A 101,296-nucleotide genomic window follows, 5' to 3' on the forward strand; every position below is an offset into this window, starting at 1 on the left:
AAGTTCATCAATTTTGTGGAGCTCATTAAACTAGGATAGTTTCAATTGGATTTTGAATAAATGTGCAATGAAGGAGTTATCTTGAGGGAATCAAGTCCCGTTTGCTAAATCAGAACTCCCGTCCATTTAGGGCAGCAGCAGATGTTCTCCAATTCAAAAAGGCTAAGGAAGCCTATGAATGAAAATGTTACAGTATGAATACCACAACTTACTAAGTACCTGTGTGCTTGTATGTGTAATCAAAAGCATGGGAAACAATGAAGAATAAAACATTCAGCAAATGCAAAGATCTGGCGACTGACGTTATTTTTTTTAAAGGATCACGTGGTCACTGAGTTTCTGAGTCATTTCCTGGAAAGGAAACACCCAGTGACTCAAAACTGAGAAAGTGAAAGTTAACTCAGGTCTTTGGAGCGAGGGAGCCATGGCTGCTGCTGGGCGTCCCGTCCAGAATCTTTGCGATGAAGCCACTTGCTCCATCTGCTTGGAATATTTTAAGGATCCAGTGATCATCGCAGAGTGTGGGCACAATTTCTGCCGATCCTGCTTGATCCAGTGCTGGGTGGAATCGGAGGCAGAGGCTTCCTGCCCTCAGTGCAGAGAAAGAGTCCAGAGAAGGAGCCTCATCTCCAATCGGCAACTGGCAAACTTCGTAGAAATAGCCAAGAATCTCAGCCTTCAAGAGGGAAAGGAGGGGGGAGGAAAATGGAGTGTCTGCGAGGAGCACCAGGAGCCCCTGAAACTCTTCTGCAAAGTCCATGAAGCCCCCATCTGCGTGGTGTGTGACAAATCAAAGGAACATGAAAATCACAAGGTGATTCCTCTGAAGGAGGCTTTCGAGGAATACAAGGTAGGAGATCCCTGGATCTTGAGGGGGGAGAAATAGCTGTGGATTCTTCTTGGAAGGTTTTCTTTTTAATTCTCAGGTCTAAAGTAGGCATGGCATGAATTGGTGGTTGTTTATTATGTAAAACGCAGCCCAGGGGAAGCCTGAGGGCTCCTGGGATGGCTGGGAGGAGGGAGTTGAAGTCTTTCTCTCTGCCAGAAAGGGTTAACCTCATTCCCATCCCCCAGGAAGGTTGCTTTATAAATATTTAGAAACTACAGATGTAAATTGCACATACACAACTCAGTACATGTCTCCTTTGGCTAGCAGGATGCTGCCTTAATGCCCTGCAAAGCAGAGAGCAGCAAGGGATCAGCTGCAGGGGGGGGGGCGGTGGCCAGGAATTGACCAGATGGTGCAGGATCCCCCCCCCCCAACGTATATGTCGGAATCAGATTTTCGAGTTGGGGCTGGTGGAAGCACGTACTGGTGGGGAGCACGCTTATTCTGGGGGTGCTGGGGGGCCTGTGCAATAAGGTGTGTGTGTGTGTGTGTGTTGAGGATCTTTTCCCGTCCCAAATGGCGGGAAGGTTCATAGTAGCATCTGCAAAGACTAGGCTAGGGGGAAAGGTGACTTTTCCATGACAACTCAGAATTGGACCTGTGCAATTACCGTATATAAAAGCAATAAGATTCTCATTATGCTTCAGAAAAAAACTTATTAAAATGCCTTTTAATCCCTTTTAAAATAATTCACTTGTTCTACTATAGTGGTGCAAAAATGCTCCTGTGTCATGCAATGTCAATAATGCCACAAAATAGTAAAGATCATAGATCATAGATCATAGAATTGTAGAGTTGGAAGGGACCCTAAGGATCATCTAGTCCACCCCCTGCAATGCAGGAATATGCAGCTGTCCCATATGGGGATCAAACCAGGAACCTTGGCATTATCAGCACCATGCTCTAGCCAATTGAGCTATCTGGGTGAATCCTACTTAGGTGGATTCTGGCTGCAGCAAGAACTTCTTTGGCCCAGAAATGGAAGAAGCTGCACCCCTTTAATCTCCCCTGGTGGTCCAAGCACATGTGGGTTCTGACTTCTGCAGAGAAGATAACTGACAAGTAGCAGAAAACCTGAATTGCCATCTGACCCAATTAAGTGGCAAAGCAGCTGGGTCAAGAGGAAGGGTGGAAAAGCCCTAGGCTTGCAGAAGAGGGGCTTGGAATGGGTGAAGTTTTGAGAAGCGCTGCTCTATTCCTGTATTTCTAGCCTCTTGGGCCGACCTCACTATCTCTTTAATGTTAGACTGATACATTCCAGGTTGGATCCTGCCTCCCCCCTTCTTCCTCCTCCTCCTCTTCCCACGTCTCCCTGGGACCTCAAGATGAGAAGTCAGGCTGGAAGTCTCCTTGGAGGAGACCAAGGAGCAAGCATGGCTGCCTTTGCTCGTCTCCAGACTAGTTTGTTGCACACGAAAAAATTTCCATCCCAATTCTGCAGTGGTTTTCAACCAGTGTGCTGTGGCACCCTGGGGTGCCTTGAATGATGCTCACTCACGGGTGCTGCTGGCAACACTGGCCTCTGTCCCTCTTTCCTTCCTTCCCTCCTCGGATGCCATTTCTGCCTCCCAAAGGCTTGTGCAGCTGTTTGTTGCAGCACATGCAGCAGCCCTGGCTACAAGCTCCGCAGGCAAATGGTGCCTCTGGACTGCACAGGGGTTTTGGTTGCCAGGATCTGAGGCAGCCTCAAAGTAAGCAAGCAAACTGGCGAGGAATGGACAGACAAGTCCCAGGCCCCTGTGGGGCAGCATGAGGAGGAACCTCTCTTTGGGGCTCAGAAACCAAGAGGAGGAATCCTAAGGAGAGGGGAGAGGAGAGTAGGCTGAGAGAGCACTCCACAAGGGAGGGTGTTTGAGAAAGGGTGAGGGGCTGCCAGTTCTGCAAGCAAGAGGGGACCTAACTGGGATCCTGAGCCCCACAGGGGTGCCACAGAAAAAAGGTAGTTGGTCAAGGAAGTCATGGACCCAAAAAAGTTGAAAACCTCTAGACTCTTATTTCCTCCAGTAAACTGCTTTTCTATTATAGCAAGGCCACCGAGCGCATGAAGCCAGTGTAATATTCATCTCTCTGTGTGTCTCAATCAAACCTGAGTTTTTCCTTTTCTCTTTAGGGACAGATCTGTCACCATCTGAAGATTCTGAGGAAAGAGAGAGAGGAAATTCTGGCCTATCAAGCAGACCTGAACAAGGAAAGCAAAGACCTCCTGGTGAGTGTCTGTATTGTTACTAGTGAGGGAACAAGCACTTGAAGAATCGAGTCAGGATTGAGGAGGGATGGGGAAATCTGCCCATTTCAGCTTCTCCCCATTTCTCATTTTCCCATATCAGTTTGTTTATTCATTTATTATTCTGAAAATGAATCAGATGTTAGGGTAGCTACTTCCTTGTACAAATATTTTAATATGTACATTATCCTAAATAATTTTTTTGGTGAACATTACCTGGCTGGGTCAACTGTGAACAATTCAGAGGTGTGAATTTCAAAGGATTGCTCTGTTTTGGTCTCCATATTTTTTCAGGAATAGCAAATTAGGTAAATTCACCTTCGAATCAGCTAATTTGAGTTTATAATGGTACCTGTAGTTACGAACTTAATTCGTTCCGGAGGTCTGTTCTTAACATGAAACTGTTCCTAACTAGAAGCGTGCTTTCGCTAATGGGGCCTCTTGCTGCCGCTGCACCGCCAGCACACGATTTCCCTTCTCGCCATGTGCTCCTCTACTAAGAACAGGATTTTGTATGGGGACTGATTTGTAAATCCGGGGACTGTCCCTGGGAAACGGGGACGTCTGGTAAACTTAGTAAGGGAAATAGTCCCAACTTAGTGACTGTGACTGAGCAGTCACTTCTCCTAACTCTTAGGAACACACAAGGGAGAACACATAGAGCAGAACATGGAGGCCATGTGCTCCTCTACCAAGAACAGGCCAGACCCACATTAAGTCACAAGCAAAGGAAGTCTGTCTCAGCTCAGGAGGAACCAGCAAGTTTTCTCCTGAGTGATACAAAGCATTCCCCAGCATGTGCATTGTAGGACTGTTGTATTTGACTGCAATATGTTTTTACATCCCACATATCCATGGCTAGGGGGGAAAAGCTGCTGGCTTTAGGCAGCAGTCCTCTGCAAAATATAAGTCAATAGAAAGATCAAAATAAATGTTTACATCTTTAGCCACTGGACGTTTCATGTCTCTGAAAAATCAGAAGTGTCCTCCCTATGGAATTCTCATAATTCTCTTCCGGATGTTTTGAAGGCTGACCATCTTCCACTCAGACCTCCTCTTTTCTTGCAGAAATTAACAGAAATGGAGAGGCTGAAGACTGTGGAGAAGTTCAAAGAACTGCGCCAGTTACTGGAAGAAGCAGAAAAGCGTCTGCTGACTCATGTGGAAGAGGTGGAAAAGGCTATTGGAGGGAGAAGGGATGAGCAGCTGGCCAGACTCTCCAGGAAACTCTCCTTTCTTGAGAGGATCATCCAGGAGATGGAGGAAAAGGTTCAGCAGCCAGCGAGTGAACTCCTGCAGGTAAGACGGTGACAGGAACAGCCAGAGGATCCATGAAAAGGCTGCCTCCAATCTTAATGTGCCCCTTTCATGTATGCAAGGAGTTCAGGGGCTCAGATGATGGAGCCTCTAGTCAGGTTTGTAATGGACAGGAAGACCCAAGAGACCTGGGATGCTTAAATCACCTGAATGCAGACTAGAGATTCTTCTGTGGTCTTGATGGAACTGGAGGTGGTTTTCTGCTCTTTGCTGATGCTTTGTCTCCAAATGCCTTCCAGCTGTGGGGGGACTTCGCCTAGGATGCATTCAGGCCTCCTTCCGAAATTAGCCAGTCTGTTGACCAAGCACAACTTCTGGGTTGATCACCTTCACAATGGATCCAGATCAGCCCAAAATGGTGCTCAGTCACAGTGACCAAAGAGCAAGACAGAGGGACTCATCCAGACTGCTGCTTGTCCCACCCCTTTCCTCCAGGAAAAGCCACTGTTTACTTCTGAATGAGAGCAAACATCATTGATATTTGATTTGGAGCAAGGTTTTTCCTGAGGGAAAGTGGCAGGGAAAGCAAAACCACTTGCACTCCTGTTTTCTGGGCACAGGAAAAGCAGAGGTCTGGAGGAGCCCAAAGAAACACGGAGTTGTTTTATTACCGCTTTGGAGGCATTTTATGTTGAGGGTGCTTTTTTTTTTTACTTCCCGATGGAAAATAGAATTTGAAATTTGAGGACTTCTCTGGGGGACAATTTGGGATAGTGCCCTGGCAGGATTATCCTGTAGATTTACGTATGTCTGAATTACACGATGCAAACTGGGTTAAAGTTATTAAATTATAATGTAACAAGAGATGAGGTGGAATCTTCTCTTCAACGCACAAACGTGAAATTTCCCTAAAATGCTGGTGGATTTTCATAAGGATTTTAAACAATTATGGCAAAATGATGTGGAAATGTGGAGAACCTGATATCGGAACAATTAATAATTTCAGATTGGAAAAACAAAGGCTGTGAGAAACAAAAACTGGCTGATTCCACCATCCTTACCCAAAACCTTGGCATGTACAAGGCAGAGTGACATCCAAGGGCCAGGGTCTGAGGGGGCTTCCTAGTGTGGCCTGTGGTGTGCAGTAAATCCCCTTCTCTTTTTCCCTTTAGGATGTGAGAAGCACCTTGCAGAGGTAAGTGGATCTGGCTCATTCCCATTAGCATCACTCCATGAGGCTGGGATGCAAGAACCTAAAAATAGCCCTCCAGGGGTAGCAGGGTAGAGACTGTAGGACTCACTCCCTGCAGCATCTCACAGGTAAAAATAGAGCCCCCTCTTTTGAACTTGTGGCCCCCCAATTCTCCCTCCAAGGTTCAAGGTCAACTGCCTCCTCCCTCCCCATATCCCTTCACCCAGGGATGGGGGGCTCTTTTCTTTCTCTTGCACTTTCTGTTCATGGACATTGTAGTAATTTCAAATATCTAGAAGAGAAAGTTCCAAAGATGCTTGGGAAGTGCTTAGGAAGTACCAATAGATTTCCATGTCCAACTAGAAGCCCCCCAACTCTGGTAACTCAGCCCCTTTGAGGCACTTAGGGAGGGAAGGTCTGTTGGTCTAGAATAGGTAGGTTCTTTTTCATGGAAGCGTTTCCAGCGTGAGAGGCTGAAGGTGGTCTGGAGAGTGGGGTGAAAGTCAGGTTGTTTCCTGCCTCTGGAGGGAGAGTCCCATGGGACATGGAGTTGTGCCCTTCCTGGGTGAGCGAGGGGGGCAGGAAGGGTGGAGGTTGTTCTCCTTGAATGCTTGGCAGCTTTGGACATCACTCCCATCCTCTGGAGAGGCTCAGGGATGGAGAGATGGCAGGCATTCCACTTCAGGGGTTTGGTTCTTACATCCTGGGACCTTCCCAGAAAGTTGTTATGGGGCAGCATCATTGGAAGCCATGGGAGCCCTACAGTGGTGTCGCTTGGGGTTACATCTTGCCCCTTGTGCTGTTTAGCATCCTTACGAAGCCACTGACAGCTCTCCTGAGGGGTTTTGGACTGAGGTCTCACCAATCTGTGGTGGACACCCAGCTTTATCCCACTTTTCCATCTCAGTCAGGGCAGGAAGTTGAAATGCTTGGAGGTGGGTGATGGACTGGATGTGAGTCAAGAGTTGAAGCTGAATTCTGAAAATGACCTGTTGGGAAATAAACTTTCACTTTGTTCATGTTATTGAGATACCCAATAATTTGGGAGACAGTGCCACAATTCATTGTTTTTCTTTTCACCAGATATGAGAAAAGAGAGAGTCCAGAGAAGCCACTTGCTTTCCCTCCAGAGCTGAGGAACAGGATCTTGGAATCCTGTGATCTAAATCACCTTGTGGAAGATGCAATGAAACAATTGAAGGGTAATGAAAAATGGCTGCCAGGATTTCACACTGGGAATTCTATTCCTTCTTCAGAACCGAACATGGCTGAAACAGAGTGTAGAGCAAAGTCAGGATTTTTTCCTCCCATGTGCTTCTGTTTACAATTCTACAGAACCTCCTTTTCCTTTTGGTTCCCCGTCTACACAATCTGGGTTTGTCCTTTCGGAGGTTCTCCTGGTCTGAATGGAGTCAAAGGGCATTAAGAAGCCCCCAGTTCCCCCTCTTCCTCCTGCTCAGGCTTGTTTCTCCAGGCCTGAGCCATATCCTCCTCAGACGTCCCCCTGCAGCTGCTATATCTAGTGCTTCATGTGTCAAAATCTCCTGAGAGTAATAATAATAATAATAATAAATTTATTTATACCCCGCCCATCTGGCTGGGTTTCCCCAGCCACTCTGGGCGGCTTCCAATAGATATATTAAAATACACTAATTTCTTAAAGATTAAAAGCTTCCCTAAACAGGGTTGCCTTCAGATGTCCTCTAAAAGTCTGGTACTGTAGTTGTTTTTCTTTTTGACATCTGGCGGGAGGGCGTTCCAATGAGAGAAGGCCCTCTGCCTGGTTCCCTGTAACCTGGCTTCTTGCAGCGAGGGAACCGCCAGAAGGCCCTCGGTACTGGACCTCAGTGTCCGGGCAGAGCGATGTAGGTGGAGACGCTCCTTCAGGTATACTGGACCGAGGCCATTTAGGGCTTTAAAGGTCAGCACCAACACTTTGAATTGTGCTCGGAAACGTACTGGGAGCCAATGCAGGTCTTTCAAGACCGGTGTTATGTGGTCTCGGCGACTGCTCCCAGTCACCAGCCGCATTCTGGATTAATTGTAGTTTCCGGGTCACCTTCAAAGGTAGCTCCACATAGAGCGCATTGCAGTAGTCCAAGTGAGAGATAACTAGAGCATGCACCACTCTGGCGAGACAGTCTGCAGGCAGGTAGGGCTTCAGCCTGCGTACCAGATGGAGCTGATAAACAGCTGCCCTGGATACAGAATTAACCTGCACCTCCATGGACAGCTGTGAGTCCAAAATGACTCCCAGGCTGCACACCTAGTCCTTCAGGGGCACAGTTACCCCATTCAGGACCAGGGAGTCCTCCACACCTGCCCGCCTCCTGTCTCCCACAAACAGTACTTGTGTCTTGTCAGGATTCAAGCTCAATCTGTTACATCCCACATTGAGTTCCCACATTGAGAGTGGAAGCAAGAGCACATGAGCCCCAAAGGGCACAATTCTGCTTGTTTACAACTTTAAAGATGTGTAGAATGTTTGTGAGGAAGGACTTCCTTTTGCATGAGAGCTCTGCCAATCCTTCCTCATCAACCTTCACTTCTCCTTCTGTTTCACAGTTACGGCTTTAATAATTTCCCTCACCACTTTACTTGGGAAGATGTTAAGGCTGCCTCCATCTCCCCTCTGCCTTCTTTTACAGGATTCCGCTTGCTCTGCCTCCCCTCCAGTCCAAGAATGTAGAGCCCAATTTCAGGGACAAAGTTCAGAGACCATCAGGATTCATGCAGAATATTCTCATTCTGCTATTTAAAGCTTTAGTTATTTTCATAGATTCTTACTATGATTTTCTAGTTTTTAATTATTTTTTGTACAATTTAATTAATATTTAATAATTGTACTTGAATTTAAGGATGCCACGTTATGAAGTGTTACTTTTGTATGGAGATTTATTTCTGGTGGAAGAGTGTTGCCCTTACACTTTATATCTTTTTGCTTCCTCAGATGCTGTGTTATACAGAAAACAGATTCAAAAGGGTAAATTTCCAGGGGAGGAACAATTTTACAGGAGGGATGGGGATTGATATTTCATGGGTGTTGAACCGTCTGTTCTGCAGACTTTGGGACCCCCACCAATGTCATAACTCTGGGTAACAGTTCTCTAGTGTTGTTTGGATTATTTGTCTGTCCCATGAATGAACTGGGAGGGGGTTTGAAGGCTTGGATTGGGGGCAGAGCTTGTCCCTGCGAAGAACCTGCACACCAGTCTTGAGTTCCGTTCCTGCCTATAGACTATTATCCTGGTTTCCCCCTCAATTTTATAGATTTTGCTTTCTTTCATAAAATTTATATACTGCTTGATTGTAGGAAAAAGCCTCCGAGCCTTACAATATCTTACAAAAGCCCTTAAGGAGAATCCTGCAGGGTCAGTCCAATGTCCATCTTGTCAAGTTCTCATGTATTTCTGAGTTTGAAAGGATCCCAAGGATCATCTAGTCCAACCCCCTGCAATGCAGGAATTACAGCTAAACATGTTAGTTGCTTTAATTTCTTAGGCCTTGTGATATTAAATTCTTGAGAATAATGTTTTGGAGAATATTTAACATCACTACTTAGGCCTACAGTCCCAGGACATTCTATACAAGATCTCAAAGTAGCTGTCTTATTAGAAAAGAATTTCAGAAATAGACTGGAAAGAGAAGTTGCTGAACTGCAACTCATTACCAAACTTGGAAACATGGAGAGACCTGGCCTGAACAAAGACATTGGATTCTTAAATCTTTAGCCATCTCACCCCTTGCTTTTTCCTATAAGACCAATTGCAGTCGTTAAGTCGTCAACAGCTATCAGTCAGTCAATCACCCATTCCCACCACCCTGCCGAGTAATACCCCTCCCCACCCTCTCACTATATATAAGGGTCTGGTGACTTCTGTATCAGTGTATCTGCAGAAGTGTGCATGCACACGAAAGCTCATACCAATGACAAACTTAGTTGGTCTCTAAGGCGCTACTGGAAGGAATTTTTTTATTTTGTTAGGCCTACAGTTGTCGTCTTTGCAATTATTTGTTCTATGATTTAATCTTTTGCTTGAAATAAGGAAACAACAGGCGCTATGTTATGGTGATGTTTTGTAAAAAATATTTATTATTTTTTAGATATGCATTGTAGCCTGTTAAGCCTGTCTTTTTGCTTCCTCAGATGTTCAGTCATTCAGAAATCTTCAGAGAGGTAACCTTTTGAGTTATTCCCCCTTTCCCCCAAGGGAACTAGTCTTATGGTATATATTCAATCCAAAAGAGAAGCATGGAATAAGCAGTCCTTTGTAAAATTGCCCTGCCACCTGCCTCCTCTTCCCTGACGGCAAGCCCTAAACTTCCAAGATGGTAGGAAGGCAAGGAGAGACCAAGTGGGTGAGAGAGATGGAGAGCAGGAATAAACAGGCTCCCCACCTAGTGTGATTTTTACTTTTGTGGGCCCAAACCATGACCCCTGCGTAAGTTAGGGGGCACCTATATTTGTTTTTATGTTGTATTTTTAGGCTGTGAACCACCCTCAGACGTATGGATGAAGGGCAGTAGGAAAGTGTGATATTATTATTATTATTATTATTATTATTATTATTATTATTATTACGACCACTACTACAGGGGGATCCTCATCTACTACTACTACTACTACTACTACTACTACAGGAGGGTCCTCACCCCCCACCCCAACCAGAGGTCCCCAAAGGCCAATTCCCACAGATATTGTCAGAGGAAAGCAGCTTCTCTCCTCTCCTGCCTCCTCCAATTCTCCTCTCTTTCCCCTTCACTAACACAGAAGAGATGAGTAAATGGTTTACTGGGTGGTTTTTCCTCTTAGAAAATGCCTGGGTTGAAAGGAGGGCAGGCACAATACACACTGAATATAAGAAAGTGAAAAAAACTGATTTAAAAACCAACAAGGAAGATATTTATTCTGATGAAAGCCTGCAAGGACGGAGAAGTCTTGCATGTGATGCAGAGAAATCCCACTGATCTGAAAGGGAATCTGGGATTTTTGGTTTTTGTTGTTGTTTTTAACAAAATGTCTGTTTCTGTCTCTTGGCTGACTGCCTAATCTTCTCTTTCCCTCATCTTCTCCCCAACGGCAAATGTCACTCTGGATCCAGACACAGCCCATCCAAAACTCATCCTGTCCGAGGATCGGAAAAGCCTGAGATTGGGAGACAAAGAGCAAGTTCTGCCCGACAATCCTGAGAGATTCAGCAGCTGCCTATGTGTGTTGGGACGTGAGGGATTCACAGCAGGCAGACATTTCTGGGAAGTCAATGTGGAAAGTGGGGAAGGGTGGGGTGTGGGGGTCTCCAGGAAGTCTGTGGAGAGAAAGGGCCTCTTCCCCTTAAGGCCCGAGGAGGGTGTGTGGGCTTTGGAGAAGTGGGGAGATGAGTACTTGGCCTGCACCTCCCCTTCTTCCTCTCCTCTGTCCCTGAATGAGAAGCCCAGGAGGATCCGGGTGACTCTGGACTATGAAGGGGGACGTGTGTCTTTTTCTGACGCTGACTCAGGAGCCGAACTCTACACGTTCTCAGGAGCCTCGTTCTCTGGAGAGACCCTCTTCCCTTTCTTTCATCTGTGGGGAAATGAAACCCACCTCAGAATCTCCTGAGGAGACTAAATCTGCCTCTCAGGCCCAACAGGAGTTTCTCTCCAGACCAGAGTGACTGATATGAAAAACATTTACCTGCCAAGAGCACATTGGGCAGTTTTTCAAGGGGACCTTTGAAAGGATTCATTCCAGTCAAAATCAGTAGAAATAACAAAACAAAAATGGGTTGCTTTTTACTTTGCATGTCCCTTTTCCCCAGAATTCCCTCAGCAGCTTACTTCTTAAAGAGACAGTCACACTTTTAGGAGTCCTAATAAATTTCCTCACCTTCAATCTTGTTTTCCTTTTGAGAGGTCTGATTTGGCAGAGCACAAGACTTAATCCCAGGGTTGTGGGTTTGAGCCCCACGTTCAGCAAATGTTTCCTGCACTGCGGGGGGGTGGGATTAGATGACCCTCAGGATCCCTCACAACTCTGCAATTCTAGGAAACCTTCCTCTCCCCACAATACCCTATGCAGCTGTGAAAATGCATGCATCATTGAATTAACAGAGGACTAAAAAATGAACTCCTTCACCCACATCAGGCAGGATAGCTCCTTGCTCTGTAAACCTTAGATAGGAAGAAAATGTTTAATAGATATCCATGAATGCTTCTTTCCAGGAGAGAAAATTTGGACCTTTCCCTTTTCTTGCTTTGATAACAGTGCTTTATATTGCATTGCCTTCTTAACCAAACCGATGCCATCTAGTTTGCACCGAGAGATTCCGGCCGTGAAGTTCTGTTTACAAAAGGAGGCCATTGGTTTGAGGGAAGGGATCAGCCATTGCTTCTCCAAGCCTTATGTCATTTTCTGTTTGATTTCCAGTGGGTCGAATCCAGGCAGAACAATGGCACAAGAGCTTCCACACCCCTGTTGTCCGGCTGATCTTCCTTACCTTTATTATTAATCTCACTTCCCCACCCCCAGAAAGAAAAATATATGCTTGATGTTCCTCCAGATCTGCATGATTAATTTAGCCATTGAACTCAGGGGAGGGGAGGGGATTTTTTTGGAATTGACTAAATGCCATGGGGGCTTTGGTGCCACGTGGCCACCTGCCACGGATGCTTTCGCTGATATTCCTGCCTTGCAGGGGGTTGGACTAGATGATCCTTGGGAGTCCCTTCCAACTCTACAATTCTGTGATTCTATGATGGCAAGCACCTACCCAGCTGGAGTATATTATGGAGCTTAACTGCAGGTGTTTTGGGAATGTTTGGGATTCTTTGTCTGGCTGTTATATGGCGGGACTCTGCCTGTGAAATGCATGGAATGCCGACAGAGGCGGAGGCGTGCGAAAGGCTTGAGCTGAGGTGTTTTGGAAGGTTGGGAAGGAAATAGCGACCAAGCAAAGAGGTTGGGAGCGTAGCTTGGAAGTGATAGGCTGTCTGACCACTGTATACCGTCCTGATTGGCTGAGGCGCACCAGTATGCAAATATAGGGTTCAGTTGTCCGTTCTACCCACCTAGGCTTGGCGGGTTTAAACAGGGTGCAAGGGTAGCACTTTATCCTTGAGGTTTATGTGCTGCTTGGTGCGACATTGAAGAAGAAAAGGGACACACACACACCCGAGCTCAAGGTCTCATGCCCGCGTGTGCGTGTGTGTGGGGGGGCGGACCTGGGCTCTGGCTTATGTGCCACCCCCCTCCGTTTCGTAACACGCTGGTACTCCTAGAACCCCTCAAACAGCTGCATTGTCTGCCCGGTTGTTTCTGCGCTGATTTGAAGGTGTTCCTGGCCGTGTTTCAAGCGGTGCTTCCTAGAGTGGGCGGTACTACCCCCTGGGAAAGGGGAGGCGTGGGGGTGGAAATGACCGCCAGACTTGGAAAAGCTAGCCTCACTGGAACAAGTTCATCAATTTTGTGGCGCTCATTAAACTAGGATAGTTTCAATTGGATTTTGGATAAATGTGCAATGAAGGAGTTATCTTGAGGGAATCAAGTCCCGTTTGCTAAATCAAAACTCCTGTCCATTTAGGGCAGCAGCAGATGTTCTCCAATTCAAAAAGGCTAAGGAAGCCTATGAATGAAAATGTTACAGTATGAATACCACAACTTACTAAGTACCTGTGTGCTTGTATGTGTAATCAAAAGCATGGGAAACAATGAAGAATAAAGCATTCAGCAACTGCAAAGATCTGGCGACTGACTTTATTTATTTATTTTAAGGATCACGTGGTCACTGAGTTTCTGAGTCATTTCCTGGAAAGGAAACACCCAGTGACTCAAAACTGAGAAAGTGAAAGTTAACTCAGGTCTTTGGGGCGAGGGAGCCATGGCTGTTGCTGGGCGTCCCGTCCAGAATCTTTGCGATGAAGCCACTTGCTCCATCTGCCTGGAATATTTTAAGGATCCAGTGATCATCGCACAGTGTGGGCACAATTTCTGCCGATCCTGCTTGATCCAGTGCTGGGGGGAATCGGAGGCAGAGGCTTCCTGCCCTCAGTGCAGAGAAAGAGTCCAGAGAAGGGATCTCATCTCCAATCGGCAACTGGCAAACTTCGTAGAAATAGCCAAGAATCTCAGCCTTCAAGAGGGAAAGGAGGAAGGAGGGGGAAAAGGGAGATTCTGTGAGAAGCACCAGGAGCCCCTGAAGCTCTTCTGCAAAGTCCACGAAGCCCCCATCTGCGTGGTGTGTGACAAATCAAAGGAACATGAAAATCACAAGGTGATTCCTCTGAAGGAGGCTTTCGAGGAATACAAGGTAGGAGATCCCTGGATCTTGAGGGAGTGAAATAGCTGTGGATTCTTCTTGGGAGGTTTTATTTTTAATTCTCAGGTCCAAAGCAGACATGGCATGAATTGGTGGTGGTTTATTATGTTAGAAGCAGCCCAGGGGAAGCCTGAGGGCTCCTGGGATGGCTGGGAGGAGGGAGTTGAAGTCTTTCTCTCTGCCAGAAAGGGTTAACCTCATTCCCATCCCCCAGGAAGGTTGCCTTATAAATATTTAGAAACTACAGATGTAAATTCCACATGCACAACTAAGTACATGTCTCCTTTGGCTAGCAGGATGCTGCCTTAATGCCCTGCAAAGCAGAGAGCAGCAAGGGATCAGCTGCAGGGGGGGTGTGTGGCCAGGAATTGACCAGATGGTGCAGGATCCCCCCCCAAAGTATATGTCAGAATCAGATTTTGGAGTGTGGGGGGTGGAAGCACCTACTGGTGGGGAGCACCCTTATTCTGGGGGTGCTGTGGGGCCTGTGCAATGAGGTTTCAGTTTGTGTGTGTGTGTGTGTGTGTGTTGAGGATCTTTTCCCGTCCCAAATGGCGGGAAGGTTCAGAGTAGCATCTGCAAAGACTAGGGGGAAAGGTGACTTTTCCATGACAATTCAGAATTGGACCTGTGCAATTATATAAAAGCAATAAGATTCTCATTATGCTTAAAACTTTTTAAAATGCCTTTTAATCCCTTTTAAAATAATTTACTTGTTCTACTACAGTGGTGCAAAAATGCTCCTGTGCCATGCAATGTCAATAATGCCACAAAATAGTAAAGATAATAGATCATAGAATTGTAGAGTTGCACAATTGTAGAATTGTAGAGTTGGAAGGGACTCTAAGGATCAACTAGTCCAACCCCCTGCAATGCAGGAATATGCAGCTGTCCCATATGGGGATCAAACCAGCAACATTGGCATTATCAGCACCATGCTCTAGCCAGTTGAGCTATCTGGGTGAATCCTACTTAGGTGGATTCTGGCCGCAGCAAGAACTTCTTTGGCCCAGAAATGGAAGAAGCTGCAGCCCTTTAATCTCCCCTGGTGGTCCAAGCACATGTGGGCTCTGGCTACTGCAGAGAAGATAACTGAGAAGTAGCAGAAAACCTGATTTGCCATCTGACACAATTAAGTGGCAAAGCAGCTGGGTCAAGAGGTAGTGGGGAAAAGCCCTAGGCTTGCAGAAGAGGTGTTTGGAATGGGTGAAGTTTTAAGAAGCGCTGCTCTATTCCTGTATCTCTAGCCTCTTGGGCTGACCTCACTATCTCTTTGACGCTCAACTGATACACCCCAGGTTGGATCCGGACTTTCTTCTTCTTCTTCTTCTTCTTCTTCTTCTTCTTCTTCTTCTTCTTCTTCTTCTTCTTCTTCTTCTTCTTCTTCTTCTTCTTCTTCTTCTTCTTCTTCTTCTTCTTCTTCTTCTTCTTCTTCTTCTTCTTCTTCTCCTCCTCCTCCTCCTCCTCCTCCTCCTCCTCCTCCTCCTCCTCCTCCTCCTCCTCCTCCTCCTCCTCCTCCTCTTCCCATGTCTCCCTGGGACCTCAAGATGAGAAGTCAGGCTGGGACTTTCCTGGGAGGAGACAAAGGAGCAAGCATGGCTGCCTTTGCTCTTCTCCAGACTAGTTTGTTGCACTAGAAAATCTTTCCATCCCAGTTCTGCAGTGGTTTTCAACCAGTGTGCTGTGGCACCCTGGGGTGCCTTGAATGATGCTCACTCACGGGTGCTGCTGGCAACACTGTCCTCTTGTCCCTCTTTCCTTCCCTCCCTCCCTCCCTCCTCGGATGCCATCTCTGCCTCCCAAAGGCTTGTGCAACTGTTTGTTGAAGCACATGCAGCAGCCCTGGCTACAAGCTCCGCAGGCAAATGGTGCCTCTGGGGTGAACAGGGGTTTTGGTTGCCAGGAGCTGAGGCGGCCTCGAAGTAAACAAGCAAACTGGTGAGGAATGGACAGACAAGTCCCAGGCCCCTGTGGGGCAGCGTGAGGATGAACCTCTCTTTGGGGCAGCTCAGAGACCAAGAGGAGGACTCCTAAGGAGAGGGGAGAGGAGAGGAGGCTGAGAGAGTACTCCGTAGGGGAGGGTGTTTGAGAAAGGGTGAGAGGCTGCAAGCTCTGCAAACAAGGGGGGACCTAACTGGGATCCTGAGCCCCACAGGGGTGCTGGAGAAAAAATTTAGTTGGTCAAGGGAGTCATGGACCCAAAAAGATTGAAAACCTCTAGACTCTTATTTCCTCCAGTAAAGTGCTTTGCTATTATAGGAAGGCCACCGAGCGCATGAAGCCAGTGTAATATTCATCTCTCTCTGTGTCTCAATCAAACCTGAGTTTTTCCTTTTCTCTTTAGGGACAGATCTGTCACCACCTGGAGATTCTGAGGAAAGAGAGAGAGGAAATTCTGGCCTATCAAGCAGACCTGGACAAGGAAAGCAAAGGCCTCCTGGTGTGTGTCTGTATTGTTACTAGTGAGGGAACAAGCACTTGAAGAATCGAGTCAGGACTGAGGAGGGATAGGGAAATCTGCCCATTTCAGCTTCTCCCCATTTCTCCTTTTTCCATATCAGTTTGTTTATTCATTTATTATTCTGAAAATGAATCAGATGTTAGGGTAGCTACTTCCTTCTATAAATATTTTGATCTGTATTTTACCCTCATAAATACATTTTTTTGTGAACATTACCTGGCTGGGTCAACCTTGAACAATTCAGAGGTGTGAATTTCAAAGGATTGCTCTGTTTTGATTTCCATATTTTTTTCAGGAATAGCAAATAAGGTAAATTCACCTTTGAATGCAGCTAATTTTGAGTACCTCTAGTTACGAACTTAATTCGTTCTGGAGGTCCGTTCTCAACCTGAAACTGTTCTTAAGTAGAGGCATGCTTTTGCTAATGGGATCTCTTGCTGCTGCTGCACCACTGGCACACGATTTTCGCTGTCATCCTTGGGGCAAAGTTCTCAACTCGAGGTAACTCTTTCAGGTTAGCGGAGTTTGTAACCTGCAGCGTTTGTAACCTGAGGCGTTTGTAACTCGAGGTAACAATGTATTTCCCATTGTTGTTTATTATGTGAATAGCAGTCAAGGAAAAGTCTGAGGAATTGTGAGCTGAGAGGGTGGAAGCAGTTCAATTCAAATCCAGATTTACCGTAAATATTACTAAAGTGTTGTCTTTCCGAATGTGCGCTATTGTTCATCTTTAGGAAATTCAGGGAACTATGGGGATAAACTCTGCACTTTCTCCTCATCCACCTCTGTTTCTGTTGGTCTTCCTACACCTAAATGGCCCCAGTCTAAACTGAGGGGTGTTTTAAGTCCATGGATATTCTCTATGAACTATGAACAGCTATGAACTCTGGTTATAATGCCTCAAAACATGCAGGGAATATCCAGTGGGGATTTTATGGAGGCAGGAGAAAATATATTATTATATCCTTCCTAACTTGCGCCAGCAAGTTCTGTAACTTAGCAGAGTTGTTAAACAATCCCCCTTTTAAATTACACAGAGGTTAGCTAATTGCAGACTCATCTGAACCTCACTATTTAGGATTCCTGGTTTCCCTTTATTATATCTGTCACAGTGGCCTGGGTGGGCTACTTCAGAGAAAAGACTCCACACAGCTCCGCATTTTATTGTTTTATTGGTGCTGTGTATTTACAGTGCTTAAAGCAGTGCTATTTACAGAGGTTAACACATCTTATCGGTTTCCTGCAGAACCTCCGAATGGAGATTGGCGCGTTTTTCTCCAGCATAAAAGCTTGGGGAGACCCAGCCTTTTCCCTCGAAGTTTTTTGCGCAATTCCGGAGTAGGTGGGATTGGCCTTCCCCCCTTGCTCCCCCCTTCCTGTCCCTCCTGGGGCAATGGCTCTGCTACCTTGCCTGAGCCTCAGACACCACTTCCTGTTTCTCCACTTGAGTCGGAACTCTCCCTGCTTTCCCCAGCGCTCGGTGATGGGCTGGAGCTCAAGATGGGAGGGACCTCCCGATATCCCCTGTCCCTCACAATATCCGTCCTAAAACAATAGATACAACCATCTGATTAAAGTTAACATAAAACTAGTTTACTTACAACCATCCAGTTCACAATAAGATCCCTGAAGGCAGACTTAGTTTACAGAACAACATATAACTATGTGAACTATCCCATAAGGTAAGGTTACCACTTTGCAACTTCAGTCGGAATGATAGGATTTTGTATGGGGATTGATTTGTAAATCTGGGGAATGTCCCGGGAAACGGGGACGTCTGGTAACCTTACTATGGGAAATAGTCACAGTCACTTCTCCTAACTCTTAGGAACACACAATGGAGAACACAGAGAGCAGAACATGGAGGCCATGTGCTCCTCTACCAAGAACAGGCCACACCCACATTAAGTCACAAGCCAAGGAAGTCTGTTGCAGCTCAGGAGGAACCAGCAAGTTTTCTCCTGAGTGATACAAAACATTCCCAGCATGTGCGTTGTAGGAATGTTGTATTTGACTGCAATATGTTTTTACATCCCACATATCCATGGCTAGGGAAAAAAGCTCCTTCCTTTAGGCTGTAGTACTCTGCAAAATAGAAGTCAATAGAAAGATCAAAATAAATGTTTACATCTTTAGCCACTGGATGTTTCATGTCTCTGAAAAATCAGAAATGTCCTCCCTGTGGAATTCTCATAATTCTCTTCCTGATGTTTTGAAGGCTGACCATCTTCCACACTCAGACTACCTCTTTTCTTGCAGAAATTAACAGAAATGGAGAGGCTTAAGGCTGTGGAGAAGTTCAAAGAACTGCACCAGTTCCTGGAAGAACAAGAGAAACGTCTCCTGAATCATGTGGAAGAGGTGGAGAAGGAGATTGCAGAGAAAAGGGATGAGCAGCTGGCCAGACTCTCCAGGAAACTCTCCTTTCTTGAGAGGATCATCCAGGAGATGGAGGAAAAGTGTCAGCAGCCAGCAAGTGAACTCTTGGAGGTAAGACATTGGCAGGTACAGCCCAAGGCTCCAGGAAAAGGCTGCCTCCAATCCTTTATGTGCCCCTTTCATGTATGCAAGGAGTGCAGGGGCTCAGATGGTGGAGCCTCTAGTCAGGTTTGTAATGGTCAGGAAGACCCAAGAGACCTGGGATGCTTAACTCACCTGAATGCAGACTAGAGATTCTTCTGTGTTATTGATGCAGTGGGGGGGTGATTTTCTGCTCTTTGCTGATGCTTTGTCTCTGAATGCCTTCCAGCTGTGGGGGACTTCGCCTAGGATACATTCAGGCCTCCTTCCAACATGAGCCAGTCTCTTGACCAAGCTTCTCTTCCAGTCCCCTCCACAACTTCTGGGTTGATCCCCCTCCCCATGGATACAGATAGGCCCAAAAAAGTGCTCAGTCACAGCGACCAAAGAGCAAGACAGAGGGACTCATCCAGACTGCTGCTTGTCCCACCCCTTTCCTCCAGAAAAACCCACTGTTTACTGCTGAATGACAGCAAACATCATTGATATTTGCTTTGGAGCAAGGTTTTTCTTGAGGGAAAGTGGCAGGGCAAAGCTACTTGTGTTTTCTGGACACAGGAAAAGCAGAGGTCTGGAGGAGCCCAAAGAAACACTGAGTTGTTTTGTTACCCCTTTGGAGGCATTTTATGCTGCAGGTGCTTCTTTTTTTACTTCCCGAAGGAAAATAGAATTTGAAATGTGGGGACTTCTAAGGGAGACAAATTGGGATAGTGCCCTGGCAGGATTATCCTGTAGGTTTACGTATGTCTGAATTGCATAATGCAAACTGGATTAAAGTTAATAAATTATAATGTAAGACAAGAGATGGGGTGGAATCTTCTCTTGAACCCACAGACGTGAAATTTCCCTAAAATGCTGGTGGATTTTCATAAGGATTTTAAACAATAATGGCAAACTGATGTGGAAATGTGGAGAACCTGATATTGGAACAATTCATAATTTCAGATTGGAAAAATAAAAGCTGTGAGAAACGAAAACTAGCTGATTCCACCATTCTTACCCAAAACCTTGGCATGTACAAGGCAGACTGACATCCAAGGGCCAGGGTCTGAGGGGTCTTCCTAGTGTGGCCTGTGGTGTGCAGTAAATTCCCTTCTCTTTTTCCCTTTAGGATGTGAGAAGCACCTTGCAGAGGTAAGTGGATCTGGCTCATTTCCATTAGCATCACTCCATGAGGCTGGGATGCAAGAACCTAAAAATAGCCCTCCAGGGGTTGCAGGGGAGAGACTGTAGGACTCACTCCCTGCAGCATCTCACAGGTAAAAGTAGAGCCCCCTCTTTTGAACTTGTACCCCCCCCCCCAAATTCTCCCTCCAAGTTTGAAGGTCAACTGCCTCCTCCCTCCCCACATCACTTCACCCAGGGATGGGGGCTCTTTTCTTTCTCTTGCACTTTCTGTTCATGGACTTTGTGGTAATTTCAAATATCTAGAAGAGAAAGTCCCAAAGATGCTTGGGAAGAGCTTAGGACGTACCAAGAGATCTCAATGTCCAACTCGAAGGCCCCCAACTCTGGTAACTCAGCCCCTTTGAGGCGCTTAGGGAGGGAAGGTCTGTTGGTCTAGAATAGGTAGGTTCTTTTTCATGGAAGCGTTTCCAGCGTGAGAGGCTGAAGGGGGTCTGGAGAGTGGGGTGAAAGTCAGGTTGTTTGATGCCTCTGATGGGAGAGTCCAGTTGGGCATGGAGTTGTGTCCTTCCTGGGTGAGAGGGGGGGCAGGAAAGGTGGAGGTTGTTCTCCTTGACCGCTGGGCAGCTTTGGACATCACTCCCATCCTCTGGAGAGGCTCCGGGATGGAGAGATGGCAGGCATTCCACTTCAGCGGTTTGCTTCTTACATCCTGAGACCGTACCAGAAAGTTGTTATGGGGCAGCATCATTGGAAGCCATGGGAGCCCTACAGTGGTGTCGCTTGGGGTTACATCTTGTCCCTTGTGCTGTTTAGCATCCTTACGAAGCCACTGACAGCTGTCCTCAGGGGTTTTGGACTGAAGTCTCCCCAATCTGTGGTGGACATCCTGTTTTATCCCGCTTTTCCATCCCAGTCAGGGCAGGAAGTTGAAATGCTTGGAGGTGGGTGATGGACTGGATGTGAGTCACGAGTTAAAGTTGAATTCTGAAAATGACCTGTGGGGAAATAAACTTTCACTTTGTTCATGTTATTGAGATCTCCTGCAATAATTTGGGAGACAGTGTCACAATGGGGCCATTCATTGTTTTTTCCCCCACCAGGTATGAGAAAAGAGAGAGTCCAGAGAAGCCACTTGCTTTCCCTCCAGAACTGAGGAACAGGATCTTGGAATCCTGTGATCTAAATCACCTTGTAGAAGATGCAATGAAACAATTGAAGGGTAATGAATAATGGCTGCCAGGATTTCACCCTGGGAATTCTATAACTTCTTCAGAACCGAACATGGCTGAAACAGAGTGTAGAACAAAGTCAGGATATTTTTCCTCCCATTTGCATCTGTTTACAATTCTCCGGAACCTCCTTTTCCTTTTGGTTCCCCGTCTACACAATCTGGGTTTGTCCTTTTGGAGGATCTCCTGCTCTGAACGGAGTCAAAGGGCATTAAGAAGCCCCCAGTTCCCCTATGCCTCCTGCTCAGTCTTGTGTCTCAGCAGTGGAGCCAAGGCCTGAGCCGTATCCTCCTCAGACGTCCCCCTGCAGCTGCTATGTCTAGTGCTTCATGTGTCAAATTCTCCTTGGAGTGTTGGTGAGGGAGGTGGGGTGGGTCCCTGTGGGGTGGTCCACGCCTGTTATGGGATCGGCAGGGGTACGATCGGTGGGGTGGGGGTATGTGTGGAGTGGGCTTGTTCAGGGCGGGAGGGGGTTGGTGGTACGTGATCTCCTGTGGCAGCGCGGGTCCCTGGGGAACGGTCTGGTCTCGGGTGTGAGATCTGCGATGTGGATTTTTTCTCTGGGCAGTCTGGTTGGAGGGATAGAGGGGTTTGGCGGTGGGATCCGTGGGGTGGTTGGGGAGTTTGTAGAGGTGTAGGGTTGTTGTGGAGGGGTATTGGTTCGTGGGGGTGGGGGGAGGGATCTGTGGGGTGTGTGGAATGGGGTTGGCTGGGGGAAGGGGGTCACAGGAGGTGGGGGGATCGGTGGGGGTGCAAGTTGTGGGGTGGGTGGGGTTGTGGAGAGGTATCAACCTGGTTCCCTGGTTGGTGTGGGTATCAGGGTCTCTGTGGGGCTTGGTGGGGTGGGGTGGGGTATGGAGTGGGTTTCCTCTGGGTGGGGGGGAGGGATCGGGATCGGCGGGGGTGGGTACTGTGGGGTGTGGGGGGTGGAGAGGGCTTGGATTTTTTGTCTGCGGAACGGCCTGTGGAGCGGCCTGGGTCTGTGGGCGCCTGGGGTCTCAGGCGGCAGTGCAGCCTGTAGATCGGCCTGGTTTCCTGGTGGGTGTGGGTCTCGTGGGCTGTGTGCGGCGGGATCGGTTGGGGGCGGGATCCATGGGGTGGGGTGTGCAGTGGGTTTTCTCTGGGTGCGAGGGGGTCGCGGGAGGCGGAGGGGTCGGTGTGTGTGTGTTCCGTGGGGTGTGATTGTGAGAGGGAATGGATTGGAGGACGGTGAGAGGGAACGGTTCAGAGGACGCTGCTATAAGTGTTGGATCTCATGGCGGAGGTGGGGTTTGTGGGTGTGGCATAGACTCCATGGGGAGGGAGGGGGTGTAGGAGGAGGAGCTGAGGGAATAACGCCACTTGAGGGCACTGTTTTAGTTTGTGGAAAAGTAGGTCTGTACCTGTGCAGGCAAGAGATGTGAGGCATCCAAGGTTGTGCAAACACTCAGGAAGTGGCATGGATCGTTGTGTCCAAATTTCAGGGGGATCGGTCAAGCGGTTACTGAGAAAAGTGGAGCCCACAGTTTCACCATTTTTACATTTATATATATATAGATTTGTAAGCTTGCTTTATGATTGCTGAGTTATAAAGCTTTAGTTATTTTCATAGATTCTTCCTATGTTTTTCTTGTTTTTAATTAATTTTTGTATGATTTAATTAATATTTAATAATTGTACTTGAATTTAAGGATGCCATGTTATGAAGTGTTACTTTTGTATGGAGATTTATTTCAGGTGGAAGAGTGTTGCCCTTACACTTTATATCTTTTTGCTTCCTCAGATGCTGTGTTACACAGAAAACAGATTCAAAAAGGTAAATTTCCAGGGGAGGAACAATTTTACAGGAGGGTTGGGGATTGATATTTCATGGGTGTTGAACCGTCAGTTCTGCAGACTTTGAGACCCCCATCAATGGCGTAACTCTGGGTAACAGTCCTCTATTGGTTTTTGGGTTCTTTGTCTGTCCCATGAATGAACTTGGAGGGGGTTTGAAGGCTTGCATTGGGGGCAGAGCTTGTCCCTGCGAAGAACCTGCACACCAGTCTTGAGTTCCATTCCTGCCTATAGACTATTATCCTGGTTTCCCCCTCGATTTTATAGATTTTGCTTTCTTTCATAAAATTTATATACTGCTTGATTGTAGGAAAAAGCCTCAGAGTCTTACAATATCTTACAAAAGTCCTTAAGGAGAATCTTGCAGGGTCAGTCCAATGTCCATCTTGTCAAGTTCTCATGTATAGGGAACCTCCCTTCCATTTTGTATACCGCCATTTTCTAGTATGGTTTACCATTTCTGAGTTTGAAAGGATCCCAAGGATCATCTAGTCCAACCCCCTGCAATGCAGGAATTACAGCTAAACATGTTAGTTGTTTTCATTTCTTAGGCCTTGTGATAGGCCTACAGTCCCAGGACATTCTAGAATCATAGAATCATAGAGTTGGAAGAGACCACGAGGGCCATCCAGTCCAACCCCCTGCCAAGCAGGAAACACCATCAAAGCATTCTTGACATATGGCTGTCAGGCCTCTGCTTAAAGACCTCCAAAGAAGGAGACTCCACCACACTCCTTGGTAGCAAATTCCACTGCTGAACAGCTCTTACAAGACATATACATATCTTCTATACAAGATCTCAAAGTACTGTATCTGTCTTATTACAAAAGAATTTCAGAAACAGACTGGAAAGAGAAGTTGCTGAACTGTAACTTATTACCAATCTTCAAACCATGGAGAGACCTGGTCTGAATAAAGACATGGGATTCTTATCTCATTATACATGATGAAGCTATCTTTAGCCATCTCACCCCTTGCTTTTTCCTGTAAGACCAATTGCAGTCATAAAGTCATCAACAGCTATCAGTCAGTCAGTCACCCATTCCCACCACCCTGCCGAGTAATACCCCTCCCCACCCTCTCACTATATATAAGGGTCTGGTGACTTCTGTATTGGTGTATCTGAAGAAGTGTGCATGCACACGAAAGCTCATACCAATGACAAACTTAGTTGGTCTCTAAGGTGCTACTGGAAGGAATTATTTTATTTTATTAGGCCTACAGTTGTCGTCTTTGCAATTATTTGTTCTATGATTTAATATTTTGCTTGAAATAAGGAAACAACAGGCGCTATGTTATGGTGATGTTTTGTCAAAAATATTTATTTATTTTTAGCTTTGTAGCCTGTTAAGTCTGTCTTTTTGCTTCCTCAGATGTTCAGTCATTCAGAAATCTTCAGAGAGGTAACCTTTTGAGTTATTTCCCCTTTCCCCCAGGGAACTAGTCTTATGGTATTCAATCCAAAAGAGAAGCATTGAATAAGCAGTCCTTTGTAAAACTGCCCTGCCACCTATCTCCTGTTCCCTGGCGGCAAGCCCTAAACCTCCAAGATGGGAGGGAGGAAGGTGCAGGAGAGACCAAGTGGGTGAGAGAGATGGAGAGCAGGAATAAACAGGCTCCCCACTTAGTGTGATTTTTACTTTTGTGGGCCCAAAACATGACCCCTGCGAAAGTGAGGGGGCACCTATATTTGTTTTTATGTTGTATTTTCATGCTGTGAACCACCCTGAGACCAATGGATGAAGGGCAGTAGGAAAGTGTGATGATATTATTATTATTATTATTATTATTATTATTATTATTATTATTATTGTGAGGGACAGGGGATATCGCGAAGTCCCTCCCCTCCTGAGTTCAAGCCCATCCCCGAGCACAGGGGAAAGCAGAGAGAGTTCCGATTCCAGTGGGGAAGCAGGAAGTCGTGTCCGAGGCTCAGGCAAGGTAGCGGAGCCAGGGTCCCAGGTGGGACAGGAAGGGGCAAATAAGGGGGGGAGACCCATCCCCCCAACTCCGGAATTGCGCAGAAAGAGGAGGGGAAAGAGGATGGGTCTACCCAGGCTTTTGTGTTGGAGAAAGACGCGCCAAAAGCCATTCGGAGGTTCTGAACCCGACTGAACACATAGCTCCGTGTAAATAGCAATGACTTCAGCACTGTAAATACGCAGCACCAATAAAAGAATAAAATGCAGAGCTGTGTAGAGTCGTTACTCTGAAGTAGCCCGCTCCGGCCAACTGTGACAGCAACCTCCGAATCTTTTTTTGGGCTACTTTGGAGTTGCCGGGATGAGTGCGTCAGAGGCGGAGAAATGGCGGCAGATCGCGGAGAAAGCCCAACAGGACCTGCAGCAACTGGCGCTGCAGGCACAGGGGGAATTAAAGGCAGCTAAAGAAGAAACCAAGAAGGTCCAGGAGGACCGGCTACAACTTGCGGAACAGGTGAGAGCGCTTCAGGAAAAAGAGCAGCAACTAAGGGCGGTGGCGGTAGAGCTCCAAAACAAGTTGGATGCCGAGAAAAACAAGGCGGGAGGGGCCCCCCAACTCCAAGTGCTGCCAGGAAGGAGAGCGGGGACCCTAGTAAGCAAGTTCAATGGAGACCCGAGGGAATATCATGGCTTTGAGACTGAGATCGTGTATGCTCTTGAGCTGCACCATGATGAGTTCCCTGATGATGAGCACAGGGTAGCGTTTATTGTGGAACACCTTACAGGGGCAGCCAGGGAGTGGCTAAGACCGTTAATCGCGACAAAAAATCCTTGCATGAAGAATGTCAAACTATTTCTAGAGGCTTTAAAAACTATGTATGCGTCAGATAGCCATATGGACCAGACCAAGGAGGAACTGCATAATTTAAGGCAAAGAACAATGACAGTTCGCGAATATTGGGCGAGATTCACCATGCTAGTGCACAGACTGGGGTGGGAACTGCACTCGCCTCCGATGGAAGCGGCGTTCTACCTGGGGTTGAATGAGGATGTGAAAGATGAGCTCTCGAGAGGTCCAAAGCCCAGTAATATGGATCAGCTGAGCAAAGCGGCTCTGGCGGTGGGGGTGAGACAGGAATCCCGGTGGAACGACAAGCAAGCAACGCGCGCAAAGCGGGCTTGGTTCCCACGGTCGCAGGAGAAGCCACTCCCCCAACAGCCATCTCACGCCATGCCAGGGGCCAGCCAGGACCAGGAACCCATGCAAATTGATAGCGCGCGCGCGCGCGGGCTTTTCAAACCCCAGCGGCGACAAGACGCAAGGAGGGAAGGGGCGGGAATTGCTTTCTCTGCAACTCCCCCCAGCATCTCGTCAGAGACTGCCCACATCGCAGGGAGTGGCAAGGAAAGGCGGGAACGGTTGTGCCCTCCCCCACTGAAGCAGCACCACAGCAGGGAAACGGGAAAGCCTGGTTGCAGGAGACAAGGGGCAGCAGCCAGGCGCAGTCAACAGACAACAGCCCCAGCCCGCCCACCCGCACAGCGCGGAGCAGAGCCAGCCCACCCCTCCCAGAGCAGGGGTGGTTCTAGAAGTGACGCTAACGCTCCCAAATGGCTATCCCCTGACGGTCCTCGCCTTAATTGACAGTGGTGCATCAGCTAACTTCTTCTCGAGAAACTTTGCAGAAGAGCACCAGATCCAGCTTCTGCAGCTGGACTTTCCCCTGCACGTAGCCACCATTGACGGCAGGGAGTTGCTGGGAGGGGCCATCACTCATCAACCCCCCCCCCCATGAGAATGACGGTGGGCAGGCACTCAGAGACACTGGCATTCAACGTCACCACCATCTCAGACCCCCCCATCGTCTTGGGCATGAGCTGGCTGGCGCGCCACGACCCCTCCATCAGTTGGCACCAGAGATGCATCACGTTTGGGTCGGACTTTTGTCTGGAAAATTGCATGCAGCACCAACCAGGGGAGGGGCCTCCAATAGCCACGGTGGCCACCATGCACGTCAAGGGGGGTGAGGCGATACCCAAACCATACTGGGACCTGCAGGAGGTCTTCAGCGAAGCGGAGTCCGACCACCTACCCCCACACAGGTCTTTCGACTGCCAGATCAACCTGGTGCCAGGGGCAACGATACCCCCAGCCAAGCTGTACGCCATGTCAGATCAGGAACTGGAGGATCTGTGTGCGTTTATAGACAAGAACCTCAAATGGGGGTTCATCAGAGAAAGCAAGGCAGCAGGGGGCAGCCCGGTCTTCTGGGTGGACAAGAAAGACACGCAACAGCGCCGTCTTGTGGTGGATTTTAGACGGCTCAATTCAGTGACAGAGCCAGTGGCTTTCCCCATGCCCAGAGTGGACGATCTCCTGACAGCGGCACGCAGGGGCAAGATTTTCACCAAGCTAGACCTGAGGGGGGCGTACAACTTGATCAGGATCCGGGAAGGCGATGAGTGGAAAACCACGATGTTCACGCCTCTGGGCTCTTTTGAATATCTGGTGATGCCCTTCGGGTTGCAAGGGGGCTCAGCATGCTTCCAGGCCTTCATGCACCACGTCCTGGGGTCCCTCCTCTTCAAGAACTGCTTGGTCTTCCTGGATGACATCCTTATCTATTCCAATGACCCAGTGCAACATGTGAAGGATGTCAGGGAGGTGTTGCAGCGCCTGAAGGAGAACCACCTGTATGTGAAGCTGGAGAAGTGCAAGTTTCACACCAGGGAAGTAGACTTCCTGGGCTACAAACTGTCAGACAAGGGGCTGGCGATGGACAAGGACAAGGTGCAGGCCATCCTGGACTGGCACAGCCCCAGGACGCGCAAAGATGCCCAACGCCTCCTAGGCTTCGCCAACTTCTACAGGAAATTCATCAAGAACTTCTCGCGGGTTACGGCTCCCATCACGGACTGCCTGAGAGGCAAGCAGAAGTTCAGGTGGACACCAGAAGCGCAAGCAGCGTTCGAAAGCCTCAAGAGGGTGTTTGCTTCAGACCAAAACCTGTTCCACGTGGTGCAGGATGCGCCCCTACGCGTGGAGACAGATGCTTCAGACAGGGCTTTGGGCGCCATTTTGCTGCAACTGGATGCCAACAGAGAGTGGAGAGATCCTGTGCCTTCTTCTCCAGAAAGCTGACCCAACCAGAGCGCAACTAGACGGTGTTTGATAGGGAACTTCTTGCGATCCACGCTGCTTTCCAGCACTGGCGACACTTCCTGGTGGGCGCCAAGCACCCCATCCAGGTGTGCACAGACCACAAGAACCTGGAGTTCTGGAGAACAGCCAGGGTGCTCAACCAGCGGCAGATACGGTGGGCAGAGTTCTTCTCGAACTTCAACTTCTCCATCCACTACATCCCGGGGGAGCAGAATGTCAGGGCGGATGCCCTCTCCCGCAAACCAGAGTACATGGAGCAGGAGTTGCCACCAGCACCCAGGCACATCTTCCCCCCATCAGCATGGTCCTGCGGAGCAGCAGTGGTGAGCGAGGCAGAACTCACAGCACTGACAGCAGCTGATGTGTTTGCCACCCGCATCTTCAGAGAACTGAGAGGGGGGGAGGGAGCAGGCAAAAGACTTTGCAGAACGCAGGGGGCTGCTTTTCTACAAGGGGGCACTGTACCTGCCCACCACCCAGCTTAGACGTAAGGTCCTCAAGCAGATGCACGACAACCCAACGGCGGGTCATTTTGGAAGGGACAAAACCGCTCACCTAGTCATGAGACACTTCTGGTGGCCAGGGGTGCGGGAAGATGTTAGAGACTATGTACGGGGCTGTGACACCTGCCAGCGGGCAAAGGTAGTCAGAGCAGCCCCAGCAGGATTGCTGGAGCCCTTAGCCACACCACACAGGCCGTGGGAAGTGGTGTCCATGGACTTCATCACGGACCTGCCGGCGTCCAGGGGCAAGACCGCAGTGTTGGTGTGGTGGACCTTATGTCCAAAATGTGCCACTTTATACCGTGTGCCAGGGCGGTCTCTGCAGAAGAGACAGCCAAACTGTTTGTTGACCACGTATTCAGACTGCATGGATTACCTTTAAGGGTTATTTCGGATCGTGGCCGCCAATTTGTTTCCAGGTTCTGGAGGCGGCTCATGAACCTCCTGCAGGTGGAGGTCAGCTTATCGACGGCGAGACACCCACAGACCAATGGACAGGCGGAGAGGGTCAACGCCATTCTGCAGCAGTACCTAAGATGCTACGTCAGCCAGAGACAAACGGACTGGGTGGATCGCCTGCCACTGGCAGAATTTGCCTACAATAATGCAGTGCACGTCTCCACAGGGGTGTCGCCCTTTAAGGCCAATTATGGGCGCGACCTCAGATCTTTCCCGGAGAGGGAGGGGGAGGAGGAGGAGGAGGGCCCACTGGCAGAGGATTGGGCAGAGGAACTGGAGACGGTGCACCAGCAGCTCAGAGAACACTTGGAGAGGGCCAAGGAAGCGTACAAGAAGGGGGCAGATCGCCACAGGCGACAAGGGGAGGTCATCAGGGTGGGGGACAAGGTTTGGTTGTCCTCGGAGGGCCTTCCCATTAGAGGGAGGTGCAAAAAGCTGGCGCCCAGACGGCTGGGCCCCTTCACGGTCACGCAACAGGTCAATCCGGTGGCCTTCAGATTGGCACTACCAGAGGACATGAGGGTGCATCCAGTGTTTCATAGATCGCTGCTGTCGCTGTACAGGGAAAGCAGCAGGCTCCGAGACAGCGAACAAACCCCCGAGGGAGGGGGGGAGAGGGAAGGCAGGGAGCAACTCAATGAGGCCACGGCCATCCTTGATTCACGGAGAGGGGTGGGGGGCCTGGAGTACCTCATGGCATGGGAGGATGCTCCACCGTCACAGAATGAATGGGTCCCAGCCACTCAGATACAGGAGGAATTCTTGGTGGAAGAATTTCATGCCCTCTTTCCCCACAGACCCAAGCCCTGGCACATGGAAAGGGAGGGGGAGGGGAGGGGGAGGAAGTACTGGAGAGCAGTTCACCATGGGGATGGGAAGCGGAGTTTGAGGAACCAGAGGAAGAAGTATGGGCGTCGCCGAGATCCACCCAGTCAGAGGAAGAAGCAGACTGGCAGCACATTTTTACCCCCACCAGCTCTGACGCCACGGACTTTTTGGGATTCCAGTCCTCCCAGGCGGAAGGGGGGGGCTCGCAGGACTGGGGGGAGGTGTTCACACCAACGGGCTCGGAAAGTACTGAGTTCTTAGGCTTCCAGTCGTCACCGACACCTGGGGGGGACCTGGGGAGGGGAGAAGGGGAGCTTGGGAGGGGGGTGGATGTGAGGGACAGGGGATATCGCGAAGTCCCTCCCCTCCTGAGTTCAAGCCCATCCCCGAGCACAGGGGAAAGCAGAGAGAGTTCCGATTCCAGTGGGGAAGCAGGAAGTCGTGTCCGAGGCTCAGGCAAGGTAGCGGAGCCAGGGTCCCAGGTGGGACAGGAAGGGGCAAATAAGGGGGGGAGACCCATCCCCCCAACTCCGGAATTGCGCAGAAAGAGGAGGGGAAAGAGGATGGGTCTACCCAGGCTTTTGTGTTGGAGAAAGACGCGCCAAAAGCCATTCGGAGGTTCTGAACCCGACTGAACACATAGCTCCGTGTAAATAGCAATGACTTCAGCACTGTAAATACGCAGCACCAATAAAAGAATAAAATGCAGAGCTGTGTAGAGTCGTTACTCTGAAGTAGCCCGCTCCGGCCAACTGTGACAATTATTACTATTACTACTACTACTACAGGGGGGCCCTCATCCCACGCCCCAACCAGAGGTCACCAAAGACCACAGATATTGTCTTGCAAAAGAAGATTCACTATTTGAAAGAGAAATCATTCAAAATAAAAGCAATCTGCTATCCAGAACATATAATCTACTACTGGGATGGGACTTATTTCAAGAAGAGACGACAGAATCTATGATTAAATGGTCCCAGGATCTCGGTCAGACAATACAAATTGACCAATGGGAGAAATTATGGAAGCAGGATATAAGATTTACGGCTTCTTATAATATAAAAGAAAATTTTATCAAAATGTATTTTAGGTGGTATTTAACACCTGTAAAGATGGCCAAAGTATATAAATTAAAAAATAATTTATGCTGGAGATGTAATGGGGAACCTGGCACATTTAAACATATGTGGTGGACGTGTCAAGAAATAAAAAAGTTTTGGTTAATGATTCATGAAGAATTAAAGAAAATGATGAAAAAATCGATAAAGAAAAAACCAGAGATCTACCTATTAGGTTTATTAAGTGAAGAGATCCCCCCAAAGAATAAGACAGTGTTCTTGTATGCGTGCACAGCAGCCAGGGTTCTAATAGCTACTCATTGGAAGACATCCAAAATACCAACAAAAGAAGAGTGGATAAACAAGCTTAGTGAGTATTTATTAATGGCCAAACTTACAGCAGCCTTGAGAAATCAACCGAAACAAAAATTAAGAAGCGAATGGGAAAGTTATGATGAATATATAAAAAAATACTTTTTAAAAGAGGGCATGCTCACATGCTTAGAATAAAAAGATATGAAGGGATATAAAAATAAAGAGTGGAGATATAAGATAAGAGTGATAGAGGAATACAGGAAAGACAGAATGCATGCAGAGAATATATGTAAGCGATGGATTATATCTATAAAATTGAAGCTGAAGTGAAAATAGAAGTCGGGTAAATAAAGGAGGGAAGCTTGTGGGGTAGGGGGGTAGGTGTTGGGGGGTGATTGGTATTTGGTGAAATTTTGTTTTTTTTTTTGTTTGCTTTTATCGTTATTATTATTTATGGATATTACGGATTATTCTTTATGTTCATTGGTTTACAGATTATTTGTTTATTGTTTATGTTGAATTGTATTAAGATTGATGCTCAATAAAAATAATAAAAAAATAATAAAAAGACCACAGATATTGTCAGAGGAAAGCAGCTTCTCTCCTCTCCTGCCTCTTTCAATTCTCTCTTTCCCCTTCGCTAACACAGAAGAGATGAGTAAAAGGTTTACTGGGTGGTTTTTCCTCTTACAAAATGCCTGGGTTGAGAAGAGGGCAGGCACAATACACATTGAATATAAGAAAGTGGAGAAAACTGAATTAAAAACCAACAAGGAAGATATTTATTCTGATGAAAGTCTGCAAGGAGGAGTCTTGCATGTGATGCAAAGAAATCCCATTGATCTGAAAGGGAATCTGGGGTTTTTGGTTGTTGTTTTTTTTAACAAGTTGTCTGTTTCTGTCTCTTGGCTGACTCTACCTAATATTCTCTTTTCCTCATCTTCTCCCCAACAGCAAATGTCACTCTGGATCCAGACACAGCCCATTCAAAACTCATCCTGTCCGAGGATCGGAAAAGCCTGAGATTGGGAGACAAAGAGCAAGTTCTGCCCGACAATCCTGAGAGATTCAGCAGCTGCCTATGTGTGTTGGGACGTGAGGGATTCACAGCAGGCAGACATTTCTGGGAAGTCAATGTGGAAAGTGGGGAAGGGTGGGGTGTGGGGGTCGCCAGGAAGTCTGTGGAGAGAAAGGGCCTCTTCCCCTTAAGCCCTGAGGAGGGTGTGTGGGCTTTGGAGAAGTGGGGAGATGGGTACTTGGCCTCCACCTCCCCTGATGACTCTCTTCTGTCCCTGAGGGAAAAGCCCAGGAGGATCCGGGTGACTCTGGACTATGAAGGGGGACGTGTGTCTTTTTCTGACGCTGACTCAGGAGCCGAACTCTACACGTTCTCAGGAGCCTCGTTCTCTGGAGAGATCCTCCTCCCTTTCTTTGGTATGTGGGATAATAAAACCCCCCTCAGTATCTCCTGAGGAGACTAAATCTGCCTCTCAGGCCCAGCAGGAGTTTCTCTCCAGACCAGAGTGACCGATATATAAAACATTTACCTGCCAAGAGCACATTGGGCATTTTTTCAAGGGGACCTTTGAGAGTATTCATTCCAGTGAAAATCAGCAGAAATAACAAAACTGGTCGAGAACCGTAACAATAAACTAAACAAAAGAAAACAAAAATGCGTTGCTCTTACTTTGCATGTCCCTTTTCCCAGAATTCCCTCTGCAGCTTACTTCTTAAAGAGACAGTCACACTTTTAGGAGTCCTAATAAATTTCCTCACCTTCAATTTTGTTTTCCTTTTGAGATGTCTGATTTGGCAGAGCACGAGACGTAATCCCAGCCCCACGTTTAGCAAATGTTTCCTGCACTTCGGGGGGTGGGACTAGATGACCCTCAGGGCCCCTCACAACTCTGCAATTCTAGGAAACCTTCTTCTCCCCCACAATACCCTATGCAGCTGTGAAAATACATGCATTATTTTTATTAACAGAGGACTAAAAAATGAACGCCTTCACCCACGTCAGGCAGGATAGCTCCTTGGTCTGGAAACCTTAGATAAGAAGAAAATGTAAAAGAAAGTGCTTGTGCACTTAAGTATGCCTTGACGGACATGGTATGTATTAAATCGTCAACAGTGCCATTCAGGTACCCATTATTTCTTAACCTGTGGCTATGCAACTCTGGAAATTTCATTTGCAGTCTTGCCCATTCCACCACGCCTCTGAATTTGCCAAAGAACTCTTTGCCTTACAACTTGTCTGCAACAGTTACTAGTTCTCATCCGAGGAAGAAAGAAGAAGCTGTCCAAGCAGACTTGTGTTAGCCACGCAGTACCAATGGCCTAGATTGTGGGGTTTGGGCGGGATATCTCTTCTAATTTTACAAAAGCTTCCCAGTCCATTTACCCCAGGCAAGTAGTTCTTTCCTTAGCCTTCCTTAGTTTTGTTGTTTAGTTGTTTAGTCGTGTCCGACTCTTCGTGACCCCACGGACCATAGCACGCCAGGCACTCCTGTCTTGCACTGCCTCCCGCAGTTTGGTCAAACTCATGTTCGTAGCTTCGAGAACACTGTCCAACCATCTTGTCCTCTGTCGTCCCCTTCTCCTAGTGCCCTCAATCTTTCCCAACATCAGGGTCTTTTCCAAGGATTCTTCTCTTCTCATGAGGTGGCCAAAGTATTGGAGCCTCAGCTTCACGATCTGTCCTTCCAGGGAGCACTCATGGCTGATTTCCTTAAGAATGGATAGGTTTGATCTTCTAGCAGTCCTTAGTTTACACTCTATTGAATTTTGCTCACGTACATTGGACTATGAACTCACTCTGGCTCATAGGGGATTCTGCAGTCACTCCACCAGGAACCATTTTCTGGCTTCTAAAATATATTTATGTGCAATGCATGAATACCTCTATAGACTTTCTGCATCTTTTGGGCGTGTGTGTGTCTCTGTGTTTTATTTTTTTTTTAGCAGCTGGTCCCAGTAAAGCACCTTGATGCCCATGTTTAATGGATATCCATGAATGCTTCTTTCCAGGAGAGAAAATTTGGCCCTTTTAATTTTCTTAAGATAAGATATCTTTATTGTCATTGTCCCCTTGCGGGAACAATGAAATTAATTGGTTGCTACATCCACTCAGATAAAGCATTCCACATAATCCAAAATTACTACAAAACCTAATTAAAGACAGTAAATTTTCTTGCTTGGATAACAATGGTTTATATTGCATTGCCTTCTTAACCAAACTGATGCCATCTAGTTTGCACCAAGAGATTTCCGTTTTGAGGCCGTGAAGTTCTGTTTACAAAAGGAGGCCATCGGTTTGAGGGAAGGGATCAGACATTGCTTCTCCAAGCCTTAAGTCATTTTCTGTTTGATTTCCAGCGGGTCGAATCCAGGCAGAACAATGGCACAAGAGCTGCCACACACCTGTTGTCTGGCTGATCTTCCTTACCTTTATTATTAATCCCACTTCCCCACCCCCAGAAAGAAAAATATGTGCTTGATGTTCCTCCAAATCTGCACGATTAATTAAGCCATTGAACTCAGGGGAGGGGAGGGATTTTCTCGGGACTGACAAAATGCCATGGGGGTTATGATGCCACGTGGCCACCTGCCACGGATGCTTTCACTGAGATTCCTGACTGCAGGGGGTTGGACTAGATGATCCTTGGGAGTCCGTTCCAACTCTACAATTCTGTGATTCTATGATGGCAGGCACCTACCCAGCTGGAGTTTATGGACCTTAACTGAAGGTGTTTTGGGAACGTTTGGGATTCTTTGTCTGGCTGTTATATTGTCTGTGAAATGCATGCAATGCAGACAGCGGCGGAGGCGTGCGAAAGGCTTTAGCTGAGCTGTTTTGGAAGGTTGGGAAGGAAATAGCGACCAAGCAAAGAGGTTGGGAGCGTAGCTTGGAAGTGATACGCTGTCTGCGAACTGTATACCGTCCTGATTGGCTGAGGCGCACCAGTATGCAAATATAGGGTTCAGTTGTCCGTTCTACCCACCTAGGCTTGGCGGGTTTAAACAGGGTGCAAGGGTAGCACTTTATCCTTGAGGTTTATGTGCTGCTTGGTGCGACATTGAAGAGGAAAAGGGACACACACACACCCGAGCTCAAGGTCTCATGCCCGCGTGTGCGTGTGGGGGGGGGGCGGACCTGGGCTCTGGCTTATGTGCCACCCCCCTCCGTTTCGTAACACGCTGGTACTCCTAGAACCCCTCAAACAGCTGCATTGTCTGCCCGGTTGTTTCTGCGCTGAATTGAGGGTGTTCCTGGCCGTGTTTCAAGCGGTGCTTCCCAGAGTGGGCGGTACTACCCCCTGGGAAAGGGGAGGCGTGGGGGTGGAAATGACCGCCAGACTTGGAAAAGCTAGCCTCACTGAGACTCTTTCCCTCATCTTCTCCCCAACAGCAAATGTCACTCTGGATCCAAACACAGCCCATCCCTGTCTCATCCTGTCCGAGGATCAGAAAAGCCTGAGATGGGGATACAAACCTCAAGCCCTGCCCGACAATCCTGAGAGATTCAGCAGCTGTCTTTGTGTGTTGGGACGTGAGGGATTCACAGCAGGCAGACATTTCTGGGAAGTCAATGTGGGATTTGGGGAAGAGTGGACTGTGGGGGTCGCCAGGAAGTCTGTGGAAAGAAAGGACTTCTTCTTCTCCTTAAGCCCTAAGGGAGGAATCTGGGCTGTGGGGAAGTGTGGAGTCATGTACATGGCCTTCACCTCCCCTCTTTACTCTCCTCTGTCTCTGAGTCAGGAGCCCAGGAGGATCCGGGTGACTCTGGACTATGAAGGAGGATGTGTGTCTTTTTCTGACGCTGACTCAGGAGCCGAACTCTACACGTTCTCAGGAGCCTCGTTCTCTGGAGAGACCCTCCTGCCTTACTTTGATCTGAATGACATTAAAACCCACCTCAGTATCTCCTGAGCAGACTAATTGTGCCTCTCAGGCCCAGCAGGAGTTTCTCTCCAGACCAGAGTGACTGATATAAAAAACATTTACCCACCAAGACCACGTTGGGCAGTTTTTCAAGGAGACCTTTGAGAGGATTCATTCCAGTCAAAAGCAGCAGAAATAACAAAACAAAAATGGGTTGCTCTTACTTTGCATGTCCCTTTTCCCAGAATTCCCTCTGCAGCTTACTTCTTAAAGAGACAGTCACACTTAAGTATGCCTTGACGGACTTGGTCAACAGTGTTAATGTGTTAACAGTGTTAATGGATTAATGGATATCCATGAATGCTTCTTTCCAGGAGAGAAAATTTAGACCTTTCCCTTTTCTTGCTTTAATAACAGTGCTTTATATTGCCTTCTTAACCAAACCGATGCCATCTATTTTGCACCAAGAGATTCCGTTTTGAGGCCGTGAAGTTCTGTTTACAAAAGGAGGCTATCAGTTTGAGGGAAGGGATCAGCCATTGCTTCTCCAAGCCTTAAGTCATTTTCTGTTTGATTTCCAGCGGGTCGAATCCAGGCAGAACAATGGCACAAGAGCTGCCACACACCTGTTGTCCGGCTGATCTTCCTTACCTTTATTATTAATCCCAGTTCCCCACCCCCAGAATGAAAAATATATGCTTGATGTTCCTCCAAATCTGCATGATTAATTAAGCCATTGAACTCAATGGGAGGGATTCTCTCAGCATTGACTAAATGCCATGGGGGCTTTGATGCCACGTGCCACCTGCCACGGATGCTTTAGCTGAGATTCCTGCCTTGCAGGGGCTTGGACTAGATGATCCTTGGGAGTCACTTCCAACTCTACAATTCTGTGATTCTATGATGGCAGGCACCTACCCAGCTGGAGTTTATGGACCTTAAGCGATGGTGTTTCGGGAACGTTTGGGATTCTTCATCTAGTTCTTATATGGCGGGGCTTTGTCTGTAAAACACATGCAACACAGACAGCCCGTGCCCGTCTCTGCTTTCTGACTCGAGTGGTAAATTACACTCAAAAGATCCGATACCCTGCCTTCTCTGGCTGGGAACAACCAAAGGCAGCGCTAGCTAGTGGTTTCAGTGTTGATGATTATCGTCTTGTCTGCCAGTTGTGTGTGCCTGATATGCTGTTATATCAAATATACTTTTGATTTAATAATGCTAAAGAGTTTTTGTCCCAGCTGTTCAGGAGCTCTGCCCCAGGTCTCTCTCTAATAAGAGTACTAGAAGCATCTGCTACATTACCTTGATATCTCGCCTTTTCTTCAAGGAGGTCCTCGCAACAGCAACAACCCTGTGAAGTAGGTTAGGCTGAGAGTGAGTGACAGGCTGAAGGTTACCCAGCGAGCTTCCTGACTGAGTGGGGATTCAAACCCTAGTCTCCCAGGTCCTAGTCCTGCACTCTAACCACTGTACCACACTGGCTTTTTAATGCAGCATTTGTCCTAATTAACTTGCAAGCTTACACAGTGGTGCTTTTTTCCTGCCAGGTCATCGTTATAGAAAAAGTGCATTGGGGGTGGGTTTATACAGCTTCATTTGCACATCATTCCATTTTATTTATTGTTCTGTGTCATTGCACTCTTGCCATCTGAAGGCACCCTCTTGCGCAAGAAGAGGGTTTTATTGGATTTGATATTCCACTTTATCACTACCCGAAGGAGTCTCAAAGCGGCTAACATTCTCCTTTCCCTTCCTTCCCCACAACAAACACTCTGTGAGGTGAGTGGGGCTGAGAGACTTCAGAGAAGTGTGACTAGCCCAAGGTCACCCAGCAGCTCCATGTGGAGGAGTGGAGACTCGAACCCGGTTCCCCAGATTACGAGTCTACCGCTCTTAACCACTACACCACACTACAGACCCTCCAAGTGTCCTTATTTTCCAGGGACAGTCCTGGATTTACAGAAGCCGTCTCGGTTTTGGATTTGATCCCAGAATGTTCCGCTTTCCCCTGGGAAGTCCCTCTTTTCGTCAGAGAAATGTTGGAGGGGATGGAGTTATGCGACCCCAGAGCCAAGGAGATAAGTAACTACACATCCTTTAGAAGACACCTGAAGGCAGCCCTTTATAGGCAAGTTTTTTTATGTTTAATTTATTTTTATGTTTTATATATGTTAGACCAGGGGTCCCCAAACTACGGCCCCCGGGCCGGATGCGGCCCAATCGATCGGCCTCCCAATCCGGCCCGCGACGACCCCCGCCGCCCGCTACCGCCGCCCGCTACCGCCGCGCGGCGACGATCTTAAATATCGGCAAAAAATCACCGAAAATCCTTTGTGCGCATGCGTATGGGCCTCTCCCGACCCAGAAGAGGTCATTTCCGATGCACTTCCGGGTCGGGGGAGGCCCATACGCATGCGCACAAGCGATTTTCGGCGTTTTTTCCCCCCGACCGTGTGCGTGTGCGCATGCGCACGGGCGCGCACTCCCCCGCCCTCCGGCCCGCTGCGCGCGCACTCCCCTACCCTCCGGCCCGCCGCACGGTCGGCGCGGCGGGCACCGGCCTGCTGCGCGGTAAGTCTGGGGACCCCTGTGTTAGACAAAGGTCCGTATAGCTAAAGCTATGGTTTTCCCAGTAGTGATGTATGGAAGTGAGAGCTGGACCATAAAGAAGGCTGATTGCCGAAGAATTGATGCTTTTGAATTATGATGCTGGAAGAGACTCTTGAGAGTGCCATGGACTGCAAGAAGATCAAACCTATCCATTCTGAAGGAAATCAGCCCTGAGTGCTCACTGGAAGGACCGATCCTGAAGCTGAGGCTCCAATAATTTGGCCTCATGAGAAGACTCCTTGGAAAAGACCCTGATGTTGGGAAAGATGGAGGGCACAAGGAGAAGGGGACGACAGGGGACGAGATGGTTGGACAGTGTTCTCAAAGCTACGAACATGAGTTTGGCCAAGCTGCGGGAGGCAGTGGAAGACAGGAGTGCCTGACGTGCTCTGGTCCAAGGGGTCACGAAGAGTCAGACATGACTAAACAACAACATGACATTGAAGGTGACCTGGAAACTACTCTCTGGTTCTGAATGGGGTAACTGTGCCCCCGAAGGACCAAGTGCTTAGCCTGGGAGTTATTTTGGGCTCACAGCTGTCCATGGAGGCGCAAGTCAATTCTGTATCCAGGGCAGCTGTCTACCAGCTCCATCTGGTACGCAGGCTGAGACCCTACCTGCCCGCGGACTGTCTCACCAGAATTACAGAATATACAGTATAGACAAGCAATCATGGTGCTCTCTCTCAGCTCCCAGAGCAGAAGAATCCACAGCGTTGTTATAAGAATTTTGAGGTCATATATATATATATATATAATAATTGTTCATAAAACATGTGCATGAATGTACAGTACAGGCACATGTCTGAAGCAGCACAGGAAGACAGGCCTTTCTGACACCATTTTGACTCTCTCAGACCTGGCGTTCCTCTGCAAGGAAGAAGGTGGGGGGGGGGAACCTTCTCATTGTCTCAGGAATTAAAGTGATAATCCCTGGCATCCTGATACCTGAGTGCCAGACAAAAGGGTGTGATTAACTTGGCAGGGAAACAGGGAAATGTAAATATCTCTCTTTTTTGTTGATTAGGTTTGGGGGGCAGGGGGCAGGGTCCAGGATGCTCAGATTACTGCCACCAGACCTCCCCTTTCATGATGTACCTATGATGAATCTAGGGAAGGGGGGTCTTGGGCTACACCCCTTCTGTGACATATGGATGATGCTTCTGGGGGGTGGGCTGAAACCAATTTCAAATTTCTTTTTAAGGACAGGACACCTTTGTTTGGGGTCCTTCCTTGTTCTCCTGCGTGAGAGGAAGGACCCTGTTGCAACAGCGAAAATAAAAGTGCCTTGCTTCGTACGTCCTGGTTTGGTCTCTGTTATTTGGTGGGCAGGAGACGCTTAAATTTGTCTGCTTGCCTGGATCCTTGGGCTCTCCCTGGGTCAAGATCCATTTCTCTGGGTTCATAGGAACCAGCTTAAATTTTACTACAGCGTAAAAGTGAAAGTAGAATTTCACAGTCTCATACCGGAAGAAAGATAAGCATGTCTTCCCTTCTCACGTTCATCACAGACAGGCATGTGAATCACACAAATCATAAAATGCAGTTTCGGAGGCCTGGTTTGCTAACATCGAGCACACTACTCTAAACAGTCATGGCTACACACACACCCAGCAAAATAACAATAATATTGGGATTTATAGTTAAGGGTGCTGTCAATTTTTAACAAATGCCTATTCTGCTCACAGAGCTACAATCCTCAGGACAGTTTAACAATAAATCCGGCTTCACAGAGAATTTTGGGAACTGTAGCTCCATGAGGGGAACAGTGGTCTCCTAGCAACTGTCAGCACCCTTAACAAACTACAACTCCCAGATTTTGAATTTGATTTTTTGCAGGGGAGGGGAGCCATTATTATTTATAGTAATAATCATCGTGTTTTAATGCATGTAGTATGAATGTGGCCTTAGGTGAATGCCACCTTATGTTCTATCACAAACGTTTCCCAAATCTCCCCTTTGCCTTCTCCCTTTCAGTCCCCAGTAACATTTCTTGGTAGGATAGGGAGAGACGCTCTTGGGAATTATAGAGACAGAACTAGCTAAATTTTATAGCAATTTATTCATGTATGCGACTACACTGGCAAGAATATTACTTGCCCCAAAATGGAAAGAAGTCCCAGTAAAGGAAAAAGGAATATAAGAACTTATGAAATGGCAGAAAAATGTGAATCTTACCGGAAGAATAAGAAATCAAGAAAACAGACTTTTATAAAATAATGGAAATGTTTTTATTATTATTTACAGATAAATTGTAAACAGATAAAAACACTAGCAAGATTATTGTACTGTAATAACCTGCAGCTACATAAGAGTACTGTATATATTAAAGAAGATAAATAAATAAGTTAATTTGGGTATGCAGAAGATATTTAAAATAAAAGTAAATTTAAGGTACCACAGAAAGAGGGGGAAGGAAGTCAAGATTTTGAATGTCAAAATGATTGTATAATCGGTGAAATGTATATATCTGAATACTATAAATAAAATTTAAAAAAAAGAGGATTGGGAGAGGTGCTTTGCCTGGAACCCTGGACAGCCGCTGCCACTCAGTGTAGACAACACTGCGCTAAATGGACCAATTTTCTGACTCTGTATATGGCATCTTCCTTTGTTAGGCTCACCCCAAACATCACCTCCCCCGCCCCCAAAAGCCAGCAAGCTTGGGAATTGTCCAGAATTATTCACCAGAGATCTGGAGATCCCAGAAACTTCCTTGCAGTTTTACTGATAATTTGGAATTTGTTAATTTTCTCTCCCTCCCCGCCCCTGCGCCTTTGGAATGAGTCGCCCTAAATCCACGATTTTTAGAGATACTCGGTTTTTCATGTGTCTGTCTGTCTGTCTGTCTCTCTCTCTCTCTCTCTCTCTCTCTCTCTTTGCAAAGGGGGACGATAAACAGCGACGGCCACTTCCTGTTCCTTCCTCTCTCTCTCTCTCTCTGTCTCTGTCTCCTTTTCAATCGCTCTAGCAAAACCCATTTGCAAATCGGCAGTTGCAGGAGCTGTTCAGCCGGGCAGCTTCCTTTGTGCGCGTGTTCCTGCGCGCTGCGCTCTTGCAGGCGGCTGTGCATCGGGAGGGCTTGCGGAGGTAGGAAAGTTGCTTCCCTTAAAATCGTGCTTACTCTCCCTTCTCTTCTCTTTTCCCTTTTTCCCAGTGGGGGAGGAGGAGAGACAAAAGGGGAAAGGCGAGGTAGTGCAGCGAGGGGGGGGGACAATAGGAAACTCCCCTTCCCGTCTTGGGTGGCTGGAAAAGCTGGATCGCAAATATCTCTGTCTGGAACAGGGGAGAAGGTGCGAAAAGAGAAACCTTCGTAATGCAATATGATGGCAAAGAGGGCCTTTTTAAGGTTGCCAATGGACTGGGAAGTGTGTGGAAGCCTGATTTTGCTCTTGGACGGTGGCTGGATGTGCAGAAATGTGGATGTGCAGAGAAAAGCAGATGTGAAGCTTTTTTGCCACACAGGGATAAAAACGCCTGCACATTGGGCTGCTGTCCAAATGCACAGCTGCAGGCTGTGTTTGAAAAGTTAGCGACCCCTCCTAACTACCTTCTTCTTCCTCCTTTTAAATGCAGATCGATCTTAGAAATGCCCCAAGGGAAGGCCCAGAGCTCAGTGGCAGAGTAGGTGTCTTGCATGCAAAAGGTCCAGTCTCTGGCATCTCCTCTGGGGAAAACTCCTGCAATGAAATCCCGGAGAGTGGCTGCCAGTCAGTGTAGACAATACTGAGCTCAATGAAGCAACCGTCTAGCTCGGTACATGACAGCTTCCTGTTTCTCTGTACAAGGCAAGCAGAAGCTCCCAGGTTCGCGCCTCAGTGGCCTCTCCAGTTACTGTGTGATCCTCAGAGGAATAGCAGGATACATATGGATTTAATTAATTAAATAGTAGCAATAATACGGCTGAGACAGATGCTCAGCTTGAAACCCCCGGAGAGCTTCTGCCAATCAGTGCAGACAGTTCTCATCCGGATGGGCCAGTGGTCCAGAACTCTGCACAAGGGGGCTCAGCACTGACACGGGAACAACACCGGAAGCTGCCTTATTCCACGTCGGAAAACCAACACTGACTGGCAGAGGCTCTCCAGAGTTTGGGGCAGGAGCTTTACCCATTCTTGCCCAGAGGCACAGGGAATTGCGCCCAGGACAAGGCAGATGCTCCGGCCCTGTGCTACGGTGCTTCCAGGAACCATGCAGAGGGCCTTCTTGGTAGTGGCTCCTGCCCTGTGAAACACCCTCCCACCAGATGTCAAGGAAATAAACAACTTTCTGGCTTTTATAAGACATCTGAAGGCAGCCCTGTTTAGGGAAGTTTTTAACATTTGATGTTTTATCGTGTTTAAAATATTTTGGGGGGAGCTGCCCAGAGTGGCTGGGGAAACCCAGTTAGATGGGCATGGTATAAATTATTATTATTATTATTATTATTATTATTATTATTATTATTATCATCCCCCCAAACTTGAGCCAGCCCTGGTTTAAAGAGCCCATTGGGAGAAGCTTGCAGAGCAGTGTGTATGAGGTATGGGGAGCAGCCTTGGGAAAAGTTTTGGGGAGCGAGTTCTCGTGGCCCTTTTGTAACTTATCCTTTGCTCCAGAGGCTGTTGCAATGTCAAGTTTTGCATATTCAAAAGAGCATCTTTTGTGTCTGGGTGAATTAATGTGGGCTAACGGTCATTCCTAGGATCTATCCAGGTCAAATAGGGTTGCTACCTCAAAAGCACAGGAAATGGATTGGTTTTGGGGGTGGGAGGTGAACTGCACAGGAAGGCAGTACATGGTTTTTGCTCCTGGAACAGGAGAAAGGCCATAGCAGTGGTGGAGCATCTCCGTTGGATACAGAAGGTCCCGGGTTCAATCCCCACCATCTCGAGGTAGGACTGGGAATGTTCCCTGCCTGGAACCCAGTAGAACACGGCTGGATTAATCATTAAGCAGAATAAGCCTGTGCTCAGGGCATCAAAGGAAGGGGGGAAACACAGAAATTTCCCATTGTCAGGTTTTTAGCATTAATGGTCCCAAATTGCTCATCTGAGTGTTCCATTTTCTCAGTTGAAGTATATTAAAAATCCCAGCTGCACAGCTATGCAACAAGGCAGGCTGGATGCCTTTACTCTAAGTATAGAAGCAGATGTGTTATGTAAGACTAAATAAAGTGGAAATATACAAAAATAAACATTGTTTTCCATCTTTCCCATTGTTTCGTTGCATTTCAAAAAATAAAATTTTGTTTTGCGGTTTATTATTGTTTATTCTATTGTTTCTATTTTGAGGGCACCAAAATCATTTAAGTCCTCAGGGGCCTCTAAAGGTCTTAATCTGACCCTGCCAATCAGTGTGGGAAATACTGAGTTAGAGGGACCCATGGTCAAACTCACCTGCGGCACAGAGATCGAGTCCTGTTTAGGTCGCTTCTCACTCTCATTTTTCGTTTTTAGCCTCAAAAACGTATTTTTCAAAGAAAATTCACGCCGCCGGAGAACAAATGAGTGACAGCAAAGAGGAGGTCACCGAGACGAAAAGCCCCGACCTCATGGAAGCGTGTGGGTCCTTGCTGGAAGCGCCCGACGGCCTTTCCGGGTTTCACGGCATGGAAGGCATCTGCGAAATCAGCCATCGCCCGGAAGGCCCGCCGAGCCTCCTCCCCATCTTGGATGAAGGCGGCTCCGTCGAAGGGACATCCTACATCTGCACCGAATGCGGGAAGAGCTTCAGCAGCATCTCGAGCCTCATCAGCCACCAGAAGAGGAACCACTCGGGGGAGAAGCCCTACAAGTGCTCTGACTGCGGGCGCAGCTTCCACCAGAGCTCGGACCTCGTGAAGCACGAGCGGATCCACACGGGCGAGAAGCCGTATCAGTGCTCTGTGTGCGAGAAGCGCTTCAACCAGCGCTCCTACCTGATCGTCCACGAGCGCTTCCACACAAAGGAGAAGCCCTACAAGTGCTTCCTGTGCGGGAAGAGCTTCTGCTCCAACGCGCACCTCATGACGCACCAGAGGACCCACACGGGCGAGAGGCCTTACCAGTGCCCCGACTGCGGGAAGCGGTTCAGCACCAGCTCGAACTTCGTCAACCACAAGAAGACGCACACGGAGGAGAAGCCGTTCAATTGCTCCCTCTGCGAGAAGAGCTTCAAGCGGAGCTCGAACCTCATCCAGCACGAGAGGACGCACACGGGCGAGAGGCCCTACACCTGCCTGACGTGTGGGGAAAGCTTTGCGTCCAACTCGGGCCTCGTGAAACACCAGAGGAGCCACACGGGCGAGAGGCCTTACAAATGCTCCTACTGCGGGAAGAGCTTCAGCCAGAGCATGATCCTCACGCAGCACGAGAGGACCCACACGGGCGAGAAGCCGTGCAAGTGCCTCGTCTGCGGGAAGAGCTTCCGCTCCAGCTCCGACCTCGTCAAGCACAAGAGGATCCACACGGGGGAGAAGCCCTACAAGTGCTCGCTGTGCGGGAAGAGCTTCACCACCAGCTCGGACGTGGTGAAGCACGAGCGGACCCACACGGGGGAGAAGCCCTACAAGTGCGGCACCTGCGGGAAGAGCTTCAGCCAGAGCGCGCACCTCATGCAGCACCAGAGGATCCACACGGGGGAGAAGCCGTACATGTGCCTCATCTGCGGGAGGTGCTTTACGTGCAGCGCACACCTCGTGGTCCATAAAAGAACCCATAAAGACCAGGAGGTTTTGCAAGCCTGAACTGTTTTGGCATTTAGGGTTTTTTGGGGGGGTGGGGTGGGGAGTAATTCCTGCAGGATGGGGAATGGAAACGGCTTTACTCCCTGGTCTGACATAGTTGAGCAGCAAAGATCCCATGCAAAAAGAGAGGAAATCTTAGGAGCGTACTATGCAGTTGCTTAAACCAGACCTTTATAAAACCATGCGGAGCCTGTTTTTAGAGGAGTGTGTGAAGCAGAAAAACTTAGTACAGTGGTACCTCTGGTTAAGAACTTAATGCGTTCCGGAGGTCCGTTCTTAACCTAAAACTGTTCTTAACCTGAGGCACCACTTTAACTAATCGGGCCTCGCGCTGCCAGCACACAATTTCTGTTCTCATCCTGAAGTAAAGCTCTTAACCCGAGGTACTATTTCTAGGTTAGCGGAGTCTGTAACCTAAAACGTTTGTAACCTGAAGCGTTTGTAACCCGAGGTACCACTGTAACCAATTTAATCGTATTATGCATGGGGTGGGGTGGGGGGAATCCTGCCCAGCTAGGAAAGAAGCCATAACATTTCCACACAGGCCTGTTCTTGTACTTCGCTGAGTAATACAGGTGGTAACGGCAAGGTAAACCTAACCAGGTTTCCCAGGGTTTCGGGTCGCGGACTGCCTTCCCACTTGCATCCAGTCCAAGGGGTGGCGCTGTCTGTCGGCTTCTTCGGTCTCAGTGTGGCCCATGTAGAACTCAGCCGAGAGTAAGAGGGGATCAAGGCCAGCGTTAGTTGGCTGTGCCTGTCGCTGGCTCTCTGGCGCCACCAACTGTCTGCCTCCCTGCCTTCCAGCCTATCGATATCAATGGAACCCAGCGACACATTCCCGGGTGTGGAGGAGAGATGCGGCTGCGAGAGCAACTGCAGGCAGGGAAGCAGCTACAGACTTGCAACCATCGGTGCAAAAAATAAATAAAGAAATGGGTTTTTCATGCATTACTGTATGTTATTTCATGGTAATAAATAGATGGTTGTTTTGTGTGCAGGCCTACTTTATCGAGAGCATTGTGTGGGTTTTGCAGCATTCTGACCCAGACCCAAACTGCTTTTCCCCAATATTAGGACCACACTTAAATTTTTGCTCATTAAAAATTTCTTTTGGGGGGAGAGGAAGTTTCACGACACTCCCTGTTTGCTTATTTCTTATACACGTGTGCACACACACACAAAATATAATAACTGTCCTTTACCAGTTTGATACCATTTTCTTTAAAAACACAAGAGCTTCTTTCTGAGGCAATCGGGGGCACCTTTAGGAAGTTTGATTGTATTTTGTAATATTTTTAAAAATATACAAATAAAGAGTTTTGGTTTTTTTTAAGGAAGTTTGATGTTTTCATGTCACATAGCCAATTGGATTTGGCTACGTGACATCACAAAACGGGGGCAGTGCTTTCTGTCTTTATACTGAATGATTATTGGAGCTCTTGCCCAAGCATGGTACACATGTGCAGTTTGTAGGGTATGAAGTTTTTGTAACCCCATCTGTCACCTCGTTTAAGGTCAGCCTTCTAAAACGAGAGGCGATGGCGATCAGGCTTGCCTTATGACTGGAGTCAGAAGTGGACCCTGAAAGCGGCTGGGGTGGCTGTTAACCAACTCTGCGTTCTTGCTCTGCCAGTGACAATTTCCCCCATGATGCTTTGCTGACATCACCATGCTGTGAGTGTCCTGCTCCCCTGACAAGGGGCAGCCAATCCAGGCGGGGCAGGGAAATGCAAATTGCAGTGATGTCACTTTATGAGAATACTGGAGAAAAAGAGGAGGAGATTGGGGACACAGGAAGCTGCCTTATGCTGATTCAAACCCTTGTTTCATCTAGCTCAGTACTGTCCACACTGACTGGCAGCTGTTGGGTTTCAGACAGGCTTCTCTCCCAGCCTTGCCTGGAGATGCCAGGGACCTTCTGCATGCAGGGCAATGCTCTGCCACTGGGCTGTGAACTCTCTCCTGCTGTTTTCCATGCGAATGGGGGTGTCTGCTTCCAAACTTCAAAAACTATATCGTGGAGCTGGAAACACTTAAGGAAGAGGGCAAACAAAATGATTAAGGGGAGCTGGGGTTTTGTCTTTTTAAGAAAGCGTTTTATTTAACAAAAATTAATCGACAAAAGACCTCTATGCAGTTTACATGATATACACACTAATTTTTAAAAAGCACAAGATGAAAAGTTAACAAGGAGTTGACATACAATTTATCAAGGGGTAAAGTTAAGTGTCTTAAGATAAGCAAGACAGGTTGAAATTTGGACATGGGAAGCTGGCTAATTCTGAGTCAGACCATTGGTCCACATAGCTCAGTACAGTTGTACCTTGGTTCTTGAACACATTGCGAGTCGGACGTTTTGGCTCCCGAACACTGCAAACGCGGAAGTGAGCGCTCCGGGTTGCGGATATTCTCTGGAACCTGAACGTCCGACACAGCTTCTGCGGCTTCCGATTGTTCTTCTGTGAACAGCTCTTCATAAGTTGCCCATTCACTCTTTATGTTTAATTTTTTCAAGGGCTATTATCAGTGCTTTTTTTCTAAGAATGTTTTGGGGTACTCTCATTTTGACTGAAGAATATCACCAGGAAAGGAAAGGAAACCACCATCAGAGGAGGTAACAAAGAAACTGACCAATCACTGTGCTAGATTCCAACTCCTACTTCACACATTAAACGCTCACTTCCCTCTGAGACTCAGGAAACACCATGACAGGAAATGAGGCCGACATCAAGGGCAGCAACGGAACTGACGATTCACCGCACTAGAGAAGAAACTATTTTTTTTAAATAAAAAAAGTTTCTCCTGTAAGATTCACAAAATGTTTAGGGGTATGCATACCCCTATGTCCCCCCCCCCCCCGAAAAAAGCACTAGGTATTATAGTGTCTTTTAAATGTATGGTGCAAATGTAGCCCTAATGAGCACCAGCTGCCGCTACTGGAGGAGAGAAAATGGTTGGGGAGAGGTTTTTCTTCCTCATCACCTTAGACCCCAAGGTTGAAGCTGAACAGCAGGAGATGCAGAGCAGGCTAAAGGAAGACGTGCACAATTAAAAATATGGCATTTGCTGACACAAGCTGTGGTGATGGCCGCCCAATTGTGGATGGCTGTGAATGAAAAGGCAATCAGTGGCTGTTAGTATAGTCTGAGGCGGCACATGAGGCTACCTTCTTGCTAGCTCTGGTCACTGGGAGAATAGGTGGCCATTTGGGAGCCATCTTGTGTGAGAGAGAAATCCCTATTCCCCTCACAGAAATGAGGGTTTTCCTAACAATTCTGGGCACACTGAACAAACGACATTTGCCAGGATTCTTTGGGGGAAGCCATGATAGTGTGATATGATAGTCCTTTAAATGTATGGTTACAGGTAGGTAGCTGTGTTGGTCTGGGTCGAAGTAAAATAAAAAAATTCCTTCAGTAGCACCTTAAAGACCAACTAAGTTTTTATTTTGGTATGAGCTTTCGTGTGCATGCACCCATCCCCACCCCTTCTCTACATAAGTGCCTGGGGACTTCTATTTCACTGTATCTGAAGAAGTGTGCATGCACACGAAAGCTCATACCAAAATAAAAACTTAGTTGGTCTTTAAGGTGCTACTGAAGGAATTTTTTTATTTTACTTTAAATGTATGTTGTGGATGCGGCACAAGTTTTTGCTCTCTTCACAGATATTGGGGAGATGCTATCCCTCAGTCTTTTCCTCACAGAGCTTGTTTCCAAACCCCTCAGCAGCAGCATTGCCCTCTTCTGAGCTTCTTCCAATTTGTCTACATCCTCCTTAAAAGTGTGGTAGCCAAAAGACTGACTCCAGATGAGTTCTGGGTTACCGCAGAATAAATTCCTTTTGAGTATTGTATAGGAATTAAGAGGCAGTTTTCTTTAAAGATGCAGGCCTTTGTCCTGTTCCCAAACAGACCATTCCACCCTGAATTTCCCTCAGCACTTCAAACTACAGTGGTACAAACACAATTGGTTCCGGGAGTCTGTACTTAACCTGAAGCGTGCTTAACCTGAAATGAACTTTCCCATTGAAAGTAATGGAAAGTGGATTAATCTGTTCCAGACGGGTCCGCGGAATACTTAAACTGAAAATACTCAAACCGAGGCGTACTTAAACTGAGGTATGACTACACAAGACTGTTTCTGTAAGAGTGTATTTATTGAAGTAAGGGATCGTGGTTGTACATGGTTGACACAAACTCAAACATTCCAGGCAATACAGGGATGGGGAACCTGTGGCTTTCCACTGGTTCGGTTGGACTCCAACTCCCATCAGCCCCAGCCAGCATGGCCAATGGCCAGGGATGATGGGAGTTGGAGTCCAGCACAATTTGAAAGGCCACAGGTTCCCCCAACCCCAGCCTTCAGGGATAGTGCAGCCTGGGAGAGAGAGCTTCCATTTCACAAAATGTGCACCGGCCTGGATGAAAGACAAAACGCTCATAAGACCTGATGCATTTGGTTAATCCTGCACTGGCATGCTTAATCTCTTTCTCACCAGTGGAGTGTGTGGCAGGGGAACTCTGACCCATGAGCCACGCGCAGCCTTCTGCCTAATTTTGGGTCAGTGGAGGGAGAGAAGAAGGAGGGCAGAAGTTGGGAAACCCATTGCAAGCAATCAGCCCAGAGCTCTGGCAAGAGTGATCTGCTGAATTTCCTGCCACAGCCTATTGGGGTGGGGAAGGAGAGGGAAAAGAGGGTGGCAGAGAGGGAAGAGAGAGTGGTTGGTAGAGGAAGAGAATGAAAGGGCAGCAGAGAGAGAATAAGGGGTGGCGCGCGCACACTCACACACAGAGAGAGAGAGAGAGAGAGAGAGAGAGAGAAGGGGTGATATTTTCTCTGTCTCTGCTACCCCACTTTGGGCTGTTTAGCCACAGGAAAGGTCCAATAACGGTGCTCAATGCAGAAATGGGCAGAGTTAGCAAAACTGGAAAGGCTCACGTATGGGCAATCTATAGGGTTGCCAGACTCAATAGAGGACAGGACTTCTGTGCCTTTAATTGCCCTGCTCTCTTTTGAGTCTGGAAACCTTAAAGAGAAACCAGAAGACCCTTTGTTTAATTTCCAAGCAAAGGGTCTTCTGGTTTCTCTTTAAGGTTTCCAGACTCAAAAGAGAGCAGGGCAATTAAAGGCACAGAAGTCCTGTCCTCTATTGAGTCTGGCAACCCTAGCAATCTATCCGGAAGACAATTATATTTTGAGGAGTTAGCTGATCTATGATTCTAGCACGGTCTTTCCTTCCTGTCTCTGTTTGCTTCTCCTCTCTATCTCTTGTTCTGCTCTTTGATGGCTGAGAACAGCCTTTAATTTGCTGGAAAGAAGTGATAACGCAGGGTACCTTCTGACCTTTTTGGATGTTAGACATTGTTTGGAGAACGTGCGGCATGGGAAGAGGAAGCTAGCTGATGAATAATTTGCACATAGGTAGCCGGGCAAGGCACGTAGGCTAACGGGCTAGTTAGCTATAAATCAGATGGTTTTGGGGCAGAGTTATTTGAAGCTCCCGCACGAACTATCTCTTGCAGGTTTCACCTCCAACCTTGAACGGAGTCTTGGAAGGTCTCCGTGAGCACCACCAATCTGTGCTTACATTTAGAGCACTCTGATACCACTTTAAACATCCATGGCTTGCCCCGGAAAACTCCTGGGAGCTGCAGTGAAGGAGGCAGAGGGTTGTTGGAGAACCCCTACACCCCTCACAGAGCTACAATTCTCAGAGTTGCCTGGGAAGAGCGATTGACTCTTAAACCGCTCTGCAAATTGCAGCTCTGCAGGGCCGGCCAAAGACATTTTGGTGCCTGAGGCGAACCACAAAATGGTGTCTCCCCTCTCCGCCAGGGAAGAAGGGGTGAGTGGCGATCTACATCAGGAACAAGAGCAGAATAAAATCAACCTTTCCTTACGGTTGAGGTGGGAATCAAAGGCCATTCGGAGGGGGAAGGGGCCCATTATGAATCATGCCAGGTGGGTGTGGATCCCAGGAGGTCCCCCCCGCCATTTCCTCCCTAGGGGGGAGTCTAGCAGCGCTTCCTATTCACCAAGAGGCCACGGTAGAGGCAGCATTGTGGGACAGCTGCCAAGGAGGCAGAAGATTCAGCCTCCAAGGAGTGTGCCACAGCCATCGCTGTCCCTGAGGTAGCAGCGCATGATGGAGGCTGGATCAGCTGCCCTGTGGATCCTGCTGTCTGAAGCAATCAGCTCACCTTGCCTCATGGGTGGGCCGGCCCTGCAGCTCTGTGAGGGAAATGGCAGATGGGACCTAATTATTGACATCCCTTTTTAAAAATAATATTTTTATTCAATTTTCAACAAACAAACAAACAAACAAACCACAACAACAACCACACACAAAGAAAAATATACATCCCTTAGCATGTCCAACCGGTCGATTGTTTGTGATCTACTGGTCGATCGCGGAGTGTTCCTGGTCAATTGCGTGATCCCACCCCCCACCCCCAAAGCTCAACAACTTTTTAATAGTAGGAGTAGATCGCAGTCTCTCAGGAGTTGGACATGCCCACCTTAAGACAAGGATGGGATCCAGAAGCCCTCCGGGTGTCACTGGACTGCAACTCCAGGCCGTTGGACCATGATGGGAGATGGGAGCCCAGAGGCAAGGTTCCTCATCCCTGCTTTAAGACTTCAACTGCCAAAAGGTGAACCTAGCTATCTGTACTTTCTAGGGCTGATTTTCTGGTATGCAGTGAGGCAAATGGGCTACATGAAACGCTAACCATGTGGACAATAGCCCTGTGCTGTGTCTTTAGAAGTTTATATTTCTCTCTAACTAGCTGTATGTAGAGATCTGGAAGGTGGGGAATTCTCTATTAGGAATATGAGTTGCATGAAAAGAAGACTACCCTGTGACACAGATTTATAGGATTTCCAGTCCTTGTAGAATCTCTGATGTTTATTAAGATTTGTGTTGAGGTTCATTCTCTTCTGACAATTCAAGTATTTATAATGTTCCCATCTCCTGTAAAGTTCATTGTATGTCTATTACGGTGCAAACTCCCATTTTCCTCCTGTGTGAATGCTTTTGATGGCGGATCAGATACTGGGTCTGACTGAACCTCTTCCCACAATCCACACACTCGTGCAGCTTCTCTGTCGTATGTCTCCTCTGGTGCCTGGTCAGGTACTGGCACACGCTGAAACTTTTCCCACAGTCTAAGCATTCGTACGGCTTCTCTCCTGAGTGGATTCTCTGGTGGCTGAGAAGGTTAGATTTATTGGAAAACGTCTTGGTACAATCCGAGCATGTGTACGGCTTTTGCCCGGTGTGGATTCTCAGGTGGCTGAGAAGGTTGGATCGGTCCGAAAAGGTTTTGGAACAATCTGAGCATTTATAGGGTTTCTGCCCCGTGTGGATTCTCTTGTGGGTATTAAGGTGCGAGCTCCGGCGGAAGCATTTCTCGCAATCAGGGCATTCGTAGGGTTTCTCTCCGGTGTGGGTTCTCTTGTGGCTGATAAGGTTTGAGCTCAGCCGGAAGCTTTTCCCACAGTCTGGACATTCGTAGGGTTTCTCCCCGGTGTGGGTTCGCCTGTGGCTAATCAGGCTCGAACTGCATCGGAAACTCTTCCCACACTCCGAACATTCGTACGATTTCTCCCCCGTGTGGGTTCTCCGGTGCCTATGGAGGTTCGAGCTCCGGCGGAAACTTTTCCCGCAGTCGGAGCATTTGTACGGTTTTTCTCCCGTGTGGGTTCTCTGGTGCCTGTGGAAGTCTGAACTCCAACGGAAGCTCTTTCCACAGTCTGAGCATTCGTAGGGTTTCTCCCCAGTGTGGGTTCTCTGGTGTTTATTAAGGTAAGCTTCGTCTCTGAACACTTTCCCACACACGTTGCACTTGTTCCTCCTTTTCCTGCTGTGGATTCTCTGACGCACTGTGATTTCGTGGAAGTGGCCGCCTTCATAAGCAATGGATTTGTTCTGCCATTCCTCCACTTCGTCCCCTTGCTCCCACTCTGATCCATCCATGTTCCCATTGTCTTCTTCCGCTTCCTGGTGATCAGCAACTTCCATCAACACTCCATGTGGCTCCCTCTCATCCTTACTGGGCCATTCATCAGCTCCTGAAATCAAGAGATAAGGCAGATTAGTTTACGGCCAGGTTGCTCACAGGAGCAAGATGCTTTGAGCATATTACACCGATCCTGGTCTGACTGCACTGGCTACCAATTAGTTTCCATGCCCAATTCAAAGTGCTGGTTTTGACCTATAAAGCCTTAAATGGTTCAGGACCACCATACCTCAAGGACACCCTCTTTCCTCTGTATTGTTTTAATATTCAATTGGGAACCGCCCAGAGTGGCTGGGGAGACTCAGCCAGATGGGCGGGGTATAAATAATAAATTATTATTATATATTGTTATTTCCATATGAACCTACCCAGACCCTGAGATCATCTTCCGAGGCCCTTCGTCTGCCACCTCCTCGAGAGGCCCAGAGGGTGGCAACACGAGAACAGGGCCTTCTCTGCAGTGGCTCCCCATCTGTGGAATGCTCTCCCCAGAGAAGTTCATTATACAGCTTTAGGCAGCAGGCAAAAATGTTTATTTTTAACCAGGCCTTTGGTTGACCTGATCAACATCCTATACCCTTTTAAAATGTGGCTCTTTTGGGGTGTGTATGTATTATTGGGTTATTGTTTTTATTTTTATTTTATATATTGTTACAGGTAGGTAGCCGTGTTGGTCTGACGTAGTCGAAACAAAATTTAAAAAATCCTTCCAGTAGCACCTCAGAGACCAACTAAGTTTGTCATTGGTATGAGCTTTCGTATCTGAAGAAGTGTGCATGCACACGAAAGCTCATACCAATGACAAACTTAGTTGGTCTCTAAGGTGCTACTGGAAGGAATTTTTTTAATATATTATGATATTTTTCGTGAACTGCCCTGAGACCTCCAGGTATAGGGCAGTGTAATAAGTCAATTGATTGATTGATTGATTGCATGCATTTACATTCCACCTTTTCTTCCAAGGAGCTCAAGGTGGCATACATGGTTCTCTTCCTCCCTATTTTATATTTACAACAATCCTGTGAGGTAGGTTAGTACCTTAGTAGTGGATTTATAATGGGCTGTCCAAACATTGTCCTGCTTTATTAGTTGTTAAGAGCTCAAGAAGAGCCTGGATCAGGCCAGTGACCCCTCTAGTCCAGCATCCTGTTCTCACAGTGGCCACCCAGATGCCCCCATGGGAAACCCATAAGCAGGATCCAAGCACGGGTGCCCTCCCACCTCCTGAGGTTTCCAGTAACTGGCGTTCAGAAGCAATACCGCCTCCAACCATGGAGACAGAGCACCGCTGAGCACCCCACAGCCACAACTAAAATCCATGGACTGCTTAACCTTACCAAGTGAGCTGACATCGTCCTTGACCTCTTGCTTGACCTCTCTGCACAGCGGCCTCTGTGTGATTTCCAGCACTGCGTCATCTTCCACTGGGGTATTCGCAGCCACTTCCTGGATCAGCCTCTCTGTCCCCTGGAAACAATAGTGAAAGTTTTAGTTGAGGTAGCAGAACAACAACAACAACAACAACAACAACAACAACTTATTACTTATACCCTGCCCACCTGGCCAGGTTTCCCCAGCCACTCTGGGTGGCTCCCAATCGAATATTAAAAACACAATACAGCATTAAACATTAAAAACTTCCCTAAACAGGGCTGCCTTCATGTGTCTTCCAAAAGTCAGATAGTTGTTTATCTCCCTGACATCTGATGGGAGGGTAGGGTTGCCAGACTCAATAAGAGGACAGGACTTCTGTGCCTTTAATTGCCCTGCTCTCTTTTGAGTCTGGAAACCTTGAAGAGAAACCAGCAGACCCTTTGCTTGGAAATTAAACAAAGGGTCTGCTGGTTTCTCTTTAAGGTTTCCAGACTCAAAAGAGAGCAGGGCAATTAAAGGCACAGAAATCCTGTCCACTATTGAGTCTGGCAACCCTATGGGAGGGTGTTCCACAGGGTGGGCGCCACTACCGAGAAGGCCCTCTGCCTGGTTCCCTGTAACCTCACTTCTCGCAGGGAGGGAACTGCCAGAAGGCCCTCGGAGCTGGATCTCAGTTTCCGGGTTGAATGATGGGGTGGATACGCCCCTTCAGATATGCTGGGCCGAGGCCGTTTAGGCATTCTGGCCGAATACAGTGGTACTCCCGGTTGCAGCTAGGATCCATTCCAAAGGTCCGGTTGGATCCTGAGGTTTTCGCAACCGGAGAGACCGCTTCTGCATACGCACGTGTGGCGGTAGAGCGCTTCTGCACATGCACAGTAGTGCTCTACTGCTGCGCATGCGCACACGGCAAAAACCCAAAAAATACATCCGGATTTGTTGCTTACGCACCCCGACGTTTACGTAACCGGAGGGATACATAAGTGGAGGTACCACTGTATAAGGAAGGGCCATAGCTATGGGTGTACTGAATAGCATATGTGAAATATGCAGCACCCAAGGGTAAATATCGAAACCACAGAAGGGAGGACAGGAAGCCAATGGATAAAGGAATTTACAGTTTTTTTCATTTGGTTTTTTTTGCGTGTGTAAAAAATCAAATAATATTTACCAAAAAACAAACAAATGAAGGGCCATAGCACTAGAACATGTGCTTTTCATGCGGCAGGGGGACACTAATGGGGACATTCCCTCGCCGGAAGGGGCTCACCTGCTCTCTCCATTGCTCTCCTTCTTCCCGTCTCGGCAGCAAGCTCTCTGCCAGGGTCACAGCCTGGATACAGGTCTCTGGGCCTTGTTCCATCACCCGACTCCGGATTTCCTGAGGCAGGACAGCCAGGAACTGCTCCAGAATCACCAGCTCCAGGATTTGCTCCTTGGTGTGCCTCTCGGGCTTCAGCCACTGGTAGCAAAGCTCCCGGAGCCGACTGTATGTCTCCCGTGGGCCTACAGCTTCCTGGTAGGAGAAATACCTGAAGCTGTGAAGCCGTCCTTCCAAGCTGCCAGGGAGTGGAGAAGCTGTTGTGCCGCCTGCTGGCGCAGGATTAGGAAGAAGTGGGTTCCCCCATCCAGGTTGAGGGCATTGCACGGCCTTGAGGAACTCTTGCCACTGGGCTTCCCAGCGCTGAGACGACAGGCCCTCTTCTGGCTCCTCTTTCATGTGTTGCGGAGGTGCCACCTCTCTGGGACTCTGCTTGAGGGTCCCCGCTTGAAGGATGCCAGGGGGTTCTCCTGCCTTCCCCGATCCTGTCTCCAGCTGGGGGCTTGCCAATTTCTGCTCCTCCATTTTCATCTTGGGATCCAGCAACCTTTGTTGCAGCTCAGCCTCGGATAGCAGGGCAAGGAGAGAGCAAATAATTCTGCCTCCTGCAGTATTTCAGCGCATGCCAACTGTTTTCCGCAAATGCCGCAGAAAGATATTGTGCCATGAGTTTTCAGTGTGTTGGGGATGTGGCCAAAGGACTACTCCAAACAGCCAGCGGGGCTCTTTGGACTGCACATCTTCTTCTGGAAATTCGAAGGATTTCCCCCTATTCCTGTTGGAAAGGGAAAGAGACTAAGCTTTCAACTTTCATTCTATTGCTTCTGATCTAGTGAACAGAATTCTATTGAATCAGGGCACAATCCTGTGCTCAGATCTGCTGGGCTGAGCAGCTTAGGCTGGTTCCCGGCTCAGCCAGGCATAAGTCTCCCATCAGTGATGAACCTTGCCGCTTGGCTGCCCAGCGGAGGCGGCCCCTGGGGGCAGGGCGTCGTGATGCATGCGTCACAACGTCACAACGCATGTGTGGTCCGTCCAGGCTGGTGTTGCTGCTCCCGCGTAGGGTTGCCGCGGGAGCAGCAGCGCCAGCCCGGCTGCTGCTCGCACACAGTGGCCCATGGGGCTGCCGTGCGCCAGCAGCAGCACGTGCTGACTGCGCATTTGTAGTATCCCGGTGCGTGGGCACTCCATACGCACCGGGATGCTGCACATGCACAGTCAGTATGCGCTGCTGCTGGCACATGGCGGCCCGTAACGGGCTGGGGGCAGCCGGCACGGACTGCATGCAGCGCGTGCGGGCAGAGGCGAGGGGTGGGGAGGGGCGCCCCGAGTGGAGGCCCCCCCCCCCGAGAGGAGCCCAGGGCGCACCGCCCCCACCGCCTCCACCTTGCTACGCTACTGTCTCCCATCCCATCTTAGTCAGGGCTCATGCCAGTGTAGGCCCTGAAGAAACAGGGCAATCTGAATGAGTGATGGTGGGGGACTTACTCTGATCCTAAACTTGTTCAGCTTGGTCACATGACCTGGCAACCCAGCATGGGTTTCGCTGGCAAAAAAGGTGATAGAACTTAAGCCACACAGTGGAAGTCCATGGGGGGAGGGGAATCCCTCAGAAATTGGTACCAGGCTTACCTGGCAGTTCCCTTTCCACCAAGGAATCGAACATGGCTCCCCGTCAATTGTGTGGCAGCAGCCTGCAAAATAGCGAAAGCGGGTGCTTGCAGGTCTTTGCTACTTTGCAGGTGGCTTCTAATCGCATACTGGTAAATTCAGGTTGCAAAATTATAGCTCAACCCGCTTCCCGCTTTGATGCAACATCATCTAACCTCCAAATGAATGCTCTTTAAATTGCCAGTCGGGATGAATGCTCAATAAAGTGCCCTGTCTGGAGACACCCAAGCTGTGTACATTTAAAGTGCACACAAACATAAAGGTAAAGGTAAAGGGACCCCTGACCATTAGGTCAAGTCGCAGACGACTCTGCGGTTGCGGCGCTCATATCGCGTTATTGGCTGAAGGAGCTGGCCAAGGGAGCTGGCATACAGCTTCCAAGTCATGTGGCTAGCATAACTAAGCCACTTCTGGAGAACCAGAGCAGCGCATGGAAACGCCGTTTACCTTCCCACCGGAGTGGTACCTATTTATCTACTTGCACTTTGACGTGCTTTCGAGCTGCTAGGTTGGCAGGAACAGGGACCGAGCAACGGGAGCTCACCCCATTGTGGGGATTCAAACTGCCGACCTTCTGATCGGCAAGCCCTAGGCTCAGTGGTTTAACCCACAGCGCCACCCGCGTCCCACAAACATACACCACAAATAATCCTGGGAACTGTAGTTTAACACACACACACCCCAGAATTACATTTCTCAGCACCCTTAAAAATCTACTATTCCACGGTTTCAGGGATGGGGGTGGTGAAAATGTGCTTCAAATGCACCTAGGGATCTTGGAAGCCGATGGTTATACCCTTGCCATGAATTGCTCTTAAATTTCTCCTCATCACCCTTGATCTAGGAAGGTATAGAGTCTCCCACCGCCCTTAGTGCGTGTGTGTATCTCTATTTTTCCCCTTATGTCTCCTTTTGCTAGGATCCATTTTAGTCATTTCAGCTGTGCTTTTTCTCCCCTTGCTAAGTTTTTTAACATCAAACGGCTTTTCAGAAACCCACCAGAGGGGAACTGCCTGAGTTGAGGGTAGGGTCCTAATTTCTTTTCCTTCTCCTCCTCCCCACCCGCAAAAATGAACAGGGCACTCCCCTCCCACCCCCATCCAAGCCTTAAAATTTTTTTATTTTTTTTGAAAAATTACCTGCACTTGAGATCTGCTGCAAATACTTCATAAGGCAGCATCACATTAACTCAAGAGCTGAAGGTAGAAAAATTCAAAAGCTACAGGCTCCCGGGCATAGGGTAGGGGGTGGGGAGGAGGGGGGATGAAGGAAGGAGAACAGGAAGGGACTTTGCACTATTTACAGTCCCCTCTTTTCAGTCCTCTCTGGCAACCAGAGCTTCTTATTGGTTTTAACTCCTTCCAGGGAAGGTAACTAGGCGTGGATTATTTTTTTAAAGGAATTTCCTGAATTCCTCGTTTTACTTGTTTTCATATGCTTTTACACCATTTATGTTTTATGATTAATGCTGATTTTATATTGTGCAACGTTTAAGAGGTTTTTATAATAATAAAAATAAAATAATAATAATAATAATAATAATAATAATAATAATAATAATAATAATATATTATTTATACCCCGCCCATCTGGCTGGGTTTCCCCAGGCACTCTGGGCGGCTTCCAACAGAAATATTAAAATACACTAATTTCTTAAAGATTAAAAGCTTCCCTAAACAGGGCTGCCTTCAGATGTCCTCTAAAAGTCTGGTAGTTCTTTTTCTTATTGACATCTGGTGGGAGGAAATTAAAAACAGAATAAGAAATTAAGTGGTTTATAAATGCTGGTTGGCACTTGAGCCCTGCAGTTCTTTCCATTGCTTTCGCAGCGAATGTCTTGAGAAAACCTCACCAGCTTCACCAAGGGAAATCCAGCCTGGATTTCCCTTGGTGAAGCTGGTGAGGTTTTCTCAAGACATTCGCTGCGAAAGCAATGGAAAGAACTGCAGGGGTCAAGTGCCAACCAGCTTTAAACCTATGTGAAAGCATTTATAAACCACTTAATTTCTTATTCTGTTTTTAATTTCCTCCCACCAGATGTCAATAAGAAAAAGAACTACCAGACTCTCACAATCCTGTGCTCAGATCTGCTGGGCTGAGCAGCTTAGGCTGGTTCCCGGCTCAGCCAGGCATAAGTCTCCCATCAGTGATGAACCTTGCCGCTTGGCTGCCCAGCGGAGGCGGCCCCTGGGGGCAGGGCGTCGTGATGCATGCGTCACAACGTCACAACGCATGTGTGGTCCGTCCAGGCTGGTGTTGCTGCTCCCGCGTAGGGTTGCCGCGGGAGCAGCAGCGCCAGCCCGGCTGCTGCTCGCACACAGTGGCCCATGGGGCTGCCGTGCGCCAGCAGCAGCACGTGCTGACTGCGCATTTGTAGTATCCCGGTGCGTGGGCACTCCATACGCACCGGGATGCTGCACATGCACAGTCAGTATGCGCTGCTGCTGGCACATGGCGGCCCGTAACGGGCTGGGGGCAGCCGGCACGGACTGCATGCAGCGCGTGCGGGCAGAGGCGAGGGGTGGGGAGGGGCGCCCCGAGTGGAGGCCCCCCCCCCCGAGAGGAGCCCAGGGCGCACCGCCCCCACCGCCTCCACCTTGCTACGCTACTGTCTCCCATCCCATCTTAGTCAGGGCTCATGCCAGTGTAGGCCCTGAAGAAACAGGGCAATCTGAATGAGTGATGGTGGGGGACTTACTCTGATCCTAAACTTGTTCAGCTTGGTCACATGACCTGGCAACCCAGCATGGGTTTCGCTGGCAAAAAAGGTGATAGAACTTAAGCCACACAGTGGAAGTCCATGGGGGGAGGGGAATCCCTCAGAAATTGGTACCAGGCTTACCTGGCAGTTCCCTTTCCACCAAGGAATCGAACATGGCTCCCCGTCAATTGTGTGGCAGCAGCCTGCAAAATAGCGAAAGCGGGTGCTTGCAGGTCTTTGCTACTTTGCAGGTGGCTTCTAATCGCATACTGGTAAATTCAGGTTGCAAAATTATAGCTCAACCCGCTTCCCGCTTTGATGCAACATCATCTAACCTCCAAATGAATGCTCTTTAAATTGCCAGTCGGGATGAATGCTCAATAAAGTGCCCTGTCTGGAGACACCCAAGCTGTGTACATTTAAAGTGCACACAAACATAAAGGTAAAGGTAAAGGGACCCCTGACCATTAGGTCAAGTCGCAGACGACTCTGCGGTTGCGGCGCTCATATCGCGTTATTGGCTGAAGGAGCTGGCCAAGGGAGCTGGCATACAGCTTCCAAGTCATGTGGCTAGCATAACTAAGCCACTTCTGGAGAACCAGAGCAGCGCATGGAAACGCCGTTTACCTTCCCACCGGAGTGGTACCTATTTATCTACTTGCACTTTGACGTGCTTTCGAGCTGCTAGGTTGGCAGGAACAGGGACCGAGCAACGGGAGCTCACCCCATTGTGGGGATTCAAACTGCCGACCTTCTGATCGGCAAGCCCTAGGCTCAGTGGTTTAACCCACAGCGCCACCCGCGTCCCACAAACATACACCACAAATAATCCTGGGAACTGTAGTTTAACACACACACACCCCAGAATTACATTTCTCAGCACCCTTAAAAATCTACTATTCCACGGTTTCAGGGATGGGGGTGGTGAAAATGTGCTTCAAATGCACCTAGGGATCTTGGAAGCCGATGGTTATACCCTTGCCATGAATTGCTCTTAAATTTCTCCTCATCACCCTTGATCTAGGAAGGTATAGAGTCTCCCACCGCCCTTAGTGCGTGTGTGTATCTCTATTTTTCCCCTTATGTCTCCTTTTGCTAGGATCCATTTTAGTCATTTCAGCTGTGCTTTTTCTCCCCTTGCTAAGTTTTTTAACATCAAACGGCTTTTCAGAAACCCACCAGAGGGGAACTGCCTGAGTTGAGGGTAGGGTCCTAATTTCTTTTCCTTCTCCTCCTCCCCACCCGCAAAAATGAACAGGGCACTCCCCTCCCACCCCCATCCAAGCCTTAAAATTTTTTTATTTTTTTTGAAAAATTACCTGCACTTGAGATCTGCTGCAAATACTTCATAAGGCAGCATCACATTAACTCAAGAGCTGAAGGTAGAAAAATTCAAAAGCTACAGGCTCCCGGGCATAGGGTAGGGGGTGGGGAGGAGGGGGGATGAAGGAAGGAGAACAGGAAGGGACTTTGCACTATTTACAGTCCCCTCTTTTCAGTCCTCTCTGGCAACCAGAGCTTCTTATTGGTTTTAACTCCTTCCAGGGAAGGTAACTAGGCGTGGATTATTTTTTTAAAGGAATTTCCTGAATTCCTCGTTTTACTTGTTTTCATATGCTTTTACACCATTTATGTTTTATGATTAATGCTGATTTTATATTGTGCAACGTTTAAGAGGTTTTTATAATAATAAAATAATAATAATAATAATAATAATAATAATAATAATAATAATAATAATAATATATTATTTATACCCCGCCCATCTGGCTGGGTTTCCCCAGGCACTCTGGGCGGCTTCCAACAGAAATATTAAAATACACTAATTTCTTAAAGATTAAAAGCTTCCCTAAACAGGGCTGCCTTCAGATGTCCTCTAAAAGTCTGGTAGTTCTTTTTCTTATTGACATCTGGTGGGAGGAAATTAAAAACAGAATAAGAAATTAAGTGGTTTATAAATGCTGGTTGGCACTTGAGCCCTGCAGTTCTTTCCATTGCTTTCGCAGCGAATGTCTTGAGAAAACCTCACCAGCTTCACCAAGGGAAATCCAGCCTGGATTTCCCTTGGTGAAGCTGGTGAGGTTTTCTCAAGACATTCGCTGCGAAAGCAATGGAAAGAACTGCAGGGGTCAAGTGCCAACCAGCTTTAAACCTATGTGAAAGCATTTATAAACCACTTAATTTCTTATTCTGTTTTTAATTTCCTCCCACCAGATGTCAATAAGAAAAAGAACTACCAGACTCTCACAATCCTGTGCTCAGATCTGCTGGGCTGAGCAGCTTAGGCTGGTTCCCGGCTCAGCCAGGCATAAGTCTCCCATCAGTGATGAACCTTGCCGCTTGGCTGCCCAGCGGAGGCGGCCCCTGGGGGCAGGGCGTCGTGATGCATGCGTCACAACGTCACAACGCATGTGTGGTCCGTCCAGGCTGGTGTTGCTGCTCCCGCGTAGGGTTGCCGCGGGAGCAGCAGCGCCAGCCCGGCTGCTGCTCGCACACAGTGGCCCATGGGGCTGCCGTGCGCCAGCAGCAGCACGTGCACGCCTGGCAAGCGCATTGGTGGGACATTGCGGGTGCCACGGCACCCATGGGTGCCACACTGGAGAAGCCAGAGGGAGGTGATAATGCTGAGCTAGGGAGAGCAGAAGCCTGGTGGGGTTCAAGGCAGCATCCAGCATTCGCTGCACAAGACCCCAGGTTTAATCTTCAGAAATGACAGCTGAAAGGATCCCAGGCCAAAGCTATGTAGGTGCAGCAGACAAAGAGGGTGGGGGCAGGCTGGTTTTGCTCTCTGGTCCTCCTTGCAGGTTTTCCACACGAGGGGTCTTGGTGGCCCCTCTTGGGCGCTGGACCAAGTGGGCCCCTTTTGTGTCCTTCCACGGGGTGAGAGGAGTCTCACAGGGAAACTTAGGATGACATACAAACGAGGCCAACAACATAAAGGGGAGGGAGGTGGCCCACAAGCAGGTGGGGGGGAGGTGTCTTTATTCCGTCATGTGCCACCACCCCATGAGAAACGCAGGGAAAGGAGAGCAGGCTTCACCGGTCAGTAGTCAGTGGCCCTGATAGTGGAGCCAGAGTGAGTCCTGCCAGATCTTTGAGAGGGGTTGATTCCATAGGCATTTCTTGTTCCAGCTGTTAGTATCCCAGGAGAGAAATCAGATGCAGCTGGTGCTGAAAAGACGCTCCTTGGGGGAGCATTGTGTATTTGGGGTGGGATTGAGGAACACAGGGAAGGTGCCCTGCGTAATCTATAGGGTAGCATACCTTTCAAAAGCTGCCGGACTGCAGCTCCCATCCTCTCTGCCCCCTGGCCATGCTGGATGGGTCAATCGGGAGTTGGAGTCCAGCACTATCCAGAGGACACCCCATTTGATGCCCCCGATGGACAGAATCCAGCCTGTAAATAAGGAATGTTAATGCATCCACTCGAAACACATTCAACTGGGCAGAAGCCCCACTCAATGCAATGAGGTTTATTTCTGTCAAAGTGTGGAGATTTCGAGGCTCTATTTGCATAGGGCATTTGAAGCTAACACCCTGTTCATTTTCTTTTACATTTTCTTCCCGTCTGAGGTCTCCAGAGCAAGGAGCTATCCTGCCTGATAGGGGTTCATTTTTAGTCATCTATTAATCCAATGATGCATGAATTTTCACAGCGGCATAATATATTGTGGGGAGAGGAAGGTTTCCTAGAATTGCAGTTGTGGGGTCCCCGTGGGTCATCTAGTCTCACCCCCTGCAGTGCAGAAAACCTTTGCCCAACGTTGGGCTCAAAGCCACGACCCTGGGATTAAGAGTCTTGAGCTCTGCCAAATCAGACAACTCAAAAGGAAAATAAGATTGAATTTATTAGGACTCTTAAAAGTGTGACTGTCTCTTTAAGAAGCTGCAGAGGGAATTCTGGGAAAAGGAAAGAAAATGCAAAGCAACAGCAACCCATTTTTGTTTTGTTATTTCTGCTTATTTTGAGTGGAATGAATCCTCTCAAAGGGCCCTTGAAAAACTGCCTAACGTGCTCTTGGCGGGTAAATGTTTTTTATATCCATCACTCTGTCTGGATAGAAATATCTAATGGGCCTGAGAGGCAAATTTAGTGTCTTCAGGAGATACTGAGGTGGGCTTTAATGTCATCCAGCTCAAAGAAAGGGAGGAGGGTCTCTCCAGAGAACGAGGCTCCTGAGACCGTGTAGAGTTTGGATCCTGAGTCAGCGTCATAAAAAGACACACGTCCCCCTTCATAGTCCAGAGTCACCCGGATCCTCCTGGGATCCTCATTCAGGGACATACGAGAGTAACTAGTGGAAGTGCGGGCCCAGAACTTGCCTCCCCACTTCCCCAGAGCCCAGATTCCTCCCTCAGCGCTTATGAAGAAGTAGCCCTTTCTCCTCACAGACTTCCTGGCGACCCCCATAGTCCACACTTCCCCACTTTCCACATTGACTTCCCAGAAATGTCTGCCTGCTGTGAATCCCTCACGTCCCAACACAAAAGGCCAACAATTGAATCTCTCAGGATTGTCAGGCAGGTCTTGCACTTCCTCTTCCAATCTGACACTTTTCCGATCCTCGGACAGGATGAGGCAGGGGTGGGCTGTGTCTGGATCCAGAGTCACATTTGCTGTTGGGGAGAAGAGGAGGGAAAGAGAAGATTAGGCAGAGTCAGCCAAGAGACAGAAACGGGCATCTTGTTTAAAAAAAACACAACCAAAACCCCTAGATTCCCTTTCAGATCAATGGGATTTCTTTTTAAATCAGTTTTCTTCACTTTCTTATATTTGATGTGTATTGTGCCTGCCCTCCTCTCAATCCAGGCATTTTCTAAGAGGAAAAACCACCCAGTAAACCTTTTACTCATCTCTTCTGTGTTAGCGAAGGAGAAAGAGAGAATTGGAGGAGGCAGGAGAGGAGAGAAGCTGCTTTCCTCTGACAATATCTGTGGGAATTGGCGTTTGGGGACCTCTGGGCTGGGGTGGGGGATGAGGACACCCCGTAATAATAATAATAATAATAATAATAATAATAATAATAATAATCACACCTGCCTACTGCCCTTCATCCATAGGTCTAAGGGTGGTTCACAGCATAAAAATACAACACAAAACCACATTTAGGCGTCCCCTCACTTTCGCAGGGGTCATGTTCTGGGCCCACAAGTGAAAATCACACCAAGTGGGGAGACTGTTTATTCCTGCTCTCCATCCCCCTCACCCACTTGGTCTCCCCTTGCCTTCTTCCCTACCATCTTGGAAGTTTAGGGCTTGCCGCCAGGGAAGACAAAGCAGGTGGCAGGGCAGTTTTACAAAGGACTGCTTATTCAATGCTTCTCTTTTGGATTTAATATATACCATAAGACTAGTTCCCTGGGAGAAAGGGGGGAATAACTCAAAAGGTTACCAGTTAGGGGCTGAGACATTCATGATAGGCAAGTGTAGGGGTGCCGTATTTTGAAGAGCAGATTTTGACATCTGGTGGGAGGGCCTTCCACAGGGCGGGTGCCACTACCAAGAAGGCCCTCGGCATTGGACCTCAGTGTCCGGGCATAAGGATGGGGGTGGAGATGCTCCTTCAGGTATACTGGACCGAGGCCGTTTAGGGATTTAAAGGTCAGCACCAACACTTTGAATTGTGCTCGGAAACGTACTGGGAGCCAATGTAGGTCTTTCAAGACTGGTGTTACATGGTCTCAGCGGCTGCTCCCTGTCACCAGTCTAGCTGCCACATTCTGGATTAGTTGTAGTTTCTGGGTTACCTTCAAAGGTAGCCCCACATAGAGCGCATTGCAGTAGTCCAAGCGACATAACTAGAGCCTGCACCACTCTGGTGAGACAGTCTGTGGCCAGATAGGGTCCCAGCCTGCGTACCAGATGGAGCTGATATACAGCTGCCCTGGACACAGAATTGACCTGCGCCTCCATGGACAGCTGTGAGTCCAGAATGACTTCCAGGCTAAGCACCTGGTCCTTCAGGGGCACAGTTACCCCATTCAGGACCAGGGAGTCCTCCACACCTGCCCGCCTTCTGCCCCCCACAAACAGTACTTCTGTTTTGTCAGGATTCAACCTCAATCTGTTAGCCGCCATCCATCCTCCAACCGCCTCCATACACTCACACAGGACCTTCACCACCTTCACTGGTTCTGATTTGAAAGAGAGGTAGAGCTGGGTATCATCCGCATACTGATGAACACCCAGCCCAAACCCCCTGATGATCTCTCTCAGCGGCTGCATGTACCATGTTTCTACAAAAATAAGACACCGCCTTATATTTATTTTTCCTTAAAAAAAACACACGGTGGCTTATTTTCAGGGTATGGCTTATTTTCGGAGAAACACGCTAGATGTTGAAAAGCTTGGAGAAGAGGACAGAACCCTGAGGTAACCCACAAGTGAGAGCCCAGGGGTCTGAACACTCGTCCCCTACCGCCACTTTCTGAACAAAGTCCAGGAGGAAAGAGTGGAACCACTGTATAATAGTGCCCCCAGCTCCCAACCCCTCTAGACGGTCCAGAAGGATGTTATGGTCGATGGTGTCAAAAGCTGCTGAGAGATCCAGCAGGACTAGGAAACAGCTCTCACCTTTGTTCCTAGCTCGCCAGAGATCACCAACCAGTGCAACCAAGGCAGTTTCAGTCCCATGATGAGGCCTGAATCCCGACTGGAAGGGATCCAAATGGTCTGCTTCTTTCAGGCGTGCCTGGAGTTGTTCGGCAACCACTTGCTCAATCACCTTGCCCAAGAATGGAAGATTTGAGCCTGGGCAATAGTTGGGCATATTGGCCGCAGCTAAAGATGTTTTTTTAAGAAGCGGTTTAATAACCACCTCTTTCAACGGGTCTGGGAAGGCTCCCACACAGAGAGAAGCATTCACCATTCCGCAAAGCCCATCGCCCAGTCCTTACCGGCTAGCTTTTATAAGCAAGGATCAAGGAGACAGGTGGTTGGTTTCACTCATCCAAGCAGCCTGTCCACATCCTTGGAGGTAACAGTTTGGAATTGATCCCATGCAACTTGAATAGATAGGACTCTAGCACTCCCCCACCCCAGCCCGGCTCCCATGGTGGCAATGTTCTTAACTTTCAAAATAATAATAATAATAATAATAAGTATTACTCCCTCGCTTGCCACATGAAAGTACTTGGGCTCCTGTTCACATCTTTGTGAATGCAAGTGTGCACAGAACAATTTATTAAACTGTTAAACATGTACATATGGACTCTCCTTAAGGGCAGGGGGATGTTAACTCTTGCTCTCCGGGACTCCTCCTCTAAGATCTTTTAGCTGAGCCAGCGTCCCTTAAGTTCATCCACAAGAAAAGGTTTTTATACAGTATGTCGCAAGCTGAAGATGCTGCTAGTCCGAGAAAAAGAGGACACATGGCAACCAGTCCTGGAAAATGTCACATGGAAAAAGAACCCAACTCTAGGCAGGAATGAAACTCTTCCCTACTCAGTCTGATCCTTCTGGGTAATTTATCTCGCCCCCTCTGCATCTTCAAGTCCACCCTCTCTGCCTTTGTGGTACAAACAGCAGGGGCTAGAGTCAAGTTGTATAGAACAGACTCTTGACCCCCCCCCATGAAACACTATTCCCCCCCCCCCCGGTGAAGTGGGATCTCCATGTGAAATTTAACTCTCTGGAGATTTCTGAATGACTGAACATCTGAGGAAGCAAAAAGACAGGCTTAACAGGCTACAATGCAATAGCTTAAAAAAATAAATCTTTTTTTACAAAACATCACCATAACATAGCATCTGTTGTTTCCTTATTTCAAGCAAAAATTAAAATCATAGAACAAATAATTGCAAAGGCCTAAGTAGTGGTGTTAAATATTCTCCAAAAGTTTATTCTTGAGATTTAATATCACTAGGCCCAAGGAATTAAAACAACTAACGTGTTTAGCTGTAATTCCTGCCTTTCAGGGGGTTGGACTAGATGATCCTTGGGATCCTTTCAAACTCTGCTATTCCATGATTTCGTGGGAAAATCAGAAATGATAAACCATACTAGAAAATGGCAGAATACAATCATTCAAAATCCACGAATGAAATGGGGATCCGAACTGGAGGGCTGGAGGAAGGTTTAACATCTGCCCCAAGTAAGCTGGTGGGGAAAAGTTGTTGAAACTGGAATTTCCAAATATGCTGACAAACTAGATTGCAGAGGAAGAATCGGCAGAGCTTTGCCATGGAACTCCAAGGGTCTGGTGTAATGGGAAGTCCTCTCTCATGGAATGGGGCTGATCTCATAAGAACTGTGGGAACTCTGAGGAGATTGGGATGGCTGAACCACAAGAAATGGCTGGTGAGGTTGAAACTCTGAGGAAGAGGCAGCTCAGGCCTTGGCTCTGCTGTTGGGAGACCAGCCTGGCAGGAGGTGGAGGAGGGACTGGGTGCTTGTGGGTACCCTTTTGAACACACTTCACTAGGGGGAAATCCAAGCAAATCTCGAGAACCTCCAAAAGAATCTCTCCATATTGTGTGGAGGGAAAACAAAATGCAAGGGAGGTTTCCTATGCAGGAGAACTCAACAAGAGGGACATTGGACTGACCCTGCAGGATTCGCCTTGAGGGCTTTTGTAAGATATTCAAGGCATCATAAGGCAGCCCTGTTTAGGGAAGCTTTTAATGTTTGATGGATTTCTGTATTTTAATAGCCACCCAGAGTGGCTGGGGGAACCCGGCCAGATGGGCGGGGTATAAATAATGAAATTAATGTTGTTGTTGTTGTTGTTGTTGTTGTTGTTGTTGTTGTTGTTGTTGTTGTTATATTGTAAGGCTCTGAGGCTTTTCCCTACCATCAAGCAGTATATAAATTTTATGAAATAAAGCAAAATCTAAAAAATCGAGGGGGAAACCAGGATAATAGTCCATACGCAGGAATGGAACTCACGACTGGTGTGCAGGTTCTTCGCAGGGACAAGCTCTGCCCCCAATCCAAGCCTTCAAACCCCCTCCCAGTTCATTCATGGAACAGACAAAGAACCCAAACACCAATAGAGAACTGTTACCCAGAGCTACACCATTGATGGGGGTCCCAAAGTCTGCAGGCCAGAGGGTTCAACACCCATGAAATATCAGAGCCCACCCCTCCTGTGAAATTGTACTCAGTTCCATGCAATAAGTGCCTGGCATGTTCACTTCTGAAGAAATAGAATTCCCAGTGTGAAATCCTGGCAGCCATTATTTATTACCTTTGAATTGTTTCAAGCTTGGAGGGAAAGGCAGTGGCTTCTCTGGACTCTCTCTTTTCTCATACCTGGTGAAAAGAAAAACAATGAATGGCCCCATTGTGACGCTGTCTCCCTAATTATTACAGGTGATTTCAATAAAATGAACCAAGTGGAAGTTTATTTCCCAATAGGTAATTTTCAGGATTCAGCTTCAACTCGTGACTCACATCCAGTCCATCACCCACCTCCAAGCATTTCAACTTCCTGCCCTGACTGAGATGGAAAAGCGGGATAAAGCTGGGTGTCCACCACAGATTGGGGAGACCTCAGTCCAAAACCAGGGGCGTAGCCAGGATCAAAACTAGGGGGGGCAAGCCATGGTCGTTCAGGGGAGGGGCCAAGGCACGGGAGGGGAGGGGCCATGAAGTGGGAAAGTGGGCGGGGCTACAGGCCAGCGGGCCTGATGACATTGTGGCGGTGGCGGCGGCAGCGGCCACCTTGTGCTTCTGGGGCTGGCAGCGTTGGCGGCTACCCTGCTTGGCTGGAGAGGACGGGAGGGTAGGCGAGAGGGGATGGCAGGGCGGGCGAGGCAAGGCATGGCCGCAGCCACGACGGCTCCGAGGCGTTGCTGCATATCAGCATAATATTTCAACCATGGTTCAAGCCCCACCTTAGGAAAAAAATTCCTGCATTGCAGGGGGTTGGACTAGATGACCCTTGTGGTCCCTTCCGACTACAATTCTATGATTCTATTGATATATTACCATAGCATATGCATCATTCTGCTTTCTTGAATTGTCCTACTCCTAGGCATAGCAGCCAACTCCTAGAGGCCTAGGTGCCTCTCCCCCCCCCCAATTACTGGTAAATACCATATTTGAAAGAGTCATCCCCCCATGTTGATGGGCTTTCTATGTGGGGCTTATCTGCCCCCCCCCGTATTTTATTAAGGATGGAAGAGGGAGGGAAGGAAGGAAGGAAGAAATAGAGAGAGGGATAACGCATATTTGTGGGTGTCTCTGGATGACGCTGTGATGTTGGAACTCTGCAGCAAGAGGACGGGAGGGTCGGGCAGGCGAGAGGGGGTGGCAGGGCGGGCAAGGGCGAGGCAAGGCATGGCCGCAGCCACGACGGCTCCGAGGCGTTGCTGCATATCAGCATAATATTTCAACCATGGTTCAAGCCCCACCTTAGGAAAACATTCCTGCATTGCAGGGGGTTGGACTAGATGACCCTTGTGGTCCCTTCCGACTACAATTCTATGATTCTATTGATATATTACCATAGCATATGCATCATTCTGCTTTCTTGAATTGTCCTACTCCTAGGCATAGCAGCCAACTCCTAGAGGCCTAGGTGCCTCTCCCCTCCCCCCCCCCCAATTACTGGTAAATACCGTATTTGAAAGAGTCATCCCCCCATGTTGATGGGCTTTCTATGTGGGGCTTATCTCCCCCCCCCAGTATTTTATTAAGGATGGAAGAGGGAAGGAAGGAAGAAATAGAGAGAGGGATAACTCATATTTGTGGGTGCCTCTGGGTGACGCTGTGATGCTGGAACTCTGCATGTACAGGAGCCTTGTAAGCAGCTTTCTCTCTGCTTGATTTACAGCAGGCACGTCCAACAGGTAGATTGTGATCTACCAGTAGATCACTGGATGTCTGTGGTAGATCACTGGTAGGTCACTGGCACCCCTAAAAAAAGCTCACCCAAAATTTTCCTCCTCCCTAAAAAAAGTTGAACTATGACCTGAAGCCCTAAACAAAAATGGGCCTCCCTCCCTCCTAAAAGAAGCTCAACAAGTTTGACCTAAACCCCAAAAAACAGGGCTTCCCTTCCTTAAAAAAACTCAACAGCTTTGACCTGAACCCCCCCCAAAGGGCATAGATCACCCCCAGTTTTAAACTCTGTGAGTAGATCAGAGTCTCTTGGGAGGTGGCCACCCCTGATTTACAGTATACAGATGCAGGAGGAGGGGCAGACTGGAACACCACTGCTTTTCATAAACATCACTGTGTCTGTCAAAGCTACAGCCCCCCCTTTCTTATTCACTTCCTTTTAGCCTTGCAGAGCCACCTTAGTCAAATTGAATCCTCTGAGTCTGCACCCTCATTAAATCGCCAATAGAACTCTTAATGCTCCTGAATGCTCATTAACAACTCCCACTTAAGAACAATAGGGTGAAATTGTCAGCTATCGAATCTTGCCTGGGGATATATGCTCCATTGTCTTAACTGCTTAACTACTGGTAGCCACTTTGCTTTATTTATTTGATGTGTTTTTGTTACAGCTGTGTCCCCCACCCCCCCAGCAAGCGGAGACTTAGCTGCTCTTGCTAAAGCAAAGCCCTTTCCACTTCAGTTTTTGGAGGGGAAAAGTGCTGGTTATGGTCTGTAAAATACATTAATTTTTTGCTTCTAGGGGGGGCAGCTGCCCCCTTCTGCCCCCCCTTGCCTACGCCCATGTCCAAAACCCCTGAGGACAGCTGTCAGTGGCTTCGTAAGGATGCTAAACAGCACAAGGGGCAAGATGTAACCCGAAGCGACACCACTGTAGGGCTCCCATGGCTTCCAATGATGCTGCCCCATAACAACTTTTTAGGAAGGTCCCAGGATGTAAGAACCAAAGCTCTGAGGTGGAATGCCTGCAATCCCTCCCTCCCTGAACCTCTCCAGAGGATGGGAGTGATGTCCAAAGCTGCCCAGCAGTCAAGGAGAACAACCTCCACCCTTCCTGCCCCCCTCTCTCACCCAGGAAGGACACAACTCCATGCCCAATTGGACTCTCCCATCAGAGGCATCAAACAACCTGACTTTCACCTCACACTCCAGACCACCTTCAGCCTCTCACGCTAGAAAGGCTTCCATGAAAAAGAACCCACCTATTCTAGACCAACAGACCTTCCCTCCCTAAGAGCCTCAAAGGGGCTGAATTAACAGAGTTGGGGGGCTTCGAGTTGGACATGGAAATCTATTGGTACGTCCTAAGCTCTTCCCAAGCATCTTTGGGACTTTATCTTCTAGATATTTGAAATTACCAAAAAGTCCATGAACAGAAAGTCAAGAGAAAGAAAAGAGCCCCCATCCCTGGGTGAAGTGATGTGGGGAGGGAGGAGGCAGTTGACCTTGAACCTTGGAGGGAGAATGGGGGGGGCTACAAGTTCAAAAGAGGGGGCTCTACTTTTACCCGTGAGATGCTGCAGGGAGTGAGTCCTACAGTCTCTCCCCTGCAACCCCTGGAGGGCTATTTTTAGGTTCTTGCATCCCAGCCTGATGGAGTGATGCTAATGGGAATGAGCCAGATCCACTTACCTCTGCAAGGTGCTTCTCATATCCTAAAGGGAAAAAGAGAAGGGAATTTACTGCACACCACAGGCCACACTAGGAAGACCCCCTCAGAGTGGAGGAACAGCCTGGCCCTCGGATGTCAGTCTGCCCCCCTCCACTGCCCCAAAAGAAATGCCTCCTCACACTGCCCCACAGGGGCCTGGGACTTGTCTGTCCATTCCTAACCCCACAGGCGCCATTCGCCTGGGGATCTTGTGGCCAGGGCTGTTGCAACAAACAGCTGCACAAGCCTTTGGGAGGCAGAGACTCCAGAGGACATTTGAGGAGAGAGGGAAGGCAAGAGGGAAGAGGCCAGTGTTTCCAGTGGCACCCCTGAGCATCATTCAAGGCACCCCAAGGTGCCACAGCACACTAGTTGAAAACCACTGCAGAACTGGGATGGAAAAGTTTTCTAGTGGTACCTCGGGTTGAGAACTTTACCTCAATATGAGAATGGAAATCGCGCGCCAGCAGCAGGAGGCCCCATTAGCCTCGGGTTAAGAACTGTTTCAGGTTCAGAACAGACCTCCGGAATGAATTAAGTTCTTAACCCAAAGTACCACTGTAACTAGTCTGGAGAAGAGCAAAGGCAGCCATGCTTGCTCCTTTGTCTTGTCCGAGGAGAGTTCTAGCAAGTGGGAAGAGGAGGAGGAGGAGGAAAGGGTGAGGCAGGATCCAACCTGGGGTGTATCAGTTGAGCATCAAAGAGATAGTGAGGTCAGTCCAAGAGGCTAGATTAACAGGGATAAATCAGCAGTTCTGAAAAAGCCCATTTCAAGCCCCTCTCAAGAGGCTAGAGATACAGGAATAGAGCAGCGCTTCTCAAAACTTCACCCATTCCAAGCCCCTCTTCTGCAAGCCTAGGGCTTTTCCACCCTTCCTCTTGACCCAGCTGCTTTGACACTTAATTGGGTCAGATGGCAATTCAGGTTTACTGCTACTTGTCAGTTATTTTATCTGAAGTAGCCAGAACCCACATGTGCCTGGACCACCAGGGGAGATTTAAATGCTGCAGCTTCTTCCATTTCTGGGCCAAAGTAGTTCTTGTTGCAGCCAGAATCAACCTAAGTAGCTCCTTCAATCAGAAGATTGCTGTCTGGTCACCCCACAAGTTCAAAGGGGCCAGCTTCATTTCATTATCTTTACTATTTTTTCGCACTATTGACATTGCATGGCACAGGAGCATTTTTGCACCACTGTAGTAGAACAAGTGAATTATTTTAAAAGGGATTGAAAGTCATTTTTAAAAAAGTTTATTCTGCAGCAGAAGTAGAATTTTATCTTTTTTATATAATAGCACAGGTCCAATTCTGAGTTGTCATGGAAAAGTCATCTTTCCCCCCTGTCTTTGCAGATGCTACTCTGAACCACTGAGTCCTTTGCTATTTGGGATGGGAGGAGATCCTCACCCCCCCCCCCAACCTCATTGCACAGGCCCCACAGCACCCCCAGAATAAGTGTGCTCCCCACCACTAGGTGCTTCCACCCCCACTCCTAAATATTCATTCAACAGATTTTGGGGGGATCCTGCACCCTCTGGTCAATTCCTGGCCACGAGTCCCACCCATAGCTGCCAAGTTATCCCTTTTTTACAGGGATTTTCCCTTATGCTGAATAGGCTTTCTCTCGAGAAAAGCGAAAACTTGGCAGCTATGGTCCCACCCCCCAGCTGACCCCTTGCTGCTCTCTGCTCTGCAGGGCATTGAGGAAGCATCCTGGTAGCCAAAAGAGACATGTACTTAGTTGTGTATGTGGGATTTACATTTGCAGTGTTCTTCATAGGTACAAAGCAACCTTGCTGGGGGATGCGGATGAGGTTAACCCTTTCTCTCCCTACCAAGGTTCCACTTCAAATATTTGAAGCTGCTGTGAGTATTTCAAGGGAAGATCCCTTTGTCCCCCTGGCAGAGAGAAAGACTTCAACTCCCTCCTCCCAGACCTCAGGCTTCCCTTTGGCTGCTTTTTATGTAATAAACAACTACCAATTCATGCCATGCCTACTTCGGACCTGAATCGACAGCTGTTTCTCCCCCTCAAGATCCAGGGATCTCCTACCTTGTATTCGTCCAAAGCCTCCTCCAGAGGAATCGCCTTGTGGTTTTTATGTTCCTTTGATTTGACACACACCACGCAGATGGGGGCTTCGTGGACTTTGCAGAAAAGCTTCAGGAGCTTCCGGTGCTTCTTACAGACTCCTTCTCCCTTTCCCTCTTGAAGGCTGAAATTCTTGGCTATTTCTACCACATTCGGCAAATTCCAGTTGGGGATGAGGCTTCTTCTCTGGAATGTTTTTCTGCACTGGGGGCAGGAAGCCTCTGCCTCCAATTCCCCCCAGCACTCGATCAAGCAGGATCGGCAGAGGTTGTGGCCACACCCTGGGATGTGCACTGGATCCTTGAAGTAATCCCGGCAGATGGAGCACGTGGCTTCATCACGGAGACGCTGGATGAGATCCCCAGCAGCAGACATGGCTCCCTGACGCCAAAGAGCTGAGTTAAGCTTCGCTTTCTCAGTTTTCCGCAACTTGAACTTTCCTTTCCTGGAAAAGACTCAGTAAAGTCCCCAGGACTATGCAACAAAATAATAAAATATCCTTCTGCCGATCCTGCCTGATCCAGTGCTGGGGAGACTCCGGAAAAGGGTAAAACGCGGGTCTACATGGATCCTCCCCTTTTTTAAAAACAACGCCAACAAATCCAGTGTCAAATCACATCTGGTAGCTGTTACGTATTGGGCTCAGTGTCCTTCGACCACCAATCAGGGTCCGCATCCTGGCGCGACCCAGCCAATCCCTGAAGTGTGTGGTAGGCGAACGCTCCAATGAGAAATAAGCGCGCGAACTATTAGAGTCTTGGTGGGTTTTTGTTGTTGTTCTCTGGTGGAGTTTAACAGAGTGAGTTCTAGTTGGAGCTGCTTATGTGTTAACAAACGATCTGCAAAGTACCATGCTGACTCGGCTTCCTTTCAAGCTGCGTATTTAACACTGGCGACGAAGGTGCGATCCTAGAGCCCCCTGCCTGTAAAGGCCTGACGCTGCACGTCTATACCATCCATAGCTGCCAAGTTTTCCCTTTTCTCACGAGGAAGCCTATTCAGCATAAGGGAAAATCTCTTAAAAAAAGGGATAACTTGGCAGCTATGATACCATCGCCTGCTGCTGTTTCACTGCAAACGCGACCTCACCGCCAGGAAGGAAGTTCTAGTAACAAGACCGCGCCAGCCGCGTCTTTGCAGTTCAAGAGACAGCACCAGGTCCGAGAATGGCCGCTGGGCAGAGTCATTTCCATCACCAGCTCCCCCCTGCCTCTTAGCGCCCGCCTATGTAATGCCCCCTCCCCTTTCCCAGGGGGCAGTACTATCCACTTGTGCGAAGCACTGCTTTAAACACTAGCCTGAGCACTTTAAATTAAGCCCAGAAACATCCTAGCAGCCAATGCAGCTGTTTTAGGGTTTCTAGGGGTACCAGCGGTAACCCTACTCAGGGATCTGGCTGCTAGTCGCCTCCAAAGGCAGCCCCACGCACAGCACATGGCAACAACCCAATCTGGAAGTCCCTGGAGAAATTGGATGAAGCGCTTTGACCTGCCACTTCCACGTCTCAGCTTTCCGACAGCTGATCGGGAAATCCTATGCCAAATGTAGGAGTGGACCCATGGACAGAGAGGGGAATAAAAAGCTATATTTTAGGCTATATCAAAAACCGCCAAAAGGGAAGCCCAGAATCACCGAATAGCGAAGCTTCAGTTTCCTCGCTTCCACCATAGGAAACAGATTTGCATCTGTCAATGAGCCTCTGAAATGAGCCTCAAAGTTGTGAATCGGCCCTCAGCTCTCTTAGCATGGCCCCTTAACTCGCTGAGGACTTGGTGACAGCAGCTCCTGATAAGAATAATAGGAACAATAGGCGTGAAATTCCTGTCAATTACCCTGCTTAAAACGAACCATGTAGCGAAAGCCGAGCAATTTAGTCTCAATTTATCCTCATGCCTAAGGATTTGCCAATAAATCTTTTTCCTAAGAACTCGAAACCCTATATCACCAGAGTGTGTTTGCCCCCTCCTCATAAAACCTGTGTTCTAAGCAAAAATCTGCTCTTATTCCCTTATGGGGTACACAAGAGCCTTATTGGGTTCTCCATCGATCGGAGAATATATAACAGAGGCCAACCAGAGAAGTTTGAGAAGCAAAGCCTTTATTTGCTGTTGCAACAGGGTCCTTCCCCTCACGCAGGAGAACAAGGAAGGAAACCAGAACAAAAGAGAACCTCCACTTTTATCAGTTTCCCCATCACCAAGAAACGCCCCCCAATACATCATTCCTACATCACAGCTATGTAATCAATACCTCACAAAAAAGGAGGGTTCAAGGTAGAAATCTGAGCACTTTTGACACCTCTCCTAGTCCTCCTATCACCCCTCCCAGGTGTGAATTCCTAAACACAAAGAGAAATTAACATTTTCATAAGAGTTGATCACTGTCTTTTGTTCAGAGGAGTCTTCCATTGTGAATGAGATACCATTGACAGCGAATTATGGCTCCCAAGTTGCTAGTCATGTGGAAATGTGTGCATATGCTGATCCTTAAGCCTTCCTTAAGGCAGGGTTGAGTCCAAGCGGGAGGGGTGGGGGTCTCTGGAGTGGAGCAGAGGCGAAGAAGGTGGTGTTGAGAGGGATTCTGGGTAACTGCAGCTGTCAGGTTCGGTCACCCCTCTCTGTTCATTAGTAATGGTGTCCTGCAACCCCCCCAAATATGATTTTATAACACCTGAGTGTTTCTGATCCTTACTTCTTAATTTAAATACTGTACCTTATATTTGAAAAATGTATTCCTTGTATCTGAATGTATTCATTTTGAGTTTTTTTTCTGATATACCTTTCAGTTAAGAATATAGCTCTCTCGTTCCGTGTGTTGCGTGTAATCTCCCAAGTTAAATTGTAACCTTAAATTTGTAACGTGTATTCCTTTAATGCTTTGTATCCTAAACTCTGTGGAAGAAATGTGTCTTCTCTTGAAACGATGTTATATAATAAGTAGCAACTGATCTGGTTTTTAGTGCTTATAATTCAATCACACTTTTAGGACCATTGTTTTATTTTTCCACCCCAATGCTTGATATCGTTTTATTACTGTACCACAATGTAAAATGTCTCGTTGCGTTCCTCGAACTGCCACATTGCCAAAACATCCTACAGCTACCCCAGTGGGTCTACAAGCAATTGCCAAAGAACTCGAGAATGCACATGAAATGTAAAAATCACAGGAAACTTTAATATTCACACCCATTTCCCAGGTGGACCGGTTAGCCATGATCTCTATACTGATAGCCCGGGAACTCCAAAGTTATTTCCCGCAGAGAAGGAAAACCCAGAACCATTAACAGAATCCTGGACTGCTCAAAAACTACTCAACACCTTTGATAGCTAAGATGACCCACAGATATTGCAAAATATTCTATTGATCTGCAGGGGGGTCCCTCTGAGAACTGCTGATGGCCAGATCCCCGTCATAGCTGCCAAGTTTTCCCTTTTCTCACGAGGAAGCCTATTCAGCATAAGGGAAAATCCCTTAAAAAAGGGATAACTTGGCAGCTATGATCCCCGTAGGCGAGGGCAGAGTCTCATGTGTTAATTTCTTGTGTGGTGGCAGCAGCCATAACCCTTTGCTCACCTGGTGCTGCCCATCTTTCCTGCTGCTCTCTGTGTGGTGTTGCCTGTCCGCAGTGGGGGTGGGCAGCAGGCAGGACCCCCAGCTCAGGGTGCCCGGGGCAAGGGGTGCGTGCCCCCTGCAAGGAGCAGGGAAAGGTGCGGGAGGTGAACGAAGGCAAGTGATAAAACCAAGCCGAAGGTGGAGGGGATCATGGCTTATCTGCCCCCCCCCCAACAAATTTGGTGCCCATGCTTGTAAAATCGGTTGCTGGAGGCTGCAGGGGGGGGGAGGCTGGTTTTGCTCTCTGGTCCTCCTTGCAGGTTTCCCATAGGCGTCTGGGTGGCCCCTCTTGGGCGCTGGACCAAATGCGCCCCTTTTGTGTCCTTCCACGGGGTGAGAGGAGGCTCACAGGGAAACGTAGGATGACACACTAATGAGGCCAACATCATATAGGGAAGGCGGCCCTCAGGCAGGTGGGGGGAGGAAGGTGTCTTTATTCTTAGATGTGCTACCACCTTGTGGGAAATGCAGGGAAAGGAGAGCACGCTTCACTGTTCAGTAATCAGCAGCCCTGATAGTGGAGTCAGAGTGAGTCCTGCCTGATCTTTGAGAGGGGTTGATTCCAAAGGCATTTCTTGTTCCAGCTGCTAGTATCCAGGAGAGAAATCAGATGCACCTGGTGCTGAAAAGACACTCATTGGGGAAGCATTGTGTATTTGGGGTGGGATTGAGGAACACAGGGAAGGTGCCCTGCAAAATGTATAGGGCAGCACAGCCCATGGGGCCCCTTCTGGAAACTGCCAGACTGCAACTCTCATCCTCTCTGCCCCCTGGCCATGCTGGAGGGGTCGGAGGGGAGTTGGAGTCCAGCATTATCCAGAGGACACCCCATTTGATGCCCCCGATAGACAGAATCCAGCCTGTAAATAAGGAACATTAATGCATCCTCTGGAAACACATATAACTGGGCAGAGGCCCCACTCAATGCAATGAGGTTTATTTCTGACATGGTGAGGCTGTATTTGCAGAGGGCATTTGAAGCTGACACCCTGTTCATTTTCTTTTACATTTTCTTCCCGTCTAAGGTCTCTAGAGCAAGGAGCTATCCTGCCTGATGTGGGTGAAGGGGTTCATTTTTTAGTCATCTATTAATCCAATGATGCATGTATTTTAACAACTGCATACGGTATTGTGGGGAGAGGAAGATTTCCTAGAATTGCAGAGTTGTGAGGGGTCCTGAGGGTCATCTTGTCTCACCCCCTGCAGTGCAGGAAACCTTTGCCCAACGTTGGGCTCAAACCCACGACCCTGGGATTAAGAGTTTTGAGCTCTGCCAAATCAGACATCTCAAAAGGAAAACAAGATTGAAGGTGAATAAATTTATTATTAGGACTCTCAAAAATGTGACAGTCTCTTTAAAAAGGTGCAGAGGAAATTCTGGGAAAAGGAAAATACAAAGCAACAGCAACCCATTTTTGATTTGTTAATTCTGCTGATTTAGACTAATTAATCCTCTCAAAGGGTTCTTGAAATACTGCCCAATGTACTCTTGGCGTGTAAATGTTTTTTATGTCGGTCACTCCAGTCTGGAGAGAAACATCTAATGGGCCTGAGAGGCAGATTTAGTCTCTTCAGGAGATACCGAGGTAGGTTTGAAAGTCATCCAGATAAAAGAAAGGGAGGAGGGTCTCTCCAGAGAATGAGGCTCCTGAGAACGTGTAGAGTTCGGCTCCTGAGTCAGCGTCAGAGAAAGACACACATCCCCCTTCATAGTCCAGAGTCACCCGGATCCTCCTGGGCTCCCAACTCAGGTACAGAGGAGAGGAATCAGGGGAGGTGCAGGCAAAGTACTCATCTCCCCACTTCTCCACAGCCCACACCCCCTCCTCAGGGCTTAAGGGGAAGCGGCCCTTTCTCTCCACAGACTTCCTGGCAACCCCCATAGCCCACATTTCCCCACTTCCCTCATAGACTTCCCAGAAATGGCTGCCTGCTGTGAATCCCTCACGTCCCAACACAGAAGGCTCCTCATTGAATCTCTCAGGATTGTCGGGCAGGTCTTGCTCTTCGTCTCCCCAGCTCACGCCTTTCCCCTCTTCCCACAGGATGAGCCAGGGATAGGCTGTGTCTGGATCCAGAGTCACATTTGCTGTTAGGGAGAAGATGAGGGAAAGAGAAGATTAGGTAGAGTCAGCCAAGAGACAGAAACAGACATGGGCTCATGTTCACAAGTTTGAGAATGCAAGTGTGCCCAGAACAATTTATTAAACTGTTAAAGATGTACATATGGACTCTCCTTAAGGGCAGGGGGATGTTAACTCTTGCCCTCCCAGACTCCTCTAAGATATGGTAGCTGAGCCAGCGTCCTTTTAGTTCAGCCACAAGAAAAGGGTTTTATACAGTATGTCGCTAGCTTAAGATGCTGCTCTGTTGCCATTCTCTGCTCTAGGCTAGGTGCCTTAGATCTGAGTCTAATCCACTAGAATTTATTCTAGTCTGGGAAAAAGAGGACACGTGACAATCAGTTCTGAAAAAGGTCACATGGAAAAGCAACCCAACTCTAGGCAGGAATGAAACTCTTCCCTGCTCAGTCTGATCCTTCTGGGTAATTTATCTCGCCCCCTCTGAATCTTCAAGTCCACCCTCTCTGCCTTTGTGGTACAAACAGCAGGGGCTAGAGTCAAGTTGTACAGAATAGACTCTTGACCCCCATGAAACAATAGTCCCCCCCTCCTGTGAATTGGGGTCTCCATGTGAAATTTACCTCTCTGAAGATTTCTGAATGACTGAACATCTGAGGAAGCAAAAAGAGAGGTTTAACAGGCTACAATGCAATAGGTAAAAAAACACACACACCCTTTTTATAAAACATCACCATAACATAGCGTCTGTTGTTTCCTTATTTCAAGCAAAAGATTAAATCATAAAACAAATAATTGCAAAGACGACAACTGTAGGCCTTAGTAGTGATGTTAAATATTCTCCAAAAGATTATTCTCACGAATTTAATATCACTAGGCCTAAGGAATTAAAACAACTAACGTGTTTAGCTGTAATTCCTGCCTTTCAGGGGGTTGGACTAGAATGATCATTGGGATCCTTTCAAACTCTCCTATTCCATGATTTCATGAGAAAATCAGAAATGGTAAACCATACTAGAAAATGGCGGAATACAGTCATTCAAAATCCCCGAATAAAATGGGGATCTGAACTGGATGGATGAAGAAATGTTTAACATCTGCCCCAAGTAATCTGGTGGGGAAAAGTTGTTGAAACTGGAATTTCCAAACATGATGACAAACCAAATTGCAGAGGAAGAATTGGCAGAGCTTTACCATGTAATTCCAAGGGTCTCAAAAGAACTGTGGGAACTCTGAGGAGATTGGGATGCCTGAACCACAAGAAATGGCTGGTGAGGTTGAAACTCTGAGGAAGAGGCGTCTGAGGCCTTGGCTCTGCTGCTGGGAGACCAGCCTGGCAGGAGGTAGAGGAGGGACGGGGTGCTTGCAGAAATTCAAGCAAATCTCGAGAAGCTCCAAAAGAATATCTCCAGATTGTTTGGAGGGAAAACAAAATGCAAGGGAGGTTCCCTATACATGAGAACTCGACAAGATGGACATTGGACAGACCCTGCAGGATTCTCCTTAAGGGCTTTTGTAAGATATTGTAAGGCTCTGAGGCTTTTCCCTACAATCAAGCAGAATATAAATTTTATGAAAGAAAGCAGAATCTATAAAATCGAGAGGGAAACCAGGATAATAGTCTATAGGCAGGAATGGAACTCAAGACTGGTGTGCAGGTTCTTCGCAGGGACAAGCTCTGCCCACAATGCAAGCCTTCAAACCCCCTCCCAGTTCATTCATGGGACAGACAAAGAACCCAAACACCCCTAGAGGACTGTTACCCAGAGTTACGCCATTGATTGGGGTCTCAAAGTCTGCAGAACTGACGGTTCAACACCCATGAAATATCAATCCTCATTCCTCCTGTGAAATTGTTCCTCCCCTGGAAATTTACCTTTCTGAATTGGTTTTCTGTATAACACAGCATCTGAGGAAGCAAAAAGATATAAAGTGTAAGGGCAACACTCTTCCATCAGAAATAAATCTCCATACAAAAGTAACACTTCATAACGTGGCATCCTTAAATTCAAGTACAACTGTTAAATATTAATTAAATCATACAAGAAAATAATTAAAAACAAGAAAATCATAGGAAGAATCTATGAAAATAACTAAAGCTTTAAAACTCAGCAATTATAAAGCAAGCTTATAAATAACAGAATAAAAATATTCAGCATGAATCCTGATGGTTTGTCCCTGAAATTGGGCTCTACATTCTTGGACTGGAGGGGAGGCAGAGCAATAGGAATCTTGTAAAAGGATAAAGAGGGGAGATGGAGGCAGCCTTAACATCTTCCCAAGTAAAGTGGTGAGGGAAATTATTAAAAACAAAATTGTGAAATAGAAGGAGAAGGGAAGGTTGATGAGGAAGGATTGGCAGAGCTCTCACGCAAAAGGAAGTCCTTCCTCACAAACATTCTACAAACCTTTAAGGTTAACAAGCATAATTGTGCCCTGTGGGGCTCATGTGCTCTTGCTTCCATCCTCAATGGGGGAACTCTTAGGAGATCTTGATGCTTGAAGCACTAGATATGGCAGCTGCAGGGGGGACGGCTGAGGAGGAGACGGCTCAGGCCTTGGCTCCATTGCTGAGAAACAAGCCTGAGCAGGAGGCAGAGGGGGAACTGGGGGCTTCTTAATGCCCTTTGACTCCATTCAGAGCAAGAGATCCTCCAAAAGGACAAATCCGGATTGTGTAGACAGGGAACCAAAAGGAAAAGGAGGTTCTGTAGAATTTTAAACAGAAGCACATGGGAGGAAAAAATCCTGACTTTGCTCTACACTCTGTTTCATGCTTTCTTTACAGGATCCAGTGTCACAAGATACATGGGCCATTCTGAGGGACAGGAAATGAAGGCTGGGGCACCAAGAAGGAAAGTATCCTGGGGTTACAAAATTCCATGCAATAAGAGCCTGGCATGTTCAGTTCTGAAGAAGGAATAGAATTCCCAGTGTGAAATCCTGGCAGCCATTATTCATTACCTTTCCATTGTTTCATTGCATCCTCCACAAGGTGCTTTAGATCACAGGATTCCAAGATCCTGTTCCTCAGTTCTGGGGGGAAAGCAAGTGGCTTCTCTGGACTCTCTCTTTTCTCATACCTGGTGAAAAGAAAAACAATGAATGGCCCCATTGTGGCATCGTCTCCCTAATTATTTCAGCTGATTTCAATAAAAAGAACCAAGTGGAAGTTTATTTCCCAACAGGCAATTTTCAGGATTCAGCTTCAACTCGTGACTCACATCCAGTACATCACCCACCTCCAAGCATTTCAACTTCCTGCCCTGACTGAGATGGAAAAGCGGTATAAAGCTGGGTGTCCACCACAGATTGGGGAGACCTCAGTTCAAAACCCCTCAGGACAGCTGTCAGTGGCTTCATAAGGATGCTAAACAGCATAAGGGACAAGATGTAACCATATGTGACACCACTGGAGGGCTCCCATGGCTTCCAATGATGCTAGGAGCCGAGCGCCCCTGGTACCGCCGCTCTTGGGACACCTCACTCACCATAGCTCGCTGGCTGGCTGGCGGGCTGCGCTCTGGGCCAGCTCCAGCTGTCTCGCTCACTGGCAGGCTGGGCTCAAGGCGCTCCAGCTTGAGCGCAGCAGTGGGGAGGCCAGCGGGGCCAGGCGCCCACGCAATGCCGCTGCCGCCGCTGAGTCCAGTCCAGACCCTCTGTGCTGGGCCAGCCACAGCACAGAGCGACCTCTCTCTCTCTCTCTCTCTCTCTCTCTCTCTCTCTCTCTCTCTCTCAGGCTCGGCTCTTCTTTCAGCGTCCCACCCTGAAAGCGTTGAGCGGCCGCTCTTTGCTAGACAGCTGAGATTCGGGGAAGGCGCTGTTTGAAGCAGGAGTCGCAGCCACCCGCTTTTGAAACACGCCAGGCAGGCTCGCTTTGGCGGCTGCCCCACTTCTCCCCCACACACATGCCCCCAGACCTCCCTTCCTTCGCAGCGCAGCCTACACTCCCCCCCCCTGAGCCCTTAGGCAAGGCACGTCCATTCCCTTCTCCTCCCGAGGGAGGGGGAGGCTTGTCGGTGCCTAGCACTTAGCAGCCGAGCAGAAGGGCCATGTCTGCGGTTCTTGCACCTTGTGACGAAAGTCCTCTACTTTCCGTCTTTATTGTACAACCTACTTCTCAGATTGTGCAAGGCTTTAATGGGGATGTCCTGAGGTAAAGTTCACTTCCCACTATCCCAGTTATTCTTCTTATAAACCCCCTCACAATGCTTGGAGTTTAAAGGTAAAATGAAAGTGCTCTTCCAGCCCAAAACGTGGCACGGTTTCTTTTAAGCTCTGAGGGGAAATATGAGACTATTCTTAATGTACACAACAGTAAGGGGTTCTCCTCACTCGAGCTTTACCCCCACTTGAAGCTTTCCTCCCACCTGAGGAAACTTTGTGTCACCCTCAAACCAGTCTCCCTCTTCCTCCTCCTCTCGGTGCACTCAAGGGATAACAACCTATCCTTTCTGCCTTAGATAGGGGTTTTGTCATTTTAATGAGTATCCCCACCAGATGAGCCATAGATACCTCTGCTGGAAAGATCACACAGGCGATGGTACAGATGGAACTTTAATTTAACATTTAATGTCTTATGAACTTAACGGTTGCATTCAAGGTTCATGTGTACAAGCATGTGGTTTCAATGGAACTGTTCTTGTTAAACATATAACTTCAAACCTCACTAATTCCTCACCTAACACTACCCTCACCCACGCTCACACTCTCCTGCTTCATCTCCCTCTCTCTCCCAACTGTCCCTAACTGCTGTTTTCTCCTCATAAAATGTTCGTAACCCCGCCCCCACAAGCATGTGATGTAACTCAAGGTAGGAGGTGCATTAACTCTTCTACATCCAGGCTGTGACCAAATATATCATCCTAGGGTTATTTCGTTACACACCTCTGCTTCAAAGAGTGATTCTAATGGAAATTAGCCAGATCCACTTACCTCTGCAAGGTGCTTCTCACATCCTGGAGGGGAAAAGAGAAGGGAATTTACTGCACACCACAGGCCACACTAGGAAGACCCCCTCAGACCCTGGAGTGGAGGAACAGCCTGGCCCTTGAATGTTAGGCTGCCTGGCACATGCTAAGGTTTTGGGTAGGGATGGCTGAATCAGCCAATTTTCATTTCTCACAGCTTTTATTTTTCCAATCTGAGATTATTAATTTTACCGATATCAAGTTCTCCACATTTCCACATCAGTTTGCAATTATTATTTAAAATCCTTATGAAAATCTAACAGCATTTTAGGGAAATTTCATGTTTGTCGGTTCAAAAGAAGATTCCATCCCATCTCTCTTGTCTTAGATTATAATTAATTAACTTTAATCTAGTTTGCATTGTGCATTTCAGACATACACACTGTCCCAAACTGTCTTCTATAGAAGTCCCCACATTTCAAATTCTATTTTCCATCTGGAAATTTAAAAAAGCACCTGCAGCATAAAATGCCTCCAAGGGGGTAATAAAACAACTCAGTGTTTCTTTGGGCTCATTCACCTTCTGCATTTTCTGTGCCCAGAAAACATGGGTCCAAGTGGTTTTGCCTTTGCCCTGCCACTTTCCTACAGGAAAAACCCTGCTCCTTAGTGCAACATCAAAGCAAAGGTCAATCCGGAGAAAACCTGGCTGAGGTTTGCTCTGATACATCAGTAAATAGCGGCTTTTCCTGGAGGAAAGGGGTGGGACAAACAGCAGTCTGGATGAGTTCCTCCGTCTTGCTCTTTGGTCACTGTGACTCAGCACCATTTGGTCACTGTGACTGAGCACTGTGACTGAGCACCATTTTGGGCCGATCTGGATCCATGGCGAAAGTGATCAACCCAGAATTTGTGGAGGGAACGGGAAGAGAAGCTTGGTCAAAAGACTGGCTCATGTCGGAAGGAGGCCTGAATGCATCCCCAGTGACGCCCCTCATAGGGCAGGAAGGTAACATTGCCAATCTGGAAGGCATTCAGAGACAAATCATCAGCAAAGAGCAGAAGATCTCCTCCCACTCCATCAATAACACAGAAGAATCTCTACTCTGCATTCTGGTGAGTTAAGCATCTCAGGTCTCTTGGGTCTTCCTGTCCATTACAAACCTGACTAGAGGCTCCATCATCTGAGCCCCTGCACTCCTTGCATACACGAAAGGGGTACATAAAGGATGGGAGGCAGCCTTTTCCTGGAGCCTTGAGCTGTACCTGCCACTGTCTTACCTGCAGGAGTTCACTCGCTGGCTGCTGTCCCTTTTCCTCCATCTCCCGGATGATCCTGTCCAGAGAGGAGAGTTTCCTGGAGAGTCTCTCCAGCTGTTCATCCCTTCTCCCTGCAATCTCCTTCTCCACCTCTTCCACATCATCTAGGAGACGTTTCTCTTGTTCTTCCAACAACTGGCGCAGTTGTCTGAACTTCTCCACAGCCTTCAGCCTCTCAGTTTCTGTTAATTTCTGCAAGAAAAGAGGAGGTCTGAGTGTGGAAGATGGTCAGCCTTCAAAACATCAGGAAGAGAATTATGAGAATTCCACAGGGAGGACACTTCTGATTTTTCAGAGACATGAAACCAACCTTAATGGCTAAAGCTATAAATATTTATTTTGAGGGAAAGCTATTTCTGTTGACTTCTATTTTGCATAGGGCTACAGCCTAAATGAAGGAGCATTTTGTTCTAGCCATGAATATTCCCTGCATGTTTTGAGGCATGGCATAACCATGTTCTAAATTGTTCAGAGAACATCCAAGGACATAAAACACCCCTCAGTTTAGATTGGGGCCATTTAGGTGTAGAAATTCAACAGAAATGAAGGAAGCGGAGGTGGAGGACAAAGTGCAGAGTTAATCCCCATAGCTCCCCCCTTTTCTTTAAAGGTTCAAAATGGCCTGAGTTTCCTACAAAGGAAGGAGAGCACACATTTAGAAAGACAATTCTTTAGTAATATTTACGGTAAATCAGGATTTGAATTTAACTGCTTCCACCCTCTCAGCTCACAAGTTCTTTGGCTTCTCCTTGACTGCTTTTCACATAATAAACAACAATGGGAAATAAACTCTCTGTAGCTGCAAGGTGAACTTACCTATTTCACAATTGCTGGAAAAATATGGAGACCGAAAGAAAGCAATCCTTTGAAATTCACACCTCTGAATTTTTCAAGGTTGACCAAGCCGGGTAATGTTCACAAAATATGTATTTAGGAGGGTAAAGTACAGATCAAAATATTTATACAAGAAGGTAGCCATCCTAACATCTGATTCATTTTCAGAATAATAAACAAACAAACAAACAGATATGGAAAAAAGAGAAATGGGGAGAAGCATGAGCGTACCCAGGATCAAAACGGGGGGGATGCCAGCCACGCCCCCACCCCCACCCACCCGATTGGCTGGCTGGCAATGACACGGCCAGGATCCCCCCAGGAAGCGTGGTCAACATCCACGCCCGCAGAGGGCAGGGGGCCATTTCCAGCCTCGCCTGCTCCTTTAATGGCAGCGGTGACTAAAACGAGGCAGCAGCAGCGAAGCTGCCTCCATCGAGGAAAACCTTGACCTTGACCTGGGCTAACTTCAGCCCACACTCCTTCAAGTCACAGCGAGCATAGCACAGAAAGTGCTGCCCCACAATGCTCCGTGGCACTTCATTTGCATACATAGCTGTTTGTTGCAGCACTTTCTGTGCTGTGCTCTCTGTGACTTGAAGGAGTATGGGCTGAAGCTAGCCCAGGTCCAGGTTTCCCTTGACGGAGGCAGCTTTGCTGCCGCTGCTGTTTCACTTCAGCTGAGCAGGCCGAGGCGGAGCACAGTTGGCAGCGTCCCTGTCTGTCGTGCTGTGCTCTTTATACCATTTCCCCCCCTTTTTGCTTCTGGGGGGCAGCTGCCCCCCTGCCCCGTGCTGGGTACGCCCATGGGGAGAAGCTGAAATGGGCAGATTTCCCCATCCCTCCTCAGTCCTGACTCTATTCTTCAAGTGCTTGTTCCCTCACTAGTAACAATACACACACCAGGAGGTCTTTGCTTTCCTTGTCCAGGTCTGCTTGATAGGCCAGAATTTCCTCTCTCTCTTTCCTCAGAATCTTCAGGTAGTGACAGATCTCTCCCTAAAAAGAAAAGGAAAAACTCAGGTTTGATTGACACACACAGAGAGATGAATATTACACTGGCTTATTGGGCTCGGTGGCCTTGCTATAATAGCAAAGCAGTTTACTGGAGGAAATAAAAGTCCAGAGGTTTTGAACCTTTTGGGTCCATGACTCCCTTGACCAACTACATTTTTTCTCCAGCACTCCTGTGGGGCTCAGAATCCCAGTTAGGTCCCCCCCTTGCTTGCAGAACGGGCAGCCTCTCACCCTTTCTCAAACACCCTCCCCTACAGTGCTCTCTCAGCCTCCTCTCCTCTCCCCTCTCCTTAGGATTCCTCCTCTCTATCTCTGAGCTGCCCCAAAGAGAGGTGCCTCCTCACGCTGCCCCACAGGGGCCTGGGACTTGTCTGTCCATTCCCAACAGCAAGGGCCCTTGGCCAGCTCCAGAGGCACCATTCGCCTGCGAGGCTTGTAGCCAGGGCTGCTGCATCAAACAGCTATGCAAGCCTTTGGGAGGCAGAAATGGCATCCGGGGAAGGAAGGAAGGAAGGAAGGAAGGAAGGAAGGAAGGAAGGAAGGAAGGAAGGAAGGAAGGAAGGAAGGAAGGAAGGAAGGAAGGAAGGAAAGAAAGAAAGAAAGAAAGAAAGAAAGAAAGAAAGAAAGAAAGAGGGACAGAGGCTAGTGTTGCCAGCGGCACCCCTGAGTGAACACCCCAGATGCCACAGCACACTGCTTGACAACCACTGCAGAACTGGGATGGGAAAGTTTTCTAGTGCAACTAACTATTCTGGAGAAGAGCAAAGGCAGCCATGCTTGTGTTAGCATAAATCCTCTACATGGCACAGATGCTAACATGTGACTATTATTTACTTTATGTGACTGTATTCTTTCCCAGGCAGGACTTGGCTGTAACCCGACTCCTGTCATGTGATGTTCTTTGTTCTTCCTCTTTGCTTTCGCTTTCACCGAGAGCAGATGGCTGCTTGCATCTGTCTCTCAATAAATTAGTTTAACAACTAATAAAATGTGTGCTGTCTTCTGTCACGGAGGGCAGTCGCATCACAAGAATACTGAGCTTTACACCCCAGTATTCTAACAGCTTGCTCCTTTGTCTTCTCCAAGGCTTCCAGCCTGACTTCTCATCTTGAGGTCCCAGGGAGAAGTGGGAAGAGGAGTAGGAAGGGGTGAGGCAGGATCCAACCTGGGATGTTTCAGTCAAGCATCAAAGAGATAGTGAGGTCAACCCAAGCAGTGAGTGATACAGGAATAGGAAGGCGCTTCTCAAAACTTCACCCATTCCAAGCCCCTCTTCTGCAAGCCTAGGGCTTTTCCACCCTTCCTCTTGACCCAGCTGCTTTGCCACTTAATTGGGTCAGATGGCAATTCAGGTTTTCTGCTACTTGTCAGTTATCTTCTCTGCAGTAGTCAGAGCCCACATGTGCTTGGACCACCAGGGGAGATTAAAGCATAGCTGCCAAGTTATCCCTTTTTAAAAGGGATTTCCCCTTATGCTGAATAGGCTTCCTCGCGAGAAAAGGGAAAACTTGGCAGCTATGGATTAAAGGGCTGCAGCTTCTTCCATTTCTGGACCAAAGAAGTTCTTGCTGCAGCCAAAATCTACCTAAGTAGCTCCTTCGGTCAGAAGATTGCTGTCTGGTCATCCCACCAGTACAAAAGGGGCAGCTTCATTTCATTATCTTTACTATTTTGTGGCATTATTGACATTGCATGGCACAGGAGCATTTTTGCACCCCTGCAGTAGAACAAGTTAATTTTTTTAAGGGATTAAAAGGCATTTTCAAAAGTTTCTTTGAAGCAGAATGAGAATCTTACCTTTTTTATATATAATAGCACAGCTCCAATTATGAGTTGTCATGAAAAAGTCACCTTTGCCCCTTTTCTTTGCAGATGCTACTCTGAACCACTGAGCCGTTTGGCATTTGGGATGGGAGGAGATCCTCAGCATCGCCCCATTGCTGAAACCTCATTGCACAGGCCCCACAGCACCCCCAGAATAAGCGTGCTCCCCACCAATAGGTGCTTCCACCCCCCTCCTAAATCTGCTTCCAACAGATACTTTGGGGGGGGGGTCCTGCACCATCTGGTCAATTCCTGGCCACCAGTGCCCCCCCCCAGCTGATCCCTTGCTGCTCTCTGCTCTGCAGGGCATGGAGGAAGCATCCTGCTAGCCAAAATAGACATGTACTTAGTTGTGTATGTGCAATTTACATTTGCAGTGTTTTTCATATGTACAAAGCAACCTTGCTGGGGGATGTGAACGAGGTTAACCCTTTCTCTCCCTGCCACGATCCCAACCCAAATCTTTGAATCTGCTGTGATTATTTCAAGGGAAGATCCCTTTGTCCCCCTGGCAGAGAGAAAGACTTCAACTCCCTCCTCCCAGACCTCAGGCTTCCCTTTGGCTGCTTCTAACATGATAAACAAAGACCAATTTATGCCATGCCTACTTTGGATATGAGAATGAAAAAGAAAACCTCCCAAGAAGAATCTACAGTTATTTCTCCACATCACGATCCAGGGATCTCCTACCTTGTACTCCTCGAAAGCCTCCTCTAGAGGAATCACTTCATGATGTTTGTGCTCCTTGGACCTGTCACACACCACGCAAATGGGGGCTTCATCCTCCTTGCAGAAGAGTTTCAGGGGCTCCTGATGCTTCTCACAGAGTCTCCCTTTTCCTTCTTCCTCCTTCCCTCCTTGATCCCTGAGATTCTCGATTAATTCTACGAAGTTTGCCAGTTGCCGGTTGGGGATGAGGCTCCTTCTCTGGACTCTTTGTCTGCACTGAGGGCAGGAAGCCTCTGCCTCCGATTCCCCCCAGCACTGGATCAGGCAGGACCGGCAGAAGTTGTGCCCACACTCTGCGATGATCACTGGATCCTTAAAATATTCCAGGCAGATGGAGCAAGTGGCTTCATCACGGAGACAATGGTGGATGTGACCGCCAGAAGCAGCCATGGCTCCCTCACGCTGAAGACCTGAATTACCGTAAATTCTGTTTTCAGCCACTGGGAGTTTACTTTTCCGGAAATGAGTCAGTGATCACGTGATCTTTATTTATTTTTTTATTTTAAAAAAATGTTCCCACGTCTTTGCAGTTGCTGAATATTTTCTCACAGAGCAGCGAATGCTTTTTGATTGTGTTGTAAGATTTTTAAGTTGAATAAAGGCTTCTTTTCCTCTGTGTCAATAAAGGAATAAATATCTGCTATAAATAAAGTCTGCCCACTTGTCTGCCACCCCTTCATTGCACCCTGTGATGCTCAAAACCACTGTATAGTCTGCTGCATTGCTTCCTTTTCCAGCCACTGTGAGATATTATAATTGTGTTCACAGTCTCTGTACTAATGTTAATTTATTTAATGTTACTTTTATGTTGTCTCCCTTAAATGTAACTTTGTACAGTCGTACCTCCATTTACAACCTCAATTGGTACTGGGGAACTGGTCGCTCCCCGAGCAGTCCGTACATGGAGTGCCTCTTCTGCGCATGCGCGAAGCGCCGATAGAGCGTTTCTGTGCATGCGCGCGCCGCGGAACCTGGATGTAAGCACTTCCAGGTCCGCGATGTTCAGAAACCGATCGATCGCAAACCGCAGCGATCGCAAACCGATGTATGACTGTATTGTGTAAAATGTACCTACTGTCTTGCAAAAGGAAAAAAATTAATGAAAACCTGTCAAAATGTCCGTGGCTACACAACGGGAAGGTAAACGGCGTTTCCGTGCACTGCTCTGGTTCGCCAGAAGCGGCTTGGTCATGCTGGCCACGTGACCAACGCCAGCTCCCTCAGCCAGTAAAGCGAGATGAGAGCCGCAACCCTTTTTACACAGCGCCACCTACCGAGTCAGCAAAACCTATACTTCTTGTTCTTTAGTCGTTTCCGACTCTTCGTGACCCCATGGACCATAGCACGCCAGGCACTCCTGTCTTCCACTGTCTCCCGCAGTTTGGTCAGACTCATGTTGGTGGCTTCGAGAACACTGTCCAACCATCTCATCCTCTGTCGTCCCCTTCTCCTTGTGCCCTCCATCTTTCCCAACATCAGGGTCTTTTCCAGGGAGTCTTCTCTTCTCATGAGGTGGCCAAAGTATTGGAGCCTCAGCTTCAGGATCTGTCCTTCCAGTGAGCACTCAGAGCTGATTTCCTTCAGAATGGATAGGTTTGATCTTCTTGCAGTCCATGGCACTCTCAAGAGTCTCCTCCAGCACCATAATTCAATAGCATCAATTCTTCTACAGTCAGCCTTCTTTATGGTCCAAACACGACTAAACGACTAAACAACAATTTCCTTATGGAAAGGTGACATTTTGAGCAAAATTTCATAACGGATAGCTTCCCATGCTTTTCATTACACACACACACACACACACACACACCCTAGTAAGTTGTTGCATTTATATTATAACATTTTCATTCAAAGGCTTCCTTGTCATTTTTGAATTGGGGGAAATCTGCCTCTGCCCTAAATGGACGGGAGTTCTGATTTAGCAAGCGGGACTTGATTCCGTGAAGAGAACGACTGGTTGCTAATTCTAACTTAATTCATTTTTAGCATGCTGACAAAGAACTTCAGATTGAAACAGATGCTTTCAGCCTTGCCAACCTGGTGCCCTCTCTTTGCTTAAGACATCTCCAGGTATGGTTGGCAAGGCCCCCTGCCTGAAGACCTTGCAGAGCCACTGCCAGTCAGTGGAGGCAATACTGACCTCGATGGACCTGGCAGAAGGCACCATCTGTGGTGTGGCAGCCCAGTTATGGAGCTCCTTCCCTAGATAGGAATGCCTGGTGCAATCTTGACTATTATTATTAATCAATATTACTACACATTGTGAAGTCTCCCTATAGCCCTGATAAAGTGTGTTCCCTTGCAATGGCTGAAAAACCTGGAGGGCTTTAACAGAGGATTAGATAATAATTCCTGGAGGATAAGACTTTGGATGCTTATATGCTCTGCCTTTGTGGTTGGAAACAGTAATCCTCCTGAATAGTGGTTGCTGGAGACTCAGAAGGTGAGAGGCTCTTGTGCTCGCTGGATCATCACCTTGTCGTGGTGAGTGGGCTTGCATGTTCCTATGACCCTTGTGAGCAAAGCCATCGGGAATCTCGTACTCCCAGCAGGGTCACCCAAGATGGTAAGGTCAAAGGGAAGGAGCTGGACAAAGAATGATCCAAGAAGTCCTCAACGGCAGAACAGGCGGATGATAACAAGCGGTATGTTACAACGGCTGTGAAGGCGGATGAAGGATGCAGCAGATAGGAATCTACTGGTTTGTCATGACTACTTCATGCCATCGGAACAGAGCCCTACTGCGAAGACTGTGGGTTGGTCAGCGTGCACTGATATACACACATAAAACAAATTCATGCACAGGCATCTTCCAAAAACCCAACTGTGGCGATCAGTTTAAAAATTAGCCAGGCTGTAGAGGGTTAACCCTGTTAGAACCCTAAGAACCCAAGGGGGAGGGCTCTGGGGGAATATAAAAACCCCAACCCTGAAGTCAGTGAGGTTGTTGAAGGGAGTTGTTGGTTGAAGTCAGTCAGGTTAGAGTTGGTGTGAAGATAAGAGCTGGTTAATATTGAGGTGGTTGTTAAACAGGGAGATAGACAGGATACAGTGTGATGAGAATAGTGATAGATAATATTAGTTGTTTTTAGAGGTAATAGGCCGGTAATTCAGTTTTAGAGGTATTAGGCCGGTATAGGAACCATCTGTTATTTGAACCCGTTTAAGCTTTGTACCATAACCATCACGCATAAGAACATTCAAATAAACTATCTTGTTTTATTTTAAGATATCCTGGTCTGAGGTGTGTGAGTGACTGAATGTATTTGTTGTCGTAGGCACATCACCAATAGACCGTCAAACGTCCGGGGGTGATGTGCAGGTCAGAGTGACCGCGACATAAACTGGCGGCAGAGCGGTGGGATAGATAGATCAATAGATAGATAGATCGAAATAAGAGTAGGCATAAACTGGTGGCAGCGTCGTGTTTCGAATCCAACACCCACACGCCTATTTGTTTGAGAGACTGACAATTTTGAGTTTCTGACAAGAAGTGTCAGGATTTAAGAAAGATTGGAAGTGGAAGAAATTAAGTAAGAGCCTACAATCCAGTGAGAAAGGAAGGGCATACACCTGGAAGGGGAGAGGGTTAATTCTGAGAGAAATTAACTGGCCCTAGGGTGTAGTGCAGGAGTTCCTAATTGCTGAGAGATTGTAGAGGAGACGGACTTACTTTAATTTCAAAACTATTTTGGCTGAGAGGGTTTTATTTGGAGAGGTTGATAAAGTACGCTGGAAAAGGTTAAGAGGGAACCTTAGGCGTGACTTTACACCTAATTTTGGAAAACCCAGCCGGAAGAAATAGTTTTAAAGAGACAATATTTTATTTCAACCAACTTTATTAAACAACCAACATATAATAAAAAAAATGCCACCGAAGAAAAGTAAACCAGCTATGAGCGAAACTTCTGTTGAAAGAACTCAGGAGGAAAATGGGTCTTTACAAATTGAAGAGTCTAGAGCTGAAACAGTTAGTGAAACCCCATCTGAGGGAAGGGTTCCACAAATGTCTGAGGAATTTGAGAGGTGGAAATTAGAGAAGGAATATCAGTTGAAAGAAACCGAAATGAGATTACAAGCTGAAGAAAGAGAAAAAGAAAGACAACTGAGAGAGAAAGAAATGATGCTAACAATTGAAAGAGAGAGAGAGGAAAGGGAATATCAATTGGAATTGAGAAAATTAGAATTAACAGCGCAGGAGAACCAGAACAACAGTAATAATACACTTACACAAACTACTAGTAAGGTAGATTTGAAGCGTTTTCCCGAATATAAAGACAAAGACAGTGCTGAGGCATTCCTCATTTCCTTTGAAAGGGCATGTGAAGATTTTAACATTAAAGAGGAGGAGAAAATGTCCATCTTGAGAGCTAGAATAAGTGGGGCTCTAACTGATATTTATTCACAAATGCCATTGGAACAGTCCAAAGATTTTAGTTCTTTTAAACAACTTGTTTTTTCGAGGTTTGGGATTACCTCAGAACGTTTAAGACAACAGTTTAGGAGCGCCAGTAAATTGCGAGAGGAGACTTTTGCCCAGCTGGGGGCTAAGTTAACAAATTATTTAAACAAATGGTTGGAACAAGAGGGTGCAGATTCTGTGGAGAAAATTAAGGAAGTTATTGCCTTAGAGCAGTTTTATGACACCATAAATACACATTTAAAATATCTCATAAAAGAAAAGAGGCCTGCAACAGTATTAGAAGCTGCTAGATTGGGAGATGAGATTAATGAAATAAGAGATCACGCCTATGATGGTCCAAGAAAAAATGAAAAACATTGGGGAGAGTTAAATAAAAATAAAAAACAGACTCCACCAACAAAATTTACCTCACAAGGGGAAAATAAAAACTTCCCCTCAGGCCCCAGTACCTCAACTAAGACATCCACCATATCGGGGGTAGCTGAGGAAAAACGTATGAAATTTGGTGGGGGTGAAAAGCCTGATATCATTTGTTGGAGTTGTGGAAAAAAGGGTCACAGGCAAGCCTTTTGCAGAAATGAGCCAGGAAAACATAAGATATATAATAGCGGGTCTCCCAAGCAGACATATTGTGTCAGAGCCTTGGAGTCAACCTCTGCTAATGCTGAAGTTGCCACGACGACGCAAAACACGGACAGGCCTCAACCAGAAGAGACAGTACCACTAGCCAGAGTTGTGGAATGTTATCTCATTCAGAAGGATGAGAGTTTATTAAACCGAACAGGGGAAGAAATATGGATTGAGGGTAGAACCTTTATAGCTCTGAAGGATTCATGCTCGCAAGTGACTGTATTGCACGCTGAGGTTGTTAATAAAAAAGCTTATATCCCAGGAAAAACAATCACGCTGTAGGGAATCTCCTCAACTCCTGTAACCTTGCCAGTCGCTTCGGTACAGCTAAGATTTAAAAATTGGTCAGGCCAATGGCAAGTGGCTGTGTCACCAGAAATCCCAGCAGCAGCGTTAATTGGTTGGGATCTTATAGACCATGTACAGAGTGCACTGGTAATAACTAGAGCACAAGAACAGCAACATTTAGCCAGCACTGACTTATCTGATGAAACAGTTACTGAGGAAAATTCTGAAACAGTTTTAATTCCTTTGGTTTCTAGTCAACCCTCTAAGTTTGCTGAGAGCCAAAAGGCTGATACAAGTTTACAGTCTTGTTTTGAGGCAGCTGCAAATAATAAGGAAATATCCCCTGAGAGCCCTGAACGTTTTGTGGTGAAAAGAGGATTGTTATACAGGGAAGTGCTTTTAAAACCAGAGAGAGGAGGGGATGAGCTTCACCAACAGCTAGTGGTGCCCCAAGAATATAGGGGGGAAATAATGCAGCATGCTCATGGAAGTGTGTTTGGGGGACATATGGGTATAACCCGCACCAAAAAGAGGGTAGCCCAAAATTTTTATTGGCCCGGAATGGGGAGTCAAATTAAACAATTTTGTAAGGCTTGTCATACTTGTCAACTGCAAGGAAGTGGGCAAGATAAAACTAAAGCTAAACTTTGCCCCTTGCCAGTAATATCAACCCCATTTCAGCGGTTAGGGATCGATTTGCTAGGACCCCTCCCAAAAGCCACACGCAAAGGAAATCGTTTTATTTTGACTATTGTGGACTATGCAACAAAATACCCCGAAGCTATACCTTTAAGAAATATAGACACAGAAACAGTAGCCTCTGCTTTAATAAATTATATGTGCCGATTGGGTTTTGCCTCAGAAATAGTTACTGATCTTGGAACCACATTCACATCCCGGCTGATGCAGCGTCTGTGGGAGAAATGTGGGATAAAACATTTAACTTCAACCCCTTACCATCCACAGAGTAATGGTTTGACTGAACGATTTAATGGTGTTGTGATGAGAATGATCAGAGCCTATGTAGCAGAGCATCCTTATGATTGGGACACTAACATTCAAGCCCTATTATATGCATACAGAGCTGTTCCACAAGAAAGCACAGGCTTTAGCCCTTTTGAGTTATTATTGGGAAGAAGAGTAAAGGGTCCCTTGGATTTATTGCGATTTAGTTGGGAAGAACAACAGGAGGATGACCCTGAGACAGTAGTAGATTATTTATTTAAGTTGCAAAACACACTCCAACGTTCAATGCAAATAGCTGGGGGAAATTTCAAGCAAGCCCAGACTAAACAAAAGGTGTGGTACGATAAAAAGGCGCGTGCAAGAACATTCGACCCAGGGAATGATGTGCTCTTACTTAGGCCTGTAAAAGGCAACAAGTTACAATTAACCTGGGAAGGCCCTTATAAAATTATCTCAAAAATGAACGATGTCAATTATATCCTACAATGTGGGGATGGAAGGAAGGTAGTTCATGTGAACATGATGAAACCTTATTTTAAGGCTGAGGGATGGACACTATATGCCATAAAAGAAGACCCCCAAGAGATAAAAATACCCTGTTGGGAAAGGGACGCGCACACAAATACAGTAACTGAAGTAAAGATAGATGCACAACTTACACCGTCACAACACACTGAAGTACAGCAGATTTTATTTGAATTTAAACATTTATTCAGTAATAAACCCGGAGTAGCCAATGGAGTGTTGCATAGAATTGATACGGGAGATGCTAAGCCCATAGCTGTAAACCCATACCGCATTACAGGCAGTTATGTGGAGAAGGTGACAAAAGAAGTGAAAGAAATGCTGGCAGCTGGAATAATTCGTTCCTCTGAAAGTGCATGGGCAGCTCCAATACTTTTATTGACCAAGACAGATGGGAGTTTACGTTTTTGTTTGGACTTCAGAAATTTAAATTATGTGACCAAGTCTGATGCTTACCCGATGCCACGTTTAGACGATTTAATAGAGACTATTGGTAGATGTAACTATATTTCCAGCTTAGACCTTACCAAAGGATACTATCAAATTAGAATGGACCCCAAAGATAGAGAGAAAACAGCCTTCCGAAACCCCATAGGCCTTTATGAGTTTAATGTAATGCCATTTGGACTAAAAAATGCACCCGCCACTTTCCAAAGGTTGATGGATAAAACATTACAGGGTTTACAAAATATAACTATCGCATATTTGGATGATATTGCAATATATAGTATGACCTGGCAAGAGCATAAAACACATTTAAAATTAGTGTTGCAAAGACTTCAGAAGGCAGGATTAACAATTAAGGCTAGCAAATGCCATATTGGGGGAAGCTCCATCAAATACTTGGGGCACATGATTGGTAGTGGACATATTAAACCTTTATCAGTAAAAATTGAAGCAATTATTAATTGGCCTACCCCAACCACAAAGAAAAAAGTCAGAGCATTTTTAGGACTGGTGGGCTACTACAGAAAGTTTATTCCTAATTTCAGCGAGATAGCGGAACCTTTGTCCAGTTTGACTGGAAAGAAATTCCCAGATCCAGTTGTTTGGACAGACAGTTGTCAAAAGGCGTTTGACATATTAAAGACAGCGCTAACATCACAACCTGTGTTAGCCACGCCTGATTATAGCAAGGAATTCACCGTCTACACTGACGCTTCAAACACAGGCATTGGCGCAGTTTTATGCCAACCTGGAGCAGATGGCGAACACCATCCTATTGCGTTTCTTAGCAAGAAATTGTTGCCTAGAGAACGTCATCTTTCCACCATAGAACGGGAGTGTTTGGCGATAATTTGGACTCTCCAACGTCTGAAACCGTATCTATTCGGACGACCCTTCGTGCTTCGTACAGACCATTCACCTCTCCAGTGGCTGAGATCCATGAAAACCAACAGCAAATTGATGAGATGGGCGTTACTTCTGCAGGATTTTGACTTCATCGTCAAGCCGGTAAAAGGATCCATGAACATTTTGGCTGATGCATTGTCACGAAAGCCAGAGACTAATACGGACTAATGACTTTTCAAATCGCTATTGCATGTCATTTGATCTGTATTCCATTGCATGTTGCATGATAAAGTTTACTGTTTTGATGTGGTTAAAAAAAAAAGGTAAGGAATAGTTAATGTAGATTCCAATGTATGTAGGTATTTTTAAATTGTGTTGTTTGATCAGGAGGTGACTTACATTAGGAAGTTCCCCTCCTGATTCAAACCTAAAAAGGGGGGAGGTATGTGGCGATCAGTTTAAAAATTAGCCAGGCTGTAGAGGGTTAACCCTGTTAGAACCCTAAGAACCCAAGGGGGAGGGCTCTGGGGGAATATAAAAACCCCAACCCTGGAGTCAGTGAGGTTGTTGAAGGGAGTTGTTGGTTGAAGTCAGTCAGGTTAGAGTTGGTGTGAAGATAAGAGCTGGTTAATATTGAGGTGGTTGTTAAACAGGGAGATAGACAGGATACAGTGTGATGAGAATAGTGATAGATAATATTAGTTGTTTTTAGAGGTAATAGGCCGGTAATTCAGTTTTAGAGGTATTAGGCCGGTATAGGAACCATCTGTTATTTGAACCCGTTTAAGCTTTGTACCATAACCATCACGCATAAGAACATTCAAATAAACTATCTTGTTTTATTTTAAGATATCCTGGTCTGAGGTGTGTGAGTGACTGAATGTATTTGTTGTCGTAGGCACATCACCAATAGACCGTCAAACGTCCGGGGGTGATGTGCAGGTCAGAGTGACCGCGACACCAACCCATGCTCTGCCTCTGTGGTTTGAAGCAGTAATCCTCCTGAATAGCAGTTGCTGGAGACTCTAGAAGGGAAGAGGGCTAGAATCATAGAATTGGAAGAGACCACAAGGGCCATCCAGTCCAACCCCCTGCCAAGCAGGAAACACCATCAAAGCATTCCTGACAGATGGCTGTCAAGCCTCCGCTTAAAGACCTCTAAAGAAGGAGACTCCACCACACCCCTTGGCAGCAAATTCCACTGCCGAACAGCTCTTACTGTCAGGAAGTTCTTCCTAATGTTTAGGTGGAATCTTCTTTCTTGTAGTTTGAATCCATTGCTCTGTGTCCGCTTCTCTGGAGCAGCAGAAAACAACCTTTCACCCTCTTCTATATGGCATCCTTTTATATATTTGAACATGGCTGTCATATCACCCCTTAACCTTTTCTTCTCCAGGCTAAACATACCCAGCTCCCAAAGCCATTCCTCATAAGGCATTGTTTCCAGGCTCTTGTGCTCAGGTCCTGCTCAGGGCTTTCCCACACACATAATTCTAAAAATAAAAAATAAAAATTGTTTTCACCATCACCTGCAGGTAAAAGGAGAGATATCAAGATGAAGAATTCCCACCAAGGAGAAGCTGTGCCATAGGGAATACAGTATCCCCAAGGAACGTTCCTTTATTAGCTGAGATTGCAGAGCAAAAGGGTGAGTCCAAAGGACACCAGGAAACAAAGGAATACTGTACAGCAATTTCCCAGAAGTTCCCT

At 47.5% G+C, this 101,296-nt stretch overlaps 6 protein-coding genes across 13 annotated transcripts; 3 read left to right on the top strand and 3 right to left on the bottom strand.

The window, feature by feature from the left end:
• Positions 1-364: 364 nt before the first annotated feature.
• Positions 365-11,434, top strand: LOC118081331 (zinc finger protein RFP-like). Of its 2 annotated transcripts, none has more exons than XM_088664090.1 (8): positions 365-850; positions 3,000-3,095; positions 4,182-4,412; positions 5,543-5,565; positions 6,646-6,764; positions 8,513-8,545; positions 9,710-9,739; positions 10,665-11,434. In XM_088664090.1, the coding sequence occupies exons 1-8, from the start codon at positions 425-427 to the stop codon at positions 11,159-11,161; spliced, it is 1,455 nt and encodes a 484-aa protein (XP_088520216.1). In that variant the 5' UTR covers positions 365-424; the 3' UTR covers positions 11,162-11,434. The 2 variants fall into 2 exon arrangements, with proteins under 2 accessions (XP_088520216.1, XP_088520215.1); XM_088664089.1 differs by having other exon boundaries at positions 9,710-9,738; positions 10,643-11,434.
• A 1,834-nt stretch (positions 11,435-13,268) lies between these two features.
• Positions 13,269-37,364, top strand: LOC118081281 (zinc finger protein RFP-like). Of its 5 annotated transcripts, XM_088664087.1 has the most exons (9): positions 13,269-13,847; positions 16,201-16,296; positions 18,577-18,807; positions 19,949-19,971; positions 21,066-21,184; positions 22,957-22,989; positions 24,383-24,412; positions 32,212-32,423; positions 35,866-37,364. In XM_088664087.1, exons 1-9 carry the CDS (start codon positions 13,419-13,421, stop codon positions 36,184-36,186), a joined length of 1,494 nt encoding a protein of 497 aa, XP_088520213.1. In that variant the 5' UTR covers positions 13,269-13,418; the 3' UTR covers positions 36,187-37,364. The 5 variants fall into 5 exon arrangements, with proteins under 5 accessions (XP_088520213.1, XP_034963599.1, XP_088520214.1 ...); XM_035107708.3 differs by lacking the exon at positions 35,866-37,364 and having other exon boundaries at positions 32,212-32,930; XM_088664088.1 differs by lacking the exons at positions 24,383-24,412; positions 32,212-32,423 and having other exon boundaries at positions 35,666-37,364.
• A 2,523-nt stretch (positions 37,365-39,887) lies between these two features.
• On the top strand, positions 39,888-46,450 carry LOC118081317 (uncharacterized). Of its 2 annotated transcripts, none has more exons than XM_035107785.3 (2): positions 39,888-41,841; positions 44,190-46,450. In XM_035107785.3, the coding sequence occupies exon 2, from the start codon at positions 44,237-44,239 to the stop codon at positions 45,455-45,457; it is 1,221 nt and encodes a 406-aa protein (XP_034963676.2). In that variant the 5' UTR covers positions 39,888-41,841; positions 44,190-44,236; the 3' UTR covers positions 45,458-46,450. The 2 variants fall into 2 exon arrangements, with proteins under 2 accessions (XP_034963676.2, XP_088520288.1); XM_088664162.1 differs by lacking the exon at positions 39,888-41,841 and adding an exon at positions 43,227-43,625.
• A 5,879-nt stretch (positions 46,451-52,329) lies between these two features.
• Positions 52,330-59,163, bottom strand: LOC118081226 (uncharacterized). The gene is made up of 4 exons (XM_035107581.3): positions 58,986-59,163; positions 56,125-56,950; positions 54,818-54,947; positions 52,330-53,532 (listed from the first exon to the last, which is right to left on the bottom strand). The coding sequence occupies exons 2-4, from the start codon at positions 56,704-56,706 to the stop codon at positions 52,442-52,444; spliced, it is 1,803 nt and encodes a 600-aa protein (XP_034963472.2). The 5' UTR covers positions 56,707-56,950; positions 58,986-59,163; the 3' UTR covers positions 52,330-52,441.
• Positions 59,164-64,000: 4,837 nt separating this feature from the next.
• On the bottom strand, positions 64,001-75,744 carry LOC118081345 (zinc finger protein RFP). Its single transcript, XM_035107830.3, has 4 exons — positions 75,096-75,744; positions 73,026-73,048; positions 69,736-69,800; positions 64,001-65,164 (listed from the first exon to the last, which is right to left on the bottom strand). Exons 1-4 carry the CDS (start codon positions 75,507-75,509, stop codon positions 64,647-64,649), a joined length of 1,020 nt encoding a protein of 339 aa, XP_034963721.2. The 5' UTR covers positions 75,510-75,744; the 3' UTR covers positions 64,001-64,646.
• A 4,306-nt stretch (positions 75,745-80,050) lies between these two features.
• On the bottom strand, positions 80,051-92,017 carry LOC132591152 (zinc finger protein RFP). 2 transcript variants are annotated; one of them, XM_060270700.2, is made up of 8 exons: positions 91,423-92,014; positions 88,795-88,890; positions 87,019-87,249; positions 85,763-85,785; positions 83,792-83,910; positions 82,704-82,736; positions 81,451-81,480; positions 80,051-80,835 (listed from the first exon to the last, which is right to left on the bottom strand). In XM_060270700.2, the coding sequence occupies exons 1-8, from the start codon at positions 91,849-91,851 to the stop codon at positions 80,318-80,320; spliced, it is 1,479 nt and encodes a 492-aa protein (XP_060126683.1). In that variant the 5' UTR covers positions 91,852-92,014; the 3' UTR covers positions 80,051-80,317. The 2 variants fall into 2 exon arrangements, with proteins under 2 accessions (XP_060126683.1, XP_088520210.1); XM_088664084.1 differs by lacking the exon at positions 81,451-81,480 and having other exon boundaries at positions 91,423-92,017.
• Between the last annotated feature and the right edge of the window lie 9,279 nt (positions 92,018-101,296).

Source organism: Zootoca vivipara, chromosome 2, assembly GCF_965207765.1.
Source record: "Zootoca vivipara chromosome 2, rZooViv2.hap1.1, whole genome shotgun sequence".
In the NCBI taxonomy this organism is placed as follows: Eukaryota; Metazoa; Chordata; class Lepidosauria; order Squamata; family Lacertidae; genus Zootoca; species Zootoca vivipara.

Bases quoted from the DNA above. Each gene is read 5' to 3' on its own strand.
- LOC118081331 (XM_088664089.1), top strand. From the start codon at position 425: ATGGCTGCTGCTGGGCGTCCCGTCCAGAATCTTTGCGATGAAGCCACT. The intron at 6,765-8,512 runs GTAATGAAAAAT...TTGCTTCCTCAG, and splicing joins TGCAATGAAACAATTGAAGG to ATGCTGTGTTATACAGAAAA. The intron at 8,546-9,709 runs GTAAATTTCCAG...TTGCTTCCTCAG, and splicing joins CAGAAAACAGATTCAAAAGG to ATGTTCAGTCATTCAGAAAT.
- LOC118081281 (XM_088664087.1), top strand. From the start codon at position 13,419: ATGGCTGTTGCTGGGCGTCCCGTCCAGAATCTTTGCGATGAAGCCACT. The intron at 13,848-16,200 runs GTAGGAGATCCC...TTTTCTCTTTAG, and splicing joins AGGCTTTCGAGGAATACAAG to GGACAGATCTGTCACCACCT. The intron at 18,808-19,948 runs GTAAGACATTGG...TTTTCCCTTTAG, and splicing joins CAGCAAGTGAACTCTTGGAG to GATGTGAGAAGCACCTTGCA.
- LOC118081317 (XM_035107785.3), top strand. From the start codon at position 44,237: ATGAGTGACAGCAAAGAGGAGGTCACCGAGACGAAAAGCCCCGACCTC.
- LOC118081226 (XM_035107581.3), bottom strand. From the start codon at position 56,706: ATGAAAATGGAGGAGCAGAAATTGGCAAGCCCCCAGCTGGAGACAGGA. The intron at 54,948-56,124 runs GTGAGCCCCTTC...TATTGTTTCCAG, and splicing joins GAGAGCAATGGAGAGAGCAG to GGGACAGAGAGGCTGATCCA. The intron at 53,533-54,817 runs GTAAGGTTAAGC...TCTTGATTTCAG, and splicing joins GGACGATGTCAGCTCACTTG to GAGCTGATGAATGGCCCAGT.
- LOC118081345 (XM_035107830.3), bottom strand. From the start codon at position 75,509: ATGTCTGCTGCTGGGGATCTCATCCAGCGTCTCCGTGATGAAGCCACG. The intron at 73,049-75,095 runs GTAGGAGATCCC...TTTTCCCTTTAG, and splicing joins AGGCTTTGGACGAATACAAG to GATATGAGAAGCACCTTGCA. The intron at 65,165-69,735 runs GTAATAAATAAT...TCTCCCCAACAG, and splicing joins AAGCTTGAAACAATTCAAAG to CAAATGTGACTCTGGATCCA.
- LOC132591152 (XM_060270700.2), bottom strand. From the start codon at position 91,851: ATGGCTGCTTCTGGCGGTCACATCCACCATTGTCTCCGTGATGAAGCC. The intron at 88,891-91,422 runs GTAGGAGATCCC...TTTTCTTTTTAG, and splicing joins AGGCTTTCGAGGAGTACAAG to GGAGAGATCTGTCACTACCT. The intron at 87,250-88,794 runs GTGTGTGTATTG...CTTTTCTTGCAG, and splicing joins AGGAAAGCAAAGACCTCCTG to AAATTAACAGAAACTGAGAG.